General features: G+C 55.0%; 8 protein-coding genes and 1 long non-coding RNA gene across 24 annotated transcripts; 6 read left to right on the forward strand and 3 right to left on the reverse strand.

The window, feature by feature from the left end:
• Positions 1-7,202: 7,202 nt before the first annotated feature.
• On the forward strand, positions 7,203-15,664 carry SLC20A1 (solute carrier family 20 member 1). Of its 2 annotated transcripts, none has more exons than XM_051640819.1 (11): positions 7,203-7,289; positions 7,464-7,933; positions 8,023-8,163; positions 8,267-8,352; positions 9,734-9,830; positions 11,369-11,488; positions 12,973-13,221; positions 13,314-13,863; positions 13,959-14,144; positions 14,445-14,529; positions 14,951-15,664. In XM_051640819.1, the coding sequence occupies exons 2-11, from the start codon at positions 7,621-7,623 to the stop codon at positions 15,110-15,112; spliced, it is 1,989 nt and encodes a 662-aa protein (XP_051496779.1). In that variant the 5' UTR covers positions 7,203-7,289; positions 7,464-7,620; the 3' UTR covers positions 15,113-15,664. The 2 variants fall into 2 exon arrangements, with proteins under 2 accessions (XP_051496779.1, XP_051496780.1); XM_051640820.1 differs by having other exon boundaries at positions 13,317-13,863.
• A 1,191-nt stretch (positions 15,665-16,855) lies between these two features.
• Positions 16,856-21,382, forward strand: LOC127394691 (cytosolic purine 5'-nucleotidase-like). Of its 5 annotated transcripts, XM_051640810.1 has the most exons (19): positions 16,856-16,964; positions 17,436-17,509; positions 17,601-17,718; positions 17,803-17,898; positions 17,981-18,072; positions 18,200-18,257; positions 18,406-18,499; positions 18,605-18,658; positions 18,758-18,841; positions 18,960-19,001; positions 19,085-19,192; positions 19,286-19,352; positions 19,427-19,597; positions 19,781-19,832; positions 19,919-19,979; positions 20,088-20,264; positions 20,422-20,523; positions 20,612-20,693; positions 21,080-21,382. In XM_051640810.1, the coding sequence occupies exons 1-18, from the start codon at positions 16,882-16,884 to the stop codon at positions 20,660-20,662; spliced, it is 1,584 nt and encodes a 527-aa protein (XP_051496770.1). In that variant the 5' UTR covers positions 16,856-16,881; the 3' UTR covers positions 20,663-20,693; positions 21,080-21,382. The 5 variants fall into 5 exon arrangements, with proteins under 5 accessions (XP_051496770.1, XP_051496769.1, XP_051496771.1 ...); XM_051640809.1 differs by having other exon boundaries at positions 20,612-21,382; XM_051640811.1 differs by lacking the exon at positions 17,803-17,898 and having other exon boundaries at positions 20,612-21,382.
• Positions 21,383-21,855: 473 nt separating this feature from the next.
• Positions 21,856-30,051, reverse strand: CKAP2L (cytoskeleton associated protein 2 like). The gene is made up of 9 exons (XM_051640808.1): positions 29,994-30,051; positions 28,792-28,858; positions 26,199-26,265; positions 24,738-25,849; positions 24,113-24,305; positions 23,287-23,442; positions 22,751-22,814; positions 22,319-22,466; positions 21,856-22,239 (listed from the first exon to the last, which is right to left on the reverse strand). Exons 1-9 carry the CDS (start codon positions 30,013-30,015, stop codon positions 21,996-21,998), a joined length of 2,073 nt encoding a protein of 690 aa, XP_051496768.1. The 5' UTR covers positions 30,016-30,051; the 3' UTR covers positions 21,856-21,995.
• A 1,528-nt stretch (positions 30,052-31,579) lies between these two features.
• Positions 31,580-32,940, reverse strand: LOC127394693 (interleukin-1 receptor antagonist protein-like). The gene is made up of 6 exons (XM_051640814.1): positions 32,900-32,940; positions 32,757-32,805; positions 32,483-32,672; positions 32,223-32,393; positions 31,992-32,137; positions 31,580-31,792 (listed from the first exon to the last, which is right to left on the reverse strand). Exons 1-6 carry the CDS (start codon positions 32,938-32,940, stop codon positions 31,580-31,582), a joined length of 810 nt encoding a protein of 269 aa, XP_051496774.1.
• A 1,946-nt stretch (positions 32,941-34,886) lies between these two features.
• On the forward strand, positions 34,887-69,142 carry OGDH (oxoglutarate dehydrogenase). Of its 4 annotated transcripts, none has more exons than XM_051640772.1 (24): positions 34,887-34,982; positions 38,029-38,277; positions 45,707-45,895; positions 50,669-50,759; positions 55,318-55,362; positions 57,559-57,674; positions 58,850-59,004; positions 59,435-59,581; positions 60,055-60,145; positions 60,942-61,121; positions 62,087-62,215; positions 63,219-63,398; positions 63,725-63,877; positions 64,520-64,622; positions 64,807-64,935; positions 65,876-66,026; positions 66,113-66,240; positions 66,324-66,502; positions 66,661-66,732; positions 67,181-67,303; positions 67,801-67,873; positions 68,439-68,602; positions 68,694-68,848; positions 68,935-69,142. In XM_051640772.1, exons 2-24 carry the CDS (start codon positions 38,056-38,058, stop codon positions 69,053-69,055), a joined length of 3,096 nt encoding a protein of 1,031 aa, XP_051496732.1. In that variant the 5' UTR covers positions 34,887-34,982; positions 38,029-38,055; the 3' UTR covers positions 69,056-69,142. The 4 variants fall into 4 exon arrangements, with proteins under 4 accessions (XP_051496732.1, XP_051496731.1, XP_051496734.1 ...); XM_051640771.1 differs by lacking the exon at positions 50,669-50,759 and adding an exon at positions 50,882-50,984; XM_051640774.1 differs by lacking the exon at positions 55,318-55,362.
• A 1,899-nt stretch (positions 69,143-71,041) lies between these two features.
• Positions 71,042-77,013, forward strand: ZMIZ2 (zinc finger MIZ-type containing 2). Of its 4 annotated transcripts, none has more exons than XM_051640825.1 (18): positions 71,042-71,172; positions 71,265-71,379; positions 71,484-71,686; positions 71,775-71,967; positions 72,052-72,306; positions 72,386-72,559; positions 72,640-72,705; positions 72,785-72,956; positions 73,470-73,617; positions 74,320-74,530; positions 74,605-74,710; positions 74,972-75,129; positions 75,219-75,286; positions 75,395-75,463; positions 75,575-75,819; positions 75,903-76,069; positions 76,170-76,361; positions 76,478-77,013. In XM_051640825.1, exons 1-18 carry the CDS (start codon positions 71,123-71,125, stop codon positions 76,583-76,585), a joined length of 2,700 nt encoding a protein of 899 aa, XP_051496785.1. In that variant the 5' UTR covers positions 71,042-71,122; the 3' UTR covers positions 76,586-77,013. The 4 variants fall into 4 exon arrangements, with proteins under 4 accessions (XP_051496785.1, XP_051496786.1, XP_051496783.1 ...); XM_051640826.1 differs by having other exon boundaries at positions 73,473-73,617; XM_051640823.1 differs by having other exon boundaries at positions 71,775-72,306.
• Positions 77,014-78,300: 1,287 nt separating this feature from the next.
• LOC127394700 (peptidyl-prolyl cis-trans isomerase A) lies at positions 78,301-80,705 on the forward strand. The gene is made up of 5 exons (XM_051640828.1): positions 78,301-78,450; positions 79,719-79,749; positions 79,858-79,946; positions 80,097-80,269; positions 80,393-80,705. Exons 1-5 carry the CDS (start codon positions 78,382-78,384, stop codon positions 80,526-80,528), a joined length of 498 nt encoding a protein of 165 aa, XP_051496788.1. The 5' UTR covers positions 78,301-78,381; the 3' UTR covers positions 80,529-80,705.
• A 2,781-nt stretch (positions 80,706-83,486) lies between these two features.
• Positions 83,487-84,534, reverse strand: LOC127394702 (peptidyl-prolyl cis-trans isomerase A-like). The gene is made up of 4 exons (XM_051640830.1): positions 84,443-84,534; positions 84,246-84,334; positions 83,923-84,095; positions 83,487-83,799 (listed from the first exon to the last, which is right to left on the reverse strand). The coding sequence occupies exons 2-4, from the start codon at positions 84,252-84,254 to the stop codon at positions 83,664-83,666; spliced, it is 318 nt and encodes a 105-aa protein (XP_051496790.1). The 5' UTR covers positions 84,255-84,334; positions 84,443-84,534; the 3' UTR covers positions 83,487-83,663.
• Positions 84,535-84,589: 55 nt separating this feature from the next.
• On the forward strand, positions 84,590-115,171 carry LOC127394703 (uncharacterized). 5 transcript variants are annotated; one of them, XR_007891679.1, is made up of 7 exons: positions 84,590-84,997; positions 94,502-94,554; positions 94,645-94,712; positions 94,799-94,930; positions 95,058-95,104; positions 95,204-95,659; positions 115,156-115,171. It is a non-coding gene; the product is annotated as an uncharacterized LOC127394703 (long non-coding RNA). The 5 variants fall into 5 exon arrangements; XR_007891677.1 differs by lacking the exon at positions 115,156-115,171 and adding an exon at positions 102,294-105,544; XR_007891678.1 differs by lacking the exon at positions 115,156-115,171 and having other exon boundaries at positions 95,181-95,770.
• The last annotated feature ends 18,610 nt before the right edge of the window (positions 115,172-133,781 follow it).

Genomic DNA, 133,781 nt, shown 5'->3' on the forward strand with positions numbered 1-133,781 from the left:
CCATCTCCACGATGTTTCCCATCGATGTTTCCCAGCCTAAGGGTTTCCTCATCCCAATCATCTCCCATCCCGGTGATGGTTTCCAAATCCAATGGTTTCCCATCCCAATTGTTTAACATCCCCTTGATGGTTTTACCACCCTGATGACAGTATCTAAGCCCCATAATGGTTTTCTCATCCCAACAATCTCCCGTTCCCATTATGACCTCCCGTTGCAATTAATCCCCATCCTCATGATGATTTCCCATCCCAAGGAGAAACAGCTTTTCAAGGGGAAAAAAAAAAAAGAGTAAATATGTAATGAATGTATTATAATATATCAGCACTGTACCCCTCCACCCCAAAGGCACTCCCCCCCCATCCCATCCCTGTGGTTCTCATCCCCTCCCACCACAGCCAGATGCTTTTCTGTTTCTTCCCCCTCCTTTTCTAGGCTCCCATGCTTCCTATGTCGCTCCTGCCAGGCTGGGGTGGTGATAGGTCCCCCCATGGCTCCTGGGGCTCCAGCTCCATGACAAATTCCGCAAGGCTGAGGATGGCGTCAGCAATCTCGGGGACACTGTAGTCAGGGGACAGCAGCTCATCGGGCAGTGAGAGGGAGGCAAAGTCACAGGGAGGGGCAGCTCTGCTGGTGCCACTAGAGTCCCCAGGCACGGGGACACTGCTGGGACGGTCCTGGCTGACCAGGGAGCAGCCCAGCAGCATCTCCTCCACCAGCGCAGTGTCACCTGCTGGGTCCCCAAGGGCTTGGATGTGGGGGCCAGCACAGGAGCTGTGGGGGACATCCCCACCCGGGGGGACATTGTTGCCCTGGGAGACGTCCCAGCCCTGGGGTGGCCCCGTGGGGGTGGCCATGTCAGAGATGCTGAGCTGCACAGCCTGTCCCTGGATGTCCTGTTGGCTGGTCCTAGGGGCTGCCCAGGCTGGGGGGGTCCCCCAGCCCCTGAAGCCCCCCAGGACAGCCCCTGGCAGAGCAGCAGTGCAATGGCCTGGAGTGGAGGTGGCCGGTGGTGGCAGGTTGGTGGCAGTCCATTGGATGTGGAAGAGCCGGGGGTCGAAGAAGCAGCCACACGGAGCCCTCTGCAGCCCTGGGTGGGTGGGGGGAGCCGTGCTGGGCTGGGGGGACCATCCAGGGGCACCCACCAAGCTGCAGGTCAGGAGCTAGTGGCTTGGGCACTCCTAAGGGTGAGCTGCTGTGCCCGAGGGATGGTGAAACGGGAGAGATGGCCTCAAGGATTTGGGATATTCCCTGGAAATGGGATTGACTAGGCACACACACTCCAGGAGAGGGCAGGGACCCCCGAGCCATCACTGCAAGGGGATAGGGGGGTGCTGGGCTGGTGATGTGGGAGTGCTAGGAGTGGGGGATGCTGAAGGTGCTGGGGTGCCCGAGCAGATGAGGTGCCATACCTGCTGGGGGTGCCCAGGGTGCCCCCCACACCCGAGATGCTCCGGCTGCAGAGAGGGGCTGTGCCTGCCCTGGCACTGGGTACATGTTGGCTGAGCCTGGAGGAGGGACAGGAGCCAGAGGTCACCTCCAGTTGTGTCCCCAAATCTGGTTCCCAGGCTGCAGGGGTTGGTCCCTACCTTGGGGGTTGCACGTTTCAGGGAGCATGAGGGGCCGGGGGACCAGGGGGACTTGGGGGCTGTGCTGGGGGGTCCACTGCTGTGGCTGCACCATGGCTCTGTCTGTCGGTTGCTAAGGACTCTCTGATGTCTCCCAGCATAGAATGTGGGGGCTCCCAGAATTCTGTCCGCCCCCAACAGCCCCACCAGGATGGAAAGGGTGATGGGGGTGGCTGGGGCTCTCAGAGACTGTTGGTGCAGGTGCCTTTGGCTGGAGGCCTTTGGTCCCGTCCCAGAGCTGAAACATCCCTGGGGTTGGGGTCTTGGAGGGCCTAGGCTGGACAGGGGGTGGGGGCTGCCCTGTGGGGAAGGGAGAGGGTGGCATGGGGAGCCCTGACAGTCACCATAGGGTGGTTGAGCCTCTCGGGGAGGATGAGAGGATGGAATCAAAGCAGAAGTTGGAGCAGGGTCTGCTCCTGACCACCCCGCCAGGATGGTGATCCCCAGGAGTTCATCTGCAGGCCACAGGGAGAGATCTCTGGGTCGGGAGCCCTTGTCCTTCAGGGGGAATTCCGGTTCCCCACCATCAGCTGGGAACACCACATTGCTGGGACCAGCAGGTCTGGGAAATTCCTGGAGGGGAGGTGTTCTTGTTCCAAGTACTCAGAAGCCAAGCAGGAACTTGCCAGCTGGGAATGGAGAAGGACTGGTGGGAGACTGGATGGTCTTGGCCACAGTGATAATGGAACCTGTGGTTCCCTCAGCCTCTTCTGGGAAGACTTGTGCTCTGGATAAAATAATTTCAAATATCTATCTCATTGTTTACATTTTGCTTCAATCATAGAGTCATAGGGGTTGGAAGGGGCCCCTGGAGATCATCCAGTCCAACCCCCCCTGCTGCGGCAGGAACACCCAGGGCAGGTCACACAGGAACGTGTCCAGATGGGTCTTGGAAGTCTCCAGAGAAGGAAGCTCCACAGCCTCTCTGGGCAGCCTGTCCCAGGGCTCTGTCACCCTCACAGGACAGAAGTTTCTCCTCATGTTGAGGTGTATTAGTCCAGGTGGCAGAGGAACAGTTTCCACTGAGGTTTCATCACAAGACTACAGCTCAAGTTCCGGTTTGAGGCCTAAGGCCTCCTTGCTCCAGCTTCTCGTGCTAAGTCACTTATCTCAAGCAGTTTCTAGTTCGCCCAAATCTTCAACATTAACGCAAAGAATTCCAACAGCCCTTTGATCAATCTATAACCTGCTCATCAATGCGGGTTCCTGTCCCCGCCCCCCCCGCCGCAGCACGCGGACTACAACTCCCGGCATGCCCCGGGCTACACGCATGCGCTCTGCCCGCCCGGAGCCACCTGCGGCCCCGCAGCGCCCCCTGCCGGCCGGGCCGGCGCGGCGCCCCGGGCCGCGCTGGGCTCCTGGTCTGTCCCGCCTGTGGGACCGGGAAGGAGTTGACACCAAAACCCAAAGGACAGAAATGAAGGCCCATGGGGAGGGCAGAGACCGATGACCCCCTGCAGCTCAAGTTGTTGCCTCCAGCTTGACTTAGGCCCCTCAAATCCAGTGGCTGGGGCTTGTTTCAGCCACATCACAGCAGTGAGCTCCAAGAGGTCTTCTTATTCTCCAGACATCAGTGATTATGAGTAGAATGGATTTGGAAGGGGAATGGGGAGTTATGGGTTTGTTTTCTTTTAAATCTGAACCATTAGGATTGTCTCCTAAACATCAAAAGCGTAAATGAAAATGTCCACCAGCATCAGCAGGGAAGGGATGGAGCCTCCAGTTTTGAGTGGAGTGGGAAAAAGGCCTCAGGGTTAAGCATTGAGAAGATGGTTGTGGCATCACTAGAGGGCTCCTGGGCTCTGCAGTGGCATGGCTTGGGTGGACAGCTTGGCTTTGCTGACCTTGTTCCTGCTCTGCAAATGGCCCTTCTGTGCCCAGGGCTGTGGGAACCACCAGTGCCTCATAGGGCAGTTGGGGTGACACTCCTGGTCCCTGCATCTCAGCCTGGGACAAGAGGGACATTTGCCCTGCTCTTGAAACTTCCTGAAAGTATCTTGAAACTTCTTCACTTCTTCAGGGTTGTCAGGCCCTGGAACAGGTTGCCCAGGGTGGTGGTTGAATCACCATTCCTGAAGGTGTTCAAAAGTTCGGCAGATGTGGAGCTGAGGGACATGGTTTAACACCAGACTCATAGAGTGAATGGTTGGACTTGATGATCTTAAAGGTCTTTTCCAACCAAAATAATTTAATGATTCTATGACAAGCAAGACAGGTTGTGGCAAAGCTGGAGACACCACGAAGAAAGGTGGAGGAGGAACGTAGATCCTGTCCGTCCTCTAGCAGAGCAGCCACCTCCTCCAGGAATCAGACCCTGCAGGAGGAGGGCAGGACCTCTTGCCCTCCTCTGCACATATACACGGACACCTTTTGGGCTGCCCACCCAACTGGTGGGGAATATTGCACTCTGAGAGCACCAGGGAATGTAAGACACCTTCCTGGCAGGGTGGCAAAGGAGTGGGCAGCTGAACAGCATGGAGCTGCACAACTGTGGCCAAGTGACACTTGAGAGGACCTGGGGACAGCCCAAGGTGGGGAAATCCTAAGGAGTTCCAGGGCTAGGCAGAAGCAGCCTGTTGCAGGAGCTCCTGCTCTTGGTGCCCTCAGCCACCTTGGAGATGCCAAACAAAGCTCTTGGGGCCAGGTCCCAGCTAGAGTCACTGGTGGATCTGCAGGGATTGGGGCAGGAGCTGCATGTCCAGGGGTGGTACGTGGTGGCAGACCCCTCAGGGCAGCCAAGCAGAGGCAGCTTATCTTGTTTCCAACCCACAGGGGGACTTAAGCCAGCACTGGGAGGGGAAGAGAGCACCCAGCAAGGGACATGGGGGCTTCCTGAAGGTCAGCATGTGGGAAACCTCAAGGGCACAGGTGAGGCAGTGAGAAGAGGTGAGTGTTGGGTGGCAGACATGGAGGAGGTGTGAGCCTACAGGAGGGGAATGGTAGACCTGAGCCATCATCCTGGGGAGCTGGCCTGGGGGCAGATGGAGAACATCTGGGCTCGGGTGGGGTCAGTGGAGGAGACAGATGTCAGCACACATGGAGGGAAGGAAGGAACTCACAGCATCTCATCTCCATCTCCCCTCTGTCAGCCTGAAACCCTTCACCCATCCCTCCCTGCCCTTGGCCCAAGTCCCTCCCCAGCTTTCCTGGAGCCCCTTCAGGCACTGGAAGGTGCTCTAAGGTCTCCCTGGAGCCTTCTCTTCTCCAGGCTGAACACCCCAACTCTCCCCGCCTGTCTCCAGAGCAGAGCTGCTTCAGCCATCTGAGCCCTTCTCAGGCTTGTGCTGAGAAGGTGGTGGTGCTGCTGAGCTGTGGTTTGGCTCTTGCATGGTTGCCCTGCCATGGCATTGTTCCCATCTCCACCCCAGCAAGCCCATGTCTCCTGCAAGCTGCTCTACAGAACAAACTCATGGCTGCCAGGCTGTCACCCAGCCCAGGTTGCAAAGAGCTCCTGCCCTTCAGATGAGAACCCCAGAGTTTCTGCCACAGTACCCAGGCCCAGGACACTGCAGTTGTCACAGTTTGACAGCCCGTGGCCATACCCTGAGATCCAGTGGTACATCCAGCTGCCAACAGGGATGTTGGTAGATAAATGAGTTTTCTTGTTTCCCCAGGAACAGCAGCATCACCACAGGGGACACCAGTCAGTGGAAAGCTCTGAAGAGGGACCTGGACAGGCTGTATACATGGGTTCAGGCCAACTGCATGAGGTCTCAGTGCCAGGTCCTGCACTTGGGTCACACCAACTCCAGGCAACACTCCAGGCTTGGGGAAGAGCAGATGGAAAGTGCCTGGGGAAGAAGCTGCCTTGGGAGCTGGGGATGTCCCTTCCCAGCTTCCAGACCCTGCACCTCCTGATGTCCAGGCAGGTCTTCTACCAAGCCACCACGCCTCCTCTTTTCCCAATAAGCCACCAGCCCGGTCTGGTGGAAGGCTGGTGAGGTGAGGCCCCTCTGTGGAGCTAGTGATGACCTCAATGCCAAGAATGGGCTTCTTATTTGAGGACAACCATGGGCCAAGCTGGAAGCTGCAACTGTAAGATGGGCTCCATCTGTAGGATAGTCCAACTGTAGGATAGTCACGAGAGGACATGACACCTCTGATGGAGACCGTGGGAGGACAGGAGATGCAAAAAAGGGGGATCACTGGAGGGGTGTGAGGAGAGGAGTGAGGGGGAAGCACTCCCTGAGCTCAGAGCAGCCCGCCACATTCCCGGTGCTGCCCCCCACATGCCCAGTGCCTCCCACAGCCACCTCTGCACCTGCCAAGCTTCAGGTGCCCTTGGGTCCCTTTCCAGCTTTTGGGGTGCAGGGATATGGCCCCTGGGGCCTTGGCCATGGCTCCTCCCAGCACCATCTAGGGGCTCCTGCCTCAGTTTTCCCCCTGACTCATCCACTGGGGGCCAGTGGGGCTCCCAGGTGTGACAGGATGTGGGATGGGGAGGCCACAGGGTCATCTCTGCTACAGCCTGAGAGGCTGAAAGGGGCAAGGGGATGCCCCCCCGCCCCCACCCCCTGGGGCCATGCTGTGCTCCCTCTGCCCAGCACCAACACATGGCCGCGGCCACAGGGCCTGCAGGGACACGGGACGGACTCTGTCCCAGCGATGCGGGGGCAGCGGGTCACCCTGTCCCCTCCCCCCGGCTGGTGCCATCCACAGTCCCATGTCATCAGTGGCCCATGACACGATGACCCCAATGGCCCAGCCCCGGATGGCACCGTGGTGCTGACCAGTGCCTGGCACAGCCCCCAGCTGGGCTCAGCACCAGACACAGCACCAGGGAGCCGGTGAGCCGTGGATCCGGCCGGGCAACGGTCACTCTGAGAGTGCCCTGGGGACACACGTGCACACCCAGCGTGAGCCAGAGCTGTGGCCAGTCCCCATGGACACCGGGCTGGGTCCCCGTGTGGGGCCTGGGTGCCACAGGGCTTAGCTGAGGCAGCGGCCCCCAGGCTGGTGCCCTGGGGTCAGTGCTGGAACTGGGCGTGGGGCCCCCCTGGAGCCAGTACATGGGGGGTGATGCCAGGTCACAGCCCGGTGCCCCCAGCCCAGCGCTGTGCCCGGGGTTGTCAGACTCTAGTGCCTAGTGCCCCCTGGCGCTGGGCTGAGCTCAGAGCCGGGACATGCCAAGCCGGCGTGGGCCAGACGCGCTGGTTCCAAAGCTGGAGCCAAGCCCACAGCCGTGCCGTGCCGTGCTGCAGCTGTGCTGCATCGCTGTCAAACCGTGCCCGGCCGAGCCAGCCCACAGCCGGGCCGTGCCAGGGCCAGGTCAAGACGGACAATGCTGGGTAGAGCCCAGGCCAACCGAGCCGATCCCAGCCGAGCCGGGATGGGCCGAGCGGAGCCGAGCGGAGCCGACCCGGGCCGGGCTGAGCACGTGGTGCCGGGGCGCGCTGCCCGTGCGGCGGCCGCCGGCAGGGGGCGGGCTCTGCACTGCGCGCCGTCCAATGGCGGCGCGGTCTCGTCCGCTCTCGGCAGCGAGCGAGCCAATGGCTGTGGCGGGCGGTGCCGCGCGTCAGGCGGGGGGCGGGGTTTCAGTCACGTGAGGCGGCGCCGGTTGTTAAAGCGCGGCGGGCGGCGGCGGCGGCTTCAGTCGGGGCTGGCGGGAGCGGAGCAGTCGGGCCCTTCGCTTCCCCGTCCCTGCGGCGGGCCTGGCCCTGCCGGTGAGCGGGGGCGGGGCGGGCACACGGTGGCTGGACGGGGGGGGGGCGGGGGACGGGCGGGCGGGCGAGCGAGCGAGGCTGGCGGCGAGGAATCGCGCGCGGGAGCGGCCGTTGCCGGCGCGCGGGAAGGGCCGGCATCCGGTTCCCCCGCGCTCAGCCCCGTCTCTCTCGCAGGATGAAGAGCTGTGCAGGCCATGGCGCGGTCCCCGGCCCCCAGCCCCAGCGGCCGGCGGGGCCCTAGGACGACGCAGCCTCTTCGTGCCCTATAGTTCCCTCCCCCTATTTAATTTTATACCTAATTTATTAACACCTTCCTCCCCACCCCCCAACCATGGAGCCGACCCCCGCTGTGCCCCCTGCCCCCATGGCGGGCTTCCTCTGGATGTTGGTCCTCGGCTTCATCATCGCCTTCATCCTGGCCTTCTCTGTTGGTGCCAACGACGTGGCAAACTCCTTTGGCACGGCAGTGGGCTCGGGGGTGGTGACCCTGCGCCAGGCCTGCATCCTGGCCAGCATCTTCGAGACGGTGGGATCCGCCCTGCTGGGTGCCAAAGTCAGTGAGACCATCCGCAAGGGGCTGATTGATGTGGAGATGTACAACTCCACCCAGCAGGTGATGGCAGGGTCCATCAGTGCCATGTTTGGTGAGGAACCGGGGATCCCAATGGAGAGGGGTGGGCAGTGTGTCTGGGGGTGCAGCAGGGACAGTTTCCTTACCAGGTTTCTCCTCCAGGATCTGCTGTGTGGCAGCTAGTGGCTTCATTCTTGAAGCTCCCCATTTCTGGGACCCACTGCATTGTTGGGGCAACCATTGGCTTTTCGCTGGTGGCCAAAGGGCAAGAAGGTGTCAAGTGGTCTGAACTGCTAAAGATCGGTAAGTTCAGCTGGTGTGGCCACATCTGTGCGTGGTCTCCATGTGTCCCCTGGGCTTCCCCCTCCCACAGCAAGGTGCTGATCCTGCCTCTGCTCACTCCTAGTGTTGTCCTGGTTCATCTCACCCCTCCTGTCAGGCATCATGTCTGCTATCCTCTTCTTCCTTGTCCGGAGGTTCATCCTCTGTAAGGTAAGGGCTCTCCACGGTATTTTCTGACACCTTGGGGCTCCCTGCGACTAGGTGGTTGGTTCATGTGCACTACAGCTTTTCCAGGCAGATCCATCCTGGTGCTGACACATGGCTGAGCCCACCAGGGCTTCTTTGGGAGGAGCAAGAGTGATGGAAGAGCGAGACCTGGGAGGTTGGGAGGCTTCACCCAGCCTCCTCCAGAACATCTGGGCCAGGAGTGTTCTGGCCTCAGCAGAAACTGCTGTGCTTTCCAAATAGGGAAGTATCCCAGAACTGATAAGATCAGAGCTTCTCAGCTGGGCTTTTCCTAAGTCCTGGTGCAGGGCTGGACTTCCTTTCCTGTCATTCTGCAGATGAAGGCTGTGACCAACAGCATTGGCTTTTATTTTTAAGCCAGAAGGGCCAGAACTGTCCCTGGTGCTGTGGAAACTGCTCTTTCCTCCTGGCTGGGATCCCAAGTGAACCAAGGGGTGCTCAGGGACATGCTCCTGAAAGTCCAGGCCAGGGGATTGGGCAACTGAGGGGGCTTGAAATGGAGTTGGCAGCTTTAGACCTTATCTTTGAGATGCTGCTGACCATGGAACACAGGACAGCAGAGCAGGGACATCCAGCAGAGGAACTCCAGCATTTTCTTCTGCATATTTGAGGTTAACTGAAATTATTTTAGATCTTGGCTCTATTTCTGGTTCAAGAGATGTTAAGATCTTATCTCTGCCGGTTTCTACCTGGCAGCCCTTGGAAGCACTTGGGCATCACTGCTCTTGGCACTGCCCTGTGTCCCTGGCCTTGAGCAGGCCTGGCCTCACTATGTCCCCCTTGGCACTGAGCAGTCCAGGAGCTCTGTCCCCACCGGTGCTTGGTGACACTTGGTGTGTTTGTCCCTGTGCTGGACCTGATTGCTGGGCAGCAACTGGGATTAAGGGCTTCTGCTGCTGGGGGAGGGGCTCTCCTTGTAGGTGTGTGGGCAAATAAGCTGCTTTGTGAGGAATAGACCTTTTTCTTTTATCTGAGTCAGCTGGAAAGGGGTGGAAGCTTTGTCTGAAAGTGGCTGGGGAGTGGGAAGGACTCATGTGCAGCTGGGGGGTCTGTAGGCCTTGGGAGGGGCTCAGGAACTTGTGGGTGCAGAAGAGGTGCTCTGGCCTTGGGAGCACTGGGACACTCAGCTGCTCATGGGGTCCCTGGGGGAGCCTCATGAGACTGGGACTGTTTTGCCACCCTTCCAGACTGCTGTGGGGGTCCCACGGTGGCAGCTCTTCTGACACCTCCCGGCTTCTCTGAATGCTGTCGGAGCTTCTGTTGGAGTGGCTGCTGGCATCGCAGTCCCTGGGGGGCTGGGGGTCCTGCCCTCTCGCTCTCAGCAACACTGGCCCCTCTTTTCCAGGTGGATCCTGTTCCCAATGGCCTCCGTGCCCTGCCAGTCTTCTATGCCTGCACCATGGGCATCAACCTCTTCTCCATTATGTACACTGGCGCGCCACGTGAGTACACCTCAGAATTCTTGAACCTGAACTTGGAAATTCTTGCCAGAACCTCCATTAAATGCACGATTTACCCCTTTTTTGCTTTACAGGGCTGAAATCTCCTAGAAGGCGGCCGGCCTGTGCCGGTTACGGAAGGCGGCAGGCTAGCGTGTGCTGAGTTCTGGGCTAGATAGTTGCCCAACCAAAGAGACCTGCTCAAACTAAAACCCCCTCCAGACCTTTCTCCTTAGACTTCCCAGGATAACGTGACTTCCCCTTTCCTTCTTTTACCTGTGCTCAAACTCGGGTACCTGGCTGCCACTGGAAAGACTCCTCAGGCTGCTGGGAGTGGGGATGGAGGCTCTGCCTCTTGATTCACCTTATCCCCAAGAAGAAATTAATTCTCTTTAGCAAGAAGAGCTGGCACCTGTACTGAGGAGTCAGGACTGCAGTTGGAAAAGCCAAATGGAAATGGCTGTCTAGCTGTGGTGTAGGACAGGTCATGGCAGGAGCACGGCTTGGCAGGGGACCTCCGCCCGCCTGGGTGACTCGGCATGAGCTGTTTTTGGGTTTCCTGTTGTGGAGGAGTCGCCGGAGGTGGGGTGAGGGCAGTCGGTGCTGGCTCTGCAAAGTTTTCTGTGTAAACAGTGCCTGGAAAAACTTGGAGGGCTGTCAGCTTCCCCTGTGCCTGGGCTTTGCAGGAGGCAGGTTGCTGCGGGGGGGGCACTGGGCCTGCTCTTGAGATGCCTTTATCATGTGGCACCCCCAGGCACCAACCCACCCCAGGTTGGTGTTATCCTGAGCTGCAGGAGCTGGGTGAGCTCCATGCCACAGGAGTGCAAGAGCTGCAGCTTCAGCCAACTGGGCTCAGTGTGAGCAGCCAGCGAAACACCTGGCCAAGTGATCATGCTGTTGCTGGTGGTGCTGTACAAGCAGTGAGGTGTTTCCTGTGGGGGGTGACCAGTCAAGTCCCTGCCACCCCTGCTGGGGGCTGCAGAGTGCCAAACCTCTGTGAAAAGTCCTGCTGTGTGTAGTATCACGTCACCAAGTGCCTTGGCTGCCTCCAAACTTGGAACCACCTTCCCCAGCAGTTGAGATGTGGGGCTCTCTGGGGGGAGCAGCCCGGGCCCTGCATGTCCCCCCCTGGCCAGGGGCCATGGTGCTGTCACTGCAGCAGCCTTGCTGGGTAGTTGGTTTTTTTCCTTTGACATTGCAGCAAGTGAGGAGAGAAGGAGGAGCTGGTGAGGAGAGGGCAGAGCTGTGAGGATGCTCCTGGCCCTGCCCTGGGCAGGTTTGGCTGGAGAAGTGAGGAGTAAAGTGTCCCTACATGGGAAGGAAGAGCTTTGGATGGGGAAGATGGTGACCTGGGGTCCTGAGTGGGGTCAGCTCTGTGTCAGTTGGGTTGGTGCTGGTTTTCCCACAGCATTTCTCCCTGGCAGGTAAATTAGTTCAGGGCTGTTGCAGGTGATGGAGACCCTGTGCTGGGAAGAGCCAAGTCGGGCACAGAGGAGCCTTTTGGCCAGAGGATTTCAAAGATCCGTTGTTTTATTTCCTAGTGCTGGGCTTTGACAAACTTCCTCTGTGGGGTATCCTCCTCATTTCGGCGGGGAGTGCTGTTGTCTGTGCTCTTGTCGTCTGGTTCTTTGTATGTCCAAGAATGAAGAAGAAAATCGACCGTAAGTAACATCCCTCTCCTTGCAATGCCTCGGGGAAGGGTGTCCTGGGACTAACCACCCCCTTTTCCCCTGGGAGATCTCATTAGCCACCAGCTGTTATTAGCAGTGATCGTCACCTCGTTATCACTTAAGCAGCTCTGCAAACCCCGGGGCACATGGGTCTGGGACCTCCCTGCTCCTCTGCAGGCTGGGAAAGCTGCTCCTGGGAAACCCCAGAACTCCCCTGGAGGTGGTTGTTGAGGGCACCTGGGTCTTGAGCCCTCCTGGCAGTGCCAGGGCCAGTGGGTGGTGGTCAACAGCCCCATTTCACTGTTGGTGGAGAGCAGGAGGTGACCTCTCCAGCCTCATCACTGGGGTAACCTTTAATCCTCCCCATACCTGCTGAGCAGCCCTTGCCCTGGCAGAGGCAGATCATAAGTTTTAGGCTGGGGGAGCTGATGAAATCTTTTTCCCTGTAGCCAAAAGGAAAAAAACCCAACAAACTCTATTGAAAGGCATCCAAAAGAGCAGCTCTGCCTTCTGGAGACGACAGGCAGCTCTCCTGGAGCTGTGTGTGGTCTTGCATATAAATTTCCTTTGCAGTCCTGAGGAACTTTAAGGAACTGGAGATGAGGGGATAACCAGTGTCCTTGTCAGACTGGTGGAATTGGGCTGTGACTAACAGCTTTATGGCTGCCCTTGACATTCTTCCAGCTGTTGGAGCTTGGACTGAGCTCCTTGCTGGCAAGGCTGGCTTCGTGCTGCTGCAACTCTGGAGCAGTGGGGGTGTGTGGGGGTGAGCTCTGCCAGGGCTGGATGCCGGGGTGAGGGGCTGGAGGCTGCAGCATGGAAACTGCCTGGGACAGGGACATGTTTGTGACAAGGAGGTGGTTTTTGGTGGGGTCTGAAGAAGCTGACCTCATGTTTTCACCTGGAGAAAAACATGCTTGTCCCAGCAGAGGGGGAGGAACAGCCTTGACTTCCAAGGCTGGTGCTGCTGGCTGGGCTGCTCTGGTGGGACAGGAAACCAGTTGCCCCAGAGGGGGAACTGGCCCCTCCTGGGGTTTGTCACCAACTGGTGGGAGCTGGAGGGGAGCCTGGGCAAGTGGGGCCTGAAGCTGGTGGACTATGGAGGAGCTGGGCTCTTCCCAAAGCACCCCGGGAGCAGGTTCAGAGCATCCCATGACAACCGGGAACAGGACAAAGGTGGCTCCAAGAGAAACCTCTGCCCTAGGAAGAATGGGCATAACAGCTCTGAAATGGTGCTCACCACACCCCGTGTGGGTGGTAGGGCTAAAAATAGGAGATGAGCTGGCAGGGGCCAGTTTGGCTGCTGCGTCCAGGACAAGGTGCTACTGCCCAGCAGTTTGCTAAGTTCAGGATGGGGGGTGGAAAAGCTGTAAATGTTTATTTGGCTACCATAAACCTGAATAGTGTGGGCTCACTCCTTGTGTTGGGTGTCTGGTGGTGGGAAGGGGTTTGATGGCAGCTGCCTCGCTTCACAGGAGAGATCAAATCCAGTCCTTCTGAGAGTCCCTTGATGGAGAAGAACATCAGCCCAAAGGAGGACCAGGAGGAGCCCAAGGCACACCTGGGTGATGCCAAGGGCCCTGTTGCTGATGGGGGATCAGCTGTGTCCCACCAGGCAGCACTAGAGGAGAGGACAGTCTCCTTCAACCTGGGGGACCTGGAGGAGGCCCCAGAGCAGGAGAGGCTCCCCAGCCTTGACCTGAAGGAGACCAGCATCGACAGTGGTGAGCGCTGGGGGGTGATGTGGGGTGCTGGGGTGGTCTCTGTTCACTCCAGGTCCCCTCCAGGTGCTAAACCCCAGCCTGGTCTCTCTCAGCAGGAGCCATGCGGTTGCCCAATGGCAACCTGGTCCAGTTCAGCCAGGCTGTGGGCCACCAGCTGGGCTCAGGTGGGCAGTACCAGTACCACACTGTGCACAAGGATTCCGGCCTCTACAAGGAGCTGCTGCACAAGCTGCATCTGGCCAAGATGGGGGACTGCATGGGGGACTCGGGGGACAAGCCCCTGCGCCGCAACAACAGCTACACCTCCTACACCATGGCCATCTGTGGGATGCCCCTGGACTCCTTGCGCAGGGATGGGGAGGAGGGGGAGAAGTTGGCCTGGCCAGCAGCAGACACCAAGAAGAGGGTCCGCATGGACAGTTACACCAGCTACTGCAATGCGGTGGCTGATGCCCGCCCGGCAGCTGATGTGGACCTGAACACAGCCCAGGTGGAGATAGGAGCCTGTGACCACAAGGGCAGCAGTGGCTCCCTGGAGGAGTTGCAGGACCAGGATAAGCCCGAAGTGTCCCTCCTCTTCCAGTTCCTGCAGATCCTCACTGCCTGCTTTGGCTCCTTCGCACATGGTGGCAACGATGTCAGGTCAGTTGGGTCAGCAGCAGCCATGGGTTTGCTCTCTGGGGCCCACCTTGCCCAGAGCCCCTGGTCCTCTAGCCCAGCTCTCCTTTCTTCTCCAGCAATGCCATAGGGCCCCTGGTTGCACTCTACTTGGTCTATCAGACGGGTGATGTGGCCACCAAGGTGGCAACTCCCATCTGGCTGCTGCTCTATGGAGGTGCAGGGATTTGCATCGGCTTGTGGGTCTGGGGAAGGAGAGTCATCCAGACAATGGGAAAGGACCTGACCCCCATCACACCCTCAAGGTAAGGTCTGTGGAGCAGGGAAAGGCTTTGGGCAATCCTAGACCTCCCTGAGCTCCCTTCCATGCTCTCTTTAGGGGTTTAATTGCTCAGGTGGTGGAGCTGGGGCCCACATGACCCCATAAAACATCCCTGAATCCCCCAGAGGCTCAGTCCAGGGTTCTGGAGAGCCAAAGGAGGCTCTGCCCCTGCTGTATGGGATCTTCCTGGGTGGGGAAAGCAGTCCCAGCTCTAGCTTGGGCCAAGCCAAGTTGGGGGCAGGGATTCTGTGCCTGGGGTTACACCCAGTTTCTGTCTCTGTAGTGGCTTCAGCATTGAGCTGGCATCTGCCCTGACGGTGGTGATTGCCTCCAATGTTGGCCTCCCCATCAGCACGACCCACTGCAAGGTAGGTGGAGGGACAGGAGGGGGTGATACTGGCTTGGCTGTCCTCAGAGCCTGCTGCCACTGAGGCTGAGCTGTGTGGGAGGTCCTGAAGGAGCTGCTGGCTGCTCTTTGGCTCCCAGCTCTGCTGTTTGCATCTCAATGCAGGGTGGCAGCAAGTGCCTAGGGCTGGGGACATCCAAGGAGGTGATGGGGAAACAAAACCCCTTTGATGGGGCCTTGGGCCCTGCCAAGCAGCCATGGGAACCCAGGCGCCAGTGCCTGTCCCCATTGCCCTTCCAGGAGGGCAGCTCCTTACCCTATTCTTCCTGGTTCTGCAAGGGTTGGAGCCCAGACCCTTGGCCTCGGGTGGGGTGGGCTGTGGGCAGTGGGTACCCAGGGGCATCTGCTGCCATGCTGAGCCATACCCCCCCGCCTTCGTGCAGGTAGGCTCCGTGGTCTCGGTGGGCTGGCTGCGCTCCAGGAAGGCTGTGGACTGGCGCCTCTTCCGCAACATCTTCATGGCCTGGTTTGTCACTGTCCCCATCTCTGGCCTCATCAGTGCTGCCATCATGGCTGTCTTCAAGTATGCTGTCCTGAAGGACTGAGGGACTTGGGGGCTCATCCTGCTTCTGCCTCCCTGCTTCCCCCTCCAGGAGCTGGGGGGCTCATCCCCTGTGGCTGGGGCTTCCCAGGGCTCTGCCTGGTGTTGTTACTGAAGTTTGTGTTGTGTTTTTGTCTTTTTGTTTTCTTTGTTTTTTTTTTTCAATATCATTGTCTTGGCAGTAGGTCTCTAGTGAGGGGGCTGTGCTGAGGCTAAATCCCCCTCAGCTGTGACCCCCCCGCTGCACTGTAGATTTAGATTAGCAGTTTTGGGAGGCCACTTCTTGTATTTTTTTAATGACTTAATGAAGATCGTCTGGCAGTGATTCCTCCTTGAATAAGGACTGGGGCTGCTCCTTGTCCCCCCTCTCGAGGGGGGGGTGCTGTGGGTCATCCCCGAGGCGTGGGCTGTGCTGCCTTCAGCTTTGCCTTCATTGCCGTAGTGGTGCAGACAAGCAGTTGCTGCCCAACCATCCTGCTGGGGGGGCTCCCTGGGGCTCACCCCCCAACCCCCTTTCACTGCTGCTACCTCGGACTCAATAAAGATTTCCTTCGTATGCTGGTGCTGCCTATGATGTGGGGGGTGGCCCTGTCCTCTGTCACATGCTCCCTGGTGGCCTCTGCCCTGCTCCTTCTTGGCCCCAGGCCCTGGGAGTGAACTGGGGCTGGGGCAGCTGATAAGGGTCACATGTGGCCCCTGGTGTCACAGGGGGGTTATCAGGGCCCCACACCTGAGGGGCAGTTCCCAACCCTCTTACCAGCTCTGTGGACCCAGCCCTGGGGGCTGTCCTTCCCTTCCCTTGCCCCCCTTTCCCCCCTGTGGCCACCAGCCGAAGTCTGCTCTGTCCTGGGGCATCTGGCCATGGTCAAGGGCAGGCACAGGGACTCACGTCAGCAGGTCAGGACCAGGTATTGCAAAGTCTTGGGAATGTGGGGGTACCTACCCCGGTAGGGTTTGGGAACGTGCTCAGTGGGGTTTGGGGTCAGGCCTAGCCGGGGTTGGGAGGTGCTAGATGTGGACAGTGCCAGTAATGAGTCTGCCTGGGCTCGCGAGTTGCCCGTCAGCCCCCCAGGAGAGGAGGCGTTTCCCCCCTCCCACGGGCCGGGCTGTGTCCCGCGGGACGTGGGTGCCCCCTCCTGTCCCCGTCCCGCCGGTGTTGGGAGGTGCCGGGGGTGGCCCCCACCCCCGCCTCCCCCGGTGCCGCGCAGCCCCCCCCCCCCGCTCTCCCTCCTCTCTTGGCAGCCATGGGGGCGACGGGGCCGGGCCTTGACCCCAGTTAATGATTCCCCGCCCGTATCTGCCAGCGACCCCGAGGGCAAACAACGGCCGCGAGGGTCGGGCCGGGCGGCCGCTCCTGGCGCCGGGGCCGGTGGAGGGACCTGCCCTGGGGGCGGGTAAGAGGGCACGGCGGAGGGGGCCGGGGCCGCACCGGTGGGGGTGGGACACGGGGAACACTGCCAGGGAGCAGGGGCCGAGAAGGGGGGAGCCCCTTTAGAGGGGCCCTACTCCGTTGGGGGGGTGTACGTAGAGGGGGGTGTCACTGGGTCACTGCCCCATCTTGGAGGTGCACGGGGGGGGCAGTGCCCCATCTGGGAGCGCATTGTCCCATTTTGGTGGGGCACGGGAAGGGGTCCTCCTCCGCCCCCCGCCCCACTTTGTGGGTCCGCAGCCCGGGTCCCGTCCGAATGTTGCTCCGCGGGGGGGCGGGCCGGGGGCGGTCCCGCGGGGCCTCGTTAAAGCGGCGGCGGCCGGAGGCGGCCCGAGGCGGCGGTGATGGGCAGCGAGGGGCAGCGGGGGCCGGCGGCGGCTCCGGGCCCGGGGGACCCGCGGGCGCTGCGGAGGGACTGTCAGCACCGGTAGGGCCGGGGGCGGGGAAGGCAGGGAGTAGGGTGGGGGACGAGGTGGGCAACCAAGAGCAGCAGGACCTGGAGATGCTAGGGAAGGGGAGGGACAGGACCTGAGGCTAGGACCCCAGGGGTGCAGGTATAGCGGGACCCTTGAGGGGGGATGTAGGAGAGGGGCAGAGGCCCTGGGAAGACCCCCCCATGTAGGCACCCCGGGGAGAGGGGCCAGGCCCAAAGAGCGGGGCTCTCCACCTCCCCCCCACTCGCTCCCCCCGACTCCATTTCCAATTCAAAAGCCCATTTTTCTGCTCCAATAACTTGCTGTGGGGCCCCTGGGCCAGGGCAGGCATGCAGCCTCCCCAACCCCCTGGCCAGGAATGTGGGGGCGAGGGTGTATGACAACAGGTTCCCACACTCCCTCCACCGTGTCACCCCAGCCCCAAACACCTCCCACCCCATAAACCCCCCCCTGTTTGCCCTCAGCATCTTTGTCAACCGGAGCCTGGCACTGGAGAAGATCAAGTGCTTCGGCTTCGACATGGACTATACCTTGGCCAGTGCGTTTCTGGGGACGGGACGGGGACCGGGGTAGGGTGGGGGATGGTGGGACCAACCCCCTAGCCCCTCTCCCCCTACTTCCCCCCGCAGTGTACAAGTCCCCCGACTACGAGGAGATGGCCTTCACCCTACTGCTGGAGCACCTCGTCTCCATCGGGTACCCCCAGGAGATCCTCACCTACAAGTATGATCCCACCTTTCCCATTCGGTGAGTTTTGGGGAGGGAGGGTCGAGGGTGGGGAGTGGTCAGTGAGGCCCCCTTCCCCCCCCACTGACAGGGTGTGGGGTGCAGGGGGCTGGTGTTTGATGCCATGTACGGGAACCTGCTGAAGGTGGATTCCCATGGGAACCTGCTGGTCTGTGCCCATGGCTTCCGCTTCCTCAAGGGGTGAGTCTGAGACTCCCCCCCCAGCAGGGGTACTGCGAGGGGGTCCCTCAAGGTGGGGTGCAGCTCTGTGCTCCTTCCCCAGGGCTGAAATCCTCCACTATTACCCCAACAAGTTCATCCAGCGGGATGACATGAAGCGCTTCCACATCCTCAACACCCTCTTCAACCTCACGGGTGAGTGAGATAAAACACACCGCCCCTATCCCCTCGCAGCCCCTCCTGCCCCCTCACCACCCCCATCTGGAGGTGCTGGCCCCCCCCATGCCCCCTCAGCTCCCCCCTCACAGTCCCTCCCCGGCAGAGGCCCATCTTTACGCCTGTCTCGTGGACTTCTTCACCAACTGCTCCAGATACGTCAAGTAAGAGGGAGATGGTGGGGGAGGGCTTGGACTTGGTGAATCTGGGGATGTAAATGGAGGGTGGGTCTTCAGACTTTTCACACACACACACACACACACACCCCCCCCCCCCCCCCCCATTCCCCCACCTTTTTCCTGACCTCTGCAGCTGTGACACCGGCTACAAGCACGGGAACCTCTTCATGTCCTTCCAAAGCATGTTCCAGGATGTGCGCGAGGCCATGGACCACGTCCACCTCTCGGTGGGTGTGGGGGGCTGGGGGTGGGGTTGCTGGGGGAGGGGGGGAGGCTGCTGAGAATGCCCCTCCCCAAGGAGGCTTTGGGCAGCCCCATCTGTCCCTCTGTAGGGCTGCCTGAAGGAGAAGACACTGGAGAACCTGGAGAAGTATGTGGTGAAGGACGTGAGTGTCTGCAGACCCCCAGTGGGACTCCCCCTCCCCCCATGGTCCCCACGCCCGCCCCCACCCCCCCCCCCCCAGTGCTGACTTGCCCCTCAACAGCCCCGTGTACCGCTGCTGCTGAGCCGCATGAGGGAGGTGGGGAAGGTCTTTCTGGCCACCAACAGTGACTACAACTACACTGACGTGAGTAGGGAGTGTTTCTGTGTCCCCCGCCGAGTCCTACCTGTCTCGGGGGGGCAAAGCACGGGCAGGGCTCTGCTCTCCCTGGGGACAGTGGTGGAGACACAGGGTGTCCTTGCAGGCCATCATGTCCTACCTGTTTGACTTCAGCAATGGGGATAAGGTGAGTCTGTCCCTGGGGTGGGTGAAGGGTGGAATGTGCCATTAGCAGCCCCTTGCTGGTCCCCCCCCGACCCCCACCTGCAGGTTGGAACCCCCCAGCGCCCTTGGCGCTCCTACTTTGACCTCATCGTTGTGGACACCCGCAAGCCACTCTTCTTTGCTGAAGGCACTGTCCTGCGCCAAGTCAACACGGTGGGTACCCAGGGTGGGAGGGCGTGGCAACTGGGCTCACTGTTGAGTGAAAATGGGTGATGGTGTCGTGTTTCTCCCCCCCTTGTCCCACAGGACACAGGGAAGCTGCGCATCGGGACGTACACAGGCCCACTCCAGCACTGTGCAGTCTACTCCGGTGGTGAGCGTCTGGCCAGCTGAGTGGCAGCAGCAGGGGATGTGCCATCACTATCCCCTCACCTCTGCCTCCTGCAGGATCCTCGGACCTGGTGTGTGACCTGCTGGGCGTGAAGGGCAAGGACATCCTTTACATGGGTGACCACATCTTTGGGGACATCCTCAAGTCCAAGAAACGGCAGGGCTGGCGCACCTTCCTGGTGGTGCCTGAGCTGGCCCATGAGCTGCAGGTCTGGACAGAGAAGAGCGGTGAGCAGTACCTGGGGACACAGAGACAGCCCCTGGCCAGCAGGGACATGGCCAGGCCAGACTGGGGAGGGGGGCCCAGAGCCTCCTACCACTCTCCATGGCAGATCTGGCCCTGGTGAGACGTGGTCCCAGACCACACTCTGCTGACAGCAGGGAATGATGTTGGCCCCATTGCCTTTGCAGAGCTGTTTGAGGAGCTGCGGAGCTTGGACCTCTTCCTGGCAGAGCTGTACCAGTGAGTGGGCACAGGGCAGGTGGGGGGCATTGGCAGGAGGGGCAGGCACCCCTGGGGATCCTCCAGCCGGGTCTGTCCCTCTCCAGGCATTTGGACAGCGGCAGTAGTGAGCGCCCGGACATCAGCTCCATCAAGCGTCAGATACAGGTGATGCCCAGGACACCCAGCTCATTCCCCCACACCCATCCTCCCCATGGGGAAGCACCCCGGAAGGATGTGTCATGACATGCCCTCCCTGCCCCCCGGTGCCCACAGAAAGTGACTCATGAGATGGACATGTGCTATGGGAAGATGGGCAGCCTCTTCCGCTGCGGCTCACGCCAGACGCTCTTTGCCAATCAGCTGATGCGCTATGCAGATCTCTATGCTGCTTCCTTCATCAACTTCCTCTACTACCCCTTCAGCTACCTCTTCCGGGCACCCCCTGTCCTGGTATGTGGCTCCTTGCCCCACCTACCCCCCCAGCTCACGCCCCCCTGCCTCCCGTGCCTCAGTTGCCCCAAGGGGGTTTGGTGGAGGGGTCAGGTGGGTGTCCAGCACCGTGGCTGGCAGGTGGTGGCCCCTCCTTGCCAGCTCTCTCCTGCCACAGATGGCCCATGAGTCGACAGTGGAACATGGCCGGCTGGACACAGGGGAGGCTGGCACAGTCCTGCCACCCTGGCTGGACCAGCACAGCCACCCCAACCAGCAGGTGGGTGGCAGGGGACAGAGGGGAGGCCATAGCACACCAATGCCAGTGGGGGGCTGTGCCCGCTGAGCTCCCCCAACCTCTGTCACAGGTTGCTGGGGGCTCCCAGGACTCCAGCGAGGAGGATGACGGGGAAGCCTGAGCCCACCCCACCACCAACAGCTGCTGAGCTGGCAAGTACCAGTCCTCGGGAGGGCGTTTGGTGGCCCTGGGACCACTTGTGCTGTTGAATCCAAGCCACCCATGGTCAGCCACCCCCTCCGGTGGCCACAGGCCAGCTGATGGCCCTGTCCCTGTGCAGTAGGGCCCTTCTCCCCACTGTGGGCCAGGCAAAGGGCCACCCCAAGCACCCACTGTCCCTCATCAGCAGCTTCTCCAGCTGGGGAGAGCTGGCAGCTCCTGCTCCCAGTGCAGCTGGAAATCCCCAGGCAGGGGCTGGTGGTCCCAGCAGCTCCTGTGCCTCCAGCTGCAGGGCTGGGGCCCAGCTCCAGGGGGGAGATTTCTCTGGGAATCCCTTTCCCTGCTGTTACACTCTTTTCTATCCTTTTCTATTTATAAGATACAAACTCCTGGCACCAGAGACATCTGTTTTAAAGGGAAACTGCTTTGCCCCCTGCCCCCAGCCTTGGAGGGGGAGGTGGGGGGCAAAGGGCAATTCCCAAATCCTCAGGCCAGCAGCTGGGACAAGTGCAAGCTGCTGGGCAGAGCGTGGTCCCCATGAGACACCCCCCTCAGTGTTGACAGTGTCCTGCACCCAAGGGGTCTGCACTTGCCACCCTCCCCAGACCAGAGCTGGACTTCCAGATCTTGCTCCAAGACTCTTCTAGCATGGAGTCTTCTCAATAAAATCACTGAGCCAGCACTGGTGGTGGCTGTGTCAAGAGGAGCCAAAGGGGTGGAATGAGGAGAGGAAGGTCTCCCCAGCAACTGCTCCCTCACCAGCAGTCCCTGAGGGAGGGGGCCTGAGCACACCGAGAGCTCAGCCACCCCCAGCTGTGCCCAGGGCTCTGGGAACCCATCCTGCTGCACCCCAAGTACTTGGCACCCTTCACATACTGCCTCCAGCCTCCTCAGGAGGCCATGTGTGGCTTGAGGCACCAGATCTGTATGTTCCTCAGCAGGGTGCTCTCCAGGAAGGGCACAACATGGCTCTGGAGCAAATCCCTCGTGACATGGCTTCCAAAACACAGGAAGGTTGCAGAGGCCAACTGTCATTGTCCCACAGCAGGATGATCAGGGTGTGCATCACAGCAGAGGAACATGGGAAGTCCTGGGGACACAGCCCACCTCTTTCACCCTGACCTTGCACAGGGCCATGCGCCAGCTCTGCTGAAAGTGTTTATTTATCTAAAACAGTGCTTACTGGTTTGAAACAAGCTTAGGAGCTGCCATCCCCACACATTTACATCTCAGGGGTGACAAGTCAGTGGAGTGTGCATGAGGCAGCAATGGTCCTGTGCCCTGCTGGGAACCCCTCAGCAGCACTCAGGGGGGTAAGACCTCAGCCCCTCCAGTTCTGCCACCTCTGGCAAAGCCTTGTTTTTCCGGAAGAAGAACTGAGTCTCCTCCTCAGCATCTAGGATTTCACTGAGGGATGACACCACAGGGTCATGGTCCTTCAGCATCTCTGGGTAGTGGCTCCCAGCCTGGTCTATCCGCAGCGAGCGTCGCACTGGTGTCAGGAACTTCAGCTCCTGGCCTTGCAGAAACTCCCTTCTTCTGTGGGGATGACAAGAGTCTTTGGATTGACCCAAAGCACAGAGGGTGCTCAATGCCAGGGGAAGCAGCTCAGCCTTACCTGGTTGCAGATGTAACTTGTAACTTGATGGAGAGGGGCAGGTTGGCCAGGGGCCTTCCAGTTGGGCCGGGAGTCACTGCCACATGCTGTTGCTCACTGAGACAAGGTGTTGTGGGCCCCCCAGGAACAGGCTGCTCAGCCTTGTCCCCTGGCAAGAGAGAAACGGGTAGCATAGTTATTGAGAGCAGCAGCTGGGGAGGAGTCACATCCTGACACAGGCAAGGTGCACCTTGCTATGGAGCTGTGACGGGCCAGGATCATCACCAAGGAATCTTGCCCCATTTTTGAGATCAGGATTCCAGACTTTCACAACACTCAGTTGCTATCAAAGTCAGAAGGGACACAGGGGTGCTGGCACAAGCTGCAAACCACGCTGCTTCCCTGCCACAGCAGCCAGGAGCCTTGCCTGCCCGTGCTGCCCGCACACGTTACCTTCTGATGTTTGGTCTGCAGCCTTCAAAATATCAAGGACAACTTCTCTGAGCTCCTGGAGTGGCTGCAGAAAAAGCAGAGTACAGGTCAAGGCAGGCCTGACTTGGGAATAGAGACTGCAGGTTACAACTGAACAGGAGGAAAGGGTTTTGCAGCATTGTGAGCCCCTGTACTGGAGAGAGTGGCCCAAGGCTGCAAAATCGCTTCTCCAAGACCCATCAGCACACAGGCACAGCTGAGAAAATCCCAGCAGTTGTGGCAGTTCCACAGCCCAGAGCTGCTGTCATGTTGCTCCCAGCTCCAGCTCTGACACCGCAAAGGGCACAAGTCCTCCCCATCCTCCCCCAGCCCCATCTATGCCCACCCAGCACCGCCTGCTTGGCTGATCCGAGGACAAAATGGGACCAGCAGCTCCAAAGGGCTTTTTTACCACTGACTGGCACTGCTAAACTCAGCCTGAAATCTGGATCCTGAGAAAACCCACTGGTACAGAGTCAGGGAACACAGGGGGAGCTCCCGATAAGCACAGCACTCACCGTGGCCCCAGCGCAAACCGCGGCTCGGTACAGCCCCATCAAATCAAATGAGCTGCTCCGGGCGAGGAGTTTTGCTTTGCAGATCCAGAACTTGGCAAACTTCTCTGCCTGGGGCACGCTGGACAGCATGGCAGAGAGCTCCTCTGCCCCGACACCCTGCAAGGAGAAGGGCCCAGGCCCAGGGGAAGGGCCAGTGATGTGCATGGGGCAGCCGTGTTCCACAGACCCAGGGCTCTCCAGGTAGAGAAGCCTCTTGAGAGTCAGGTTTGAGGGCCTCTACACAACTCTGGACACACATGAGCTTTCCCACTGCTGTTTTGCCCTTGGTAAAATGAGTCTCAGATTTCAGAGGGATGTAGAGAGATAGACCCTCCAGTGCTGGCACCAATAGAGCCACTAAACCCCCAAGCAGGGCTAGTGTTCAGCTCCGCCAGAGGTGGTACCTCACAGCAGCTGTGAGGTGCACTGGGGACTTGCCTCAGGCTGTGAGGTCCACCATGGACCTCAAGCTGGCTCAGTCAGCCCAGGCTGCTGCTGCAGAAGTTCCTGCTGCAGAGTGCAGTGCCGGGGACTGGGACACTGGCAGTGACAGACACAAGCCCTCTGACTGGGTGTCACTCTGGCTTCCCCATGAGCACAGCTTGTCTTGGCCCTAACTTGATGAGGACTTTTCCTACATATGATGTTACCCCTCTCGCAACCATAGCCAAGCAAACAAGAACTCTTGCTCCACACCCCTTGTGCTGCTGGGGGGACATGGCCCTGGTCTCTCAGAATGCTCCCAGAAAAAAAGAGCCTGTTCAAGCAGCTCCTTTCCCATTCCCACCTCCTCAACAAGCTTCAGGCACTTGGTGAATATGTTGTTGATCTTCTCCAGACAGGGCTGCTCTAGTTTCTCTTGCTTCTCTTTTTTCTTGGTACTTCTTGGTACCAGCTTCACTGCCTGTTTCTGAAGCAGCATCATAGGTGGCCGTTTGTAAGTCTTGCGTTTGGATGCCAACCATTCTTCCAGCTGTTTCCTGTCAAAGGATCACGATCACTGTTATCACCACAGCAGACAATTGCCAGGCTACTGTTTTCCCTTGGAATCTCCCTCCATCCAACCCCAGCTGTTTAGGAAGAAGTAGCACCAGTACATGCATCCTAAAACCCATCCAAGCTCTTGGCTGGGGAAAGAAAACCCTCTCAAGTGCAAGCAAACCTGGAAGATAAAACAGGAGTGTGGTTGCATGCTCTCCTCCTGCTACCAAATCAGTGGGAGGGAACCCAGGGACCACCAAATTGCATCTCCACCCTGCTCTGCCCTGGGGCATCCAGCTCCAAAAGGGCATTCACTGATAAGGGGACTTTGGACCCAGTTTCTAGCAGGCTGGCACTGGTTCATCCAGTCAAACAATTTAACCTCTGCTGTCCCCTGGAGGCGAGGACACTTGGCCATCTCTGCTACTTACCTACGGTCCGCAGCTGACGAGATCTTGGCCTGTATCTGACCTGCCTTGGGCACCTCTGCTTTGGGCCTGACTCCCCTGTTCCCAAAACCACTCTTGAGTGCTGGAATTCCAGAGCTGTGTGCGTTGTGAGGCTGATTTTGGGGCAGCATCTCCTGGGATGCGGCTGTGCGGCCAGGAGGTGCCACCTCTGAATCCCTCCTGTCCCTCTTTGCCGTGGGCCTGTGCCATGGCAGGGTGCCACCTGCCTTCAGGCTGGACTTCGAGTTTGGGGGCTCCTGGGGCCTGCTGCAGGCTGGAGGCTTTGAGTGAGATCTTCTCATTTGGGGGGGCCTACTGCAGTGCTGAAGGCCCCCTCCAGGACATGTGCTGAGCAGCTTCCCTCTCAGCTCCTTTGCCAGGTGAGTTTTTTCCTGGTTTGCCCCTATATTTTTCTGCAGCAAATCAGCAGAATCAGCCAGTAACCGAGGGGGCTGCAGTGGCTGAGTTCTGACACTTGGTTTTTGAGATGCACTCTTGGAGCCTGGTGCTGCTCTCCTGAATTTATCCTGATCTGGCCCTTCCTTAGCCTGGTGGTTATTAATTCTGTCCTTTGGGCCTGGAACAGTTCTTGACCTCGTGGTTGTTTGCCTGTGAGCCAAGGCTCTTGTGTTCCCAAGATTGTTTCCATCAGACTGAAAAACTCTGTTCAGCACTGGGTGTGTAGAGACTTGTGCTGGGAGGTTTTCTTTGTTGCAGACCAGCCTGTCTTGCAGGCCCTCATCTAGGGAAGAAAGTGCCCCAGGAGGGGGGTGATCACTGCCAGGCAGAGGGGCTGCAGCGATGACAGTCCCCTCTGAGGGCTTCTTGTTCCTCTCTGGATTGGAGTGAGCAGAGGTTGAGGTTGGAAGCCTCCCTCTAGGCTGTGTAGGCTGGGTCAAGCTCAGCAAGGGCCCCATGGGATGCTTTGTGTTCCTCCTCAGCTGTGGAAGCACCACTTCTACTCTCTGTGAGGTGTTTGAAGGCTTCTGCTGAGCAGCCTGGCCAGCATGCTGCCTGGGTTTGACAGCAGGCTTCCCATCCCTCCAAGGGCCCTTCGCCACACTGCCAGGACGATCCTTCTTGTTTCTGTCAACCTGAAGAGACAAAGCAAAACTCAGCCCCTAGGAGGCCCCTCAGATGGAGCAAACCTGACAGCTGGCTCCTGCCCCTGCCCTGCCAGTCCAGGGGACACCCACATGAAGTCCCATCGTGACAAAGCAGGTTCAACAATTATATGACACCCACTGGTGCATGGGCAGAGGATGAGCTTCCCACAGTAAGTTCCTCTGAAAAATTATTAGTTGACTTATTGCCAGCTCTTTAGCAACCTGCTGACTGCACCCCATGGGGGTCAGGAGCTCAGCACCCTGATCTGGGCACCCTGTTCTGTCCAGACTTGCTTCAAGTGCAGAAGACTAAACAACTCAAAAAATTTCAACTTACATGCTGTAGTTTAGAAACTCGTGCCAAGGTTGGATTCAGGTGATTGGTCTGGTCCTTCAGAAAGGGTCTGCAGGAAGTCAGAGGAGATCTCAGGTTATTAAACAGCTGCTGCAGGAAAGGTTCAATATCTAACCCACTGCTGGGTGCCTCAATCACAGGAGCTTAGAAGAGGCTTTTGGAAATCCAAAAGCTGCCAAGGAAGCACCATGTAATATTAGTTCTTTTTCTTTTGAGTGGCAACACAAAAGCAACACGAAGCATTGACACCCAAGGTTGTCACAAACATCGTGGCTTCCACTCACAACATAAGTGACCAGCGGCAGGGCCTGGCAGGCAGGAGCCAGCAGGAGGTTTGAAGGCTTCTGCCTCTGCTGGCACCATGTCTCCCCTGCCACAGAGACCCAAGGTGACCAGAGCCAGGTCACAGCAGCACCGCAGGATGTGGTATGCTCTGCCACGGCAGCAGCTGACAAGCTACTCAGCTGCCTATGCTGTCAGCTCCCTCCAGCTCACCTCCTCCGAGCTGGAACACCCCTGACAGCCATGCTCCCACCCTTCTGCTCCACAGTGGGCAGGGAAAATTATTGTGCAGATATTTTTCTGGAACAGAAGAGCCTAGAGAGTTGGGGTATTGTCCTCTATTTGATAAAATCATAGGGGTTGGAAGAGACCTCTGAAGATGATCAAATCCAACCCCCCTGCTGCAACAGGAACACCCAGGGCAGATCACACAGAAACGTGTCCAGATGGGTCTTGGAAGCCTCCAGAGAAAGAGACTCCACAAACTCTCTGGGCAGCCTGTCCCAGGGCTCTGTCACCCTTACAGGAAAGAAGTTTCTCCTCTTGTTGAGGTGGAACTTCCTGTGTTGTCACTTGGTGCTGTTTCCCCTTGTCCTGTCACAGGCACCACTGAACAGAAACTGGCCCATTTTTTAAAACCCTCTTCAGATATTTATAGACATTAATAAGGTCCCCTCTTAGTCTTCTCTTCTCCAGACTAAACAGCCTCAGGTCTCTCAGCCTTTCTGCATCAGACAGATGTTCCAGTCCCTTCATCATCCTCGTAGCCTCCATGGGACTCTTTCCACTATATCCCTAACCTTCTTGAACTGGGGAGTCCAGAACTGGACACAATACTCCAGATGTGGTCTTACAAAGGCAGAGTAGAGGGGGAGAAGAACCTCCCTTGACCTGTTCTTAATACATCCCTAGATACTATTGGCTCTCTTGGCCACAAGGGCACATTGCTGTCCCATGGATCACCAGGACCCCAAAAATGGTGTGCTAAGCCATGAAGAAAGAGCATGAACCTTCTCTCCTTGTTTCTCTTATACCAGAGGCTCTTTCTGCTCTCTGATCCTGGTTCCCTTTATCTTCTCCCTAAGGAGAAGTTTTATGGCTTCCTTTGCACTGAAGGGTCGAAAGAAATCCTCCCTGTGATGGGGAGTGTTTCAAGTGTTCAGGTCTGCTGAGCTCTCAGCAGTTTCAATCACAAGCTTTGCAGGAAGGTGCCTGGTCTGCTCCCAGCAGAGCATGCTAGGAATTGAATCAGGAACCCAGGGAGTCCCAGAGTCCTGGCTCATTTACCAGCTGGCTCTATTTCCTTTTAAATGCACTGAAAATACTCCTGCCTATCCCAATGGCCACTGGAAGTTCCATTAAAAAGCAGTGGTGAGACCTGAAGCTCCAGGACCAGCTGAGCTGTTGGCAGAAGGTGATGTTCTATCAGACCTGAGCTGAGCTGGTCTCACAGAGGCTCAGAAACAGCCAGAAGAGACAACATCAACCAGCAGGAAACGTCAACACTCAAACCACCTTTGCTGCTGCTGCCAGTAACTACAGAGCACAGCTGGGGGGCAGCAGGAACCGAACTCCAATGGGTGCTGCCGGGACAGCAAAGCCCTGGGAGGAGGTGACTCTGTATGCCAGTGAATCACTGCAGAGAGAACTGTGGAATGGTTGGGGTTGGATAAGACCTTTGAGATCATGGAGTCCACCCATTCACCCAGCACTGCCTAGTCCCCACCAACCCATGTCCCTCAGCACCATCCACATGGCTTCCAGGGATGGAGACTCACCCACTGCCCTGGGCAGCCTGGGCCAGGGCCTGACAACCCTTTCCATGGAGAAATGGCTCCCAAGATCCAACCTGAACCTCCCCTGGGGAAACTGAGGCCGTTTCCTCTTGTCCCATCACTTGTTCTGGGGAGCAGAGCCCGTCCTCCCCTGGCTCCAACCTCTTCTCAAGCAGCTGCAGAGCAGAAGGTCTCCCCTCAGCCTCCTTCTCTTCTGAACACCCCCAGCTCCCTCAACTGCTCCTCACAAGTTCTCCAGACCCTTCTCCTTGTGCTCCAGACCCTTTTCCAGCTCCGTTGCCCTTCTCTGGATACACTCCAGCTCCTCAATGTCTCTTTTCTGACACAAAACTGACCCTAGGATTGGAGGTGCCCCCTCATACATGCCCAGCACAGGGGGAAGAACAAGGCAGACACTGGCAAGCTGGGATGTCAGCTTTACCTCAGGGAATCATTGAGGGATTTGGGTTGGGAGGGACTTTTACAGACTCTTTCGTCCAGCACCCTCCTGGACTTACTTTGCACTTGGGCATTTCAGGTTTTCTTTTGCTGCTACGTACTCCTGGAGCTGCCTTCTCTGCTCTCCTGCAACGAACACAGGGCATAAGGACACAGGGTAGAAGAACACAGGGCATAAGTCACAACTGCAGCATTTGGCACAACCAGTTAGAAGGGATTTCTTGTACATTCCCAGCATTACTGTGCAAGTCCCCCACACTCCCCACCCGTGCACTGCTGTTCCCAGAAACTCCAAGAGTGTTTCCACACATGTGATACTGCCCAGAGGCTCATCAGGACATGAAGCCTAGAGCTTGTAGTGTGGCACCACCGAAAACCTGGGATGTCTGGGGTTTAATGCAGAAGGGAAGCGGAGATGCCGCCGATGATCCTGCTTTGGCCTTGTATGCTGTAAGCCTGTACCCCACAGTGGCCAAGGCCTCTACTAACACAAGCAGGTGGTACAAGTGAGGAGTGTTGCGACAGGGAAGCAAGAGATACCTCCAACATCCCCAGTCTGGCTGTGGAACTGGGATATCTCCCAGTAGGATGGCTTGGTCAGGCTGGGGTCCAGCATCAGCCCATCTGCAGGGAGTCACCCCGTCCCTAAAACTCTGCCCCCCTCATTTGATGGTCCACACACCTAGGCCTCTGAAGGCACCTCAGTTCCCCCACATAGGACACCGCACCCTGAGGCCACCCCAGAGCCCCAGGAGTAGCAGGGCACCCTCGGGTGCCTCCCGTCTCCCCTGCAATCCAAGGCCCACCCCAAGCCCCTCCACACCAAGCTGCTCCCATGTGCCCATTTCGTGGGGACCTCCTGCCCACTCCCTCGGGTACAAGGCACCCTCACACCCCCAGGCTACCCCAACCTTCCTCTCAAGGCCCCAGCCCCTTCACTCCCCTCCCCAGGGCCGGCCGGGCCACAGGGCCACTCAATCCTTTGTGGGATGTCCCCAGCCCAGCATCCTCCAGACGCTCCCCAGCACCCTCCGTTCTAGGAGCACTCACCATCGCTCCGTCACCACAGGGAGCCCACACCCCGTCCACAGCAGGATCTCCCCCTCTACCCCAGAGGGTCTATCTCCCACGCCTGCCCCACAGTGTGCCCCCGGGCCCCTTCAGCACTACCGGCCTCGATTCCTCCCCGCCCCGCAGAGCCCTCCCGGGCGCCCAGCCCTCCCTTCGCCCCCAGGGCCGCCCCTCATCCCGGGGCTCTCACCGCTCGCCCCGGCCCGCTCCATGCCGAGCGCTGCCTCCGCGCAGCCACCGGCCGCGGCCGCCGCCACCAGCCAACCGCCGCGCAGCGCCCATTGGCCACCGCCTTCTTCAAACCGACCAATGGCAAAGGCCAAAGCGCCGGCTCTGGCGGCGCCGGCGGGAGAGAAGGGCTATGATTGGCTAGGCGAGGGCAGAGGGGCGGGGAGGTGGCCGGGTGTGGGAAACTGTTCTTTTCTTCCCCACATCAGTCTAAACAAAATGCCTTTTCAGCCAACAAAGGCCTCTCCTGATTATCCCCAGCTAAAGAACTAAACCAGACTTGCTTCTCAAGGACAACTGAACCCAAAACAACAGATGTGGTCCGGGACAGAAAGGATGGGCGACAAGCCCCCCTGTGCCCCTGGCAGTCACCGCCCTAACGTGGGGCTGATGGACGCTCGTTGGCTCTGGGCAGTGACACTGACTGGACAGGTGGGTCAGGGGGTATCAAAGGGGCGAGGGCAGCAGGTGGGCCCTTCCCTCCTCCCTGAGGCCCGTTCGGACGCTTTCTGCGTGGGACACCCCCCTGCTGCGGACACTGGTGCTGGGACCCTGCCTGCCTGCCTGCCCCGGGTCCAGCCTGAGCCTCAGCGCCGAGCGTGCCGGGGTCCCGAGCCCTGGGGTCGGGGCCGGAGCCCCCTCCCCGTGTTGCTGCTGCTGGAGGGGAAACCAGCGGCCGCTGCACCCGCTGCCGAGAGGCTGCCCCTCCGACACCATGGACCTACCGTCCTGCCTGGCAAGAAGGGGCCACCGACCAACCCTGCCCTGGGAACGGAGCCTGGGGACAGGCTGGGGGTGACACCACCTCACACACACACACACAGACACACACACACACACACTCCTCTCCTCACACTCACACACACAGCACGACTTCAGCAGGACTGACGTCGGGTTTCCTTCCCTCCTCCTCCTCCCTTTGGTCCTTAACCCTCTCCCTCAAAAGCTCAGGACCTCTTGCATTGCCTCCCTAAAGGACACTTTCTCACTACACACATATTGATATCCCTGGTAGCCATTCACATTTGCATTGTCCCTAAACATCATCCCTCGGTTTGTGTTAACCCTTAATAAACCAATCAGTTTGTGGAGCAACCTTGGCTTTAGAGGCAATTTCTGAGCGTGGTGAAGGGGGGGTGCTTTCTAACTCCCCCCCTGAAATACGGTCCCACGGTGGCCGTTCCTCCGTGAGAGGCAGCGCCGCGTGTGAGCTGAGCCACATGTCCTGGGAGAACTTTTATTCCCTTCTATCCCAAACAAATCACCCCAGTCACAAACCCACAACATTTCCAATCAAATATAAATGAAGCCCAAGGGGAGCACACAATAAATAAGTATAAAAGCAAGGGGTGGGCACAATAAATTAGTATAAAAGTGAGGGGTGGGTACAATAAATAGATAAAATAGGGGAAATTTGGCCCACAGGGCCCAGAGCTGCTATTTCACCTGAAATAGATGGGGGGTCCAGGGGTTCTGTACTTGGTACATACGACAGCAAACCGGCAACTGTCGGTGGGGTGGGTGGTGGGCACAGAGCCCTGGGTGACCTCAGCGCCCACTCAGCTCATAGGTGGCAATGTTGACCTGGTCAGGATGGTTGGTGATGCCCACAGGCTGGCGTGGTTGCAGGGAGGTGCAGATGAACCAGCCAGGGAAGGCAGCTGACTCAAAGCGTGTGGTGCCCTCAGCAGGGCTGTCCAGGCGGTAGAAGATGAAGCGGGTCATCTCCACGCTCTCAATGTCCCTCCTGATGTCAGCTTCCTGCAACCAGGGGGGAAAGGGGGGTTAAGGGTGAGATGGAGCTCCCAGTCCCTCAGGATGGACCTGAGGTGATCCCCCGAGGGGGCTTGAGGGTGGGACGGAGCCCCTAGTTCCCCAGAATGGACCTGGGGTCATCCCCTGAAGGGGCTGAGGGTGGGATGGAGCTTGTGGTCCCCCCCGAAATGGGACCCCTGCTCACCTCCAGCTGCAGCATGGGTTCAGCACCACTCATCACACATGACATGTAGAGTTGGTAGCCCTTGATGCCCAAGGCCACTGGCACCTGCCCGGTGCCTGGGCCACCCTGTGATGCCTGGGGCCGGTACAGAGCAATGTTGAGCTTCACTGCAGAGAGAAGAGATGGGATTAAGGGGTGGTCCAAGAGCTGTGGGACTGACCTGGACTTGGGGTGGGGACCACTTTCCCTCACCTTTCCGCCTGGCTGAGGGTCCCTGCAGGTGCAGGGCCACCAGCTGGGTGGGTGATTCCAGCACAAAGCACTTGTGGTCGATATCGAGGATGTCAAAGGACTGTGAGCGGGTGTAGCGGTAGACGGGCGCCCCAGTGTAGCTGCTCTCCATCCGCTGGAAGGAGATGGGCTCTGTGGGGAGGGGGACAGTTAGGGATATACAGTTGCACCCAGAGCAGCCCCCCAAGAGAGTCCCCTGGCTGGGGTGACACCCTCCATACCGAATACCCCATCCAGGAAGCCCCCAAGGTCACTGTCGGCTAAGTCCTTGCACACTGGCTGCTTCAGGAGCTTGGTTGTGGCCACCACGAGGACAGCGGCCCGGCGAAAGGTCCAGGTGGGGTGTCCCTTGGTCACTGTCACCTGGATACCCACCTTGGGCGATGTCACCTCTGAATCCAGGCAGGGTTTCTGGGGAGGGAAGGGGTTGTGAGTTGAGAGCCCAGCTCCCCCATCATGGGTCTCCCAGGGCTACTCCCACCAACTCGGTGTTACCTTCTGCGGGCAGAGGCAGTCTGGGCCATAAAGTGTCTCCTCATTGAGGCTGCAAGGAACAGGGAGATGGTGAAGCCAAGGCCACCACGGCACCAGAGTGGCATCACGTCCCAGCATCCCCCCCCAGGCACAGCCACACTTACCTGCTGCTCTCCAGCATGTCCAAATCAGGGACGCAAGCCATGTCTGCTGGTACTAGTGGAGTGCTGCTGCGATGTCTGTACTGCCTGTCCTGCTGGCAGGGTGGCTCTGCTGCTGTCTGAGTTCAGTCTCGGTGCAGCGGGTTTTCAAGAACCACTGGAAGGAAGCACCGTCAGAGCGGGATTTCCACCTTTTGCAATGCCTGGGATTGCCCAGTTCCTGCTGGGGGGGTTGGGGGATGGCAGTCCCCGAGCTGTGCTGTGGGGCTGAGCGAGGGGCTGTGTGTGGGGCAAGGCAGGGGATGCTCCGGGGTAGGTGTGTGGGGCAGAGCAGGGGGTGTTTGGGGCAGAGCAGGGGGATGTTTGGGGTGGGTGTGTGGGGCAGAGCCGAGGATGATTGGGGTGGGTGTTTGGGGCAGAGCAGGGAGTGTTTGGGGTGGGTGTGTGGGGCAGAGCCGAGGATGATTGGGGTGGGTGTTTGGGGCAGAGCAGGGAGTGTTTGGGGTGTGTGTGTGGGGCAGAGCAGGGGGTGTTTGGGGTGAGTGTTTGGGGGAGAGCAGGGGGATGTTTGGGGTGGGTGTGTGGGGCAGAGCAGGGGTTGTTTGGGGTGGGTGTGTGGGTTGATGCCATGACTCCCGCCCCCTCAGGTGCGGCTGCTGCCCCGGAAGGTGCCAATGGTGCAGGCTCCACCGCTCCTGCCATTTCCCCATAGCCTCTTCCTGTGCTGCCAGGCCCTGTCAGGGCCCCTCTCTCCCCCATTCTGTCCCACCACCCCAGTCTCAGCCCCTGCTGGCCCCTCCATCCTTTATACCCCCTGTTGCTACTCTGCCAACATGGCCTTAGGAGCTGGGGGGACATGAGCCTTGGGGACACACCATGTCTCACCCAGCAGCGCCTCATGGGACTCCTCACGCCCACTGGGGATATGGGTTGTGTCACCCTGGCCAGGCCAGGGATGTGGGTGGCTGGGCTTGCGTGGCCACAGATGTCAGGGTGTTTTCCTGGCACCGGTTTCACTTCCCATGCAGTTCCCGGGCCTGGCCTGGGGCTGGCCCAGCCATGACTCACCTGGGGTGCCACCGCCCCAGCCCCAGAGCTGCCACCTGCACTGGGACGTCCCCGTAAGTCTGGGGTGCCCTAGGCCATGGGGTCTCCCATGTCAGGGGGTCCTCCACACCACAGTGGGGGTCCCCAGCTCATGATGAGGGTCCCCAGGCCATACCACGGGTCCTCAGCCTATGGTGAATATCTCCAGCTTGTGATGAATTTCTTCAGGCTGTAAAGGGCTATACTGGGTGTCCCCAGCCTGTGGTGAGGGTCCCCAGCTCATGGCAGAGTCCCCAAGTTGCAGGCCATATGAGTGGTCCCCAGGCCATGCTGAGCTTCCCCGGGTCGTACGGGGGTTCTCCGGGCCGTGGTGAGGGTCCCCAGGCCGTGCTAAGGGTCCCCGGGCCGTAGGAGGGTTCTCCAGGCCGTGGTGAGGGTCCCCAGGCTGTGCTAAGGGTCCCCGGGCCGTAGGAGGGTTCTCCAGGCCGTGGTGAGGGTCCCCAGGCTGTGCTAAGGGTCCCCCGGCCGTAGGAGGGTTCTCCAGGCCGTGGTGAGGGTCCCCAGGCTGTGCTAAGGGTCCCCGGGCCGTAGGAGGGTTCTCCAGGCCGTGGTGAGGGTCCCCAGGCTGTGCTAAGGGTCCCCCGGCCGTAGGAGGGTTCTCCAGGCCGTGGTGAGGGTCCCCAGGCTGTGCTAAGGGTCCCCGGGCCGTAGGAGGGTTCTCCAGGCCGTGGTGAGGGTCCCCAGGCTGTGCTAAGGGTCCCCCGGCCGTAGGAGGGTTCTCCAGGCCGTGGTGAGGGTCGCTGGTCCTTGGCCCGAGGCGAGGGCCGCGCTCGGTCACCTTGGCGACCGACTCAAGCCCCACCCCTGTCCCCGCCTCTGAGGCGTCGCCCCGCCCACCGCTTGGCGGCTGCGCAGGCGCCGTGGGCCGGGCCCGGGGGGCGGGGAGACGCGGTGACGCACGCGCGGGGCGGGGCGCAGCTGTGGTCTGGGCCGCTGTCAGAGTCGGGGCAGCGCACGGGGCGGACGGGCGTGCGGAGAGGTACCGCGGCGGGGGGGGCCGGGCAAGTGGCGGAGCCGGGGCGCGGCGGGTCGGGATAAAGGCCAGGGCGCGGGCAGCGGGGAGGGGGACAACGGCCGCTCCCCGGTGTCCTTGGCGCCGCCGCCCGGGCGCCGCGGGGCGGGGGGGGAGGCGGGACTGCGGTGGGACGGGCAGCCCGCTCGGCCAATGGGAAGGCGGTTTCTCTCCTCTCTTCGCTCCTATAGGCAGAGGGCGGCGCGAAACCCGGGCAGTGGCGGCGCGCGCTGATTGGCTGGCGGGGAAGCGGGGGGTGGGCCCGTCCCGCGCGGGGGTCTGGATGGGGCGGGGGGCGCCGTGTCCCCTTTGCCCCGGGAAAGCCCTTGGGACCCTCTTGCCCCTTCCTGGTACCTCCACGGGCAGCCCTGCCCGCCCGGTGGGTCCACCACTGCGACCCGGGTCAGCTTCGGGGTGCTCGGGCGGGGGGTGGCGGTTTATCTACCCTCGAGGGGGTCAGTGCCCACCTCCGGCTGTCCCGGGGCCCTCGGCTGTCGCGGTCCCGAAGGTGCCTGATGCTGGAGGGGCTAGGCCAGCAGCCCGCGCTTTTGTGGGGTTTGGAACACCCCCCCAAAAAAAACCAAAAAAAAACCAAACAAAAAACGCAGTTCCCAGCTAACTGCCTCCGGGGCTGGTGTCACGGATTCTGCCTGCCAGAAGTCAAATTTAGTCCCTTAATCTGCTTAACGGCCTGTTCCTGCCCATCCTAGCATTTATCTGTGGTGAATATTCCGGTAGTTTGACCTCCCGGTGAAGTTTGGGTTGTGAGGTGGCTGTCGACACGAGGGCCCAGCCACGGAGCCCAGGTCACCCCTCCTCAAGGCCTGGGTAGCTGTGACTGGTGTGGGTGAATCGTGTGACCCTCGTATCTTGGCCTTGGTTTCTTTTGTCCTTCCTCCTGGTCATCCTGCACTGCTTGGATTTACCTCAAACACATCCCTGTTTCAAGCTTGCCCTGGTCTGCAGAGGCTCCCACACCTTTGGGATGGTGACCCTTTGAGAGGCCCTCCTGCTTCTGCTCAGTTTGGGTCAAACCCTGGCATTAAACCAGCTGTTCTCCAGAGGGGTCACTGAGACGCTGCTGAGGGGTGGCACTGAAACCAGACACCAAAGCCAGAGCTGCTTCTGCTTTCCTCCTAAAGCTTCTTCCCTGGCCACGTGTGCTTGAGCACCAGCACCCGCTTCAGTCAGTCCTCCAAAATACCTGCATGTGTTCTGCTGCTTAAATCTGAGGAGGGAAAGGTGGGAAAATATCTAGTGCTGCCACTCCTGCTGGCCTGTTCTTGCCCACTACAGTGGGCAGAAGGGAGCAAGCAGGGAAGCACAAGTGGTCTTTCCCTTCATCCCTTGAGTGAATCTGTAAAACACTTTGGCTGAATTAGAACAATCCCGGGTCTCACTCAGGCTCTTGGGACCAAAACATTGAGTTTTGAGGCAGGAAGTGTAGCTGGTGCCGAGCCAGACCTGGATTCAGCAAGGCAGATCTGGAAACCCAGCTGCTGAAATGCTGGTAATGAAGGTGTGGGTTTTTGTTTTCCAGTCCACTGTGAAACTTAATTTTAATATGGTGAATGCAAAGTAGCTGCTTTGACATTGGACTGCTCCTTGTTGGGATATGGAAACTGGCCAGTTGGGTCACCTCCAGCCTCGGGGCCTGCCTTTTGCAGGGGGAGCTGGGTGGAAAGGGCACCTCCAAGAAGAGCTGGCTCCAAGTGTCATCACCTTCCCTGAGGTGATCTTGCTCCAGCACCTTCCTTTGAGCTGTGGCTGTCAGCTGGATGTGCATAACCAGGAGCGTGGTTAACCCTAGGCCTGCCTGTCCATGCAGGGCTGCCCCCCACCAAGAACCTCAAGGTGGATATTGTTGGGGGACCTTTGAGAGGTCCCATGCCAGCTCACAGTTGCTGTTCTGGGTTCTCTGGACAGGGGAGAGCCTCTCTCTGGGTTTTTTAGGTGCATTTGCCTTCTTGGATTTGAGCTTTGAAGGAGAAGTGATGAAGCCATCTGTCCTGGAGCCCACATCTCAGATGCTTTGCATCATCATTCCTCTACTTTGAGGGGTCTTCCCTGTAGACAGTTTCTTCCCAGCTCGATCCTGGTGCATGGAACGTGAAGGGGCAAGAAGACCTTAGCTCAGCAGAGTGGCTACAGGGTGAGTAACAAGATAAAAATCAAGCCAAGAGCTTCTACATGAGAGAGAGACTGGTGGAAGAAGCTTCCATGCTGGGCCAGCATGATGGGAATTGTACACTTGTGGCTTGCATGGACCTGGAGGAGCATGCCCTGCTGGACTTCATCAGCTCTATGTGAAGGAAAAGATGATGTTCAGCATTAAAATCCAGCTGGTAACATATTTTTTTCAGCACCCTCTGGGCATGGTGCTTTGAAGTGCTTTTCTTTAAGCTCCTACAACACCCCCACAGATGGGAATTTGAAGGGGCTGAAGTCTCCTACTCCTGTGGGAATCTGAGGGATTTTCCTGTTTCAAACAGACAAGAAGAGGATTCTCAGAGGAAGAATTAAACAAACAAACAAACAAAAAATCGAAGAATACTTACTGGATTTATTATTGGAAAAGGAATAGATGTTCTTGGCTAAGAGATAAAGAAGGAAGAACCAGGGAACTCAGCACCTCACGCTGTTCATCTGGGCTGCGTTTCACCTTCCAGAACTGGTTTGGTACCAAGGTGCTGATGGAAGAAGCTGTAGGTGGCTTTGATGTGCAGCAGCTCATTTGAGGCCATCACTGGGTCCCCACCAAGCGGATTTGCTTGTCAGGGCACATGAGGGGATGGCAGGGACAGGGGACGGATCTGGTTGCACTGTGATTCTTGAGCAAAATCTGTTTCTCAGCCATCAGGGGCTCAACTGTGGGATGGGGTGGTTGGATTAATCCAAATTAAAAACTGATCCTAAGCTCATTTCTCTGAGCTCTGGCCTGCTGGGGCCAGAGGTGGATGGTCTGTGCTCTCCTGCAATAATTTCTGACCCATTTTTCCCATCTTTCCAACAGGAACTGAAGTGAGGCGACAGGACTAAGATGCTTCACTTAAGGACTTGTGCAGCAAAGCTGAGGCCATTGACGGCCTCCCAGACTGTAAAGACACTTTCCCAACACAGGCCAGCAGCACCCAGGACGTTCCGACAGATCCGGTGCTACAGTGCACCAGTGGCTGCTGAGCCCTTTCTGAGTGGGACTAGTTCAAACTACGTGGAGGAAATGTATTATGCTTGGCTGGAAAACCCCAAAAGTGTACATAAGGTAAGGAGCAGCCTCACCGGGATGTTGCCTTCCCTTCTCTCTCTGTGTGTCTGTGCGGAGTCTTCAGGTAGGTGCAGTGTCCCCAGGAGGACTGGACTCAGCTTGTGGATGTTCCTTCTTCTGCCTTATTTGTCTGGAAGAAAAGTCAGCAATTCCTTGAGCAAGAGCCAAGAGGAAATTCTCTGTGCAAGAGGGAGCACTATGGGCTTGTGGGACAAAGGCAGCATCCTGGATCACAAGTGGATACAAGGAATGGCTTCACCTTTAAGGAGCTCCCAATGATTGATTGTTTCCAACTCTGATGGTTCATCACGACAGTTTATTCTCAAGTGGAGGGTGGGGGGAGGGAGAGTGTTCTCCACTGACTGGTTTCCTTTTTGCTTCAGGCATGGACGGTGTTACATACTGGGGTAGGTGGGCTGTAGCTAAGCTTGTCTTGGAGTTTGTGTGCAGAAGTCTGTTGATCTGCAGCCTGGGGAGGGGGACTGGGTCTGGCGGCCAGAGGTGTTCCCACCAGCTCCTCCTGAAATTAAAACTGGGAGAGCAACGTGGCCACGGGCAGTGTGTGCAGAGGTCTGGCTTGATCTGAGGTCCTGGAGCTCTTCTCATGAGGTGACCAGCTCTAACATGGAGTCTAGCAGGTGAGGGCTCCTCTAGGAAGAGGATTTCAGAAACCTGACCACGTTTTTCCCTGTCCTCAGTGTTTCACAAGGAAAATGTTTCTTTAGCAAGGGAATTTTTAAAAGACAGTTTTGTACCTGGTGTAGGGCAGGGATGGCCTTTATTCAGAAGCACAGGAGCAGTCTGCAGACCAGGATGTGATGGTTCAAGGAGCAGCTGAAGGTGAATAAGGAATTTCCTGCTCGACATGGGATTGTTGAACATGTATTTGATGGCACCAATCCCAGGCATCCAAACCACACAGCCTGTTGGGTGCTGGACAGGTCTCGAGGTAGGACCAAAGCTGGATTTTCCAAAAAAAAAGGTTTACTTTATGCTGCTTTTGAAGCAAATGGGAGCTGACCCAAGTGATACAGACCAGGAAAGCACAGAGTGTGTTAGTTTGGGTTGTGCCCCTTGTCAAATTGCACTTGAAAGCTACTCAAGCACCCTCGGGTGGTGCAAGCCAGGCTTTCAGAGGTGAGTGTTGGATTAAAAGCCACAAATGCTGAAATATAATAGAAACACAAGTGAGGGTTTCACCTCACCTCTCCCAGTGACAGGATGTACAGCTATGTCTTTGGTCTCCATGGTTTGATACCAGCTCTTTGATCTGCAGACCTTGCTCAGTCTTGCATGTCGCTCTGGGCTGATGTGGGTGTGAACATCAAGGGGAGCTGCTGGCTGGGAAGTGTGTTTGGGTCCTGAGGCCAGAGCTCCACATCTCTTCTGGTCTTGTCTTCTCTTCAGTGTAGCCCCTGTAGCTTAATCAGCTCACCCATCAGTCAGCAGTGCATGCAGTGCCAGATGAGTCCTGCTGCACTGTTGGCTAAAGAAATTGGAGGAGAATTTAGGTTGCAGGGAGCCTCTGGAGCCTCTGTCTTGGTGTGGAGGGCTTGGAAGTGGCACCTGGCTTGGAGGTGACATCCAGCTTCAATGCCATACCAGGTAATTTGGTGCCTTGTGTGGTCAAGTTTTGAGCACCTGCAGGGTGGAGCTCCTACCACCTCTTCAGGCCCCCAGTGCAATGTTTATAGTGAAGAATTGCAAGTGTCCCTTAGTCACCCTGGAAGTTGCTGTCCCTTGAAGTACTTCTGAGTGCTCAGAGAGCAGTGCAGGAGTTGCCTCCAGTGTGGCTGGGAGTGGTTTGTGGCAGTAGGAGAACCAGTGGGAAAACAAAACAGGGTCTTCTCATTGCCAGGAAGCAAACTGGAGCCAGTAGAGTAAAAAGCAAGTTTTATGGACTACTTTGGTGCCAAAATCAGCCTGGTGTCATCCTTGGCAGAAAGGGGCTTGTTGTGATCATATGAAGCATTGAATCATCGAGTCATGGGGTGATTTAGGTTGGAAGGGACCTTAAGTATCATCCAGTCCCGCCTCCTGCATGGGCAGGGACACCTTCCACTAGACTAGGTTGCTCCAAGCCCCATCCAACCTGCCCTTCAACACTTCCAGGGATGGGACAGCCACAGCTTCTCTGGACAACCTTTCCAGTGCCTCACCACCTTCACAGGGAAGAATTTCCTCCTAATGTCTCATCTCCGTTTCCCCTCTTGCAGCTTGGAACAGTTCCCCTTGTCCTATCACTCCAGGCCCTTGTCAGAAGTCCCTCTCCAGCTTTCCTCTGGCCTCTTCTGGTCCCAAAGCTTCTGGTGGGGTTGATACCTGAGGTTTGGTGATAACTTTGCTGTTGCTCCCTGGTGCTGTTGCTTCCTGGCCCTCACACTGACTTGTCTCCTGCATGGATCCCACCTTGTTCCAGTGACCCATTGCCAAGATCCTAGCTCCTGCTTTTGCCCCTTTCTCCTCTCCACAGTTTTTCATGGCTCTTCCTGTCCCCACTGGAACACTGAGCTGCTGCTGTGGGTTGGGGGTTGTGGCCATCCCTGGTCCCCATCAGCTGGTGTCCCCTCCAGTGCTCCAGGGGAGCGTGTCACCCCATGACCCTGGGGCTCTGTCCCAGCAGGCAGAGGGTCAGCTGCAAGGGTGGGGTCCCCAAAAGCAGCAGAGCTGTCACCTGGGCCAGGCTGTGGCTTATCTGCAGGGAGCAGTTGTGCCTTGCCAGGCTGCTGCTGGCTGCTGAGGGCAGGACCTTCAGCCAGGGAAGACCTGAGGATTCTTTGCTGTTGTCACCAAACCCTATGAGATCTCCAGCCAATACAACCCTCCCAGCCAAGCAAATGAATTCACGTATATGAGGGTTTGTTTAGAGTGGGGAACACTTAAAAAAACCGAGTAAAACCAACCACTAAGATAAGCTCTTCTGGGTTTTTTCTGTGTGCAGTCCTTTGCTGAACTGCAGTTTTTGAGTCCGGGGTGGGGGGGTGTGAAATAGGAGCAGAGCTGGAGTGAGGGTGCTGGTGGGCTGCATGGGGTCTGTGCTACTTGCTCCTGGGACCCTTCCCTAGGGAGCAGAGACACCTGCCCCCTCTTTACCAAGTGGTGGCTGCTGCTGGTGCTTGGCATGGCCCAAACCATCACCTTAGGACCCCAGGTAACTTGCTTGCTTCAGGACAGGTGGCCAGAGGAAGGTGCTACCCACAGTTGTATGTCTGCTTCAGGTTCAGCCTTCTCAAAGAGCAGTCCCTGTATCTAGGCTGAGCTGGTGTGGAGGGACACAGCTCACCTTGTATGTGTAGACATCAAGCATCATCAACATGGACTCGCTGGAAGTGTTCAAGGGCAGGTTGGATGAGGCTTTGAGCAACCTGGTCTTGTGGGAGGTGTCCCTGCCCATGGCAGGGGTGGGACTGGATGAGTCCCTCCAAAGCCTGAGCTGTCCAGGTTTGCTGCAGCCCATTGACTCTCCCTGCCACAGGATTGGGGGTCAGGGGAGCTCCTACGATCAGGTGACCCCCCTGGTGGATGAGGGAAGAGCTGTGGACGTTTTCTATCCAGGCTTTGGTAAAGCCTTCGGTACTGTCTCTCACAGCATCTCCTGCAGAAGCTGGTGGCTCAGGGCATAGACAAGTGCACTCTCTGCTGGGTACAAAACTGGCTGGCTGGCCCAGAGAGTCATGGTGAATGGGGTTGGATCCAGCTGGTGGCCAGTCACCAGTGGTGTCTCCCAGGACTCAGTGTTGGGGCCAGTCTTGTTCAATATTAATGACCTAGAAGAGGGAATGAGGTGCTTCCTAAGGAAGTTTGCAGATGACTCAAAGCTGGGGGGACGTATTGTTTTGCTTGAGGGTGGGAAGGCTCTGCAGGGGGACCTGGACAGGCTGGATGGATGGGCTGAGGCCAATGGGATGAGGTTCAACAAGGCCAAGTGCCGGGTCCTGCACTTTGGTCACAACAACCCCATGCAAAGCCACAGGCTTGGGGATGAGTGGTTGGAAAGCTCCACGGTGGACAAGGACCTGGGGGTGCTGTTTGACAGCCGACTTAACATGAGCCAGCAGTGTGCCCAGGTGGCCAAGAAGGCCAAGAGTGTCCTGGCCTGCATCAGGAATAGTGTGGCCAGCAGGAGTAAAGAGGTGATCGTGCCCCTGTACTGTGCACTGGTGAGGCCACACCTCGAGTCCTGTGTGCAGTTCTGGGCCCCTCACTACAAGAGGGATGTCGAGTTGCTGGAGTGTGTCCAGAGGAGCTACCAGGGTGATTAGAGGTCTGAAGAACAAGTCATATGAGGAGAGGCTGAGGGAGCTGGGATTGTTTAGTTTGAAGAAGAAAAAGCTGAGGGGAGACCTCATTGCTCTCTACAACTACTTGAAAGGAGGTTGTAGGGAGGTGAGAGTTGGGCTGTTCTCTCAAGGGAATAATGACAGGATGAGAATAAATGGCCTGAAGCTGCAGCAGCGGGGGTTTAGACTGGAGATTAGAAAGAATTTCTTGACCCAAAGAATGGCTGGACAGTGGAACAGGCTGCCCAGGGTGGTGGTGGAGTCACCATCCCTGGAAGTGTTTAAAAGAATTAGAGATGTGGTGCTGAGGGACATGATTCAAGCACTGACTGGGTAGATTAGGTTGTGATTGGTGGATTTAGGTTATGGTTGGACTTGGTGATCTTCAAGGTCTTTTCCAACCAGGATGATTCTGTGATTCTATGAATGCTGCTTCGGGCTCACACCTTGTGCCATGGCTGTGGTGGGACATATGGCTGTGGGACAGTCACAATGAGGTCCTAGGGTTGGTGGTGTTGAGTGTGCTGATACCTAGGGGGCTGCCTGCCTGCTCAGGAGGTGCTGCCTTTGAGCCCTCTTTGTGGAAAATGAGGTGAAACAGCATTTTTATACCCTATAAATCTATAAAATATCCTGTATGAAGCTGCAAGAGCTAGAGAAGCACTGCAGTGGGCACAGAGAAGGTGGGAGTGGAATCACCCCATGAGCTGTATCACTGCTTTTGCCTTCAGCAGGTGCTGGATTGAGGCAAAGTCCTTCCCACGACAAAGCAGATTGGTGCTGATCGAGCTGCTCAGCCTCTCCCACGGGACATGGCAGCTCCATGGGTCACCAGTTACCCCTGGGCTGGCCTTTGAATACCCTCCACTTGGAAACCACGTCAGCAACTTGAGAGCTGACATTTTTATAGCTCTTATCAGAGCCCCAGCCCTGGGCAAGGCCTGTGCTCAGGTAGCCTGGAATACTCTCTGATTATGTTGGTCAATAAAGCAGTTAGTGAAAGTGCCCAAGCTGGTGCCACACCTTGTTTGGAGAGCTTCAAATGAGCTTTTTCTTTCAGAACAGAAGCAAGTTGCATCTTTGAGAGGTTTATATTGCTGAGTTTATATTGAACAGAGGAGGTCATGAAGGTGACATCTCTGCCTTCTGGCTCTGTGCCTGCCCCAACAGAGCTGCTGGCATCTCCTGGGGATGTTCCCTTTCTTGCTTCTCTTTATTTTCCAGTACATTAAACAATATTAAACCATTGAGTGAAGCAGCCAGGCTTCTCATCCCAACAGCTCAGAGCCCATCCTGGGTGCTTGTCCCTCCCCTTCACAGGAGCTGGTGGCTTCAGGGGCACCCATGAGCTCTGCCAGCCTGGAGAAGGGGCTTTTGAGCTGCTCTCACTAGCACCCAGGAGTGAGTATGACACAAAAACCAGCACCCTCCTTTTCCTACTGAAGTTGCCTTCAGCAGACAGAAATCAGAACACGGTTGGGTGTTTTCTGGATTTCCCCCCCCCCGCCGCTTTGGGGAAGCTATTTGTTTATTAATGATGGTGCCAAATTGCTCCCAATTTTATCTATGTTCCTTCAATATGACCTGTTTCTAAATTTAATCACCTTGTGATGGAGCATCTGGGTAAATCAGGGCTGGAAATAGCTTCTTGGGGCATGTGATGGGTGCTGCTGCTGAAGGAGCTCCAGGAACAGGGAGCACTGATGCTGCTCTGGCAAAGGGCAGGTTTTGAGTCCCTCCACCCTGCTGCCAGGATTCAAAAGCTGCCTTTTCCACCCCAAACCACCTCTGGAGCTGCTCTGAAGGCTCCTTTCGGCTTGGTTTGAACAGGCTGGGCTTGGCTGGGCAGTGCTTTGCCTATCTCTGCCTCACTGAGGCTGGGGTTGGGGCTCCCTCAGACATGAGGCTTGTGGGTGTGCAGGGTGCTTAGCACTGGGCTCTGGCTCCTGCTTGGTGGGGAAACCCTTGGGCTGAAACCAGTGTGCAAATCCAGTGTGATTTGTGTGCTCCAACTGACGTGGATGCTGTTCCACTTTGCCCTCACCTCTTGGTATCGCTTGGTGGCACAGGGGGCGTGGGCGAGGATGGGGCTTGGACTTTGCTGGTCTCTCCCCTTCCCCAGGTGATGCCTCTTCAACCAGCGAGATAATTTGGGGTTAGCCTGGGATGCCTCTGGGCTCTTCAGTCAGTGCCAAATAAATACCACGAAGTCGCTCCAAGTCTGTTGAGGGCTTTTTTTGGGGGTTTTGCTTTGTTTTCTCAATACCTGGCAATGCCCATCTGCAGGGGGTGCAGAAGCAGAGGTGGTGTGTGTTTTCTAAGGGCAGGGGAGCGGGCATGAGGTGTCTTCTGCCTTGAGGCAGATACCACCTTCCTGAGGTGGTGTCTGCCTTCTGAGGGCAGGAGAGCTGGCACGAGGTGTCTTCTGCCTTCTTCAGCACTGGCCTCAGCATTGCTGAGAACATGGGGAAAAATTGGAGAGGGTACAGGAAAGAGTCAAAAGCCATTGGTTGAGAGCTGAGCAGCATGGGCTACACTGCAATTGGGGTCTCAGGGCATTTGGCCCATGGAGGAAGAGGTGTCTTTAATTACAGGGTTAAAAAACTGTTGCAGAAAATCTTGTGGGTATTTGGAGGGCAGTGTTCTGCCCCACAGAGAAGGAAACGGGAGCCTGAAGAACAGGCTGGGCTCATTGCTCAGAGCAGTGGCTTTGAAAGCTGAGCCAGGCAAGGATTGTCACCTGTGTCCTGTCCTGAGCCATTGCTGCCCAGGCAGGGTGGGCACTGGCAATGGTCTCATGCCTAAAGAAGGAATCTGGATGGATGGGAATTGGGATGATCATAGAATATGCAGAGTTGGAAGGGATCAGCGAGTCCAACTCCTGTTCCTGTTTAGGGCACCCCAGCAATCACCCCACGTGCCTGAGGGCATCATCTAAAGGCTTCTTGAACTCAGGCAGGTTGATGCTGTGACTGCTGCCCTGGGGAGCTTGTTCCAGTGCTCAGCCACCCTCTGGATGAAAAACCTTTTCCGACCTAAACCTGCTGATTCAGCTTTCCCCAAGTGCTGTCACTGGTCACAGGAGTGAAGAGGTCAGGACCTGCCCCATAATGATCCTGTCACCTCTCTTCTTTCCTTTTTCCTAGTCATGGGACATCTTCTTTCGCAACGCCAATGCTGGAGCTGCTCCAGGCACTGCCTACCAAAGCCCCCCTCCTCTGAGCACCAGCCTTTCCACCCTGTCCCAAGCCCAGTTCCTGGTTCAAGCACAGCCAAACGTAGATAAGCTGGTGGAGGACCATCTCGCAGTGCAATCTCTCATCAGAGCATATCAGGTATGGAGATGGGCTTTGCACCAAGGAGGAGCATCTCTGCGGAGGGGTTTGAGGTGGTCTGGGGTCAGTGCATGAGTTTTGCATGGAGAGCATGAAGGATGGGCTGCTCAGCTTCTAACAGGAGCTGGTGATACTTTGGGGCAGAAGCTCAGCTGATGGTTTGCTGGACAATAGGAAGATTAAAGCTATTGTCACCCAAACAGAGCAGTTGGGTGGCAGGGAAGGGGGAGGTAGTGCCTGGAGGGTGGTTTGCTGGCTTCTGGGATGATGCTTCTGTTGTGTAGGCTTCCACCACACTAAGCAGTGGTGTGGGACACCCATCCTGCTTCTCCTCTGAGGTTCTAAAAGATGGGATTTATGACTTGGAAGAGGACTGTGGTGCTGCTGGGCTGCAGCTCTGACCAAGCAGGAAGGAAACATCTTCCAGCTAGGGGATGGCCAGCCAATTTCTTAACTTGAGAGAGCATTTAAATGTCTTTCTACGTATGTGTCATCCTTTCACCTTCAGTGCCTCTCTGATGTGTCAAGTGTTGGAGGCTTTAATTTGGGCTGTGGTGAGAAAGTAACTAACCCAGTTTCTGCTGAGGTGTGACCACGGTCTTCTCGCCTACCCCTGCAAAGAAGTACCAGCTGCAGGTCACATCCCTGTGCAGATATGGGGAAAATCCAAGGTACAAGGCCACAGGTTAAGGAAAGAATTGCAGTGTGGGCAAGTCCGAAGGTTTGCCCAGCCTAGGCCCTGCCCTCTGCTTGAAGAAAGGGTCCTGCCCTGCCTGCCTCCACCTCAGCCCTGGGGCACTGCCCTGCCTTTTGTTAAGAAGGGGAAGCTGGGGTGTTTTCCTGAGGACTTGCATCTTCCTCCTGGCTGATGACCTGGGGAGGGAGGTGACTGCCTGGCCAGCTCTCTCCAGCTCAGCAGAGTCCTTGCAGCCATTTCTAAAAGCTCTGCAGCAGTGGAAAAAGTGGGCCAGGCACCGAGTCCAAACCAATGGTGACCAGTCTACTTGAAAGCAGCAGTTCCAAGTCAGTGATTTGAAGACAAAAAGCTGTAATCTCATCTGCATTCTGATCACTTCTCCAGTCCCCTGATAGCAGCACTAGGAGGTGATTGCACTGGGGTGTGTTTTTCAGAGCTGTCTGCAGGGAGAAACCCACTTCCCTTCATACTCCTGTGTCCCTGTAGGGCTGTAGTTGCAGGGGGATGTCCAGGTAGGGAAGTTCAGCACAGCATCTGGACGTACGGAAGTGTAGGAAGGCAGAAAGAAGCCCTACCTGTGGTGTCTAACCTACTTACAACACCAATTAATTTCTTAATTCACAATTGACCTGGATTGTCCCTGCAATTGTAGGTGAGCAGTGATGCTACTCTGCTGTAGCATCAGTGATGACTTCTTAATGTAGCCGTGGTTGCATGTCCAAGTCATTATTTCTTTTTGAATCATTGAATGATTTGAAGTGGAAGGGACATTAAAGATCATCTAATTTTAACTTCCTGCCATGGGCAGGGACACCTCCAATTAGACCAGGATGCTCCAAGCCCCATCCAACCTGCCCTTCAACACTTCCAGGGATGGGCAACTTCTCTGAGGAACTTCTAGGGATGCCCAGCTTCTCTGGGCAACCTGGTCCGGTGTCTCACCATGCTCACAGGGAAGAATTTCTCCCTCAGATCTCATCTCCATCTCCCCTCTTGCAGCTTGAAACTGTTCCCTCTCTTCCCATCACTCTTGCCCTTGTCCAAAGTCCCTCCCCAGCTTTCTTGGAGCCCCCTCAGGCACTGGAAGGTGCTCTAAGGTCTCCCTGGAGCCTTCTGTTCTCCAGGCTGACCACCCCCAACTCTTCATAGGAGAGCTGCTCCCGGCCTCAGATCATCTCTGTGGCCTCCTCTGGACTTGCTCCAACAGCTCTGTGTCCTTTCTGTGTTGGGGTCTCCAGAACTGTACACAGTGCCTCAGGTAATGTCCCATGAAAGTGGAGTAGAGGGGGGAAAATCACCTTCTTTGACCTGCTGGCCATGCTGCTGGTGACACAGCTTCGGATTGGTTGGTTTCTGGGGCTCCAGCACACACTGGTGGCTCATGTTGAGCTTCTCGTCAACCAGCACTCCCAGCTCCTTCTCCTCAGGGCTGCTCTCAATCCATTCTCTGTCCAGCCTGTATCAGTGCTTGGGATTGCCTCGACCCATGTACAGGACCTTGCCCTTGGCCTTGTTGAACTTCATGCAGTTTGCACAGCCCATCTCTCCAGCCTGCCTAGGTTCCTCTGGGTGGTCTCCCTTCCCTCCAGCCTGTCACCTCACCACACACTTTAATTGTTGTTAACAAACTTGCTGAGGGTGCATTGATCCCATTGTCTATGTCTCTGGCAAAGATGTTCAACAGACCGGGTGCCAGCACTGACCCCTGGGGAGCACCACTCGTCACAGGTCTCCGTTTGGACATTGAGCTGTTGAGCACAACTCTTGAGTGTGACCATCCATCCAGTTCCTGACCCAACGAGTAGTCCATCCATCCAATCCATGTCTTTTTAATTTAGAGGCCAGGATGTTGTGTGGGTCAGTGTCAAATGCTTTGCACAGGTCCAGGTAGATGGCATCAGTTGCTCTCCCCTTGTGCACTGATGCTGTGAACCTGTCATAGAAGGCCACCATCTACTCACTTCCCTGGGCTGTGTATCCCTGCCCCTATTGCCTCTGCATTTTGGTTTGGGGCTTTAGTTTGGCTAGGAGGTCTTGACTTCCCCAAGCTGGAATCCTGCCTCCCCTGCCCAGTTGAAAGCTCTTGCACCCTAAGAAAAATGTCTTCAAGTATCTTCAAGCTCTTGTGGCTCCTTTGCCTCCAAGAGCAGTATCCCAAGGGGTCCTGTGCACTAGTGCCCTGAACAGCCCCCAGTTGGCCTTTCTGAAGTTTAGGGTCCTGACTGTACTTTTGACCCATCCTGTTCCAATCAAGATTGAGAATTCCACCAGAGCCATGGTCAGTGTGGCCCTGGGTACCTCCAGCCTTGACCTGTCCCAGAAGTTCTTCCTCGTTAGTGAGCGGCAGGTCCAGCAGTGCCTCTCCTCTGGTCAGGCTCTCCATGAGCTCTGCCAGGAAGTTGTGCTCAACTCACTCCTGTAGTTTCCTGGACTGCTCATACTTCTCTGTGCCACTTTTCCAGCAGATGTCCAGATGGTTGAGGTCCCCTCAGGATCAGGGCCTGCAAGTGTGACACTTCCTGCAGATACCTGCTGGAGACTTGTTTTGGGTTGAGGGACTTCTTGTTTTGGCTTGTGTTGCATGTGGACAACAACAATCAGCACAGCTCCTGTGAGGGAAGAGACCTTCTTGCTCCCACACCCATCTGGGGATTTGCTGTGTACCTGCACACTGCTTAGTTGACCTCAAAGCCAGCAGATGCCCCCAGCTCAAAGCCCTTTGCTGCGTGAAGTGGCCTTCTGGTCCTGGAGAGAGTGTCTTGGCTGCAGGGAGCAGTGTGGTGAGCTTGTGTCCTGCTGACTGCTAAATGATGGGCTGCCTCTGTGCTCTGCTGCAAGATGGACAAGGAGATAGTTCCTAGATAAAGCTGACCCAGAAGAAGAACTTTCCATGTGGCCACCAGCTCTGAGGGGCTTGTCACCATCTGACCCTTCTGAGAGCATGGGGGGATCAGGGCTTTCTTAGCAGTTTGCCTCAACATCGATGATTTTAGGCTCTTTGGATGGTAAAACCAGAAAAGTTCTTCCTTAAAATCCCCTTGGGATGCTCCAAACATCGAGGAATGCCCTTTTGGTGTGTAAAGTCAGACCAGTTTGTACCAGAGGTTTAGTGATCCCCTTGTACAGGAGTGATTTTTCTGACCGGTCACAGATTTAATGGCCGGGATTGTTGCTTTCCCAGCATGAAGGTGGCACCGCAGCCTGTCCCATGGCAGGAGTGTGTCCAACCTGCTTCCAGCAGAGCTGAAGCTTGGAGAGCAGGAGCCACCGAAAGATGAACCATGGCTTGGCTGGCTGGGAGGAATGGTGCTCACTCAGCGTGATGTGCTGGGGTCCATCTGGGAACACCTTCTGTCAAGACAAAAACCAGAACTCCTCTTTACATCCTTATTTTCTGTGGTTCTCAATGTGACTTTGAACCCAGAATGGTGACTCCTGGCCTGACTGCCACCACCAGGAGCTGTCTAGGCTCCCTTGGTGTCAAAGCTCTTTTCTGCACCTGCCCCTTCCTAGAAGGTTGCTGCAAGTCCTGCTGCAAGGCTCTTCTCTCCAAAACAATGCTGTGAGCTGCTGCGCTCAAATAGCACAGGCAGGCAGTTGTTCCTCAGACATGTTCCTCTGAAGCTGCTGCTGCTGGTGGCAATGGATGTTTTCTCTGCCACGTTGGCCAGAGAGCACCCAAATGTGCCAAAATCTGCAAAACTTAGTTTCTTCTGACGTGTAGGAGAAAACCATCAGTGTGGAGTTACTGCATCCGTAGGGAGGAGGTGCTAGGGTTGGACTCCAGGCCAGTGGTGGGAGACCCCAGTTCTGGGACATCTCTGCTGTGAAGGAGGTGGCCTTCTCCCTGCCCACCCTGCCAGAGCCTGGCATGTCCTTGCTGCTGGTGCTGCTCACACCTACAGGCTGCACTTGCAAGTGAACCCAACTCCTTCAGGCTTTAGTTGCTGCCAGAAATCGGGGTGGTTCTGCAATTAAACATACAGAGGGAATCTGCATGACTTGGGTTGGTTTTTTGAAGGAATGTCTCTTCAATTAACTGATTTTTAATGACTAATGTGTGTTATTGCTTCCAGGTCAGGGGTCATCACATTGCAAAGCTTGATCCTCTCGGCATTAGTTGTGTAAATTTTGATGATGCGCCAGTAACTGTTTCTCCAAACGTCGGTGAGAATTACTCTGCAAATTAATTCTAATGTAATTTAATTTTTTACCCCTCCCCTCTTTTGTTTTTCTTCCTTTCCCCTCTCGGTTCCTGTTCTCCTGTCCATTCCTGGCCCATTTCATAGATTCGAGGGCATCATGTAGCACAACTCGACCCACTGGGCATCTTGGATGCAGATCTGGACTCCTCCCTTCCAGCTGATATTATCACATCCACAGACAAACTGGGTGAGGGCTTTGAGAGCAGTTCCTGCTGCATTGCTTGAGCTCCTCCCTCTTTCACAGCTTTGTAGGTAAATCGCTTCACTAGGGAGGGGGGAAAGGTCTTAAGTTTCCTTAGGAATGATCACTCTAAATTTATGGTCAACTGGTGGCCGCGGAGCAGCTCTGCCCCCCTGTGGCTGTCGCGGCGAATGGGTCTTGTGCCAAAACCCCACTTACCGGCTCACGTTTCCCCTCCAGCCGGTGCCAATTCCTCATGTCCTTGAACTCGCTCATCCAGGAGTGGAAGCAATTGTATATTGTGGAAGTGCAGAGCAGAGAGGGTTTGTGTTGGTGAGAGCTGGAGGTCGGTTCCTTCAGCTCCTCTTGCTGCTCTTGGGGGCCCAGAGAGCTGGGGGTGACAGGCTGGCTCCACCCCTGCCCTCCTTCTCTTCCAGTGCTGTTGGTCTCCATAAATCCTGTAATTGCCCCTATTTCCCAGACTAAGCTATGAGCCGCTGCTGGTGATCATGCCAAGGAAGCTTTGGGATATGTTCCCATCCAAGCAGAGATGGAACCCCTGATGCCTGTGGGCAGAAGGTGCATGAGTGTCACGCAGTAGTGCGTGTGGTGCCCAGGCTGTGAAACCCTAACCTGAAAGTGCTTGGACTCGGCACCTCCCCCTGTGCTTTAGTTCTGATCTCTGTAGTACATGCTGCCGTTCTTCCAGCTGGAGCTGATGCTGGGCTCCTTCAGCTTGCTGGTGCTTCCCAGGGTGTCTCCCTGGCACCACGGGCACTTGCTTCTAACCTAGAGTAGAGCAGCATTGATTACTAACCTTGCACACTGAAATAGCCGATCAGAGTGAATGGTGCATGTCAAACATCTTGATTCCTTCAGCTGCTAGCACAGGGACACCAACCCTGGACCTGCTGGACCTTCATAAAGGATTACCTCTACTGGGAGTGGTAGGGAAGGAGCAGGTTTTGGTTGTCCCAGCACACCAGAGGATGGGAAAGCTGCTTCATCCTGAGCTCTGGATTTCTGATGTGCCTGGCTGGAGGGCCAAGCCTGGTGTGCCTGAGGAACTGGCTGGCTCTGGGTTGGAGCAAGCCGTGTGCCTGAGAGGTTGTGGAGAGAAGAGGTGGGGAGATGAAGGCCATGAATCTAAGCACAGCAGAGGGCACAGGTACTCATAGCAGGAAGACAGCCCCAAGTGGCTGGGGTTGCTGGAGGGGAAAGGGGGAGGAAAGTTGTCTAGCTGAGGGGCTTTGGCCCCTGCTATGTGTGCTCTGGTCCTTCAGAGGCTGAGCAGAGCCCTGGAGGTTTGTCCCTGCATGTGTCCTGTTTGAGGAGAGCAGGGTCTGCACGGAACCTAGAGCAGGGCAGGTGTGGATTGTTGTGGTGACTGTGAAAAGGGACCTGGGGGTGGGGAGAAGTTACCAAGTGGTTCAGGAAGTCAGAGGCTTGGAATGGTTTGGGATGGAAGGGACCTTAAAGATCATCTAGTTCCAGTCCCTCTGCATTGGCAGGGCCACCTCCCACTAGACCAGGTTGCTCTAAGCCCCTCCAACCTGCCTTTTAACACTTCCAGGGATGGGGCAGTCACAGCTTCTCTGGGCAACCTGTTCCAGGGTCTCACCACCCTCATGGTAAAACATTTCTTCCCCTTGTACAATCTAACCTTCCCCTCTTTCACGCTAAAACCACTGCCCCTTGCCCTGTCGCTACAGGCCCTGATAAAAAGTCTCTTCCCATCTTTCTCGTAAGCCCCTTCAGATACTGGAAGGCTGCAGGAAGGTTTCCAAGAGCCTTCTCTGCTCCAGACTGAACACCCCCAACTCTCTCAGCATTTCTGCACAGCAGAGCTCTGCCAGCACTGGGGTCATTGTTGTGGCCTCCTCTGGACTCACTCCAACAGCTTTAAGTCTGTCCAGTGCTGAGGACCCCAGAGCTGGACCCAGCACTCCAGCTGGGGTCTCCTCAGAGGGGAGCAGAGGGGCAGAATCCCTTCCCTCAACCTGCTGGCCACACTGCTGGTGATGCAGCCCAGGAGATACTTGGCTGCCTGAGCTGCTAGTGCACATTGATGGCTTTTGTCACACACCTGTATCCCCAAGTCCTTCTCCACAGAGCTACTCCCTGTTCCTCCTTCCCCCAAAGCCCACAGTCTTTGCTGGGACTTTGTCCCAACTCTTGCACTTGGCCTTGTTGAATGTCTTGAGCTTCACACAGTCCCACTCCTCTAGGCTGTCCAGGTCCCTCTGTGTGGCATCCAGGGGAAGAAGAGCCCAAAGCAGTCCACAAGCAGGTCCTGCCCTGGAGCCTCAGCTGCAGGGCTGGGCTGGCAGCATTGTCACAGCGGTGATGGCCCTTGGTATGGTGGTGGGAGCTTGGTTTGTCCTGCTGTCACCTGCAGGGTGGGTGGTCACCAGCCCAGCAGTGACCCAGCCTAGCTTGCCACACTGGGAAGTGTCAGGCACAGCTGGTCCCTGGGCATTGGCTGAAAGAGAATCTCAGCCCACATTCTTTGTGTCTGAGCCAGGCATGAAGTTTAATTTCTATTTCTTTGTGGCTTTGGTATCTGCCCTTGTGGTTCCTGGTGTTACATTGATTACTTGGAATTTGTGAATTCAGAGGAAATAACAAGTCCTGGGAAAAGCTGGTGTCAGCTGCCAGCTCATGCTGGATTTGTGTCCTGTGGTAGGAGCTCCACTCCAGACTCAAGTGGCCGTATCTAATCTACAGAGGTTTTCTTATCTTGCTTTTATGGCTGAATAGACTTCCTGTGGTATCCTCATCCTAGAGAACTTAATCTGCTCAGTCCTACAACACATCTTGGTGACCATCACTTGCAAATTTTGCTCAGTGGAGGGGAGGAGAGCAGCTATGGTGCAGAGCTCTTGCCCAGCCTCGGATTGGGTGTCTCCTGCTTGTGGCAGAGAAAGCCAATTCCTAAGCGGATTCTGCTGGTTTTGTGTGCTTTGAAAGAGGATTTCTTAACACTTGACAGAGCGGTTAATAACAGGAGTGGGTTTGAAACCTGGAAACAATCTTGTTTCCTCTTTCTGAGCAGTGAAATCCTTAAAGGTCAGGCTCTTGTGGTGTGAGTACTGCTGCCAAGAGCTTAAACTGTGGCGGGCAGTGCTGTGATTCAAAGGAGCTTCGTGGTTAATCTTTGAAATTGATCTTGCTTCTCTATGGCCTTTTGTTTAGTAACTGGTTTGTGTCTGGTTTGGAAGCTCTATTTGAATTGAGGAGTGTGAGCCTTGGAGAACATGTAAGGGGGAGCAAGCCTGCCTGGGGGTACTCAGTCTGAGGAGTGGTGGGGCTGCAGCCACCAAATTCCTCTTTCTCTTGTCTTTTTTTTTTAAAAAACATCATAATCTTATCCTGGTCTTCTGCTGCAGCTGATCTGGCGTGGTAATTGGTGTAAAACAAGGACAGGATGACTGCAGGAGCTTGATGTGTCCTATCCAAGGATACCTTAGCACGCTGAAGTCCAGGTGGTGTGTGGAAGGTAGCGTGTGTCTGAGCATCCGTCTGTCTGTCTGTCCATGGAAGGTAGCTCTCCTGCTTGTTGCCCAGGGGAGTGGATGGAAATTGGCCTACAGCCGGGAAAAAGTTGGGCTACCTCTTCTTCCCAGTCTGAGACCTTGCAAACCAAATATCTCACCTCAATGCACAATTTTTCTCCACTGACCAAACGAGTTCCAGAGCTTTTCTTGTAACTCAGGTGAGACTGAGGCACTTGGGTCACCTAACCTGGGAGCTTCCTCATTAACAACCCGCTCATTAGCACGCCGACCCCCCCCTCCCTGTTTGGAGGCAGCAGTGGTGCCTCCTTAGGGTGACCTTGAAGTCATCCCAGGAGAGACCAGCAGAGCATACCCCTCCAGGAGCAGGTGGTGGGTGGCAGGTCCCTGCTTTGCAGGGGACATTGCTCCCTATGATGCAGCTGGACAGGAAGACACCTTCTGGCCGTGGCAGTGGAGGTGTGGTGCTGGGTGGTCTCTGCTTCCCTCCAAGGTGTGCTCCGAGGTGTGTTCACAAGAGGAGATCTCAAACCATGCAGCCCAACTGCACCCCAGTGTCTGATGCCTGCGTTCCTCTCCCTGCTCCATCCTCCTCTTGCCAGACTTTCCACCAGGATTTTTTTTCCGCACCTAGTGCGTAGTCATCCTCCATCCCAACCCTTTTGCCTCTCATGGTTTTTGACTGCATTTTAAAGACTGTATTTTTTTGACTTGTGCTTTCCATGACTACTTTTCAGAGTTCCTGGTTGTTTTTTTTTTTTACTAACTTTGACTGGCTCTCTCTATCTTCTCCCTTGCTGCACCTCTTTCCCTGCCCACCCCAGATCTCGCAGTGTTCAAGGAGCGGCTGAGAGTGTTAACAGTAGGAGGTATGCAATTAATGAGCCTTTAACCCTCTGGAGTGCAGGACTCTCTTTGAATAGGTTATTCTGGGCATGTCTGGAGCTGGTAAAGTGGTCTCACACCACTCTTGAGTTTTGTAACATGGTAACTTTTAATTTCCACTGAAAGTCCCAATGTGGGTGCTTGGTTAGTGATGCCTCACCTGTAGAGATCCCCAGAGTAGAACCTCACTGGCCTTTTCTGTACAGTGTGTTTGCATGCCTAGATTGCTAGGAGACATGTTTTGTCATGAACATTCATTTGATGAAGCCTGAATCTCCCCAGTTCGTTCGAATCTCCTAAAAATCCAAGCTGTCTTCTCCTGACTCTGCCCTCGTTTTGTCATGGTGAAAATTTGGCAGCTCATCCCCAGCCTTCCCCCTAGCTGATGGTGTCGCTGCCTAGAAATACTGAGCACTGTCAAAAAAGCTGGCAGGCTGCAGCCAAGCAGAAGCAGAGCCCTGAGAACTCCTTGTAAAATCTGATACTGCCCAAAGTGCTCCTGAGTCTTCAAACCAGTGTGGCAGAGTGAGCTGGAGCCCTGTGCCATGGGACTTGGAGCCACAGCAAATTCCTGAGGCTTCCCTGAACCCTCCAGCCAGCAGCTTGACTGGGATGCTCCCTAATAATGTGGCCTTTCTCCAGGAGTTCTGTTTCACCATGGAGAAGTCCTGAAGAGATGGTACTGGACCCTCCGCTTCTGCCAGCTGTGGGTCAGTGCTCCCAGGCACTGCTCTGGAGCTCAGCTCACCAGGGTCTGGCTTCCTTTCCTGGCAGCATCCAGGATGGTGATGTGGGCAGGAGAGGGGATTAATGAGGTGGCAACGAGGAGAACCTCCACTCTGGGCTTGCTGTGGGTGTTCCCTGCCTCCAGCAAGTGCCGTCCTCAAGGACGAGCCATGGCCAGCCCCATCTCCAGCTCGCCCTCTGTTCTGACCAGAGAGTGAGGGATGGACTCTTTTAGATTAAATTGAAATCTGAAGAGGCAAATTTCTGCCTCCCTTTGCCCAGAAGAAGGTGGGTTATGCTGCCCTGCAGTGTGTAGTGGGTGCATCCCCTCACTCACTCCCCAGGACACCCCAGGGTGGGACATGGGGCTTGTTCAGGGAGAGCTGGGAGGAGTGGGGGCATCTCTGCCTCCTCTGGGTTAGGTCAGGTCAGCCTCTGCCCTGGCTTAGATCAACCCATTTGGCAGGATCAGCAGGAGCCCAAGGGAGGGATTTGGGCTCTGGGCTGGCAGCTCCACTCTCCCACCCCCCTTTCCACTTCAAAATGGTCTTGTGCCCCCCTTCCTGGCTCTGCTTCTGCCTTGCTGCATCAGTTCAGCCAGTTCATTGTCCTCCTCCTCCATGCCTCAGTTTCCCCAAAGACACCCAGGAGTGTTAGCAGGTGCTGGGGCAGTAGTGGTGGCACTGGGGCTCACCTGCAGCACCAGACCCCAGGAGGGGCTCCAAGCCCCTTGTCGCCAGTTGCCTGGAGCCATCTGCAAACCACAAGGAGCCAGCACTGAAAAGCAGAGGGTTTGCTGATCAGAGACTGAGCCAACTCATTGAAAAACTGTTAATCAGGCGAGGGGGGGTCTGGGCAGCACCCCCCGTGGAGCTGGCTGGCTGCCCCACTCCCGGGCTGAGCTATTCAGGAGAGTCCATCGCCTGATGCCATTTTCTCTCTCTTCTCTTTCTCTTCCTCTTTGGGGTCTGTCTGTTTTAACCATTTCCTTCTCCATCCTGACTCTTCATTTTTAATTCCCACCATGTGGTGACATCTCGGTGGTTCTCGGTGACTCTTCAATTCCTCTGTTTCTTTTCTCTCTCCTCTGTTATACTCTGTGGTGTATTTTTTGTGTTCTTGGGGCTACAACTTTCCCGACTGTCACCCTGGATTGTAATTACCAATTTACATGTGTATAAATATTGCTTTGTGGTTTGTTTCCTACATGACCTTTCATAATAACCTTGTCCTGTGCTTAATGTCTTTTTGTTTAATTACTGCTTGTTTTTTATCCATATAAACCTCCTTCATGCTTATTTTTGGTTTTATGCTGCCTTTTTTTTTTTTTTTTTTTTTTTTTGTCCCCTCCCCACCTCTCCTAAATGCACCTGATCCCTGCCTGCTGGTGTCCCCCTGTCCCCCTTCTTTCTCTCTCTTGCTTTTGCTTGTCCCACCCGTGAAAAATCCTGCAGGCTTTTATGGACTGGATGAATCTGACCTGGACAAGGTCTTCCACTTGCCCACGACCACTTTCATCGGTGGAAACGAATCTGCTCTTCCTCTCCGGGAAATCATCCGCCGGCTGGAGGTGAGGAGAGGCAGGGGGGGCTGTGCCAGACCCGTTGGCAGTCTGAGGCTGTGGTCCTTGCGTTTTGGGAGGTCCTGGGCTCCACTGCTGCCCCCAGCCTGGCACAACTGGACTGTTTTAAGCTTGTCAGGCTGGGAGCTGCTCCTCAGCACTTGACCCATTTGTAGCAGCTGCTCCACATTACCTGCTCATCTCTGACCACCTCCAGCCTAACACTGTGTCAGGGTAACATGTTTGGGCTACCCAAGATGGAACAAACCCCAGGCAACTAAATGTTGTGGTTTTAGATACCTCTCCAATGATGTTTTACAGTTTAAAGCTGGAGACAGCTCTGGGAGAGCATGGGGCTGGGCTGGAGGCAGGTGAGATCCCTCCATATTGTGCTGCTGTGCTGCTGCCCTGTATGGTGGCCCCTTGCAGGGTCTTGGTGTAGAAGCTCCAGCTAAAGGCTGGCACTTCCACTTCTTGCAGTTGCCCTGCACTACCTGGTCTGAGAGCACAGATGGCTCCCAGGCAAGCTGCAGACTCGCTCACATGTCTCTTCTGGGATAGGTTGACCTTGGGACAAGCAAAGCTGCATCAACATCTTGATGAGATAAGCTGCAAGAATGGGCTGCTTATTTTTTGGGGGAGGTTTTCTGGATTCTTTCCCCATCATACAAAGTGGGTTGTGGACCTGGTGACAGTTGATGCCACGAAGAGGAAAAATCTGGCCTCCAGGGTGGCTATGAAGGACTTGAGGGTCTGATCCTGGGCCCCTCAGGGAATGAGAATGAAACATTTTGATGCTGGGTCATGTGCACTGTCCGAGCTGCCCCACAGCTTCTCAGGCCATCCTGTACAGCATCCCCTTTTCTGGGGGGACAGAACAGCTCCAACCAGGCTCACAAAATGGGGCTGGTGCAGGGCTGGTGCTACTCACTGGTCCCCCCGGCTGCCTTCACAAGCTGCACTTTGCCCACGTCCAGGCAGGGTTTGCCTATGTCCAGGCAGTGTGGTGCAGTGCCAGGCTGGATGGTTGTGTCTCCACTGGGGCAGGAGGGCTGTCTCACTGAAGGGGGAAACAGTGAAGGAGCCTGTGGCCCACCTGTTATCACACACGTGCGTGTCTTGCGGGAGGTGTGGAGGGGCTGTAGCTCCAGCTGTTGTCTCATGGACCTTCTCCTGGGGGTCAGATGGCCTACTGCCAGCATATCGGGGTGGAGTTCATGTTCATCAATGACCTGGAGCAGTGCCAGTGGATCCGGCAGAAGTTTGAGACACCAGGCATCATGCAGTTCACCAACGAGGAGAAGCGCACGCTGCTGGCCAGGCTGGTCCGCTCTACCAGGTACCTGGAGGGGCTTCACCTTCCCCTGATCTCCCCTTGCTGCACTTGGTGCTCGCAGCTGAAACGATGCTGTCACCACCTGAGTCACATCTTGATGTCATTGTCATGGTCAGCTTAATCAGCAGGGTGACGCCAGTGAGCTGCTGGGCTGGCAGGCTCAGGGGCTGGCAAAGAGCCTGAGAACATGGATGATCTTGAAAGCAAAGGTCTAAAAATAAGATTTAAGTGCAGCACAGTGTCAGGGTGGGGGAGCAGCTGGCCGGACTCTGCAGGAGGAGACTGGAGTGACTGGGACAGCTGTCAGGCTGCAGTGATGCTTGCTTGAGCATCACAGGTGCTGCAGCTCCCTCAGCGTGGTCCCTGTCCTTCCTCTGGTCTCTGCTCCCAGCTGCAGCCCTGGCACTGCTTCCACTCCCCTTTTGCCTTCCAGGTTTGAGGAGTTCCTGCATCGCAAGTGGTCTTCAGAAAAGCGTTTTGGCCTGGAGGGCTGTGAAGTGCTGATCCCAGCCTTGAAGACCATTATTGACAAGTCTAGTGAGAAGGGAGTGGACTATGTTATCATGGGGATGCCCCACAGGTAACCCTGCTCCCCTCCATGGTGGTGCAGGGAGTGCAGAGGGGGAGATACTGGGGGGTCTGAGGTACACTGGTTTCTGCCATGGCCTGACTGGGCTCAGCTAGTGGTGAACCTCAGCTGGAGATCTCAGGCCACGGCTGCTCTCTTCTTGTCACCGTGTTTTCAGTTCCCACTCCTTTGGAAATTCATCCAGAGTGGGCTGGTGCCTGGAACAGAAGAGCTGGGATCCCAGAGCAGTATTAGACCTGCCCATTGCAGAGCAGTGCTGTGATGCAGCAGCAGTTGGTCTGTCCCCATGTGGAGGGCTCCACGCTCTGCTTCTGGGGTGTAACCACAGAGCTCCCTCCCCAGGTGACCCTGCAGCTGTTGGGTTGTTGCACTTCCTCTGTGTGACAGGAGTGATGGCAGGTCACCCTCAAAACTAAGTGCCAGGCCAGTGCTGCTGGTTGCCAGCAATTTTCTTGCTTTTGCAGGGGACGCCTGAATGTTCTTGCCAACGTGATCAGGAAAGAGCTGGAGCAGATCTTCTGCCAGTTCGACTCCAAGCTGGAGGCTGCTGATGAGGTAAGGCTCCTCCTCTGCCTGTAGCAGGCTGCTGTCACCTGTCCCCATGCAGTCCCTGAAGGCTATGGCTGTACAGCCTTAGCTGGATTGTGACACTGCTTGTGGTGGCATGTGTCCTGGCTGCTGCTAATGCTCCTGGCACAGACTGGGTGGTTAGTGGCTCTTCATGGGTGTAAAGCAGCCTTGGGGTGAGCAAGGAGGTGCAGAGAGGGCAGCCAGGAGCAGGGATTGGCCTGTGCCCCTGCAGAGCCCCTGGTCCCCAGAGGGGGCCCAAAAGCAGCTCCAGAAGCCCTGAAGCTGGAACCACTTGTGCTGCAGACTCTGTCACTGCGATACACTTGTGCTCCACATGATTAGCCAGGATGATTTGGCTTTTGGGAAGCTGGGCCGGGCTGGCTTTAGCTCCCCATGCCCTTCAGGTGGGGTTTTGGGGTGAGGAAGCAGCAGCTGATATGCCAGGACTGAGAAGGGCAGCATGTTGTGAGCAGTGCCAGGGGTGTTATACCTACTCTGTTTTCCAGTGTCTTCTTCAAACCCACCACACTTGCTTCTTCCCCTGCACCTACAACCTCCCCTAGGAGGGCTCTGTGTGTGTCTGGGGTTTGTTGGCACGTGGGACAGGTGACTTTTGCTTTGTCAGCTCCTGAAGTCAGTGCCTGCTGCTTTTTGCCAGTGCCTCCAGAAATTTCCCCCTTCCTCCAGCCCCTTCGGCCAGCGGTGCCCCACCTCAGGTCTCCTTCTGTGCCCCCAAAGAAGCTTACATTCCTGGTGGTGACTCTCCTCTCCCTTTCAACAGGGCTCTGGGGATGTGAAATACCATCTGGGAATGTACCACCGGCGGATTAACCGTGTCACCGACAGAAACATCACCCTTTCCTTGGTGGCAAATCCTTCTCACTTGGAGGCAGCTGATCCTGTTGTTCAAGGCAAGACCAAAGCAGAGCAGTTTTACTGTGGGGACACAGAAGGGAAGAAGGTGAGTAGTGAAGTATGAGGAGGCTGGTGGGAAAGTGAAGAAACCCACTGGTTTTTGTTTGCTGTGTTCCTTCCCCTGCTGTCACCATGACTTTGCCCCCTCATCCTTCCCTGCTGTCTTTGGGGACACCCTAAGCTCTCATTGCTGCTCCCTTTTCTGATCAACTGGCTCAGCTGGGCTGTGGGGAGAAGCAGACTCCAAACCCATGGTTGGGCAGCAGTGAAATGAGATGCATGCAGGGGGCTTGGCAGTAGGAGCCTCAAGCTGAAGTATCTTAATGTGACCAGGGATATTCATGGGCTGGGAAAGCTGGAGCTGGCAGCAGGAATTGGCACCCAGGTGGGGGAGGAGGCAGGGAGCGGGTTGGGGAGAGTTGGTTTGTGGTCTGATTCATTGCAGACCTGTCCCAACACCAAGAAATGGAAGGGTGAGATCAAAACCACTTCCCTTTCTCCTACACCCCGGGGGCTGGATATCAATAGACAAACTCTGACCTCGTCTGACTGGCCATGTCCCCAGCCAGCCCTGGGCACCAAGACAAAAGGGTGTCACTGAAGCTGGAGTGAGCTCCCAGCCTGACTCCCTCCTGAAGATGTTCTGGGGTGAAAGTGTGGGGGAAAGGGTAATTTTTCTCATCTTTCCCCAGTCAGAAGGCAGCTTTGCTTTGAAATGCATGTTTGGGAGTGGGACTCTGTCCCACTGTCCCATCGTGGTGACCCAAGTGTGCCACCCTTGCCCAGGGCCAGGACTGGTGGCCACAGCCTCCTCCCCAGTGATTGTGCATGTGCCATGGCTGGCTCCACTCCAATCCCTTGGGAAAGCATCAAGTTCCTCGATGAGCTGCTCCGTGTCCTTTCTGGAACATTGAAAGCTCATGCGAATGAGACTGTGCCCTTTTCTGGCAGCTGCCCCTGCCCACCATCCCCACAGAGCCCTCCGTGACCACCGTGCTTTCCCATCTTCAGGTGATGTCCATCCTCCTGCATGGAGATGCTGCTTTTGCTGGGCAGGGCATCGTGTATGAGACCTTCCACTTGAGCGACCTGCCCTCCTACACCACCCATGGCACTGTCCATGTTGTGGTGAACAACCAGGTGAGGAGCAAAGATTCTGCAGCCGGGGGTCCTCTGTGGGCTCAGGCCTAGATGGCAGCTGGAAGCAGGCAGTAGCTGTTTCCCATCTGGTGTTCCTGGCATGAACCATGCTCCCAGGAACAGCAGGTACTTTCTACCTAGCTACTCAACAGCAGCAGCTTGTGAGTCCAGCCTGGTGCAGAGGCTGCCCAACCTGATGCTTGGTGTGCAAGACCCCACTGGGCCACTCTGTTCTGTCTCCACCAAAACCAGAGGCATTTCACTGGAACCAGCTTGTCCCCACAGATGCAGCAGGATGAGGACCCAGGTGCAGGGATGGGGACAGTGCTGGGGACACAGGAACAGGCAGGTTGTCCTGCAGGAGAGCAGTGGTAGAGGAACCCCCATCTTGGCCACAGCAGCCAAGCTGCCCTTGGAGCTGCATGTGGTCTTGCCTGGTGCTTTCCTGAGCCAGTAAAATGCAGCTGCCCTGCACCAAGCCAGGTTGAGCATCATGGGGGCCATGAACATGATCCAAGCACCTCTGCTCTGGAGACAGATGGGGTTGTTCAGCCTGGAGAGGAGAAGGCTCCAGGGAGACCTTAGAGCACCTTACAGTACCTGAAGGGGCCACAGGAAAGCTGGGGAGAGACTTTGGACAAGGGCAGGGAGGGATGGGATGAGGGGGAGTGGTTTCAAGCTGCAAGAGGGGAGATCTTCTGAAGAAATTATTCCCTGTGAGGGTGGTGAGACCCTGGAACAGGTTGCCCAGAGAAGCTGTGGCTGCTCCATCCCTGGCAGTGTTGAAGGGCAGGTTGGATGGGGCTTGGAGCAACCTGGGCTGGTGGGAGGTGTCCCTGCCCATGGCAGCAGATAGAACTGGATGGTCATTAAGGTCCTTCCAACCCAAACCAGTCTGGGGTTGGATGGTTCTATGATCAATGTCCAAAGAAGAAGTGGTGGAGCAGAGCTATGTCCCAGACCCTCACCAATGTGCTGGTTGTGTCCCCTCCACTCCACACAGATTGGGTTCACAACAGACCCCCGCATGGCACGCTCCTCCCCGTACCCCACTGATGTTGCCCGCGTAGTGAATGCCCCGATTTTCCACGTCAATGCGGATGACCCAGAAGCCGTTGTTTACGTGTGCAACGTGGCAGCCGAGTGGCGAAGCACATTCCATAAGGACGTGGTGGTGGATTTGGTAAGAAACATGGCACAAGGCTTGATCCTAAAGCTGTGGTTCTGCTTGGGATTCTCACCAATACCTCTTGGCATGCATCTCCTGAAAGCTCAGGCTTCTTTTCAGGGCTTGTCTGGCCCTTTTGATGGGAAGGGAGGGAGGAGGTCATGTAAAGCAAGGTAACAAGGCACTTGGAGAGGCAACGTTGTCTCTGTACAGAGCCTGCCCTCACCTCTCACACCAGGGACGACACGTTTGGATCCCTCCTGAGCTGTTTGGGCCCTTCCTGGGTACCTCTGACCACTTCTGGAGCTGCTGCTTTCAAAGGCTCTTTCCCCTCCTGGCAGGTTTGTTATAGGCGCAATGGTCACAATGAGATGGATGAGCCCATGTTCACACAGCCTCTGATGTACAAACAGATCCGGAAGCAGAAGCCAGTGCTACAGAAATATGCAGAGCTGCTGATTTCTCAGGGGGTAGTAAATCAGCTGGAGTATGAGGTACTGTCACCTGGGGCCTTGGAGAAAAACTGTAGGCGGCATCTCTGGGGAAAACTACTCGTGTGATTGAGATGGGTGTGAAGGATGTGATGGGCCCATTTGTGCGTGTCACCTAGAGGTGGCAGAGCTGTGCTAGGTTTGGGCGAGCGCTGCAGACCTGGTGGCAACAGGGTTGGAAGCTGAGGCTCATCCTTGAACAGTGCCAGCTCTGGACAGCACGAGAACAGACAGGTGATCCCAGTTCAGGGATCACCCTGTGGCCAGTGCAGCATGGACCATATGGCTCTCCGACCATGGCACCAACCCCTGGGACAGCTGGGCTGGGCAGCACTGGGGCTCGCCAGGGCGGGGGGTTATCGGAGGCAGGGTTCCTGGCTGAGCTCTGCTGCCCTGGCAGCGCTCTGCTGGCTCCTCCCTGCATTGGTGCCACTTCACAGCAGCTTTAGGGTTGGAGACGAGTTGATGGTTCAGAGGGCAGCAGAGCTGTCCTGTGGGGGACAGCGGCCTCTAGCAGCAGCTCTGCTCTCCAAGGCTCCCCCTGCTGTGGGACCTGCTGTGCCCACCAGCGCTCTTGCAAGCTCATGAAGCCCCAGGTTGAACACCCCTCACTAATGCTTTTCCACTTCTGGTTCTGCCTTTCAGGAGGAAATTGCCAAGTATGATAAGATCTGTGAGGAGGCCCATGCAAGATCCAAGGATGAAAAGATTTTGCACATCAAGCACTGGCTGGACTCACCCTGGCCTGGTAAGTCAGGTGACATTGTGGAGAATCCTAGCAGAGATCCAGGTTTCTCTGGGGCCCCGGCAGCTCCTTTCTAGTAAATCACTCTGGTGGGGAGGTGGCTTGGTGCTCTCCACTCCTGGCATCCCCACCCTTGCCTGAGAGTGTTGGTGACCCAGGCATGGGCAGACTCTTTCTCTTCCTGCAGGTTTCTTCACACTGGATGGCCAGCCCCGGAGCATGACCTGCCCTTCCACTGGTCTGAATGAAGCAGACTTGACACACATTGGTCAAGTGGCCAGCTCTGTGCCAGTGGAGGATTTCACTATCCATGGAGGTAGTAGCTTGTGGAAGCTGTGCCAGTCTGGGCATTAGTTCCAGAGAAGATGTGGGTTAGGGCTGGAACATGGCCTGGAAGGAAGGAATCTGTTACAGTGCTTCAATATGCATCACCAGCAGGTTAAGGGAAGGGATTCTGCCCCTCTGCTCCCCTCTGAGGAGACCCCAGCTGGAGTGCTGGGTCCAGCTCTGGGGTCCTCAGCACTGGACAGACTTAAAGCTGTTGGAGTGAGTCCAGAGGAGGCCACAACAATGACCCCAGTGCTGGCAGAGCTCTGCTGTGCAGAAATGCTGAGAGAGTTGGGGATGTTCAGTCTGAAGCAGAGAAGGCTCTTGGAAACCTTCCTGCAGCCTTCCAGTATCTGAAGGGGCTTACGAGAAAGATGGGAAGAGACTTTTTATCAGGGCCTGTAGTGACAGGGCAAGGGGCAGTGGTTTTAGCGTGAAAGAGGGGAAGGTTAGATTGTACAAGGGGAAGAAATGTTTTACCATGAGGGTGGTGAGACCCTGGCCTAGGTTGCCCAGAGAAGCTGTGGCTGACCCATCCCTGGAAGTGTTACAGGGCAGGTTGGATGGGGTTTGGAGCAACCTGGTCTAGTGGGAGGTGTCCCTGTCCATGCAGGGGGATTTGAACTAGATGTTCTTTAAGGTTCCTTCCACCCCAAACCCTTCTGAGACTATGATAATTTGTTCATGAGGGACCTGTGATGAAGGGAAGCGAACAGAGAAGTAACCCCTCCTTGGAGCTGATCCTTCCATGCAGCCCAGATTCTCCATCCCTTATTCATTCCCCTGGCAGAGATGGGTCCATTCCTCTGCCCCCAGGCATTTGCAGTCAGTTGGTGGGCAGGTTGTGGAACAGAGAGAGATGGTGTCATTCAAGTGGCCTCCTGTGCCTTTGGTGAACCAGATTCTGGAACCAGCTTCTGTCTGGGCAGGTTTGAGCCGCATTCTGAAAACCCGTGGGGAGATGGTGAAGAACCGGACAGTGGACTGGGCCCTGGCAGAGTACATGGCCTTTGGCTCCCTGCTCAAGGAGGGCATCCACATCCGCCTGAGTGGCCAGGATGTTGAGAGGGGGACATTCAGGTAAAGTTGGGCTTTTGGTGGCCATAAAGGCCATTCTAGCCTTTCCAGAAGGGATCTGAAGGGTGACAAGCTTTCCTTTCTTCCAGCCATCGCCACCATGTCCTGCACGATCAGAATGTAGACAAGAGGACCTGTATCCCCATGAACCATCTCTGGCCCAACCAGGCTCCGTACACTGTCTGCAACAGTTCTCTGTCGGAGTATGGTGTCCTGGGTGAGCAAGGGGTGTCTGTACCTGCTGCCTGGGGGGAGGCCACTCCAGAAGGATAACCCCTTTGCTTCACTCATATCCCTCAGGATTCGAGCTGGGCTTTGCCATGGCCAGCCCCAATGCCTTGGTGCTTTGGGAAGCCCAATTTGGGGACTTCCATAACACTGCTCAGTGCATAATCGACCAGTTCATCTGTCCTGGGCAGGCCAAGTGGGTCAGACAGAATGGCATTGTCCTGCTGCTTCCCCATGGCATGGAGGGCATGGTAAGGATACCCTCCCCCCTCAAGTTGCCTGGCCAGCACCAGAAGCAGAGCCGAGGGCAGTGGTGGCAGGTGGCACTGCTCATGGCACAGCTGTGCCTGGCATTGGCCTCTCATGCCAGTCTTGCCCCCTCTCACACTCCTTTGCCTGCTCCCTGCAGGGTCCCGAGCATTCCTCTGCCCGCCCGGAGCGGTTCCTGCAGATGTGCAATGATGACCCCGACGTCTTCCCTGTGAGTGGTGGCAGCTCTGGGCTCAGCCTGGCCCTCCCAGCTCCCACTGCTGCCTGGAAATGGGGAGGGGAGCAATGACACCCATCTGGGCTCTGCATGATGCTGGCGCTGGGGTGGTGTCATGGAACTGGCAGCTGGAGGCTGGGATGCTCTGGGCTCCTGCTGCAGTCGGGAGGTTTGGGAAAAGGGGCTGACCTGGGGGCTGCTGGGCAGCCTGAGGCTGAAGTGGCCCCAAAAGCAGTATACAAGGAGGCTGCTGCCCACCCCCGGGCTGCCCCGAGGAGTGGGGCAAAGACCTGCAGCCTCTCCTGGGTCTCTGTGGGTCTGTGTGAGCTCTAGAGGGGGAGTGGAGGGAGGGAGGGGACTGGGTCCTGCTCCCCCCAGCTGCCCAGGCTGTGGAGTCGAGAGGCACCTTGTGATTCTTGCAATCCCGCACTCGCTGGGGCAGAAATTGGATGACTTTGACGTGCGCCAGCTCTATGAGTGCAACTGGATCGTTGTGAACTGCTCCACTCCAGCCAACTTCTTCCACGTTCTGCGGCGCCAGATCCTCCTGCCCTTCCGCAAACCGGTCAGTGCCAGCAGCGCCACGTCCCTGCCAAACCTGGGACTTGGGAGGGTTTGTTCTGGCACCTCAGCAGCAAACATGGCCAGCTTGCCCCTGCCCTGCCCAAGGACCTCTTGGGTGCTTAGGGCTGGATTGGTTGGACTGCCACTGGCTCCTGTGGGCCAGGGTGGCTGAACTCCCCTGTGCTCCTCAGGGAGGTCAGAGACATTGGGACCAACGGGTGTTGAGAAATAGCCCACTGCACCCTTCAGCTTTGGCTGTGGGGATGGACAGGTCCCCACAGCACCTCAGCCTTCCCAGGGGAAACCCTGGCTGGGGAAGCTGGTGCTGGTGGGAACCAGTGCCTGATGTGGCAGTGCACAGCAGCTGAGTGGGAAGCAAATCTTGGGCTGCTCCAGTGCTGGGATGAGGGGGCGCAGGTCGGTGCCTTGGCTCTTGCTCACAAGGGAGGTGTTTCTGTTGAGACGGATACCTTATTCTGCCTTTTCTCTCTCCTTCAGCTGATAATCTTCACTCCAAAGTCACTGCTGCGCCACCCTGAAGCCCGCTCCAGCTTCGACGACATGCTTCCAGGTATGCCCAACTTGGTGGTGTTTGATTCCCCCAGCACCACTCTGTGGGACAAAGGGTGAAGAACAGGAGTCCCCCTTTGCTGGGGGGTAAAGTCCACCTGGCAACAGCCACCCTGTGCTGAAGAGCAGCTGAACAAGGCTGATGCTGCTCCTGTGCTTCTGTGATGGCAGCATAGCACACAGGCGGCCATCCTGCAGCACTGAGGCAACGAGCTGGGCTGTGCCATGCTGTGCCATGCTGGGCTGTGCCAGGCTGGGCTGGGCTGTGGCTGCACGGGGATGGTTGCAGCCATCTACCCACCCCTCATCAGTGCCAAGTCTGGCGACCTGGAGGGATGTGACACAGTTTTCCAGGCTTTGCCGTGGTGGTTCCTCCATCGGCAGCCACTTCCCGCTGGGGTTTGGCAGCCCTGGGTCCAACGGAACCATGATGGTTTGTACTGGGAGCTGGACTCAGTACCAGCTAGCCTGGCTCTGCCTCTTCAGTTCTTCAGCCCAGGCTGGCAGGGCACATGGGTGGCTGCCAGCATGGTGTCCTGGTGACGGTGTCGTCCTCTCCCCCGCAGGCACCCACTTCCTCCGTGTCATTCCTGATGGCGGCCCAGCGGCCCAGAGCCCTGAGCAGGTGAAACGGGTCCTGTTCTGCACTGGGAAGGTCTACTATGACCTGACCCGTGAGCGCAAGGCCCGGCAGATGGAGGCTGACGTGGCCATCACCCGGGTGGAGCAGGTGAGCAGGCTCCAGCCACCCCCACACAGGCCGGCTGGGGATGGTGCGGCCCCCATGACACCCCCGTGACCCTGTTCCATGTCCCTCGCAGCTCTCGCCGTTCCCCTTTGACCTCCTGCAGCGGGAGGCCGAGAAGTACCCAGCTGCCGAGCTGGTGTGGTGCCAGGAGGAGCACAAGAACCAGGGCTACTACGACTACGTCAAACCTCGGCTCCGCACCACCATCAACCGCGCCAAGCCTGTCTGGTAGGGACTGGGGAGTGACCATGATACTGGTGGGGAGGGTCTGGGGGATGCAGACTCTGCCTCACCCCCCAGTTTTGCTCCCACAGGTATGCAGGGAGAGAGCCGGCAGCTGCCCCTGCCACTGGCAACAAGAAGACCCACCTGACGGAGCTGCAGCGGCTCCTGGACACAGCCTTCAACCTCGACGCCTTCAAGGACCTGGCCTGAGCGCCAGCAGCGGCATGTCCATCTGTCTGTCTGTCTGTCCCCTGCTCTCCTCTCCCCTCCCTCAACTACAGACCTTGTGAAACCCCACATACTGCCTGCAGTCCTTGCGCCGCTCACGTGGGTGCAGCGTCCTGGTGGGCCAGAGGGGCTGGAGCTGCCACCTGCACCCCCTGGCAAGCGAGACCCCCACTCCCATGGGGCTCTCCTCTGGGGGCTTCCAGAGCAATGGATCCAACTGCCTCCCAGTTCTCCCAGTTTGGTGTTGCACTTGTCTCTGTGGGGGAGAGAGACAAGGTGGCCACCCCTCCTGCCGGTGCTGTCCCCTCTGTCCCCACCCACCCCAGCCTCGGGTCCCCACTCAGCTGGGTTCCTTTATGGGGGGTGGCCCCTGGCCACAGCTGACTTCGGCTTCCCCATGGCCCCATGGCCGTGGGTGGTCACAACGCAACCCTGGCAGCTTGCACACATGTGCGATCTCTCCAAGTGGGACCACATCAGTGGGGACCTTGGTCACACACGGTCACACACATGGTCACACAGGCTGTCACCTGAGCACGGGCTCTGTCCCTTGCACATACGTTCTCACACAATGTCACACGCAGCCCTTTGTACCACCCTGTGTCACAGGTGCCTGTCATGTGTGTCAAACCTCATTGCCCTGAACATACGCACCATGTCACACCTCCTTGTGTGCTGTCACACGCTGTGACAGGTGGCCCACGCCGCTGTTACACTCACATTGTGCTCCATCCCCTACGCACATCGCGTCACACCTGCTCCCAAACATGGGTGTGTGCTCATGTACTGGCGCTGGTGCCTGTGTCACAGGCACCTGTCATGCAGACTCCACCCTATGTCACACCTGCTTTTGCACACGCGTGTGCTCTCACGCCCTAACGCGCAGCCCCCGCTCCCACCTCGGTGTCACATGCGCGTCACGCCCCGTGTCACAGCCGCTGACGCAGAGCTTGTCCCACGCACGGTCACACACGACCTCCCGTGTCACGATATCCCCCGCCCCTCCCTCTCGCTCTCCCTCTCGGTGCTCGGCTGCCCGCGCCTGTCGGGGGGCGGGGCCGTGCATACTGATGAGCTCGCGGCCCCATTGTGCGCACAGCCCGGTTCGGTTCGGCTCGGCCAGGCTCGGCCTTGCCCCCCGCCCGGCCCCGCCCCCCCCGCCATGGAGCCGCGGCCGCGCGCGCGCTGAAGATCCCGCGCAGCTTCCGCGCAGCCGCGCGCGCCCGGCGCCGCCAGGGCCATTTTGGGCCGTTCGCGACGGTGAGTGCGTGCAGGGACCAGGGGACGGGGACAGGGACCGGGGACACGGGACGGGGAGGTCCCTGTGCGCAGCCCCACACCGCGCCTAGTAACGGCCCCGAGTCTCCCCCCTCGCCTTTGTGTCCAGGGTCGGTTGCCATGGCGATGGAGGCGGGGGCTGGGGAGGGGGCCTGTCCCCGCGATGCCACCGGGGGCGATGTCACGGGGAGGGTGGCTCCGCTCTGGCACCTCCCGGGGACCGGGGCAGGCTCGGCTCTGCGCGGTGCCTTCCCGCCCCCGCCCCGCATCCCGGGAAGGAACCGTCGTTGGGTGAGCTGGGATCTCCCCCCGCGGGGCTGGAAATACCCCTGGCGGGGGCGTGAGCGATGCCGGGGGAGCCGCGTCCCCCCCGTCACGGGTCTCGCCCAGGAAAGTCCCCGCGGTTTTCCCAGGTGCAGGCCTGAGGGGAATAGGGGTGGGAGGGGGTCTGTGTCCACGGCGTCGGTGCCCCGGGATCCGAGGGGAGGCCTGTGCCCGCGAACTCAGGGGCTCCGGGGGGAAGCCGCCGTGGGCCGGCACGAGGGGTTTCCTTGGGGGACCACGGACATCCCCCGCCTTGCTCCCTGTGCCAGGCAGGGCTGAACACCCAGTCCAGGGGCCGAGGGGGCCTTGCAGGCTCTGGGCCCCCCGGGATCCCCCCCTCACCCGCCGTCCCTCTGCCTCCAGCAGCTCCAGGGACGGTGACAGTACCACCGTCCCGCAGCGCCCGCAGCGGCCCTGGAGGAACCGACCCGTGCCCACCCGCCACCGATGACCTCCATGAACCCCATGAAACCCACCCTGCCTCCCGCGCCCCACGGGTGAGCCCTGGCCCTCCGGGGGGTGCTCCCGCAGTCCCCCTTGGCCTCCATCCCTTCGTCCTTCCTCTTAATTAATTTGTTTTTCTTTCTAGTGATGGTTCATTTGCATACGAGGCTGTTCCTTGGCAACCAAGCACCAATCAGCCGGCGGGATCCCTCTCCGTGGTAACCACCGTCTGGGGGGTCAGCAACACCTCCCAGAGCCAGGTACCCACAGCATCCTTGTCCCCCACCCTGGAGACACCCCTGCTGACAGCCATGGCTGCCCCCGCCTGACTCGCTGTTTTCCCCCTCCACATGGTGTCCCCCAGGTTTTTGGAAGCCCCATGGGACCTGGAGGGAGCAGCTCCAGCACCCCGCTGCTGCCTGGTATGGCCAGCACCGGCTCAGGCATGAGCTCGCCACCGTTCCTGCCACAGCAACCCTTCGCTGAGGGGGCTCCTGGGAAGGGCTACGTGCAGCCAGGTGTCTATGGCCGCAGCACCTACTCTAGTGGGCCAGGTTTTGCCCCCAGGTGAGGCTGGTCCTGTGCCCCGCATCCTGGGCACATGTCCTCCTGGGGGGGCTGCTGTGCACCCCTTCCCCATCTCTTTGTCCTGCAGCTACGCCGGCAGCCCTGGTGGCCCTAGTGGAATGGGGCTCCCCTCACACGCCAGCCGGCCTGCTGCTGACTTCACCCAGGCAGCTGCCGCCGCTGCCGTGGCTGCTGCTGCTGCCACAGCCACGGCCACAGCCACAGCGACGGTGGCAGCACTGCAGGAGAAGCAGAGCCAGGAGCTGAGCCAGTTTGGTGCGGTAAGAGCCTGGCGACGGGTGGCAGAGCTGGGAAGCCAGCAGCTGCCCCTGCCCCGCCATGACCCCCCTCTTTCCATGCTGCAGATGGGCACAGGGCAGCCCTTCAGCAGCCAGTTCCTGCCCCATGCTGGCCCCCGTGGCCCCTCTGCCATGAGCCCTGCTGGCATGGCAGGTGTCATGGCTCCCTCCAGTGTCTCCCCTATGAGCATGAGTCCTGTGCGGGCCCCTGGCACCAGCCACCTGTATGGTGGGCAGCGGGTGCCCCAGCACGCCTACCCCGGTCCCCCCCTAAGCCAGCAGCTCCCCCGCCAGAGCCTGAAGCGTGCGTACTCCAGCGAGGTGAGCACCCACGCCGGTGGGGCTGCAGTGGGCCGGGACCATCCTCCACCTGCCAGTACTGACACCCCCGGCCCCACAGGGATACCCGGCACAGCAGTACCTTCAGGGCGGGCAGTATGCTGCAGCTGGTGCCCAGTACACTGCCAGTACCCCTCAGCCCTCCGCTCCGTCCCCTTCTTACCCCGGCCACAGGCTGCAGCAAGGCATGGGCCAGTACCTCTCTGCCTCAGGCAACACTGGACCCTATTACAAGGTACCGAAGAGGGTACAGTGGGCAGGGGGCTGGGGAGTCTGCCATCCCTGGTGCCAACATTCAGGACCCTCCTCCCACAGCCAGCTGAGCAGTTCAACGGGCAGAACACCAGCTTCAGCACCTACAGCCAGGCAGCTGTCAGCGGGGTGAGTTTTGGCCGGGGGTGGTGGGTGGTGTGGACGGTGAGGGTGGTACAGGTGCTGAGGCTGCATGGTGCCTCGGCAGGCGGGCCGGGCGCTGCCGGGCTACTCCAGCTCGCCGCTGGCTGGGAACCCCACGCCGCCCATGACGCCGGGCAGCAGCCTTCCCCCATACGCCACCTCGGGTCAGGACGTCAAGTCACCGTTCCTGCCGGACATCAAACCCAGCATCACCTCCTTGCACCCATCCCCCCCAGGTGGGTGCCTACTGGGGACAAGGGGGCTGCAAGGGTGCCACAGCACAGAGACCCCACCTGAGGCACCGACTGTGGGCCCCACTGCTGGCAGCCAGTTGCCATTGCCCCTTTAATCTGGGGAGGGGGCAAAGGAAAAGGGAGGGGCTTCAGTGCAGGGGGGTGTGGGCACTGCCAAGGTTTGAGAGGGTCCTCATGGGCACTGCTCAACGAGAGGGTGGGTTGAGGCAGTGGGAGGGGCTTCCTGTGAAGGAGGCGGGGCTATGGGTAGTAGGAGGGGCTTAGGAAAGAGTGGGGGCTCAGTGGGGAGGGGCTTCTGCTCTGGGGGTGGGGCCTCTTTGGGAGCAGCTTGCATAGGGGAGGGGGATCATGGAGTGGGTGGAGTCTTGGGCACTGGGAGGGGCTTCCTACAGGGATGGGGAGAGGCTTCTCTGGGGGCTGTGCTGCCTGCCGGTGGTGGGTGGGGCTTGCCGGGCGTCCCTGTGGGGCCCGGGGTCCCTGGTGACGCTCTCCCAGCAGGGCCGGCCCCGGGGGAGGAGCTGCGACTGACCTTCCCGGTGCGGGATGGGGTGGTTCTGGAGCCCTTCCGCCTGCAGCACAACCTGGCTGTCAGCAACCACGTCTTCCAGCTGCGTGACTCCGTCTACAAGACCCTGATGATGAGGTAGGAGCAGCAGGGGGCCGGGGCTGCACGGCGTCTGTTGGCACTGAGTGGCACAGTGTCCTGCTCATGGCCCCATCCAGTGCTGTTGGGCCTGGCACACACAGCATGGTGTGGCTTGGCACAACATGGCACGATGCTATGCTGCTCAGCCTGGCATGGCATAGCATGCATGGCATGGTGTGGTGCCAGTGCTGCGTTGCAGGGCTCATTTCTGTGTGCTGCTATATGGCGTGGCTTGGCACAGTGCTGCAGTGTGTCATGGTATGTGGTATGGCTTGGCACAGCACTGCATGGTATGTTTCAGCCTGGCACTGCTCTGTGGCAGTAAATTATGTGGCTTGTCCCAGTGGTGCCTGGCTTGGCATGCACAGTGCTGCATGGTGTGGAGTGTCACAGGGCCGTACAGTGGTGGTACTTGGTGTGGCTTGGCACAGCACGTTGCTGTAGGGCACAGTGGGACATGGCACAGTGTGGTGGTACCTGCTGTGTCTCAGCACGGCACAGTGGTGCTTGGCATGATGGCACATGGCATGTGCTTGGCACAGCATGGTGATATGTGGCACAGTGCTGCTTGGCGCGGGGGCATCTGGGGTGGTGGGTACGTGGTTTGGTTCAAGCATGGTGGGACCTGGCATGGTGGCACCTGGGGCAGTGGCTTGCCTGCAGCACCTCTGCCCTTACCCCTGCCCACGGCCCTGCCAGGCCCGACCTGGAGCTGCAGTTCAAGTGCTACCACCACGAGGACCGGCAGATGAACACCAACTGGCCGGCCTCTGTGCAGGTCAGTGTCAATGCCACGCCACTCACCATCGAGCGTGGTGACAACAAGACCTCCCACAAGCCACTCTATTTGAAGCATGTCTGCCAGCCCGGCAGGAACACCATTCAGATCACCGTCACTGCCTGCTGCTGTGTGAGTCCTGGGGTGCCCTGAGGTGGGGGGAGCCTGGCTGGGGCCACAGCTCAGTCCTGTCTTTCTCTCCCCAGTCCCATCTCTTTGTCCTGCAGCTGGTGCACCGGCCCTCGGTGCGCTCAGTGCTGCAGGGACTCATCAAGAAGCGCCTGCTCCCTGCTGAGCACTGCATCACCAAAAGTGAGCGTGGGGGGGGCTGCAGCACCACTGGGGGAGGGGAACCCCGGTCCTAGGCTGCAGCATGGTGTGTGTGGGACACCCCAGTGTAGGGGGACACACACCGGTCCAGGGGTGCAGCCTGCTGTGAAGGGGACATGCTCATCTGGGTGCAACATGGTGCTGCAGCATGGTGCAGGGTGATGGGGCACCAGATGCCACCATGGTGCCCCCCCACTTCTGGTGTCCTGGTTCTGACCCTGGGTGCCCCTATCCCTCCCCCAGTCAAGCGCAACTTCAATAGTGGGACCATCCCAGGGACGCCGGGGCCCAACGGCGAGGATGGTGTGGAGCAGACGGCTATCAAGGTGTCCCTCAAGTGTCCCATCACCTTCCGGAGGATCCAGCTCCCAGCTAGGGGCCACGACTGCCGGCATATACAGGTGGGGGTGGTAGGAGCTGTGGAGTGTCCCCCCACCTGTGCTGTACCCCCTGTGTCCCCACCCTAGCTCAGCTGCTGCTCTCCCCACAGTGCTTCGATCTTGAGTCCTACCTGCAGCTCAACTGTGAGAGGGGGACGTGGCGGTGCCCTGTCTGCAAGTGAGTGAGGGCCCAGCAGGGTCGTGCCTCAGTTTCCCTGCCCACAGTTGGGTTTCCCTGCCTACGGTGGGGTTCTGCTGCCTTCATCCCACCTCTCCCTGCCTGCAGTAAGACAGCCCTGCTGGAGGGACTGGAGGTGGACCAGTACATGCTGGGCATCTTGATCTACATCCAGAAGTAAGTGTCTCCAGTCCATATGTCTGTGGCTGGCACCACCCTTGAGGGGCCGTGCAGCCACACTGCTCACCCCCCACGCCTGAGACCCCACTGCCTTCCTGCTGCCCCTAGCTCGGAGCACGAGGAGATCACCATAGACCCGACCTGCAGCTGGAAACCCGTCCCAGTCAAACCTGACCTCCATGTCAAGGAGGAGCCAGAGGGGCCAGTGCTGAAGCGTTGCCGGACCCTCAGTCCCACACACATGGTGCTGCCCAACATCATGGAGATGATCGCAGCCCTGGGGCCCAGCTCGGTGCCATTCCCAGCGCTGCCACCACCCCCAGTGGCTGCTCCCTCCGACTACGGCTCTGCGGGTACGGGGGGCCCCCGGAGGAGACATGGCTGGGCCCTGCCCATGCCCTCCCTCCATGTGCAATCAGCTCCTTTCCTCCTGCAGGTTCCAGCTTTCCAGCCCCTGGGGGCTTCCCCGAGCCATTCCCCACCCCTGGAGCTCCCGGGTCAACTACGCTAAGCGACTTTGCACCAGGTCCCCCCCCCATCTCCTACCAGTCTGACATCCCCGGCAGCCTCCTGGCCCCCGAGAAGCCCCCACTCCCCGCACAGGTCATCTGGGCTGTGGGCTGGGGGGGCTGCCCCACATGTCTCCCTGGGGTGATCCCAGTGGAGGGAGAGAGGTTCTCACTGCTGCACTGTTTGCCTCCAGCTGCCACCGCCAGGGCGGATGGAGCCATCCCACCCCTCGGTGCAGCCAGGACTGCACAACCCCCCTCCGGCACAGCCTCTGCACCACCGGAGCGCGTCCACACGGCCCCCTCTGGGTCCCTCTGGCCCAGCCCATGCTGCTGAACTCCCCTTCCCTGGCACTACAGGCGATGGGCCAGAACCCACCCTCGATGTGAGTACCCTGGGGGGGTGGTTGGGGATCCTGTTGCCAGCTGGAGACCCGAGCTGCTGTGGGGTGGAGGGGAAGCTGGGGGGTGGGGGCTGGTGGTGATATACTGCTGCCCCCAGCTCCTGCCCGAGCTGACAAACCCCGACGAGCTCCTCTCCTACCTGGGCCCCCCTGACCTCCCTAGCAGCAGCAACGATGACCTCCTCTCCCTCTTTGAGAGCAACTGAGCCACCCTCGCCTCCCCACCACCCCCCGCCGTGGGGCTGGAGGGGGCAGTGTGGGCATACCTCTGCCCACCACAGAGCTGGAACCCCCCCTCAAACAAGGGGCCTTCCCCAGAGGGGAAGCCATGGGACAGACAGGTGGACGGGCTCAGCTCTGCCCCCCTAGAAGCACAAGGCTGTACATACTGTAGAAACACTACTGCTCTCCATGCCCCCCTCCCCCCCCCCTCCCCCGTATTTAAAGGCAAGTACGTTGCTGTGGGGCTGGCCCGCACCCGTGTCCATGCGTACACACTGCTGCTTCCCCGTGACACACACACCCAGCTGGGGAGTGTGGAGCTCAGCCCCTCAATGCCCCATGCTGCTCCTCCCATCCCCCCCAGCTCCCTGTGCTATCTCCTTTTCCCTGGCTATTAAAGGATTTCATTTCAGCGGGGCTTGTGTGTGTCACTGGTCAGGGTACAGTGCCCCTCTCCCCAAAATGTCCCCCTTGGTTCCTTATCTGGGAGGACACCAGGTGAACCAGGAGCCACCCATGTAGCCAGGAGGGCTGGTGGTGTACTAGGGTGCATTAAGGTGAAGGGAGGTTCTGCCCCTCTGCTCTGCCCTGCTGAGGCCACCTCTGGAGCATGGTGTCCAGGTCAAGGCTCCCCAGTAGAGTCCAGTGAAGGGTTGAAGGATGGCAAGCGGCTGGAGCATCTCTTGTATGAAGAAGGGCTGAGAGACCTGGGGCTGTTCAGCCTATAGAAGAGTGGACGTCATCAACGCTTACGGATACCTGAAGGCTGGGTGTCCAGAGGATGAGGTCAGACTCTGCTGTGGAGCCCAGTGACAGGACGAGGGGTGATAGGCACAAACTAGAACATGGGAAGGTCTCTAAAATCAGGAAAAACTTGACTTAGAGCGTGATAGAGCCCTGGGGCAGGCTGCCCAGGGGGCTCTCTGGAGTCGGCTGAAGAGATCCAAAACCTGCCTGAAGACAACCCTCTGTGTCATCTACTAACACAGGGTCACCTGCAGCAGGATGAATGATCTGGAGAGGTCCACTTTGACCCCCGGCCATGCCGGGTCCATCACCTCGCTGTAGGGCTGGTTCTTTGTTCCCCACCCAGGCAGGGGATCCCAGCTGGGTGGCTGGAGGGTTTCTGTCTCTTTGCAGGCGGCTGCGGCCGAGCTAGGCAGCGGACCGTGCCCGCCGCCATCAATCATTAACTGCAGGCAGGGCAGGGAGCACCGCCGGCAGCGCGGCGGGGGCGGGGGTCTTGCCCAGGGTGTCTCGGGGGCTCGTCCGATGTGGAAGTGGGGCCGGGCTGCCCCACAGCTGCAGCTCCGGGCCCTGCACGCCCTGATCCGAGGGGTCTACAGCCAACCTCCCGGCTTCCCCGCAGCCCCCTGGGCCTGCCTCACACCCCTGGCCCTGCCCCTCACTCCCGCCCTCCCTGCCCCGCACAATCCCAGCCCCCGCTCGGCTCCCGGCGCCCCCCGCCCCCATCCCGGCCCCCTCCCCCGCCTTCCTTGCCCTCAAGGCGCATGCGCGCCCCGCCCTGCCCCGCCGCCAGGTCCGCGCGCCCCCCGCCTCCGCTTTTTCCCCCTTCTCTTTCAAGTGCGGCGCTGCCGGTTGGTGGAGCCGCCCGCCACTCCGCCTCAAGACCAGCGGCTATTGGCGGGTACAGCGCAGAGAGGCAGGCCCTTCCCTGCCCTATATAAGTGGCGGCGGGGAACTGGTCTCCTTCTGCTGTGCCGCGCCCGTCTGACGGAGCTGTTGCTGCCGCCCCGCTCCCACCCCGCCGCGTCCCGCCATGGCTAATCCTGTCGTCTTCTTCGACATCGCCGCCAGCGGCGAGCCCCTGGGCCGCGTAACCTTTGAGGTGGGGGGCGGGATAGGGGAGAAATGAGCTGGGCTGGATGGGATGGGCTGAGGAGGGGGCCCGACGGCGCCGCCGCCATTTCCTCACTGGAGCTGTGGGGTGGCGGGGGGCGTCGCGCCTGCGCGGGCGGGAGGCGGTGGGGACCTGCAGGGCGGGGGGCGGGCGGGTGCGTGTGGGGGGCTCGTTCCGCCTCCACGTGGCCGCGGCTCCCGCGCTAGTGGGGGAGGGGAGCAGTGATATGTGGGGGCAGTGGCCCCTGGGGCTGCCCAGCCTGGGCGGGGAGGTAACAAAGGCCTCGGCGCAGCCCCCGGCCCCGCTTTGGGGCGGAGGATGCGGCCCGACTCGGCCGGGCAGTGGCGGCGCAGTGCCAGCCCAGGGCGTGCCGCCGCCCGCGGGGAAATCCGCCCCAGGCCAGCCCGGCAAGCCGCGGCCCCCTGCACCTGCCGGCTGGGCCTGGCCCACATCACTGGGGGGCTTCTCTCCGCTCCGCCCCGGGGCGGGGGTGCGGCGACTTCCCTTGCTGCAGCATCGGGGCCACCGCTGCTCGCGCCGCCATTTTGTGCCAATGCCCCCGCAGCAGGGCCGCGCCTCGGTGGGCGGTAGCAGCCCCCGGCGCCGCCCGGTATCGCGGAGCGAGCCTTGTCTGGCGCCCCCGTTCTCCAGGGGATGCTTCTGGGGCGCTCGTTTTGCTTCAGGGTCTGAAAATTCAGGCCGGCGGGGAGAGAGGCCGGCGGCAACCTGATCGCCGCAGGATTGTCGCTGCGAAGGCAAAGAATTTAGCGCCCCGCCGAGCGGGCAAACCGGGGCGTGGAGCATCCCGAGGGCCGAGCTCTGGAATGGCTGCGCTGCGGCTGCCGCAGAGCCCGCGGGGAGCACGCTGCTGCCTGGCAGCACCTCGCCATGCAGATGGCTCCTGGCTGCCCAAAATCCTCCCGGAGTCGTTGGGAGGTGGCAGTGTGCTCTGCCTGGAGAGGCTCGAAATGAGCAAAGAGGTTTTTAATTTAATCCTTGCCAGCGGAATGAGTGCACATCTGCCCCGCTCCTGGGACATGCGGCATATATAAACTGCTTTGGATGCCGTGTGTATTAGTTCAGAGTTTCCAGATGCCTCCAGATAAAAGTGTGAGGTAGGGAATGCTCTGCAGCTCCTGGAGGGAATCCCAGGGCTCTAAGCATCGCGGAGGGGGGAACCCTGTGGGCAGGGGATGTGCCAAGGGGGAAACCAGTCTTCACCCCAACCTGATTAACAGCCTCTTCTCTCTTTGCAGCTGTTTGCAGACAAGGTCCCCAAGACAGCAGGTTGGTAAAGTGGCACTGGTCGTACTGTGGCTGCACAAAACCCCCCAGTGTTTTCCCTTATTCCGGGTAAAACAAGCTGTTCATGGTGGTTTTCTTCTTCCTTTGCAGAAAACTTCCGTGCCTTAAGCACCGGTGAAAAGGGATTTGGCTACAAGGGGTCCTGCTTCCACAGAATCATCCCTGGGTTCATGTGCCAGGTGTGTGGTGCTCCTGCTGTGGGAGGAGGGTGGCTTTGGGAGCGGGTGCTGGTTGATTTGGGGTGGGAAGGCAGCTCTGCCTCCTGCCTGCAGCCTCTGGTTCAAGTGTCTTCTCCTGCACCTGTGACCTGATCCACCACTTCTCTGCAGGGCGGCGATTTCACGCGCCACAACGGCACTGGCGGCAAATCCATCTATGGGGAGAAGTTCCCTGATGAGAACTTCATCCTGAAGCACACGGGCCCTGGCATCCTGTCCATGGCCAACGCTGGCCCCAACACAAATGGCTCCCAGTTCTTCATCTGCACCGCCAAAACCGAATGGTGAGCCGGGGGCTGCGAGGGTGAGCTCGGGGATCCCTGCCGGGCTGAGACACACCCGGCCTGGTGCTGAGGTCCCTGCACGGGGCTGGTAGGTGCCAGCCGTGACCGCTGCTTCTCCTGCAGGTTGGATGGCAAGCACGTTGTCTTTGGCCGCGTCAAGGAGGGGATGAATGTGGTGGAGGCCATGGAGCGCTGCGGCTCCAAAGACGGCAAAACGAGCAAGAAAATCACCATCACCGACTGCGGGCAGCTCTCCTGAACCCTCCTCGGCCCCGCTGACCGCTCCTTGGCAGCCCGGGCAGAGTGCCGGCTGCAGCTCACCCCGTCCCGCCCCATCCTGACCTACTGCTGCGCTTCTGCTGGGCCTCAGTCCCACGGGCACGGCCTGGCCAGGCTGCAGTTACCTTGATGAGTGAATAAAACGAGTTAAACCACAGCGGACCTTCCTGCCCCGTTCCTGAGTGGGGCCTGATGTGGGAGGCTGGGTGGGAAGGGGCGGATGGCCATGAGGACTCCATCGTATTGCCCCTGCAACGGGTCTGCAGTGGGGTCCAGAGTGACCAGGTGCCCACAACTGGAACCTGGGGTCCCTGGGCCTCTTGGTGTTGCAAATTAGGATGTGACTCATTCCCCTCAGGCATGGGAGGGGTATGCTCCCCACCTTTGGGCGTATGTCGGTAGGTGCCAACAGTGACTGCTGATCTGGGCTGAGCTGGGAACATGGTCCCAGTGTTTGTAGTGATGGGAGAGACTGGGAGGGTCCCAGTGCTCCCAATGTAAGGGTACCCAGCCCTAGCATCCCAGTGTTTCCAGTTTGAGGGTGCTTAGGTGCATTCAGACTCCAGTATTCCCTGTTTGGGAGGTTCCCACTGCAGGGCCACCTAAGTACTCCTGCTGGGATACCCAGCTCTGGGAGGAACTTGGTGCTGCCAGTTTGGGGAACACTTATCCCTGGAGCACCCTGGAACTTGTGCCTGTGCCCAGAGCTGTTTTTTCCCCACACCCCACAGCTGCCTGGGGGGTTCATTCTGGAGCTGGGCTCCACTGGGGGCTGAGGAGGGGCAGTGGGAGAAGGGCATATTCAGCATGAGCTCTTAGTCCTGGTAGGTAGCTTCCTTCTGGGAGCCTGTGGGGGCAGGTGTGTACCTTCAGGATCTTTGAAAACCCAGCCACACTTCAGGGAGCAGGGACAGTTTCAGCTAGATCAGGTTGCTCACAGCCCTGTTCAACCTGGCCTCGTGTGTGTCCAGGGATGGGGCATCTACTACCCCTCTGGACAACCAGTTTCAGTGTCTGACTACCTGCAGCATGAACAGTTTCTTGCCAGGTGCCAGTGGCCTGGCAGAGAGGGACCTGGGAGCCACTGGTTGACACCTGGTTGAACATGAGCCAACAGTGTGCCCAGGTGGCCTGGAAGGTTGATGACATCCTGGCTTGTATCAGGAATAGTGTGGCCAGCAGGAGCAGGGATGTGATTCTCCCCCTGTGCTCAGCACTGGTGAGGCCTCACCTCCAGTCCTGGGTGCAGTTCTGGGCCCCTCAGTTCAAGAAGGATCTTGAGGTGCTGGAGCAGGTCCAGAGAAGAGCAATGAGGCTGGTGAAGGGATTAGAGGGAAAGTCTTAAAGGGAGAGGCTGAGGGAGCTAGGGTTGTTTAGTCTGGAGAAGAAGAGACTTGGGGAGGACCTCCTCACTCTACAACTCCCTGAAGGGGGGTTGTGGTCAGGTGGGGGTTGGGCTCTTTTTCCAGGCAACCAGTTACAGGATAAGAGGACGTGGCCTGAAGCTGCTCCGGGGGGGGGGTTAAGTTGGATATCAGGAAGCACTTCCTCACAAAGGGGGTGATGAGACATTGGAATGGAGTGCTCAGGGAAGTGGTTGAGGCACCTTCCCTGGAGGTGTTCTAGGAAAGGCTGGATGTGTCACTTAGTACCATGGTCTGGCTGATGTGGTGGTGTCAGGTCTTGATGATCTTAAAGGTCTTTTTCCAGCCTTGGTGATTCTGTGATCGGGTCTGACTCTCCTCCCCTTTTGTTTAACACCATCATCCCTCGTCCTGTCAATACAGGCCCTACTAAAAACTCTGTCTCTATCTTATAAGTATTGAAAGGCAACAATAAGGTTTCTCTAGAGTCTTTTTCAGGCTGACCAATCCCAACTCTCTCAGCCTGTCTCCAGAGCAGAGCTGGATCATCTCTGTGGCCTTCTCTGGTCTCAGTCCAGCAGATCTCTCCTTGTGTTGGGGAACTCAGAGCTGGATCCAGCCCTGCAGGGGAGTCTCACCAGAGTGGAGCAGAGGAGAATCCCCTCCCTTGACCTGCTGGCCATGCTGCTGGTAATTAAAGCCCAGTTTTGGGTTGACATCTTTCTGGGCTGCCAGTGCACATTGTTGGCTCATGTTCAGCTTTTCATCCACCCAATTCCCCCAAGTCCTTCTTCTCAGGGCTGCTTCCAATGCCTTCGTCTCCCAGGCTGTGCTGGTACGGGGGGGGGGCTGCCCCAACTCGTGCAGAACCTTGCACTTGGTCTTGTTGAACCTCTTGAGCTTGACATGGAGCCATGTCTCAAACTTGTCCAGGTCCCTCTGGATGGCATCCAGTCTTTCAGGCCTATCAATTGCACCACTCAGCCTAGTTTTGTCTGCAGTTGTTCTGAGGGTCAATGTGATCCCACTATGTCACTGATGAAGACATTAAACAGTGCTGGTCCCAATACAGACCCCTGAGGGACACCACTTGTCACTGATCCCCATCTGGACATCAAACCATTGACTGCTACACCTTGGAGTCCATGGCCATCCAGTCAGTTCCTTACCCACCATCAAATCCATATCTCCAGTTTTGAGAGAATGCTGTTGTGGGGGGGGACTGTGTCAAAGACCATCCACAAGTCTAGATAAATGACAGCTGTAACTCTTCCCTTCGGTTCAGTTGCTCCGTTATGGAGGGCCATCAGGTTGGTGAGGCAGGACTTGCCCTCGGTCTGTCTGAGCTCCTGAGGTGGCGGGTGTCCCTTGTGGAGCTGGACTGTGCAGAGCGGGAGGTGGCGGGGGACACGGAGCCCTTGCTGAAACCGAGCGGAGGCGGCGAGATTGCACCTTTCTGCGCAGCACCGGGCAGCGCGAGGGAACCTTCCTATGAGGAACGGCAGGGGGCTTGGGAAGGTTTTCACTGCTGCACTCACACCGAGACCGCTCAGGAACGGGGCGGGAAGGTCCGCTGTGGTTTAACTCGTTTTATTCACTCATCAAGGTAACTGCAGCCTGGCCAGGCCGTGCCCGTGGGACTGAGGCCCAGCAGAAGCGCAGCAGTAGGTCAGGATGGGGCGGGACGGGGTGAGCTGCAGCCGGCACTCTGCCCGGGCTGCCAAGGAGCGGTCAGCGGGGCCGAGGAGGGTTCAGGAGAGCTGCCCGCAGTCGGTGATGGTGATTTTCTTGCTCGTTTTGCCGTCTTTGGAGCCGCAGCGCTCCATGGCCTCCACCACATTCATCCCCTCCTTGACGCGGCCAAAGACAACGTGCTTGCCATCCAACCTGCAGGAGAAGCAGCGGTCACGGCTGGCACCTACCAGCCCCGTGCAGGGACCTCAGCACCAGGCCGGGTGTGTCTCAGCCCGGCAGGGATCCCCGAGCTCACCCTCGCAGCCCCCGGCTCACCATTCGGTTTTGGCAGTGCAGATGAAGAACTGGGAGCCATTTGTGTTGGGGCCAGCGTTGGCCATGGACAGGATGCCAGGGCCCGTGTGCTTCAGGATGAAGTTCTCATCAGGGAACTTCTCCCCATAGATGGATTTGCCGCCAGTGCCGTTGTGGCGCGTGAAATCGCCGCCCTGCAGAGAAGTGGTGGATCAGGTCACAGGTGCAGGAGAAGACACTTGAACCAGAGGCTGCAGGCAGGAGGCAGAGCTGCCTTCCCACCCCAAATCAACCAGCACCCGCTCCCAAAGCCACCCTCCTCCCACAGCAGGAGCACCACACACCTGGCACATGAACCCAGGGATGATTCTGTGGAAGCAGGACCCCTTGTAGCCAAATCCCTTTTCACCGGTGCTTAAGGCACGGAAGTTTTCTGCAAAGGAAGAAGAAAACCACCATGAACAGCTTGTTTTACCCGGAATAAGGGAAAACACTGGGGGGTTTTGTGCAGCCACAGTACGACCAGTGCCACTTTACCAACCTGCTGTCTTGGGGACCTTGTCTGCAAACAGCTGCAAAGAGAGAAGAGGCTGTTAATCAGGTTGGGGTGAAGACTGGTTTCCCCCTTGGCACATCCCCTGCCCACAGGGTTCCCCCCTCTGCGATGCTTAGAGCCCTGGGATTCCCTCCAGGAGCTGCAGAGCATTCCCTACCTCACACTTTTATCTGGAGGCATCTGGAAACTCTGAACTAATACACACGGCATCCAAAGCAGTTTATATATGCCGCATGTCCCAGGAGCGGGGCAGATGTGCACTCATTCCGCTGGCAAGGATTAAATTAAAAACCTCTTTGCTCATTTCGAGCCTCTCCAGGCAGAGCACACTGCCACCTCCCAACGACTCCGGGAGGATTTTGGGCAGCCAGGAGCCATCTGCATGGCGAGGTGCTGCCAGGCAGAGCTACCTTTCCATCCCAAATTGACCGGCACCCACTCCTAAACCCATGCAAAGCAGAAGCCTCACCAGCAGTCACACTGGTGCAGCAGCAGTGCTGGTGATGCCCTGTCTACTCGTCCTCTCAGTGCCCATCCCAGGTAAGCCACCTGTGGGGTGAGCAGGGGCTACATTAACATCCCCAGCCCCGTCTGGCTGCTTAAATGCAGTGATGGAGGTGCTGCAAAACCAACACCAACTCTCTTAATGGGTTCAGTTGGAAACTGGGATCTGGGAGAGGGCTAGGGTGAGCTGCCCCCAGGTCTCCTCTGTGTGTGGGTGATACAGGGTTGATGCTGGAGCAGTGGGTTATGGAGACCTGTGCCTGTTGTCTGTCTCCCTCTCCACGAATACTGAAGTTGGGCCTGTAAGGTCTGTGCTGCTGGGTTGTGATGGGCACGTACTCCACCTGCTCTTGCAGCAGGATGGGTGCAGCTGTGCAGCTCCCCCTCCGGGCCCAAGGGATCACAGGAGGTCAGTTGCACACACAGCTGCTGTGGCAGTCCCTGCTCTTGGATTTGCGTCCCCCCCCTCCATTGGCAACAAGCAGAGCCTGCTTGGTGCTCTCTCCTTCTTGCCTTCAGCTGGGGGTCTTGGGGCTACTGGCAGGGGGCTGGGGACCCTGGGGGGGCTGGTCTCTTGTGTCCTGGGGGTGCTGGCTGGCCTGGGGTGCTTGTCCTGCTGTCCACTCACAGTGTCCTGTCTGGTACCACCCGGCAGGAGATGACACCTGTCGGCAGCGGCCAGCGGGTCAGAACCACCCCGGACTGCCTCTGCGGTGCCTCCCCGACCAGTTGGGCTGTGCAGGGTGGATGACAGTGTGGCAGCCAGGCGGCTGTCAGGGGAGGGCTCAGCAGGGGACTCTCTGGAGCACCGTTCAAGGGATTCTTCCAAGGACTCTCTGTAGGACTCTCCTTTGAAATCTCCCTACGACTTTCCTGAGAAAGCTCCGTGGAAGTCTCTGTCAGTTAGATGGGCAGGACTGCCACTGAGGGTTAAGGGTTTATGTTCTAGTGTCGAGGTTAAGGGTCTAGGTTTAAGAGTCTAGAGTTAAGCGTCTAGGGTAAAGTGTCTAGGGTCTAGTGTCTAGGGTTTAGGCTATAGGCTTAAGAGTCTAGAGTTATGCATCTAGGGTTAAGGGTCTAGGGTCTGGAGTTAAGTGTCCAGGGTGCGGGGTCTAGCGTTATGAGTTAAGGGTCTATCATAAATGATTTAGGGTCTAGGGTTAAACTTCTAGGGTTAAGCACCAGGGGTTAATGATCTAGGGATCAGGGACTAGGGAAAAGTGTCTAGGATCTGTGGGTTAGGGCCAAGAATTAGGGGTCTAGTGCTAGGCTCACAGTGTAAAACATCTAGAGTAAAAGGTCTAGGGTTAAGGCTCTAGAGTCTAGGGTTTAGTTCTAGGCTTAATGGTCTAGAGTTAAGCGTCAAGGGTCTAGTGTCATGAGTTCAAGGTCTAGGTTTTAGATTTAAGTGTCATAGAATAAAGGGTGCAGGGTTTGGGGTTATGGGTCTATGGTAATGGTCTAGAGTCTACAGTTAAACTTCTAGGGTTAAGTGTCAAATGTTAATGGTCTAGGGTTAAGGGTCTAGGGTAAATAGACTAGGGTCTAGGATCTAGGTTTTAGGGCCAAGGATTAAGAGTCTAGGGTTGAGCTTTTAGAGTAAAACCTCTAGAGTGAAAGGTCAAGGGTTAAGGCTCTAGTGTCTAGGGTTTATTATCTAGGATTAAGGGTCTAGGGTCCAGTGTATAGGGTCTAGTGTCTAGGGTTAGGTGCCTAGGGTCCAGTGTGTAGTGTTAAGGGCCTAGGGTCTAGTGTTAAGCATCTGCGGTTTAGGGTCTAGGGTTTAAGAGTCTGGAGTTAAGCATCTAGGGTAAAGGATCTAGGTTCTAGTCTCTAGTGTTTAGGCTGTGGGCTTAAGGGTCTAAGGCTCTGGAGTTAAGCATCCATGGTCAAGGCTCTAACGTCTGGATTTAAGGGTCTGTCATCAATTGTCTAGGGTTAAACTTCTAGGGTTAAGTGTTGAGGATTAATGATGTAGGGTTCAGGAGCTAGGGTAAAGTGTCTAGAATCTAGGGATTAGGGCCAAGGTTTAGGAGTCTAGTGCTAAGCTTCTAGTGTAAAATGTCTATAGTAAAAGCCCTAGGGTCAAGGCTCTAGGGTCTAGAATTTAATACCTAGGGTTAAGGGTCTAGGGTAAAGTGTCTAGGGTCTAGTGTCTAGAGTTAGGCATATAGGGTTAAGGGTCTACGGTCTGAAGTGTCTAGGGTCAGGATTTAAGGGTCTATCATAAAGTGTCTTGGGTCTAGTGTTAAACTTTTAGGGTTAAGCGTCAATGGTTAATGGTCTAGGGTTAAGGGTCTAGGGTAAAGAGTGTAACATTTATGGTCTAAGGATTAGGGCCAAGGATTAAGAGTAGGGTTAAGCTTCTAGTGTAAAACATCTAGAATAAACTGTCTAGTGTTAAGGCTCTAGGGTTGGGTCTAGTGTCTAGGGTTAACGGCCTAGGATCTAGTGTTAAGCATCGAGGGTAAAGGGTCTACATTCTAGTGTCAAGGGTTAAGTGTCTAGGTTTAAGTGTCTGGAGTTAAGCATCTAGGGTAAAGGATCTAGGTTCTAGTCTCTAGTGCTTAAGCTGTAGGCTTAAGTGTCTAGAGTTAAGCGTCTAGCGTCATGAGTAAAAGTCTAGGTTTTAGATTTAAGCATCATAGAGTAAAAGGTATAGGGTCTGGGGGTAAGGATCTATGGAAATCGTCTAGACCCTAGGCACTTTACCCTAGATACTAAACCATAGACCCTAGAGCCTAGACTCTAGATGATTTACCTAGAAGCTTATGTTGCCTTTCGGAAGGCGTGGCGACCTGGTTCAGGAACGGCACGGTGACCAACCCCAGGCTGCTCGGTCCATCAGCTCACAGACACCAACGTGGTGGATGGCAAATGGTGTTTATTGGTGTGTGACACAGCATTATATAGCTTTGGGTTTGCGACGTCACTTCCGTCTGCTTACATCATGAACAAAACACTATTGGTTGTCTGGGGAGGGGCTCTGTCTTTCTGTACAGCGCGACATCTTCCGGCCGCCGGACCCTAGCCACCCACGTTTCCCCCCTCCCTGTGCATAATTAAATTAGCTAAAATATAACAATCCTAAAAAAATACATGTAACAATCTTAAAAAAAAAAAAATATATATATTACAAACTTGAATAGGAAACGTAACGCACGCTAAACAAGAGGTAGCTGGGGGGTAACTGGAAGCAACGGGGTATAACTGGGGATAGCTAACAGAAATTCTGAACAAACTTGATGGATTTTTATTTGGGAGGGTGTTATGTAAGAACTTGTGATCCCCACTCCCAAAAAGGTTACACATGGTCCTCTTTAAACTTTTGCGCTCGCAATTTCAAACCCGTTTGTTTTTAAAGTTTCCAAAACTGCTGATACCAGCTGGTCCACCTGACTTCCTGAAGGCGCGGCGATCAAGATGTCCCACTAATTGTTGCATATCATGGAGTGTTTTGATGTCAGTTTTTTGTTTCCATGGGTTCTTCCCTTTCAGAAGATCGTGCAGGGGAGCCATGATTTCAGGGGGTATCAGGACAATATTGTTGATCATTCCTTGAGGCAGCACTTTCCACTGGAAGCGTAGGTTGGGGCATTGGCTGTTTGGGAACACAACAGAAAAAGCAAACCTCTCCTTGTCTTCCTCGTGGAGGGGTATCGAAAAGAAACAGTCCTTAATATCAAGGACGGCACAAGGTTGTCCTTCCGGTATCATGGAGTTCATGGGCAACAACGTTTGGACGGGACCATTGGTTGTATTCTCTTGTTTGCTTCACACAGGTCATGGAGGAGGCAAAACCCTTCACTGGCCTGTTTGGGTATTACAAAAACTGTGGTGTTCCATGGGCTGGTGGAAGGCTCTATGTGACCTCGTTGTAGCTCGCAGTCGACTAGCTGAAGAAGAGCATCCATTTGAGGCTTTGACAGGGGCCACTGCTCGACCCACACTGGGTCGGATGATTTCCACATCAGTCTAATTGGTGGGAGTGGGTGTGCGGCAGTGGCCCTCAGGGTAAATTTGTCACCCTGGCTTTCAAAAGGGTTAGAGCGTCCCTTCCCAGCAGGGGTGGGACTCCTGACATGACATATGGGAAGAGGGTGATGGTTTTCTCTGATCCTTTTTCAGTGTGAAGTGTAATTGCTACCAATTGAGCACTCCTCCGAGCCCGGGTTAATCCCCCAACTCCACCCACCATAGGGGCGTCTTCCAGTTTCCAATGCGGGGGCCAATTTGTCTCAGGAATAACTGTAACATCTGCTCCGGTATCGATCAAAAAGGGGACACTAATGGTGGTGTCATTTAAAGTATTATAGAGGGAACAGATCCCCCACACCACTGGTGGATTATCACACTTTACTGCCAGAGCCACCCAGGGGTCTCCCCCCCAGGGGGTGGTTCCTGCTGTCCCTGAGGTAGGGACAGGTTTGGCTGGATTGTCGGTTGAGCCACAAAGATGGTCGCTTCTCGAGGGGGCAGCGGGCTCGGAACCCATCCAGGGTTTGCATAATTGGGCCGCCTCCAGTTCCAAATGGGAGAGGGCTGTACGCGGCCCGGGTGCCCTCTCCCCCTTCCGTTTCCCTGGTTTTTGGTTCCACATTCCTTGGCGAAATGTCCTTTCTTTCCCCACGTCCAACACGGTCCTCTGAGTTGATTTTGGCGTGGGGGGAGCGCTGCTGGCGGGTCCTCCAACTGAGGGCGGTTTGCCACCACGTGGCCTGCCTGACCACATTTAAAACATGCCATTACATCAGCTATTGCGGTCCGAACAGCCACCTGAATCGGGGCTAGATGCTCTTCCTTTGCAACATGCTTAATCATGTCCGCAATACTTGACCCCGCTGGCAGTGATCGTAGGATTTCTTTGGTTGCCGAATTACACTGTTGATGTAAGCAATCTGCGACAACCGGGCCTTTCGCTTCCGCAGGCAGGGTGGAGGAGTCGACCGCTGCCTGGAGGCGATCCACAAATTGCGTAAAGCTCTCACTTTCATTTTGCTTAATTGTGGACCACGGCGATGGCTTAACAATAACTCTGGAGGCTGCGCGAATGGCTTCTCTGGCCGCACGAGTAGTTGTCATTACTTCATGGGCCCGCAGGCCCTGGTCCTGTGCTTGGGGGGTAATCATTGTTGGATCTGTGCCCATCAGCCGCTGCAGGCTAGAGCCATGTAGTGGGTGATCTGCCCCAGTGACTTGGGCTAGTTGCCTCACACAGTTGTCCTCCCATTCTTGTTTAAAAACGATCATCCCCGTCAAAGATCAAACTACAAGTTTGTTTTATATCAAACGGGAGCATGTCGTCTCCCCCGAAGATGCCATCTATGAAGGTGGAGACCATGGCAGAATTAAGTCCTTTATCCGCGATTGCCTTGACAATCGCTTGTGTATCTTTAGGGTTTATTGGCGAGTGGACCCTCTGTCCCCCGTCCGTCACCCAGACCAGGAACGCTAGCGTGGCCGATGGGACCCAGTCGGCACACGCAATCTTTATTCTCCTCCAATCAGTGAGAGGGGTTCTTTTTTCTTGCGGTCCCTCTTTATTTTTGATGGGAATGTTTTGGTTTTTAACTCTATTTACTCCCATTTCCTCCTCCTCTGAGTTCAAATCAGTGACGGGCCACTCGTCCCAGCTGGTGTCTGATCCGGAGTCGGAACTCGACTGACTGGCTACTTCCGGTCTCCAGTACCTTTTTTTAGGGCTCTGGCCCCGCCCACTTCCCTTGCGGGCGGGCCGTTCCCTCCCTCTTGGTTCGCCCTGCCCTCTGCTCGGCGGGGTGTTTGCCCTATAAGGGCATTTTCCCGGATGGCCGCTCTGATTGGCTTTCCGCCCTTCGCTCACACTCCCCTCCCCTTCCCGTTTGTGTGCGCCCGTCAACGCTGGCCCTTCCTCCCTGTTCCCGCCATGTGCATCTTCGCCCCGCCCTCTTCTTTTCCGCTCGGTGCCATCTTGGGACGTGTAGGGCGGCGGTTCAGCCCGGACCTCCTCAGACTCTGGTCTCTCCGCGGCACCCCGAGCCTCCTCAGCCAACCCACCCCTGAAGGATACAGCTCGTTTCTGTCCCTCCGTAAGCGGCTCAGGGTTCGAGGACCGAGGGGGCACGTCACCCTCCCGCAGATCCCCAGGCTCAGCAAAACCATCGCCGTCTGGGGCGTGCAAAGTCTGCGTGGCTGCCCCGACTCCCAACTTCGGGGTGGCCGACAAATAGCTCTTTACCGCCCTCCAGGTCTGTTCTTGTCTGGCCTTCTGCAGGGCTTGTACGACTTTCCCCCACGACTTAAGGTTTTTCCCACAGCCCGAGGACATCGTCTCCTCGGCTAATGCCCTGGTGCATGCATCCCACACCTCAGGGTAGAGAATATCCACCGGCTGGTCAATGATCCCGATTTTCAAAAGCCTCGCAACGGCGAGGGTAAAATCTTTGAGTTCACATTCAATACCCCACTGCTTATATAATTGTAATACGACCTCAACAAGGGCTTCCATCCTCCTTGTCGGTCCGGGAGCGTCCTCCCCGCCAGGCTGGTCCTGCCGCTGCTTCAGCAGCTGCCGCACCGCCAGCAGCAGCAGGAGGGGGAGCAGCAGGAGCAGGCAGCAGGCACCACTCCCCGCCACGCTCGGCACCGGCCACATCGCCCCCTGCTCATGCAATTGCAATATGACCTCGACAAGGGCTTCCATCCTCCTTGTCGGTCCACTTCGGGAGCGTCCTCCCCGCCGGGCTGGTCCCACCGCTCCGGCCGCCGCTTCCCCGATTCCAGGCGAATTTCCCGGGTTTCGGCACCACTTGTTGCCTTTCGGAAGGCGTGGCGACCTGGTTCAGGAAAGGCACAGCAACCAACCCCAGGCCGCTCGGTCCATCAGCTCACAGACACCAACGTGGTGGACGGCAAATGGCGTTTATTGGTGTGTGACACAGCATTATATAGCTTTGGGTTTGTGACGTCACTTCCGTCTGCTTACAGCATGAACAAAACACTATTGGTTGTCCGGGGAGGGGCTCTGTCTTTCCGTACAGCGCGACATCTTCCGCCCGCCGCACCCTAGCCACCCACAAGCTTAACCTTTGATTATACAGCCAGCACCCTAGACACTAGACCCTAGACTCTTTACCCTGGAACATTAACGCTACACCATTAACCCTTGATGAGCACGTCTCAAAATTTTTCACATGACTCTAGAACCATAATTTCATTTTATGTGTCTGTTGTTTACGGTCTAGTGTTAAGCCTCTAGGGTTGAGAATCTGGGGTTTAGAGTAAATGGTTAAGGCTCTATGGTTAACAGTCTACTGTTAACTGCCTAGCATTAAAGGGTGTAGGCTTAAGAGTTAAAGGTTTAAGGACTATTAATACTAGACCCTTAACCCTAGATGTTCAATGCTAGGCGGTTAACCCTAGAACCTAAGCACGAGACCCTTAAACCCATACTCAGGATTCCAGACCCAAGACCCTCAACCCTAGAGGTTTAGCCCTAGATCCTTAACCCGATATACTTAAGCCTAGACCATTAAATTGTACCTGAGTTCTGGACACAAGCAATGGTGTCAGTTCACAGCTATGCAAGTTGAAGTCACGCATAAGGAAAAGGGGTTTTTATAGGAGAAGTATTTTTTTTGTATGTCTGTAAACATCTGCACCTCTTTTATTCATGAGGTGAAACATTGTCCCTGGGGGACAGAGGCTGGGGGTGGCTGCAGGTGTTCATTATTCCCTCAAAATCTATGCGGTAGGTGTGTGTAAAATTGTCCGTGCTGTGTGTCAGGAGAAGGCAAAGCAAGCAATATTTGTGTTGGGTGAGTGGGCCCACCCCTGCTGCGTGTGTGCAACTTGAGGTCAGTCCATGTGCAGTAACGCGCTGCCTGGGCTGGGCATTGGTGGGCTCCTCTTTAGTATCGGTGTTGTCAACACCACTCACAAGCCATCTCTTTTGCAGCGACCCCTTTTTCTTTGCCTTGTTCCCTGCATCCTTGGTTCTTAGGTCTACATCAAGGCTTCTTGTGCATCTGTCTATGCCAGTTTTGACTGTAGCTTCTTGTCACAAATTGTGATTTTTTGACTCTCTGGGGCTGCCTTATGGTCTCCTTGGTGTTGAAATCAGAAAAAGATTGTCTGTAGGAATATTGAGATAAATGTGTTAATTACAGGGATACACGTTTTAATTGTATATGTATTAAAGACTTGTGCAAACTGACAGCTGCTTGACCTAAGTACGTTGACTTTTGACTTGACTTAGCATGAGTACTTGAGTGATAAGGCCTTAGGCTGCAGTTCTAACTAATCTTTAGCTGAGCTCCTGTGATGAAGCTTAGTTAGACTTTCACTCCACCACCTGCAGTAATGTTGAAACAAGATGCAGACAACAAGATAATGACCCAAAATAATCTACAATGGGAAGATGCGTTAACTGAAACTTAAGTTGGAGAAATTGGACAAAATCATGCTGTGGAAGAACTATCAAGCTGAGAAAAAACTGGAAGAGAACAATAAGAAATTGTCCAGACAACAAGTGACTGATGGTTAACGGGGACCCTGAGATAGGGGAACATAGAACCAATCAGAATGAGATGGTCATTGTTGTGGGAGATAATTGGATAAGCAGTTGAATGTACAAGCATGTGGTCAGACTGTGAGCCTTTTAAAGGTGGAGGTACGGTACAGGTGGGGTCCCTCTGCAGAGGCACCCAGCTTGAGCTGCAATTAACGGATTCTGTGGCAGAACCAAGGCTCTGAGCTTCTCTTTACGGTTGGTGGTGAAGACTGGATCCAGCTGCACCTAAGCTTCTTCCTGAGAAGAAGTTTAGAAAGCAAGGAGGTCTGGTCCAAACCTCTTGACTCGACAGGAGGGACTTTCTGGGTGCTTCTTGAACACTTATTTCACGCTTGCCATCCTGTATGACTTGCTTCCTGGTGGCATTTGCACTGCAGGAGTAATTTTTCTTGCTGAGAGTTTCATCAGTGTGTTGTGTCTCTGTGCAGTTGGGTTGGAGCTGCTCTCTCTGGAGGGTATAGCAACTGTGACGTTGGGAGAAGAATAGCAATGAGAGCCTGTGGCTCATGTTGCTATGCTGTCTGTGACTGTTGAGGCACAGATGGAGCATTTGAAGTCAAGTAGCAGCCCTCAGCAGGGAAGTGCGGTCACTTCCATGAGAGGGGGTGCCTGGAGCCATCTAGAAGAGGCTTTTGAAGAGACAGTCAAGCAGTTTGGGTGTCCAGGTTGTTAAGGCCTGAATGTGTGGGGCTTAATGTTAATTTCTTTTTTAGCTTAATTGTAGGTAGTTGGACTGTAGAAGGTATTAATAAATGGACACGTCTGCAGCTGCATCCAGGTGGTTGCTTGATACTGCTTTTTCAGATGTAGGGAGATGAGCTTTGCACCAAAGGGTGAGGGAGGAGAGGAGCAGAGTGTGGGAAGGAAGTGGGTTAGTGTGTATTGAAGAAGAGCCTGGGTTGAGTTGGCCCATGGTGTCGGAGGGAAGGTGTGAGTGGTGCCTGTATCGACTGGCTCAGGGTTTGGGTTTGTTTTGTTTTGTTTTGTAGGTGCAAATCAAGGAGCGAAGCGGAATATCTGCTCTGGAGGTGACTTGAGCAAGGTCAGTGATGACTAGTGGGCTGAAATGGCAGTTGTTTTTCAGGTGTTGTGTTGTCAGCGATGTGATAAGCATCCCTTTTTTGTGTTTTAGAGGCAGCACACAGGGGGCTTGACATGGCAACCTGTAATCATCAGAGGCCGGCCAGGCAAGCCGCAAAGGTAAGAGTGGTAGACGGGAATAGCTGCAGGCAGGCTGTTGTCACAGGCAGTGTTTCAGCACATGCTGTTTGCTTTAATTTTTGCAGGTGAGGCAAATAGCCTTGGAGTAGTGAAGCAGCATGCCGACGGGCCATCTGTGAAGATGAGCTGGGTGTCAGCCAGGCTGGTGTCTAAGAGAAAGTTACCTGAGGGAACTCAGTGAAGCATTTATCTTTTGGGTTTGTAGGGGCTGTGCAGGCTGCTGTTGGGATTGGATGGGCATTTGGGGTGAGCCGAGGTGGTAGCAAGGAGGGTCATGGGACTTCTCACGAGCACAGCAGTAATTTTGGGTCTTTTGGATCTTAGGTTCCACAAACAAGGACGGTCTCAGCATCTGATTCTGGAATGAGCAGGTGAGCAGCATTGTAGGGGTTCCGAGCAGGGGATGTTGAAGGGGCTGGCAGTGGCTGATGGGATACTTCTTGTCAGCATTGATTGTGGATTTATTTCAGATTATAAGGAACCTGGCAACTGCCAGAACGTCCCAGTGAGCTGATGTGATGGCTGTGTTGAGGATGGCTGCAGACCCCTGGCCATCTGAAAGCTAAGTTGAAGGGCTGGGAGGAGGGGACAAGGTTGGGGATCGCAAGGAGGGGTTTTAAAGTTGGTGTAGGTGAGAGGGTTGACAGGGCACAGTCCCCTTGGGGCAGGTTAAGGGAGCAGGTTACTCTTCAGCACAATGTCAGCGTGTACAGGGCAGGGCAGCTCTAACCTGTGTCTGGTGTGTACTTCGTGTCGTCTGTTTTCTGTCTTAGGCTGTATGTTCTTTGGGTCTTGATGCCTCAGTAGCTCTTGGTGATCAGCAGGCACCTTGGTAGCGCTCCAAGGAGTCCAGAATGTGTCACTTCAACAGAGCCTGTTGAGCCCTTCTCATCTCGCAGTTACAGCTTAACACGTGGATCTCTTTGGTGTGTGTTGCATCTTCGCTGTTTCTGAGTTGTCACCTCTTGTGGGGTGAGCCGGGCACTGCTTACAGCTCCACTCGTGAGACTTCTGTTTCCAAAGAGTTGTCTTCTTGGTCGGGGGGGGGGGCAGGAGGTTTGGGGGGGTCCTGGCTTTTAATCAGGGGGGTCTTTAATGGAGGAGGGGGCCTTTAACTGGGGGAGGGGCCCTTTAATGGGTGGGGGGTGTCTTTAATGGGGGTGGTGTCTCTAATGGGGGGTCCTGTGCTTTAATGTGGGGGTTCTGTGTTTAATGGATGGGGTGCCTTTAATGGGGGGGTCCTGGGCTTTAATGGGCAGGGGAGGTCTTTAATGGGGGAGTGGTGTTTTCTGACACTCACCCCCAGTCATGGGCAGCAAGGATTTCTGTGTCCATTTGTCTGGCGGGGGGGGCTGGGAGGGTCGGTGCTGAAGTCGCTGCGGGGTCACGGGGGGGCAGTGCTGGGAGTCACGTTCAAATGCGATGAGTCTGGTGCTCACAGCAGCCTGGATGTCATGACATGAGCTGTGACAGAAGTACCACCACCCCCTGCCCCCCCTTTCCCCTTCCCACCCCTATACACAGCTGCTGTGGTTTAATAAATGTGGGATTTGGGGGCGTCCCCCGCCCGCCTTTTGTCCCCGTGTCACTTTATTCCCCCCCCCCACCTCCAGTGCCCACACACCCCCTTTTCCCATATAAACCCCCCTCCCAGGACCCCCATAATCACCCCCAACTCCCCCCCCAGACCTCCAAAATTACCCTCTCCTCAACCCAGCCCCCCCTTCCCATTTCACCCTCCCAAGACCCCCAGAAGCACCCCCAAAACTTCCCTGACCCCCTCTTCTCAGTCCCTGTGTCCCCCCATCACTGCCCCTCACCCCACGACTACCCCTCCCCCCCTTTTAGCTTAATCAAAGTGGGGATTTCCTCCCCCTTTGTCCCCCCAATGTCCCCCCCCTTCCCCCATATTCTGCCCCCGCCAATTTCTGCCCCGCCCTTTCCATTTTCCACCTCCAATTTCTTCCCCCCCCCATTTTCTTCCCATTTTGTACCCCCGCCTTTTTCTGCCACCCTCCCTTGTCTCACACCAGAACCACCAACCTCCCCCCCCCCCCCAATTTCCCTTTACACCCACCCCACCCCCCCCCCGAAAAACCAAAAGCCCTTCCCTCAACCCCCATATATATTTTTTTGGTTTGGCGGGGGAGGGTGTCAATAAACATGTATTTGTGCCCCGCCAGGTGGTTCTCAGAACAGGAACTTTGGGCAGGTTCTGGCCCTACATTTACAAGCCATGTGGCTTCTGTGAGGGATGGCCCAGGGGGAACTCTGCACCCAAAGACACCCCCTGCCCCCCCCCAAAGACCTGTCCCCATCAGTCTGAAGTTAGAGCGGAGTCCATTTGGAAGCTCTTTGTGTCGACCAGGTCAACTGGGTCAACTGGTAGGGGAGGGGAATGTGGAGGGGGGGAGAGTTAGGGGGCTGGAAACATACACACACACCCCCCAAATAGATGGGGCAGAGTGACACCCCCAAACACACATTGTGCAGCAGCTTTGGGGTAGGAGTGTAGGGGAGCTGTGGGGCAGGTGTGGGGCAGGCAGGGAATTATGGGGCAGGTGTGGGTCAGACCATGCATCTTGTAGTCAAAGGTGAGCTCCTCCCCAGCCTGGATGCTCTGCACAGCGAACAGGGTGATCCGGGGCAGCTGCTGGTCCAGGCTCTCAAGGAACATGTAAACCTGCAGGTTGGGGGTCACACTGGGGTGGAGGAGGGGACAGGGCTAAGGTGGCGTGACTACGCTGGAGGAGTGGGCGGGACCACGGGAAGCCACACCCACACCCACTCTACTCCAGCATAAGAACCTGATGGAGGATATGGGGATAATAAAAGGGGGCAGGCCTGAGGTAGGACCCACCCACCCCCTAAACCCCTGCCCACTGAGCGGGGAAAGTCCTGCCTACTTGAAGCCCTGCCCCCCCAAGCCTCTCCTCCCTCAAGGAGCCTCTTAAGCCACTCCCAGCTCAAGCCCCCACCCCCCTTAGACCCCTCCCTTTGAGGCTCTGCCCCATTAAGCCTCTCTCTCTTAGACGCCCCTGGACCCTACACCCTTAAGCCTATGGCCTATACTATAGACACTACACCCTAGACACAAGACCCTAGAGCCTTAACCCTAGATACTAAACCCTAGAGCCTAGAGCCTTGTCCCTGGGCACTAAACTCTAGAACCTTAAGCCCACAGCCTAAACCCTACACCCTAGGTCCTTAACCCTAAATACTAAACCCTAGAGCCTTGACCCTGGGCGCTTAACTCCAGATCCTTGACCCTTAATCCTAGACACAAGCCTACAGCCTAAACCCTAGACACTAGACTCTAGACACTGGACCCTAGACCCTTAACCCTAAATACTAAGCCCTGGACCCTTGACCCTGGGCACTTACGTCCAGACACTAGAACCGTAACTCTAGACCCTTAAGCCTACAGCCTAAAGTCTAGACACTAGACACTGGACCCTAGACCCTTAAGCCTAGATACTGAACCCTAGACCTTAGAGCCCTGACCCTGGGTGCTTAACTCCAGACCCTAGACCCATAACTCTAGACCCTTAAGCCTACAGCCTAAACCCTAGACACTAGACCCTAGATCCCATACCCTTGATCCTGGGCACTTAACTCCAGACCCTAGACCCTTAAGCTTATAGCCTAAACCCTAGACACTAGATCCTAGACATTGGATCGTAGACCCTTAAACCTATAGAGGAAACCCTAGACCCTGGAGCCTTGACCCTGGGCACTTAACTCCAGACCCGCAGCCCCGCCTGCAGCACAGCCACCACCTCCTGCTCCTCCAATCCTATTGGCTGGGAGAGGAAAAGGGGGCGGGTTAGAAACAGGAGCAGGGACCAGGTGGGGTAAGGGGCGGGGCTTGGAGGAGGCGGGGCTTACCGTTGGGCTGAGTCGAGCACAGCCAATGAGAGAAGGAGAGCGGGGCCGTGGTGGGCCTGGTGCTGCTCCAGGATTTGTCCCAGCAGGGCTGAGATGGTGGGCGGGGCCATCGCCAGCCAATGGGAGAGCTGGGAGCTGGGCTTGGTCAGAGGGGAATTGGGTGGAGTAAAAAGGGGGCGGGTTGAAAGGTCCGGAGCAAGAAAGGGGCAGGGCTGAAAGGGGTAAAAGGGGAAGGGCCTAAAGGGGTGCACTAGAGGGGGAGGGGCTGAAAGGGGCGGAGCTAAATGGGAAGGGGCTTCAGGGATCGGGGGCATGGTCTGAGGGAGGGGGAATAAAGGGGTAGGGCTTAAGGGGGGTAAGTGCTATGGGAGGTTTAAGGGGTGGGGCTAAAAGTGCGGGGTTTGGGAGGGGTGAGGTTTTGGGGGCTGGGAATGAAAGGGCCAGGCTTAAGGGGAGGGGGCAGGGCTTACATCATTGTGGCTTGCAAAGGCCTTGAGTTCGGCCAACAGGAGCTTGAGATACTGGGGGGTGCGGGCCCCGCCCTTCCCGAGCACTTGCCCCAGCTGGGGGAGAGGGGGATCACAGGGGACCCAGGTGTCCAGAACCAGATCTATGGGGCAGGTGGGACCCAGGTGTCCGGGCCCCACATCTGTGAGGGAGGACCCACCTGGTCAGGGCTCAGGCTCCATCCCCTTGCCTTTAGCTCCTCCTCCACCAGGCGGACCCGGTCGGGGCCCCAGAGGGGTGATTTGGTCTCTGGCCCAGGGGGGACCCAGGCATTCAGAGGCATCCAGGGTGCTCAGCACCACCATGACCCACTGGGGTCAAAGGGCAAAGGTAAAAATAGCTAAGAAGAGGCTGGGGCTAAGGTAGGCACCACCCATTGGCCGTCCCCCCATTAACCCTCCCAATGCCCTCTAATCAATTAAACCCATGCTCGTTAGCCCTGCCCCCCCCGCCCACATGACCCCATAGCCCTGCCCCTCCGCCTCACCCCAGGACACGCCCCTCGGCCCCGCCACCCATCTAACCCCGCTCCTCTCAGCAGGCCCTGCCCCTGACTGGGGGAGCTGAGCCGGCAGCTAATCCCGTCGCAGGGCTCTGCCCTCCTGCAGCCCCTCCCCATCATCCAGCAGCAGCACCAGGAGCCCCCCTGTCCCAGGCTGAGGGGTTCAGCAGCTATCAGAACCGCTCCCACAGGTCCCTGGGGTCAGAGGTCACCCACAGGTCACGGGGTCACCCAGGGGTCACAGGGTACCCAGGCATCTGGGTGAACCCACGGGGAGGAAAATTCTTCCCTCCCCACCCAATGGGGGGGGGGGACCCATGGATCCTATGGTCACCCAGGGGTCAAAAGGTCAAGCAGGGGGTCATGTGGTCAGCCTGGGGTCATGTGGTTAGCCTAGGGTCATGGGGGACCCAAGCATCCAGGGAGGTCATTCAGGGGGTAAAAGGGTCACCCTGGAGTCATGGGGTTACCCAGAGGTCACCCCGGGGTCATATGTTCACTCAGGGGTCATTCAAGTGCCACGAGGTCATCCAGAGGTCACACGGGACCACGTGGTCACTCAGGGGGTCACAGGGTTCCCCGGGGGTCAGAGGTCACCACTGACCTATAGGAGGCATCCTCCTTGGTGGCGTGCTGCGGGGCGTGGCCTCTCAGCCAGACCAATTGGGAGCAAGATGGACCAGAGCCACCCTGGTGTCTGATTGGTCGGGCCGGCCCCCTGTGAAGTGATAGGCCACTCGGCAGCGGGCGCGGGGCCTGGGCCCGCCGAGGGGTGGGGCTTCCTGCAGGGGTCCCACCAGGCCAGCCTATGGGAGGTGGTGGGGTCAGCGCCAGAAGCTCCGCCCACCCACTCGGGCCACAACCACTTCTTGAAGCCCCTCCCACCCTCACACGCCAGGCCCTGCCCCCAGGCCCCTTGAGGCTCCTCCCCTTCAGGCCCCTTTACCCCAAACCCAGCCCCTTTTGTCTCCAGCTCCTCCCCTTTAGGCCCCGCTGCCCTTAGGCCCCACCCCTTCTGTCCCTCCCCTAAAGCCCCACCTCCTCTAGCTCCACCCTTTCTAAGGCCCTCCCATTCATGCCCCACCCAGGTTTAGGCACCAGCCCCTCCCCTTTACCCCCTCAGCCTCGTCCCTCCCGGCCCCGCCCCCACCATTGCCTGTTCCTCACCACCTGATTCACCAATCCCTGCAACCCCCCCGACCTCTGACCCCACCCACTGGGCTGAGTAGCTGCAGGAAAGGGGAACCCAGGTGTCCGGAGGGGAGCCAGGCATTTGGGACCCACATCTATGGGGCGGCCCCACACGTGGGGGTCCTGGTACCTCCTCACAGCTGCCACCCCCGGGGTGCTCCCTCAGGGCACCTTTCAGAACTACCATCTTTGCCGCTGCCTCCTCTGGCTCTGCCTTGTATTCGCCCCTGTGACCAGCCTGGATCTCCCTGGAAGCCCATTGGCTCTCAGCCCCTGAAGGGTCTAGGGTCTAGTGTCCAGTGTCTAGGTTTTATGCTGTAGTTTAAGGGTCTAGAATTAAGGGTCGAGTGTCTGGAGTTCAGTGCCCAGGGTCAAGGGTCTAGCACCTAGGGTTTAGTATCTAGGATTAAGGGTCCAGCGTCCAGTGTCTAGGGTTTAGGCTGTAGTCTTAAGGGTCTAGGGTCTGGAGTTTAGTGCCCAGGGTCAAGGATCCAGCATCTAGAGTGTAGTTTCTAGGGTTTAGACCGTAGGCTTAAGGGTCAAGAGTTACGCATCTAGGGTCTGGAGTTAAGTACCCAGGGTCAATGCTCTAGTGTCTAGGATCCAGTATCTAGGGTTCAGTGTCTAGGGTTTAGGCTGTAGGCTTAAGGGTCCAGGGTCTGGAGTTAAGTGCCCAGGGTCAAGGGTCCAGCGTCTAGGGTCCAGTGTTTAGGGTTTAGGCTGTAGGCTTAAGGGTCTAGACTTAAGGGTTTAGTGTCTGGAGTTCAGTGCCCAGCGTCAAGGGTCTAGCATTTAGGGTTTAGTATCTAGGATTAAGGGTCCTGTGTCCAGTGTCTAGGGTTTATGATGTAGGCTTAAGGGTCTAGGTTTAAGGGTTTTGAGTCTGGAGTTAAGTGACCAGGGTCAACGGTTCAGTGTCTAGGGTGTAGTGTCTAGGGTTTAGACCGTAGGCTTAATGATCTAGAGTTACACGTCTGTGGTCTGGAGATAAGTGCCCAAGGTCAAAGCTCTAGCATCTAGGGTTTAGTATCTAGGATTAGGGTTCCAGTGTCCACTGTCTAGGGTTTAGGCTGTAGGATAAAGGGTCTAGAGTTAAGGGTATAGGGTCTGGAGTTAAGCACCCAGGGTCAAGAACCCTACAGCGCCCAGCCAAGAACCACAGGATGTGCAGCCTTGCTGAGCATTTCTAAGCTCTTTTACCTCAAACATCTCTTGCTCCGTCTGTTGCTGATCATCCAGGAGCTGCTCCGTGTAGGTCAGATTCCGGAATTTTTCCAGCTAAGTGCTGTAGTGTTTCTGCAGCTGCTCCTCAATCTTCTCATACTCATCCATAAAAGCAGGACTGGAGAGAAGAAGCACAAAACTACTCAGAGAAATATTGAGCTATATATGCAAAATTCTGAAATCAGCATGTTGGGCTTTGCAGTTGCCTTTCAATGTCTGCTGATCTAAAAGCACCTTTTGTTTTTCAGGTTCCACACTTCAGAGACAAAAAGCCTCATCAAACTCTGCTGCAAAAACTCCATAGAGCAAAGGAAAACTTTCTATGTATCTCCTACCATGCCTTTCCAAACAGAATCCCAGAGTGCTGGGGTTGGAAGGGACCTCTAGAGATCACACAGTCCAAGCCCCTGCTAGAGCAGGATCCCCTACAGTAGGTTCCACAGGAACACGTCCAGCTGGCTTTGGAATGTCTCCAAAGAAGGAGACTCCACAACCTCTCTGGGCAGCCTGTCCCAGGTCTCTGTCACCCTTACAGGAAAGAAGTTCCTCATGTTCAGTTTGACTCTCCTGGGCTCCAGCTTGTGCCCATTGCCCCTTGTGCTCTCACTGGACAGCACTGAGAAGAGTCTGGTCCCCCCCTCCTCCCACCCCCTCTAGATATTGACCAGCACTCATGAGATCCCCACTCAGTCTCCTCCTCTCCACATGAACAGCCCCAGCTCTCCCAGCCTTTCCTCACCAGCAGATGCTCCAGTCCCTTCAGCATCTCTGTGGACCAGGGCTGGGCTCTCTCCAGTAGCTCCTTGTCCCTCCTGCACTGGGAGCCCAGAACCATACACGGTTCTCCAGATGGGGCCTCACCAGGGCAGAGGGGCAGAACAACCTCCCTGACCTGCTGGCCACACTCTTCTTCATGCCCTCAGGATGGCACTGGTCTGGTGGCCAGAAAGGCAGCCTTTTCACCTTTTTAGCAGGCAAATCTAAGTTTAGCAGGTGAGGTGCTGCTCAGCTGTAAACAATAATTTCATTAAAAGGTCCAGAACTAACCCAGCTGAGTTTGGACTTACTGGCCTTTCCCAATTAGCCAATTGCTTTGCTGCTCCCAGTTTATCAGCTTAAGGGTCTACGCTTAAGGGTCTAGATTCTGGACTTAAGCACCCAGGGTCACGGATTTAAAGAGTCTAATGTCTAGGAATATGGGCCAAGCATTTAGAGACTAGGTTTAACTTTCTAGAGTAAAATGTCAAGAGCAAACAGTCTAGGGTTAAGGCTCTAGGTCTACGGTTTAGTATATAGGATCAAGGGTCCAGTGCCCAGGGTTTATGATGTAGGCTTAAGGGTCTAGGGTTAAGGCTTTTGAGTCTGGGGATACGTGCCCAGGGTTAAGGGTCTAGCATCTAGGCTTTAGTATCTAGGATTAAGGGTCCAGTGTCCAGTGTACAATGTCTAGAGTCTAGTATCTAGGTTTTAGGCTGTAGGTTTAAGGGTCTAGAATTAAGGGTCTAGGGTCTGGAGTTCAGTGCCCAGGGTCAAGGGTCTAGCATCTAGGGTTTAATATCTTGGATTAATGGTCCAGTGTCCAGTGTCTAGAGTTTATGATGTAGGCTTAAGGGTCTAGAGTTAAGGGTTTCGAGTCTGGAGTTAAGTGACCAGGGTCAACGGTCCAGTGTCATCTCGGATTTAGTGTCTACGGTTTACACTGTAGGCTTAAGTGTCTAGAGTCTAGTATCTAGGTTTTAGGCTGTAGGCTTAAGGGTCTAGAGATAAGAGTCAAGGGTCTGGAGTTCAGTGCCTAGGGTCAAGGCTCTAGTGTCTAGGGTCCAGTATCTAGGGTTTAGGCTGTAGGCTTAAGGGTCTGGAGTCAAGGGTCGAGGGTTTGGAGTTAAGTACCCAGGGTCAAGGGTCCAGCATCTAGGGTTTAGTATCTTGGATTAATGGTCTAGTGTCTAGTGTCCTGTATCTAGAGTCTAGTGTCTAGGTTTTAGGCTGTAGGCTTAAAGGTCTAGAGTTATGGGTCTAGGGTCTGGAGTTAAGTGCCCAGGGTCAAGGGTCAAGCATCTAGGTTTTAATATCTAGGATTAAGGGTCCAGTATCTAAGGTTTAGGCTGTAGGCTTAAGGGTCTAGGGTCAGGTGTTAAGTGCCCAGGGTCAAGGGTCCAGCATCTAGGGTTTAGTATCTAGGATTAATGGTCCAGTGTCTAGCGTTTATGATGTTGGCTTAAGAGTCTAGGGTTAAGGGTTTCGAGTCTAGAAATAAGGGACCAGGTTTAACAGTCCAGTGTCAATGGTCCAGTTTCTAGGGTGTAGTGTCTAGGGTTTAGACCGTAGGCTTAAGGGTCTAGAGTTAGGTGTCTGGGGTCTGGAGTTTAGTGCCCAGGGTCAAGGGTTTAGCATTTAGGGTTTAGTATCTAGGATTAAAGGTCTAGGGTCCAGTGTCTAGTGTCTTGGTTTTAGGCTGTAGGCATAAGGGTCTAGAGATAAGAGTCAGGGGTCTAGAGTTCAGTGCCCAGGGTCAAGGCTCTAGTGTCTAAGGTCCAGTGTCTAGGGTTTAGGCTGTAGGCTTACGGGTCTGGAGTCAAGGGTCGAGGGTCTGGAGTTCCGTGCCCAGGGTCAAGGGTCTAGCATCTAGGGTTTAGTATCCAGGATTAATGGTCCAGTGTCCAGTATCTAGTGTTTGTGATGTAGGCTTAAGGGTCTAAGGCCTGGAGTTCAGTGCCCATTGTCAAGGGTCTAGTGTCTAGGTTTTAGTATCTAGGATTAAGGGTCCAGTGTCCAGGGTTTAGGCTGTAGGCTTAAGGGTCTAGGGTTAAGGGTTTCGAGTCTGGAATTAAGTGACCAGGGTCAACGGTCCAGTGTCAATGGTCCAGTTTCTAGGGTGTAGTGTCTAGGGTTTAGGCCGTAGGCTTAAGGGTCTAGAGTTACGCGTCTAGGGTCTGGAGTTAAGTGCCCAGAGTCAAGGGTCCAGCGTCTAGGGTTTAGTATTTACGATTAATGGTGCAGTGTCCAGTGTCTACGGTTTATTATGTAGGCTCAAGGGCCTAGGGTTAAGGGTTTCAAGTCTGGAGTAAAGTGACCAGGGTCAACAGTCCAGTGTCTAGGGTGTACTGTCTAGGGTTTAGATCATAGGCTTAAGGGTCTATCTAGAGTTAGGCGGCGGGGTCTGGAGTTCTGTGCCCAGAGTCAAAGGGTCTAGCGTCTACGGTTTAGTATCTAGGATTATGGGTCTAGGGTCCAGTGTCTAGTGTCCAATGTCTAGAGTCTAGTGCTTAGGTTTTAGGCTGTAGGCTTAAGGGTTTAGAGTCAAGGGTCGAGGGTCTGGAGTGAAGTGCCCAGGGTCAAGGGTCCAGTGTGGGTAGTTAGGGTCTGGCGGCCGGAAGATCTCGTGCTGTACAGAAAGATAAGGCCCCTCTCCTGATAGCCAATAGCGTATGTAAGCAGATGGAAGTGACGTCAGAAACCTAGCTTATATAACGCCGCGATACACACTAATAAACGCCATTTGCCGTCCACCACATTGGTGTCTGTGAGCTGATGGATCGAGCCGCCTGGGGTTGGCTGCCGTGCCGTTCCTGAACCAGGTCGCCATGCCTTCTCCGAAAGGCGGCAAGTGGTGCCGAAACCCGGGAATACACCTGGAATCGGGAAAGCAGCTGCCGGAGCAGTGGGAGGGGAGGACGCTCCCGGAGCGGACCGACAAGGAGGATAGACGCCCTTGTTAAGGTCATATCACAATTACATAAGCAGTGGGGTATTGATTGTAAGTCCAAAGATTTTACTCTCGCCGTTGCAAGGCTTTTGAAAATCGGGGTCATTGACCAGCTGGTAGATATTCTCCACCCTGAGGTGTGGGACAAATGCAATAAAGCGTTGGCTGAGGAGACTATGTCTTCGGGTTGTGGGAAAAACCTTAAGTCGTGGGGGAAAGTCATGCAGGCGTTGCAGAAGGCCATACAAGAACAAGAGACCTGGAGGGCAGCAAAGAACTGTTTGCTGGCCACCCTGAAGTTGGGAGTTGGGGCAGCCACACAGACTTTGCACCCCCAGACGGTGATGGTTTTGCTGAGCCTGAGGAGGGCTTAAGGCTTGCAGAGCTGCGGGAGGGCGATGCGTCCCCTCGGTCCCCGAACCCCGACCCACTTACGGAGGGACAGAAACGAGCTATATCCTTCTGGGGCGGGTTGGGTCGGGGTGCCGTGGAGAGACCGGAGTCTGAGGAGGTTCGGGCTGAACCGCCGCCCTATGCACCCCAAGATGGCACCGAGCAAAAAAGGGGGGGCAGGGTGAAGATGCCCGTGGTGGGAACAGGGAGAAAATGTTGGTATCAGCAAGTGCACACAAATGGGAGGGGGAGGTGAACGTGAAAAAATGGGGGGGAATGTGAACAAAGCGGGGGAGGATGGGAACGTGAGCGAAGGGGGAGAGGAGGAGAGCGTGAGCGAAGGGCAGAAAGCCAACCGGAGTGGCCATTTGAAAAAATGCCCTCATAGGGCAAATCCCCCGCCGAGCAGAGCGCGGGGTGAACCAAGAGGGGGGGGGCGAGCCAAGGGGGAGGGAACGGCCCGCCTGCAAGGGAAGTGGGCGGGGCCGGAGCTCAACAAAAAGGCACTGCAAAGCGGAAGTAGCCAGTCAGTCGAGCTCCGACTCCGGATCAGACACCAGCTGGGACGAGTGTCTCGTAACCGATTCAAACTCAGAGGAGGAGGGAATGGGAATATATACAGTCAAAAGCCAAAACACTCCCATCCTAAATAAAAAGGGACCGCGAGGGGAAAATATCCCTCTCACTGATTGGAGGACAATAAAGATTGCATGTGCCGATCAGGTCCCATCGGCCATGCTAGCGTTCCTGGTCCGGGTGATGGACGGGGGACAGAGGGTCTACTCACCAGTGAACACTAAGGATATACAAACAATTGTTAAGGCAATTGCGGATAAAGGACTTAATTCTGCCATGGTCTCCATCTTCATAGATGGTGTTTTTGGGGGAGATGATATGCTCCCATTTGATATAAAACAAACTTGTAGCCTGCAGCGGCTGATGGGAACAGACCCAACAATGATTACCCCCCAAGCGCAGGCCCAGGGCCTGCGGGCCCATGAAGTAATGACAACTACTCGTGTGGCCAGAGAAGCCATTCGCACAGCCTCTAGAGTTATTGTCAAGCCATCGCCATGGTCCACAATTAAGCAAAATGAAAGTGAGAGCTTTATGCAATTTGTGGATCGCCTCCAGGCAGCGGTCGACTCCTCCACCCTGCCTGCGGAAGCGAAAGGCCCGGTTGTCGCAGATTGCTTACGTCAGCAGTGTAATTTGGCAACCAAAGAAATCCTACGATCACTGCCCGCGGGGTCAAGTATTGCGGACATGATTAAGCATGTCGCAAAGGAAGAGCATCTAGCCCCGATTCAGGTGGCTGTTCGGACCGCAATAGCTAATGTGATGGCATGTTTTAAATGTGGTCAGACGGGCCACGTGGTAGCAAACTGTCCTCAGCTGGGGGACCCGCAAACACCGCTCCCCCCCCTCAAAAATCGACCCGGAGGACCGTGTTGGGCCTGTGGAAAGAAAGGACATTTTGCCAGGGAATGCAGATCCAAAAATCAGGGAAACGGAAGGGGGAGGGGGTACCAGGGCCGCACACAGCCCTCTCCCACTTGGAACTGGAGGCGGCCCAACTATGCCCACCCCGGATGGGGCGAGACGCTTCCGGACTCGCTGCCCCCTCGAGAAGCAACCAATTTTATGGCCCAACCAACAACCCAACCGAACCTGCCCCTACCTCAGGGACAGCAAGGACCACCCCCTGGGGGGGAGACCCCTGGGTGGCTCTGGCAGTAAAGTGTGATAATCCACCAGTGGTGTGGGGGATCTGTTCCCTCTATAATACTTTAAATGACACCACCATTAGTGTCCCCTTTTTGATCGATACCGGAGCAGATGTTACAGTTATTCCTGAGACAAATTGGCCCCCGCATTGGAAACTGGAAGACGCCCCTATGGTGGGTGGAGTTGGGGGATTAACCCGGGCTCGGAGGAGTGCTCAATTGGTAGCAATTACACTTCACACTGAAAAAGGATCAGAGAAAACCATCACCCTCTTCCCGTATGTCATGTCAGGAGTCCCACCCCTGCTGGGAAGGGACGCTCTAACCCTTTTGAAAGCCAGGGTGACAAATTTACCCTGAGGGCCACTGCCGCACACCCACTCCCACCAATTAGACTGATGTGGAAATCATCCGACCCAGTGTGGGTCGAGCAGTGGCCCCTGTCAAAGCCTCAAATGGATGCTCTTCTTCAGCTAGTCGACTGCGAGCTACAACGAGGTCACATAGAGCCTTCCACCAGCCCATGGAACACCACAGTTTTTGTAATACCCAAACAGGCCAGTGAAGGGTTTTGCCTCCTCCATGACCTGTGTGAAGTAAACAAGAGAATACAACCAATGGTCCCGTCCAAACGTTGTTGCCCATGAACTCCATGATACCGGAAGGACAACCTTGTGCCGTCCTTGATATTAAGGACTGTTTCTTTTCGATACCCCTCCACGAGGAAGACAAGGAGAGGTTTGCTTTTTCTGTTGTGTTCCCAAACAGCCAATGCCCCAACCTACGCTTCCAGTGGAAAGTGCTGCCTCAAGGAATGATCAACTCGCTTACTATCTGCCAGATCACGGTGGATCAAGTGCTGGCACCGGTTCGGCGCAGTGATCCGACCGCAACTATCATTCAATACATGGATGACATCTTGATCGCCGCGCCGTCCGGAAGTCGGGTGGACCAGCTGGTATCAGCAGTTTCAGAAACTTTGAAAACAAACGGGTTTGAAATTGTGAGCACAAAAGTTAAAAGAGGACAATGTGTAACCTTTCTGGGAGTGGGGATCACAGGCTCTTACATAACACCCCCTCAAATAAAAATCCACCGGGACATCAAAACACTCCATGATATGCAACAATTAGTGGGATCCTTGCAATGGCTTCGCAATATTGTCCTGAGACCCCCTGAAATCATGACTACCCTGCACAATCTTCTGAAAGGGAAGAACCCATGGGAACAAAAAACTCTGACGACAGAAGCAATGAACTCTCTTGACTTCATCGAGCAACAGGTATCATCAAACATGCTCGCCAGGTGGAACCCAGGTGCTCCACTTGATCTGTATGTACATTTCAAGCAGGGAGGGGGAGTAGGGGCACTTGCCCAGGGGCCCATTGAAAAAGCCCAACCAATACAATGGATAGTCCTGGGAAAACCATCACGTGCATTCTCTGCAGGAGTCGAGTGCCTTGGTAATCTCATCAGGAAAGGCAGAAAACTCGCCCTAAGACACCTGGGCAGCGAACCGGCCAGGATATACCTACCCTTCCGGAAACAGCTCCCAACGCAATCAGTGACGATGTCAAAGTATCTAGCTATAGTTCTTCTTGGATTTGGTGGAGAAGTCCGGTACTCTGCAAAACCCCCCTGGACTCAAATGCTGGCAGTTGTCGACATCGACCTCCCACGGAAGATCATAGACTGACCCCAACAGGGACCAGCAGTCTTTACAGACGCATCCTCAATGACCTCAACCACGGCGGCGGTATGGCAATCAGGAGAAGAATGGCACTGCATCAAAATGACCGACTGTGCGCTTTCAGTCCAGCAACTAGAAGCAATGGCTGTGGTACTGGCGTGTGGACTGTTCCCAATGGAACACCTCAACATAGTGACTGATTCTATGTTTGTGGCCAAGCTTTGCTTAGTCATGTCAGGACCCGGCGTGTCAACGTCCACAATAGCCCTAATGCTGGAAGAAGCACTCTTTTCTCAAAAGGGCACCATATCGGTCATCCACGTCAACAGCCACGACCCAATCAAAGGGTTCTTCCAAACCGGCAACGATAAAGCAGACGCTGCTGCAAAAGGAGTGTGGACGCTGAGAAATGCCTGTCAGCTACATGAGTCCCTTCAAATCGGAGCTAAAGTGCTAGCGAGGAAATGTGGGATCTCAGTCACTGACGCGAAACACATAGTAGCTATGTGTCCTCACTGTCAGAAAACACCACTGTGGTCTAGTGGAGTCAACCCCAGAGGTCTTAAGGCCTCCGAGGTGTGGCAGACAGATTTTACACTCTGTCAGTTGCTGAAACCTCGAGCATGGCTAGTGGTAACTGTAGATACATATAGCAGAGTGATTGTAGCCGCACAACACCTTAAAACTGACTCCATCCAACATTGGTTAACGGTCATGGCATGGCTTGGCATCCCTAATCAGATCAAAACAGACAGCGGCCCAAATTTTGTTTCTAAATCAGTCCAGGAATTTGTTTTGAAATGGGGTATCACCCTAACACACGGCATTCCGTATAATAGCACAGGACAAGCCGTTGTCGAACGAGCCAATCAAACTCTGAAATCTAAATTAGAGGTGCTGGCAAAAACAGAAGGTTTTGCCAATGCCATTCCCCCAGGAGACCAAGCACGCCTTCTAGCAACCGCTCTCTTAGCACTAAATCAATTTCCCAGGGGAGAGGAGACTAACAGTCCCACCCAAAAACATTGGACCACTCGAGGGTTAGAAGAAGGCCCGTTGGTCATAATCAGAAATGAACTGGGAGAATGGGAACGAGGGTGGAGACTAGTCCTTACAGGGCGAGGGTATACCGCTATTAAAATAGATGGAAAAGTCAAATGGTGTCCGCTTAAGTCCATTAAACCTGACCTTCAGAATAAAACTAATGAAAACTGTGAGTTTTTCTCCACAGGTCCAGATCTTCGGATGCCCTCGTAACCCGTACACCCCAGTGGCAAGAGAAGATGACAAGCCGACAAGCATCCTGTCCACACCAGAGAGTTCTGCACCGGCAGAATCTAAACAACGGCGACATAGCCCCTGTGGCGGGGGGCTGCAATGCCTTTGTGTGATCTTGAGTTTAGAACTTGTCACCATAGGACAGGTAAAATCAGGCCACCCTCACCAGCCATTTAAATGGTCCCTCCGTCGAGTTGAGAATCACCAGGTCATCGCAACTCAAATAACATCAGGTGGGCCAAGTTTTAGTACCACTCTCTGTCAGCTTGTCCCGAGAGACTGATGTTGGGAATATGTAAGATTTTATATGTGTCCCCGCTCAAATCCTGGGAAGGGGTATCGTAACTCCCTGAACCAGTACTTCTGCAGTTATTGGGGATGTGAGACCATAGTCCCTATTTGGATACCGGGTACTGGTAAAGACAGATATCTAAAAGTTCAGTGGGGTCCATATGGGTGTACTCCGCCGAGAGTATGGTGTGGAAATTGTCAATACCTCTTCTTAAATGTTACCGAGCCCCAAGAGGACAGTTGGTTACTTGGAAAAGTTTGGGGAGTAAGGTACTCAGAGCCAGGGACAGACCGAGGTGGCTTAATCCTCATAAAAAAGGAGGTTGTCCCGAATGATCCACTGCCAGTAGGCCCCAACCAATCAGTTATTAGTAAAGCAGTCCTGACTATCCCTAATCAGAACTATGTGACTAAAAAGACTGAAACATTAACAAAAACTCATACTACCACTCCTGTAATGACACACACCACCAAAAATCCTGATAGAAATTTGCTCTGGAAAATGATGCAAGCTAGCTACCAAGTACTGAACAAAACTAACCCAAATCTCACGGAGCATTGTTGGCTGTGTTACAGAGTAAAACCACCCTTTTATGAGGCTGTAACAGTAAGTAACACACCCCTACGGGTGAATGGTATAAATCCGGCCCAGTGTATATGGGACACAGAAAAGCAAGGAATTACACTAGCACAGGTGGTGGGAAGCGGCGTGTGTGTAGGCAAAGTCCCCAAGCACAAAGAACAACTGTGTGTTAGTAAGATACAAGATAAAACCCCTGCAAAGTGGTTAATACCGGCCGACAATCCTAAGTGGGTTTGTTCTGTCACGGGAGTTACACCTTGTCTGTTGTTGGACAAATTTGATGAATCCTCAGAATATTGTGTCCAGGTAACTATAGTCCCCAAAATCTTTTACCATCCCGAAGACGTTGTCTATGACTCTCTGATTAACCTAGAACATCATCTGTCAAAACGAGAACCCTTTACAGCACTAACAATAGCTACTCTAATGATCATAGGAGGGGTGGGAATAGGTACAGGAGTGGCATCCATGGTCCAACAGAATAAAGAATTCAGTGCCTTGAGGATGGCAGTGGATGAGGACCTGGCTAGAATTGAACAATCAATAAGTGCATTAGAGCAATCACTCAGATCATTATTTGAAGTAGTGCTGCAGAATTGGAGAGGATTAGATCTAATGTTTTTACAGCAAAGGGGGAGTGTGCGCTGCACTAGGGGAAGAATGTTGTGTATACGTGGACCACACCAGAATAGTGAGGGACACTATGGCCAAATTGCGAGAGGGATTGGAAAAACGGAAAAAAGGAACGAGAGGCGCAGGAAAGTTGGTTTACATCCTGGTTTAACTATTCACCATGGCTGACCACCCTGATATCCACCTTGATAGGGCCAGTCACAATGATTGTGATAGCACTGATCTTTGGACCCTGTATACTGAATAGGCTCGTGTCGTTCGTCAAGAGCCAGCTAGAGAAGGTTGACATCATGCTGATAGAACGCCAACAATTGCTTTAAGAATGTTTTTCTTCAGAATTTCCTTTAGCTATACCCAGTGATACCCCATTACCTCCAACTACCTCTTGTCTAACGTGCCTTATGTTTTCTATTTAAGTTTGTAATGTGTCTTTTTAAGATTGTTATGTTTTCTAACCAAGATTGGGATACATGTGCTCTTTTAGGACTATTATATTTTAACCAATTTTAACTATGCATAGGGAGGGGGGAAATGTGGGTAGTTAGGGTCCGGCGGCCGGAAGATCTCGCGCTGTACGGAAAGATAGGGCCCCTCTCCTGATAGCCAATAGCGTATGTAAGCAGACGGAAGTGACGTCAGAAACCTAGCTTATATAACGCTGCGTTACACACTAATAAACGCCATTTGCCGTCCACCACATTGGTGTCTATGAGCTGATGGACCGAGCGGCCTGGGGTTGGCCACCGTGCCATTCCTGAACCAGGTCGCCACGCCTTCTCCAAAAGGCAACACTCCAGCATCTAGGGTTCACTATACAGGATGATGGGTCCAGTGTCTAGGGTTTATGATATAGGCTTGTGTAGGGTTAAAGGTTTTGAGTCTGGAGTTAAGTGACCTGGTTAAAGGATCCAGTGTCTAGGGTGTAGTGTCCAGGGTGTAGTGTCTAGGGTCTAGTGTCTAGGTTTTAGGCTGTAGGCTTAAGGGTCTAGGGTCTGGAGTTAAGTGCCGAGGGTCAAGGCTCTAGCTTCTAGGGTTTAGTATCTAGGATTCATGGTCCAGTGTCCAGTGTCTAGTGTTTAGACTGTAGGCTTCAGGATCTAGACTTAGGCATCTGGGGTCTGGAGTTCTGTTCCCAGGGTCAAGGCTCTAGCATCTAGGGTTTAGTATCTATGATTAAGGGTCCAGTGTCTAGGGTTTACGCTATAGGCTTAAGAGTCTAGGGTCTGGAGTTAAGTGCCCAGGGTCAAGGGTCCAGCGTCTAGGGTTTAGTATCTAGGATTAAAGGTCTAGGGTCCAGTGTCTAATGCCCATTTTCCAGAGTCTAGTGTCTAGGTTTTAGGCTGTAGGCATAAGGGTCTAGAGTTAAGAGTCTAGGGTCTGGAGTTCAGTGCCTAGGGTCAAGGCTCTAGTGTCTAAGGTCCAGTGTCTAGGGTTTAGGCTGTAGGCTTAAGGGTCTAGAGTCAAGGGTCGAGGGTTTGGAGTTAAGTACCCAGGGTCAAGGGTCCAGCGTCTAGGTTTTAGTATCTAGGATTAAGGGTCCAGTGTCTAGAGTTTAGGCTGTAGGCTTAAGGGTCTGGAGTCAAGGGTCGAGGGTTTGGAGTTATGTGCCTAGGGTCAAGGGTCCAGCATCTAGGATTTAGTATCTAGGATTAATGGTCTAGTGTCTAGTGTCCCGTATCTAGAGTCTAGTGTCTAGGTTTTAGGCTGTAGGCTTAAGGGTCTAGGGTCTGGAGTTAAGTGCCCAGGGTCAAGGGTCAAGCATCTAGGTTTTAATATCTAGGATTAAGGGACCATTGTCTAGGGTTTAGGCTGTAGGCTTAAGGGTCTGGAGTCAAGGGCATAGAGTCAAGGGTCCAGAGTCTGGAGTTAAATGCCCAGGGTCAAGGGTCTAGCATCTACGGTTTGGTATCTAGGATTAAGGCCCTGAGGTCCAGTGTCTAGTGTCCAGTATCTAGAGTCTAGTGTCTAGGTTTTAGGCTGTAGGCTTAAGGGTCTAGACTTACTCATCTAGGGCCTGGGGTTCAGTTTCCAGGGTCAAGGCTCTAGTGTCTAGGGTTTAGTATCTACAATTACCGGTGCAGTGTCTAGGGTTTATGATGTAGGCTTAAGGGTCCAGCTTTAAGGGTTTTGAGTCTGGAGTTAATTGACCAGGGATCAAGGGTCCAGTGTCCAGAATCTAGTGCCTATGTTTTAGGCTGTAGGCTTAAGGGTCTAGGGTCTGGAGTTCAGGGCCCAGGGTCAAGGCTCTAGCGTCTAGGGTTTAGTATCTAGGATTAAGGGTCCAGTGTCCAGTGTCTAGGGTTTATGATGTAGGCTTAACAGTCTAGGTTTAAGGGTTTCGAGTCTAGAGTTAAGTGACCAGGGTCAAGGGTCCAGTGTCTATGGTCCAGTGTCTAGGGTTTAGGCTGTATGCTTAAGGGTCTAGGTCTAAGGGTCTAGGGCCTGGAGTTAAGCGCCCAGGGTCAAGAACCCTACAGCGCCCAGCCAAGAACCACAGGATGTGCAGCCTTGCTGAACATTTCTAAGATCTCTTACCTCAAACATCTCTTGTTCCATCTGTTGCTGATCGTTCAGGAGCTGCTCCATGTAGGTCAGATTCCGGAATTTTTTTTCAGCTAAGTGCTGTAGTGTTTCTGCAGCTGCTCCTCAATCTTCTCATACTCATCTATAAAAGCAGGACTGGAGAGAAGAAGCACAAAACTACTCAGAGAAATATTGAGCTATAGATGCAGAATTCTGAAATCAGCATGTTGGACTTTGCAGTTACCTTTCAATGTCTGCTGATCTAAAAGCACCTTTTGTTTTTCAGGTTCCACACTTCAGAGACTAAAAGTGTCAAACAAAAAACCTCATCAAACTCTGCTGCAAAAACTCCATAGAGCAAAGGAAAACTTTCTGTGTATCCACTATCATGCCTTTCCAAACAGAATCCCAGAGTGCTGGGGTTGGAAGGGACCTCTAGAGATCATGCAGTCCAAGCCCCTGCTAGAGCAGGATCCCCTACAGTAAGTTCCACAGGAACACGTCCAGCTGGCTTTGGAATGTCTCCAAAGAAGGAGACTCCACAACCTCTCTGGGCAGCCTGTCCCAGGCCTCTGTCACCCTCACAGGAAGGAAGTTGTTCCTCATGTTCAGTTTGACTCTCCTGGGCTCCAGCTACTGTGTAGGGTCCAGTGTGTAGTGTCTAGGGTTTTGGGTGTATGCTTCAGTGTCCACAGTTACAGTTGTAGGGCCTGGAGTTCAGTGCCCAAGGTCAAGGGTCTAGCATCTAGGGTTTAGTATCTAGGATTAAGGGTCTAGGGTCCAGTGTCTAGAGTCCAGTGTCTAGGTTTCAGGCTGAAGGTTTAAAGCACTAGAGTTAAGGGTCTATAGTCTGGAGGATCCCCTACAGTAGGTTCCACAGGAACACGTCCAGCTGGCTTTGGAATGTCTCCAAAGAAAGAGACTCCACAACCTCTCTGGGCAGCCTGTCCCAGGTCTCTGTCACCCTCACAGGAAAGAAGTTGTTCCTCATGTTCAGTTTGACTCTCCTGGGCTCCAGCTTGTGCCCATTGCCCCTTGTGCTCTCACTGGACAGCACTGAGAAGAGTCTGGTCCCCCCCTCCTCCCACCCCCTCTAGATATTGACCAGCACTCATGAGATCCCCACTCAGTCTCCTCCTCTTCACATGAACAGCCCCAGCTCTCCCAGCCTTTCCTCACCAGCAGATGCTCCAGTCCCTTCAGCATCTCTGTGGACCAGGGCTGGGCTCTCTCCAGTAGCTCCTTGTCCCTCCTGCACTGGGAGCCCAGAACCACACACGGTTCTCCAGATGGGGCCTCACCAGGGCAGAGGGGCAGAACAACCTCCCTGACCTGCTGGCCACACTCTTCTTCATGCCCTCAGGATGGCACTGGTCTGGTGGCCAGAAAGGCAGCCTTTTCACCTTTTTAGCAGGCAAATCTAAGTTTAGCAGGTGAGGTGCTGCTCAGCTGTAATCAATCATTTCATTAACAGGTCCAGAATTAACCCAGCTGAGTTTGGACTTACTGGCCTTTCCCAATTAGCCAATTGCTTTGCTGCTCCCAATTTATCAGTTTAAGGGTCTACAGATAAGGGTCTAGCTGCTGGCCTTAAGCACCCAGGGTCACGGATTTAGAGTAAAGAGTCTAGGAATAGGGGCCAAGCATTTAGAGACTAGTTTTAAGTTTCTAGAGTAAAACATCAAGAGCAAAAGTCTAGGGTTAAGGCTCTAGGTCTACGGTTTACTATCTAGGTCCAGTGCCCAGTGTCTAGGGTTTAGGCTGTAGGCTTAAGGGCCTAGGGTTAAGGCTTTCGAGTATGGAGTTATGTGACCAGGGTCAAGGGTCCAGTGTCTATGGTGCAGTGTCTAGGGTGTATTGTTTAGGGTTTAGGCTATAGGCTTAAGGGTCTAGGGTAAAGGCTTTCGAATCTGGAGCTAAGTGCCCAGGGTCAAAGCTCTAGCATCTAGGGTTTAGTATGTAGGATTAGGGGTCCGGTGTCCAGTGTCTAGGGTTTAGGCTGTAGGCTTTAGCGTCTAGTGCCTAGGTGTTAGGTTGTAGACTTAAGGGTCTAGACTTAAGGGTCTCGGGACTGGAGTTCAGTGCCCAGGGTCAAGGCTCGTGTCTAGGGTCCAGTGTCTAGGGTTTAGGCTGTAGGCTTAAAAGTCTAGAGTTAAGGGTCTAGGGTCTGGAGTTCAGTGCACGGGGTCAAGGGTCTAGCATCTAGGGTTTAGTATCTAGGATAAAGGGTCTAGGGTCCAGTGTCTAGTGTCCAGTATGTAGAGTCCAATGTCTAGGTTTTAGGCTGTAGGCTTAAGGGTCTAGACTTAAACGTCTAGGGACTGGAGTTCAGTGCCCAGCGTCAAGGCCCTAGTGTCCAGGGTTTAGTATCTAGGATTAAGAGTCCAGTGTCCAGTGTCTAGTGTCCAGTGTCTACAGTGTAGTGTCTAGGTTTTAGGCTGTTGGCTAAGGTTCTAGACTTAAGGGCCTAGGGTCTGGAGTTCAGTGCCTAGGGTCAAGGCTCTAGTGTCTAGAGTTTAGTATCTAGGATTAAGGGTCCAGTGTCCAGGCTTTATAATGTAGGCTTAAGTGTGTAGGGTCTGGAGTTAAATGCCCAGGGTCAAGGTTCCAGCATCTTGGGTTTAGTATCTAGGATTAAGGGTCCAGTGTCTAGGGTATATGATGTAGGCTTAATTGTCTAGGGTTAATGGTTTTGAGTTGGAGTTAAGTGATAAGGGTCAAGGGTCTAGCGTCTAGGGTTTAGTATCTAGGATTAAGCGTCTAGGGTCCAGTGTCTCCAGTGTGTAGTGTCTAGAGTATAGTGTATAGGTTTTAGGCTTTAGGCTAACGGGTCTAGAGTTAAGGGTCAAGTGTCTAGAGTGAAGGGTCTAGAGCATGGAGTTCAGTGCCCAGGGTCAAGAGTCTACCGTCTAGGGTTTAGTATCTAGGATTAAGGGTCCAGTGTACAGTGTCTAGGGTTTATGATGTAGACTTAAGGGTCTAGGTTTAAGGGTTTTGAGTCTGGAGTTAAGTGACCAAGGTCAACGGTTCAGTGTCTATGGTTCAGTGTCTAGGGTTTAGTGTCTAGGCTTTAGACCTCAGGCTTAAGGGTCTAGAGTTAGGCATCTGGGGTCTGGTCATAAGTGCCCAGGGTCAAGGGTCTAGTGTCTAGGGTTTAGTATGTAGGATTAAGGGTCCAGTGTCCAGTGTCTAGGGTTTATGATGCAGGCTTAAGAGTCTAGGGTCTGGAGTTCAGTGCCCAGGGTCAAGGGTCTATTGTCTAGCATCCAGTGTCTAGGGTTTAAGCTGTAGATTTAACAGTGTAGAGTCAAGGGTCTAGAGTCAAGGGCCTAGAGTCTGGAGTTAAGTGCCCAGGGTCAAGGGTCCAGGGTCTAGGGTTTAGTATCTAGGATTAAAGGTCTAGGGTCCAGTGTCTAGTGCCCATTTTCCAGAGTCTAGTGTCTAGGTTTTAGGCTGTAGGCATAAGGGTCTAGAGTTAAGAGTCTAAGGTCTGGAGTTCAGTGCCTAGGGTCAAGGCTCTAGTGTCTAGGGTTTAGGCTGTAGGCTTAAGGGTCTAGAGTCAAGGGTCGAGGGTTTGGACTTAAGTACCCAGGGTCAAGGGTTAGGGTTAGGGTTAGGGTTTAGGGTTAGGGTTTAGGGTTAGGGTTAGGTTTTAGGGTTAGGGTTTAGGGTTAGGGTTAGGTTAGGGTTAGGTTTAGGGGTTAGGTTAGGGTTAGGTTTAGGGTTAGGGTTAGTTCCATTAGGGTTAGGGTTAGGGTTAGTGTTAGGTTTATGTTTAGGGTGTGGGTTAGGGTGTGCGTTAGGGGTTAGGGTTAGGGTTTAGGGTTAGGGTTAGTTTTAGGGTTAGGGTTAGTTAGGGTTAGGGTTTAGGGTTAGGGTTAGGGTTTAAGGTTAGGGTTAGGGTTAGGTTTTAGGGTTATGGTTAGGGTTGGGGTTAGGGTTAGGGGTTAGGGTTAGGATTAGGCTTAGGGTTAGGCTTAGGGTTTAGGTTTAGGGTGAGTGTTAGGGTTAGGGTTAGTTCCACCCGGACCGCCATTAGGGTTAGGGTTAGTGTTAGTGTTAGGGGTTAGGGTTAGTTTTAGGGTTAGGGTTGAGGTTGGGGTTAGGATTAGGGTTAGTGGTTAGGGTTAGGGTTAGGGTTTTGGATTAGGGTTAGGGTTGGGGTTGGTGTTAGGGTTAGGGTTAGGGTTAGGGTTTAGGGTTAGGGTTAGGGTTTAGGGTTAGGGTTAGGGTTAGGGTTAGTTAGCATGTCTGAGAGGAAATGAGTGGGTTACCATGGGCAATTAGGGGGTCCTATTGGCAGTTAGGTGGTTCCTAAGGTTAATTAGGGTGTCCAAAGTTCCTTTAGGCGGTCCCCAAGATATTTAGGGGTTTCCTAGGGGTAATTAGGGGGTCCTAGTGGTAATTAGAAGGTTCCGACAGGTAATTAGAGGGTCCCAGTGGGAATTATGGGCTTCCTAGATTCAATTGGGGGTTCCTAGAGGCAATTAGGGTGTTCTTGGGAGCAATTAGGGACTCCTAGGGCTAATTAGGGGGTGCAAGTGGCAATTAAGGGTTTCCTAGGAATAATTAGGGGCTCCCAGTGACAATTAGGGGCTTCCTTGGGGCAATTAGGTGTTTTTAGAGGCAAGTAGGTGGTTCCTAGTGGTAATTAAGGGGTTCCTAGGTGTAAATAGGGCGTTCCTAGTGTTAATTAGTGGGTCCAAAGGTCAATTAGGGGGTCCCCAGGATGTTTATGGGGTTCCTAGGGGTAATTAGGGGGTGCAAGTGGCAATTAGGGGGTTCCTAGGGGTAATTAGGAGCTCCCAGTGGCAATTAAGGGCTTCCTTGGGGCAATTAGGGGGTTCCTAGAGGCAATTAGGGGGTTCCAGTAGCAATTAGGTGGTTCCTAGTGGCAATTAGGGAGTTCCTAGGGGCAATTAGGGGGTTCCTGAGAATTATTAGGGGATTCCTAAGGGTAATTTGGTGGTCCCTAGGTGTAAATAGGGCGTTCGTAGAGGCAATTAGAGGGGTTCGTGGAGGTAATTAGTGGGTCCTAGTCACAATGAGGAGGTTCTTAGGGTTAATTAATGGGTCCCAAGGTCAATTAGGGGGTCCCCGGGATGTTTAGGGGATTCCCAGGGTTAATTAGGGGGTGCAGGTGGCAATTAGGGGGTTCCTAGGGGCAATTAGTGGGTTCCTAGAGGCAATTAGAGGGTTCCAGTATCAATTAGGCGGTTCCTAGTGGTAATTAGGGAGTTTCTAGGGGCAATTAGGGGGTCTTAGTGGCTATTCGCGTGAGTCGCACTATTTGCATAAGATGCGTTATTTGCCTAAGTTGCGCTTTTTCCGTAAGTTGCGCTATTTGCGTAAGTTGCGCTTTCGGTTTCCTAGGGCTAATTAACGGCTTACAAAGGGTAATTAGAGGGTTTCTAGGTGTAATTAGGGGGTTCCTAGGTGTGAATAGGGCTTTTCTAGAGGCAATTAGAGGGGTTCGTAGGGGTAATTAGGGAGTCCCAGTGACAATGAGGAGGTTCCTAGGGTTAATTAATGTGTCCTAAGGTCAATTAGGGGGTCCCCGAGATATTTAGGGGATTCCTAGGGGTAATTAGGGGCTCCCAGTGACAATTAGGGGCTTTCTAGGGACAGTTATTGGGTTCCTAGAGGCAATTAGGGCTTTCCAGTAGCAATTAGGGGGTTCCTAGTAGCAATTAGGGAGTTCCTAGGGGCAATTAGGGGGTCCTAGTGGCTATTCACGTGAGTCGCGCTGATTGCGTGAGTCGAGCTATTTGCGTAAGTGCGGTATTTGGCGTTAAGTTGAGCTTTCGGATCCTAATGCTAAAATAGGGGCTATCCAACGGGTAATAATAAGGGATCCTAGGATGTAAATAGGGGTCCTAGGGTGAAATAGGGCAATTCAGGGGCATTAAAGCGTTCGTAGGGGTTGTGGAGTTAGTGTCAAGAGGAGGTTCTAGGGTTAATTAATGGGTCCAAAGGTCAATTAGGTGGTCCCCAGGATATTTATTGGAGTCCTAGGAGTAATTAGGGGGTGCAAGTGGCAATTAGGGGGTTCCTAGGGGCAATTAGGGGGTTCCTAAAGGCAATTATGGGGTTCCAGTAGCAATTAGGGGGTTCCTAGTGGCCATTATGGAGTTCTTAGGGGCAATTATGGGGTCCTAGTGGCTATTTGCATAAGTTGCGCTATTTGCTAAGTTGAGCTTTCGGTTTCCTAGAGCTAATTAGGAGCTTTCAACGGGTAATTAGAGGGTTTCTAGGTGTAATTAGGGGATTCCTATGTGTGAATAGGGCGTTTCTAGAGGTAATTAGAGGGGTTCGTAGGGGTAATTAAGGGGTCCTAGTGACAATGAGGAGGTTCCTAGGGTTAATTAATGGGTCCAAAGTTCAATTAGGGGGTCCTCGGGATATTTAGGGGATTCCTAGGGGTAATTAGGGGGTGCAAGTGGCAATTAGGTAGTTCCTAGTGGCAATTAGGGGGTTCCTAGTGGTAATTAGGGAGTTCCTAGTGGCAATTAGGGGTTTTCTTAGGGTAATGATGTGGTTCCTAATGGTAATTAGCGAATCTGAGATTAAATGAGGGGGTTCATAGGGGCAATTAGGAGGTCCCAGTGTCAGTTAGGGGGTTCCTACGGTTAATGAGTGGGTCCAAAGTTCCATTAGGCGGTCCCCAGGATATTTAGGGGTTTCCTAGCGGTAATTAATTGGTCCCAGTGGCAATTAGAAGGTTCCAACGGGTAATTAGGGCCTCCCAGTGGCAATTAGGGGCTTCCTATTGAGAATTAGGTGGTTCCTAGTGGTAAGTAGGGGGTTCCTAGGTGTAAATATGGCTTTCCTAGGGTTAATTAATGGGTCCAAAGGTCAATTAGGTGGTCCCCAGGATATTTATTGGAGTCCTAGGAGTAATTAGGGGGTGCAAGTGGCAATTAGGGGGTTCCTAGTCATAATTAGGGGCTCCCAGTGGCAATTATGGGCTTCCTAGAGGCAATTCGAGGTATTTAGAGGCAATTAGGGGGTTCCTGGGAGCAATTAGGGGGCTCCTAGAGGTAATTAGGGGGTCTGAGTAGCAACTAGGGGCTTCCTAGAGGCAATTAGGAGTTTCCGAGGCGTAATTAAGGTGTTCCTAGGTGTAATTAGGGGTTCCTAGAGGCAATGATGGGGTTTCTATGGGTAGTTAGAGGGTTCAAGTGGCAATAAGGGGGTTCATAGGGGTAATTAGGGGTCTCAGTGTCAACTACGGGCCTCCCAGAGGCAATTAGGTGTTTCCGAGGGGTAATTAAGTTGTTCCTAAGTGTAATTAGGGGTTCCTAGTGGCAATTATGGGGTTCCTATGGGTAGTTAGAGGGTCCAAGTGGCAATAAGGGGGTTCTTAGGGGCAATTAGGGGTCCCAGTGGCAATTAGGGGCTTCCTAGGGGCATTTAGGGGGTTCCTGAGGGTAATTAGGGGATTCATAGGGGTAATTAGGGGGTTCCTAGGTGTAAATAGGGCGTTCCTAGAGGCAATTAGAGGGGTTTGTAGGGGTAATTAAGGGGTTCTAGTGACAATGAGGAGGTTCCTAGTGTTAATTAATGGGCCCCACGGTCAGTTAGGGGGTCCCCGGGATGTTTAGGGGATTCCTAGGGGTAATTAGGGGGTGCAAGTGGTAATTAGAGGGTTCCTAGGGGTAATTAGGAGCTCCCAGTGACAATTAGGGGCTTGCTAGGGGCAATTAGGCGGTTCCTAGAGGCAATTATGGGGTTCCAGTAGGAATTAGGGGGTTCCTAGTGGTAATTAGGGAGTTCCTAGGGGCAATTAGGGGGTCCTAGTGACTATTCGCGTGAGTCGCGCTATTTGCGTAAGTTGCGCGATTTGCGTAAGTTGAGCTTTCGGTTTCCTAGGGCTAATTAGGGGCTTCCAACAGGCAATTAGAGGGTTCCTAGGTGTAATTAGGGGGTTCCTAGGTGTGAATAGGGCATTTCTAGAGGCAATTAGAGGGGTTCGTAGGGGTAATTAGGGGGTCCTAGTGTTAATGAGGAGGTTGCTAGGGTTAATTAACGGGTCCCAAGGTCAATTAGGGGGTCCCCGGGATATTTAGGGGCTTTCTAGGCGTAATTAGGTGGTGGAAGTGGCAATTAGGGGCTTCCTAGAGGCAATTGGGGGTTCCTAGAGGCAATTAGGATGTTCCTGGGAGCAAATAGGGGGCTCCTAGAGGTAATTAAGGGGTCTGAGTAGCAACTAGGGGCTTCTTAGAGGTAATTAGGGGTTTCCGAGGCTTAATTAAGGTGTTCCTAGGTGTAAGTAGGGGTTCGTAGACGCTATTATGCGGTTCCTATGGGTAGTTAGAGGGTCCAAGTGGCAATAAGGGGGTTCTTAGGAGTAAATAGGGGGTTCCAGTGGCAATTAGGGGATTCCAACGGGCAATTAGGGGGTTCCTGAGGGTAATTACGGGATTCCTAGGGGTAATTAGGGGGTTCCTAGGTGTAAATAGGGCGTTCCTAGAGGCAATTAGAGGGTTCGTAGGGGTAATTAGGGGTTCCTAGTGACAATGAGGAGGTTGCTAGTGTTAATTAATGGGTCCCAAGGTCAATTAGGGGGTCCCCGAGATATTTAGGGGATTCCTAGGGACAATTAGGGGGTGCAAGAGGCAATTAGAGGCGTTCCTAGGGGTAATTAGGGGCTCTCAGTGACATTTAGGGGCTTCCTAGGGACAATTAGGGGGTTCCTAGGGGTAATTATGAGCTCCGAGTGACAATTAGGGGCTTCCTAGGGGGAATTAGGGGGTTCCTAATGGTAATTAGGGGGTTCCTAGGTGTAAATAGGGCGTTCCTGGGGTTAATTAATGGGTCCAAAGGTCAATTAGGGGGTCCCCGGGATGTTTAGGGGATTCCTAGGAGGAATTACGGGGTGCTAGTGGCAATTAGGCGGTTCCGACGGGTATTTAGGAGCTCCCAGTGACAATTAGGGGATTCCTAGTGGCAATTAGGGAGTTCCTAGGGGCAATTAGGGGGTTTCTTGGGGTAATGAGGTGGTTCCTAATGGTAATTAGTGGGTCTGAGTGGAAATGAGGAGGTTCCTTTGGGCAATTAGGGGGTCCCAGTGGCAGTTAGGAGGTTCCTAGGGTAATGAATGCGTTCCAAAGTTCCATTAGGTGGTCCCCAGGATATGTAGGGGTTTCCTGGGGGTAATTAGGGTCTCCCAGTGTCAATTATGGGCTTCCTAGAGGCAATTGGGGGTTCCTAGAGGCAATGAGGGGGTTCCTGGGAGCAATTTAGGGGCTCCTAGAGGTAATTACGGGCTCTCAGTGGCAACTAGGGTCTTCCTAGAGGCAATTAGGGGTTTCTGAGGGGTAATTAAGGTGTTCCTAGGTGTAATTAGGGGTTCCTAAAGGCAATGATGGGGTTCCTATGGGTAGTTAGAGGGTCCAAGTGGCAATAAGGGGGTTCTTAGGGGTAATTAGTCGGTCCCAGTGGCAATTAGGGGCTTCCTAGGGGCAATTAGGGGGTTCCTGATGGTAATTAGGAGATACCTAGGGGTAATTAGGGGGTTCCTAGGTGTAAATAGGGCGTTCCTAGGGTTAATTAATGGGTCCAAAGGTCAATTAGGGGGTCCCCGGGATATTCAGGGGATTTGTAGGGGTAATTAGGAGGTGCAAGTTGCAATTAGGGGGTTCCTAGGGGTAAATAGGGCTTTCCTAGGGTTAATTAATGGGTCCAAAGGTCAATTAGGGGCTCTCCAGGATGTTTAGGGGATTCCTAGGGGTAATTAGGGGGTTCCTGATGGTAATTAGGGGATTCCTAGTGGCAATTACGGGGTTCCTAGATGTAAATAGCGCGTTCCTAGAGGCAATTAGAGGGGTTCGTAGGGGTAATTAGGGGTTTCTAGTGACAATGAATAAGTTCCTAGGGTTAATTAATGGGTCCCAAGTTCAATTAGGGGGTCCCCGGGATATTTTGGAGATTCCTAAGGGTAATAAGGGGGTGCAAGTGGCAATTAGGAGGTTCCTAGGGGTAATTAGGAGCTCCCAGTGACAATTAGGGGCTTCCTAGGGACAATTAGGGGGTTCCTAGTGGTAATTAGGTGGTTCCTAGGTGTAAATAGGGCATTCCTAGGGTTAATTAATGGGTCCCACGGTCAATTAGGGGGTCCCCGGGATGTTTAGGGGATTCCTAGGGGTAATTAGGGGGTGCTAGTGGCAATTAGGGGGTTCCTAGGGGTAATTAGGAGCTCCCAGTGACAATTAGGGGCTTCCTAGGGGCAATTAGGGGGTTCCTAGAGGCAATTATGGGGTTCCAGTAGCAATTAGGGGGTTCCTAGTAGCAATTAGGGAGTTCCTAGGGGCAAGTAGGGGGTCCTAGTGGCTATTCGCATGAGTGGCGCTATTTGCGTGAGTCGAGCTATTTGCGTAAGTTGCGCTATTTGCGTAAGTTGAGTTTTCGGTTTCCTAGGGCTAATTAGGGGCTTCCAACGGGCAATTAGAGGGTTCCTAGGTGTAGTTAAGGAATTCCTAGGTGAATAGGGCGTTTCTAGATGCAATTAGAGGGGTTCAAAGGGATAATTAGGCGGTCCTAGCAGCTATTCACGTGAGTTGCGGTATTTCCGGTATTTGCGCTACTTGAGTAAGTTGCGATATTTGCGTATGTTGCCCTATTTCGGTTTCCTAGGGCTTTTTATTGGCTTCCAACAGGCAATTTAGAGGTTTCCTAGGTGTAATTAGGGGGTTCCAGCTGTGAATAGGGCGTTTCCAGAGGCAATTAAGGGGTTCGAAGGCATAATTAGGGGGTCCTAGTGGCTATTTGCATAAGTTGCGATATTTGAGGAAGTTGCGCCATTTGCGTAAGTTGAGCTTTCGGTTTCCTAGTGCTAATTCGGGGCTTCCATCGGGCAATTGCAGGGTTCCTAGGTGTAATTAGCGGGTTCCTAGGTGTGAATAGGGCGTTTCCAGAGGCAATTAGTGGCTTCCTAGGTTTAATTAGGGGGTCCAGATTGCGGTATTTGTGTAAGTTGCAATATTTGAGTAAGTTTTGCTATTTATGTAATATGCGCCATTTGCGTAAGTTGAGCTTTCAGTTTCCTAGGGCTAATTAGAGGCTTCCAACGGGCAATTAGAGGGTTCCTAGGTGTAATTAACGGGTTCCTAGGTGTGAATAGGGCGTTTGCAGAGGCAATCAGTTGCTTCCTAGGGGTAATTAGGGGGTCCAGGTGGCTATTTGCGTAAGTTGCGCTATTTGCGTAAGTTGAGCTTTCGGTTTCCTAGTGCTGATTAGGGGCTTCCAACGGGCAATTAGAGGGTTCCGAGGTGTAATTAGGGAATTCCTAGGTGTGAATAGGGCGTTTCCAGAGGCAATTAGATTGGTTCGAAGGGATAATAATTGGGTCCTAGCAGCTATTGGCGTGATTTGCGGTATTTGCACTATTTGCGTAAGTTGCAGTATTTGCGTAAGTTGAGCTTTCGGTTTCCTAGGGCTAATTAGGGGCTTCCAACGGGCAATTAGAGGGTTCCTAGGTGTAATTAGGGAATTCCTAGGTGTGAATAGGGCGTTTCCAGAGGCAATTAGTGGCTTCCTAGAGGTAATTACAGGGTCCAGGTGGCTATTTGCGTAAGTTGCACTATTTGCGTAAGTTGCGCTTTTTGCGTAAGGTGATCTTTAGGTTTCCTAGGGCTAATTAGAAGCTTCCAACGGGCAATTAGAGGGTTCCGAGGTGTAATTAGGGAATTCCTAGGCGTGAATAGGGCGTTTCTAGAGGCAACTAGAGGGGTTCGAAGGGATAATTAATGAGTCCGAGCGGTGATTCGCGTGAGTTGCGCTATTTGCTCTATTTTAGTAAGTTGTGGTATTTGCGTAAGTTGAGCTTTCGGTTTCCTAGGGCTAATTAGGGGCTTCCAACGGGCAAGTAGAGGGTTCCTAGGTGTAATTAGCGAGTTCCTAGGTGTGAATTGGGCGTTTCTAGAGGCAATTATTGTCTTCCTAGGGGTAATTACAGGGTCCAGGTGGCTATTTGCGTAAGTTGCCCTATTTGCATAATTTGCACAATTTCCTTAAGATGATCTTTCGGTTTCTAGGGCTAATTAGAGGCTTCCAACGGGCAATTAGAGGGTTCCTAGATGTAATTAGCGGGTTCCTAGGTGCGAATAGGGTGTTTCCAGAGGCAATTAGTGGCTTCCTAGAGTAATTAGGGGGTCCAGGTGGCTATTTGCGTAAGTTGCCCTATTTGCGTAAGTTGCCCTATTTGCATAATTTGCCCCATTTGCGTAAGTTGATCTTTCGGTTTCCTAGGGCTAATTAGGGGCTTCCAACGGGCAATTAGAGGGCTCCTAGGTGTAATTATTGAATTCCTAGGTGTGAATAGGGCGTTTCTAGAGGCAATTAGAGGGGTTCGAAGGGATAATTAGGGGGTCCTAGCGGCTATTCCCTCGAGTTGCGCTATTTGCGCTATTTGCGTAAGTTGCGCTATTTGCGTAATTTCCGGCATTTGCGTAATTTTTTTTCCCGGTTTCCTAGGGCTAATTAGGGGCTTCCAACGGGCAATTAGAGGGTTCCTAGGTGTAATTAGGGGGTTTCTAGGTGTGAATAGGGCGTTTCCAGAGGCAATTAGTGGCTTCCTAGGGTAATTAGGGGGTCCTAGTGGCTATTCGCGTAAGTTGCGCTATTTGCGTAAGTTGCGCTATTTGCGTAATTTGCGCCATTTGCGTAAGTTGAGCTTTCTGATTCCTAGGGCTAAGTAGGGGCTTCCAACGGGCAATTAGAGGGTTCCTAGGTGTAATTAACGGGTTCCTAGGTGTGAATAGGGCGTTTCCAGAGGCAATCAGTTGCTTCCTAGGGGTAATTAGGGGGTCCAGGTGGCTATTTGCGTAAGTTGCGCTATTTGCGTAAGTTGAGCTTTCGGTTTCCTAGTGCTGATTAGGGGCTTCCAACGGGCAATTAGAGGGTTCCGAGGTGTAATTAGGGAATTCCTAGGTGTGAATGGGGCGTTTCCAGAGGCAATTAGAGGGGTTCGAAGGGATAATAATTGGGTCCTAGCGGCTATTGGCGTGATTTGCGGTATTTGCACTATTTGCGTAAGTTGCAGTATTTGCGTAAGTTGAGCTTTCGGTTTCCTAGGGCTAATTAGGGGCTTCCAACGGGCAATTAGAGGGTTCCGAGGTGTAATTAGGGAATTCCTAGGTGTGAAGAGGGCGTTTGTAGAGGCAGTTAGTGGCTTCCTAGGGGTAATTAGGGGGTCCTAGTGGCTATTTGCGTAAGTTGCGCCATTTGCGTAAGTTGAGCTTTCGTTTTCCTAGGGCCAATTAGGGGCTTCCAACGGGCAATTAGAGGCTTCCGAGGTGTAATTAGGGAATTCCTAGGTGTGAATAGGGCGTTTCCAGAGGCACTTAGATTGGTTCGAAGGGATAATAATTGGGTCCTAGCGGCTATTGGCGTGATTTGCGGTATTTGCACTATTTGCGTAAGTTGCAGTATGTGCGTAAGTTGAGCTTTTGGTTTCCTAGGGCTAATTAGGGGCTTCCAACGGGCAATTAGAGGGTTCCGAGGTGTAATTAGGGAATTCCTAGGTGTGAATAGGGCGTTTCCAGAGGCAATTAGTTGCTTCCTAGAGGTAATTACAGGGTCCAGGTGGCTATTTGCGTAAGTTGCACTATTTGCGTAAGTTGCGCTTTTTGCGTAAGGTGATCTTTAGGTTTCCTAGGGCTAATTAGGTGCTTCCAACGGGCAATTAGAGGGTTCCGAGGTGTAATTAGGGAATTCCTAGGCGTGAATAGGGCGTTTCTAGAGGCAACTAGAGGGGTTCGAAGGGATAATTAATGAGTCCGAGCGGTGATTCGCGTGAGTTGCGCTATTTGCTCTATTTTAGTAAGTTGTGGTATTTGCGTAAGTTGAGCTTTCGGTTTCCTAGGGCTAATTAGGGGCTTCCAACGGGCAAGTAGAGGGTTCCTAGGTGTAATTAGCGAGTTCCTAGGTGTGAATTGGGCGTTTCTAGAGGCAATTATTGTCTTCCTAGGGGTAATTACAGGGTCCAGGTGGCTATTTGCGTAAGTTGCCCTATTTGCATAATTTGCACAATTTCCTTAAGATGATCTTTCGGTTTCTAGGGCTAATTAGAGGCTTCCAACGGGCAATTAGAGGGTTCCTAGATGTAATTAGCGGGTTCCTAGGTGCGAATAGGGTGTTTCCAGAGGCAATTAGTGGCTTCCTAGGGTAATTACAGGGTCCAGGTGGCTATTTGCGTAAATTGCCCTATTTGCGTAAATTGCCCTATTTGCATAATTTGCCCCATTTGCGTAAGTTGATCTTTCGGTTTCCTAGGGCTAATTAGGGGCTTCCAACGGGCAATTAGAGGGCTCCTAGGTGTAATTATTGAATTCCTAGGTGTGAATAGGGCGTTTCTAGAGGCAATTAGAGGGGTTCGAAGGGATAATTAGGGGGTCCTAGCGGCTATTCCCTCGAGTTGCGGTATTTGCGCTATTTGCGTAAGTTGCGCTATTTGCGTAATTTGCGGCATTTGCGTAATTTTTTTTTCGGTTTCCTAGGGCTAATTAGGGGCTTCCAACGGGCAATTAGAGGGTTCCTAGGTGTAATTAGCGGGTTCCTAGCTGTGAATAGGGCGTTTCCAGAGGCAATTAGTGGCTTCCTAGGGTAATTAGGGGGTCCTAGTGGCTATTTGCGTAAGTTGCGCTATTTGCGTAAGTTGCGCTATTTGCGTAATTTGCGCCATTTGCGTAAGTTGAGCTTTCGGTTTCCTAGGGCTAATTAGAGGCTTCCAACGGGCAATTAGAGGGTTCCTAGGTGTAATTAACGGGTTCCTAGGTGTGAATAGGGCGTTTCCAGAGGCAATTAGTGGCTTCCTAGGGGTAATTAGGGGGTCCAGGTGGCTATTTGCGTAAGTTGCACTATTTGCGTAAGTTGAGCTTTCGGTTTCCTAGTGCTGATTAGGGGCTTCCAACGGGCAATTAGAGGGTTCCGAGGTGTAATTAGGGAATTCCTAGGTGTGAATGGGGCGTTTCCAGAGGCAATTAGAGGGGTTCGAAGGGATAATAATTGGGTCCTAGCGGCTATTGGCGTGATTTGCGGTATTTGCACTATTTGCGTAAGTTGCAGTATTTGCGTAAGTTGAGCTTTCGGTTTCCTAGGGCTAATTAGGGGCTTCCAACGGGCAATTAGAGGGTTCCGAGGTGTAATTAGGGAATTCCTAGGTGTGAAGAGGGCGTTTGTAGAGGCAGTTAGTGGCTTCCTAGGGGTAATTAGGGGGTCCTAGTGGCTATTTGCGTAAGTTGCGCCATTTGCGTAAGTTGAGCTTTCGTTTTCCTAGGGCCAATTAGGGGCTTCCAACGGGCAATTAGAGGCTTCCGAGGTGTAATTAGGGAATTCCTAGGTGTGAATAGGGCGTTTCCAGAGGCACTTAGATTGGTTCGAAGGGATAATAATTGGGTCCTAGCGGCTATTGGCGTGATTTGCGGTATTTGCACTATTTGCGTAAGTTGCAGTATGTGCGTAAGTTGAGCTTTCGGTTTCCTAGTGCTAATTCGGGGCTTCCATCGGGCAATTGCAGGGTTCCTAGGTGTAATTAGCGGGTTCCTAGGTGTGAATAGGGCGTTTCCAGAGGCAATTAGTGGCTTCCTAGGTTTAATTAGGGGGTCCAGATTGCGGTATTTGTGTAAGTTGCAATATTTGAGTAAGTTTTGCTATTTATGTAATATGCGCCATTTGCGTAAGTTGAGCTTTCAGTTTCCTAGGGCTAATTAGAGGCTTCCAACGGGCAATTAGAGGGTTCCTAGGTGTAATTAACGGGTTCCTAGGTGTGAATAGGGCGTTTGCAGAGGCAATTACTGTCTTCCTAGGGGTAATTAGGGGGTCCAGGTGGCTATTTGCGTAAGTTGCGCTATTTGCGTAAGTTGAGCTTTCGGTTTCCTAGGGCTAATTAGGGGCTTCCAACGGGCAATTAGAGGGTTCCGAGGTGTAATTAGGGAATTCCTAGGTGTGAATAGGGCGTTTCCAGAGGCAATTAGAGGGGTTCGAAGGGATAATAATTGGGTCCTAGCAGCTATTGGCGTGATTTGCGGTATTTGCACTATTTGCGTAAGTTGCGCTATTTGCGTAAGTTGAGCTTTCGGTTTCCTAGGGCTAATTAGGGGCTTCCAACGGGCAATTAGAGGGTTCCTAGGTGTAATTAGGGAATTCCTAGGTGTGAATAGGGCGTTTCCAGAGGCAATTAGTGTCTTCCTAGGGGTAATTATGGGGTCCAGAAGGCTATTTGCGTAAGTTGCGCTATTTGCGTAAGTTGCGCCATTTGCGTAATTTGAGCTTTCAGTTTCCTAGGGCTAATTAGGTGCTTCCAACGGGCAATTAGAGGGTTCCGAGGTGTAATTAGGGAATTCCTAGGCGTGAATAGGGCGTTTCTAGAGGCAACTAGAGGGGTTCGAAGGGATAATTAATGAGTCCGAGCGGTGATTCGCGTGAGTTGCGCTATTTGCTCTATTTTAGTAAGTTGTGGTATTTGCGTAAGTTGAGCTTTCGGTTTCCTAGGGCTAATTAGGGGCTTCCAACGGGCAAGTAGAGGGTTCCTAGGTGTAATTAGCGAGTTCCTAGGTGTGAACTGGGCGTTTCTAGAGGCAATTATTGTCTTCCTAGGGGTAATTACAGGGTCCAGGTGGCTATTTGCGTAAGTTGCCCTATTTGCATAATTTGCACAATTTCCTTAAGATGATCTTTCGGTTTCTAGGGCTAATTAGAGGCTTCCAACGGGCAATTAGAGGGTTCCTAGATGTAATTAGCGGGTTCCTAGGTGCGAATAGGGTGTTTCCAGAGGCAATTAGTGGCTTCCTAAGGGTAATTACAGGGTCCAGGTGGCTATTTGCATAAGTTGAGCTATTTGTGTAAGTTGCCCTATTTGCATAATTTGCCCCATTTGCGTAAGTTGATCTTTCGGTTTCCTAGGGCTAATTAGGGGCTTCCAACGGGCAATTAGAGGGCTCCTAGGTGTAATTATTGAATTCCTAGGTGTGAATAGGGCGTTTCTAGAGGCAATTAGAGGGGTTCGAAGGGATAATTAGGGGGTCCTAGCGGCTATTCCCTCGAGTTGCGCTATTTACGCTATTTGCGTAAGTTGCGCTATTTGCGTAATTTGCGGCATTTGCGTAATTTTTTTTTCGGTTTCCTAGGGCTAATTAGGGGCTTCCAACGGGCAATTAGAGGGTTCCTAGGTGTAATTAGCGGGTTCCTAGGTGTGAATAGGGCGTTTCCAGAGGCAATTAGTGGCTTCCTAGGGTAATTAGGGGGTCCTAGTGGCTATTTGCGTAAGTTGCGCTATTTGCGTAAGTTGCGCTATTTGCGTAATTTGCGCCATTTACCTAAGTTGAGCTTTCGGCTTCCTAGTGCTAATTAGAGGCTTCCAACGGGCAATTAGAGGGTTCCTAGGTGTAATTAACGGGTTCCTAGGTGTGAATAGGGCGTTTCCAGAGGCAATCAGTTGCTTCCTAGGGGTAATTAGGGGGTCCAGGTGGCTATTTGCGTAAGTTGCACTATTTGCGTAAGTTGAGCTTTCGGTTTCCTAGTGCTGATTAGGGGCTTCCAACGGGCAATTAGAGGGTTCCGAGGTGTAATTAGGGAATTCCTAGGTGTGAATGGGGCGTTTCCAGAGGCAATTAGAGGGGTTCGAAGGGATAATAATTGGGTCCTAGCGGCTATTGGCGTGATTTGCGGTATTTGCACTATTTGCGTAAGTTGCAGTATTTGCGTAAGTTGAGCTTTCGGTTTCCTAGGGCTAATTAGGGGCTTCCAACGGGCAATTAGAGGGTTCCTAGGTGTAATTAACGGGTTCCTAGGTGTGAATAGGGCGTTTCCAGAGGCAATCAGTTGCTTCCTAGGGGTAATTAGGGGGTCCAGGTGGCTATTTGCGTAAGTTGCGCTATTTGCGTAAGTTGAGCTTTCGGTTTCCTAGTGCTGATTAGGGGCTTCCAACGGGCAATTAGAGGGTTCCGAGGTGTAATTAGGGAATTCCTAGGTGTGAATGGGGCGTTTCCAGAGGCAATTAGAGGGGTTCGAAGGGATAATAATTGGGTCCTAGCGGCTATTGGCGTGATTTGCGGTATTTGCACTATTTGCGTAAGTTGCAGTATTTGCGTAAGTTGAGCTTTCGGTTTCCTAGGGCTAATTAGGGGCTTCCAACGGGCAAATAGAGGGTTCCGAGGTGTAATTAGTGAATTCCTAGGTGTGAATAGGGCGTTTCTAGAGGCAATTAGAGGGGTTCGAAGGGATAATAATTGGGTCCTAGCGGCTATTGGCGTGATTTGCGGTAGTTGCACGATTTGCCTAAGTTGCACTATTTGCGTAAGTTGAGCTTTCGGTTTCCTAGGGCTAATTCGGGGCTTCCATCGGGCAATTGCAGGGTTCCTAGGTGTAATTAGCGGGTTCCTAGGTGTGAATAGGGCGTTTCCAGAGACAATTAGTTGCTTCCTAGAGGTAATTACAGGGTCCAGGTGGCTATTTGCGTAAGTTGCACTATTTGCGTAAGTTGCGCTTTTTGCGTAAGGTGATCTTTAGGTTTCCTAGGGCTAATTAGGTGCTTCCAACTGGCAATTAGAGGGTTCCGAGGTGTAATTAGGGAATTCGTAGGCGTGAATAGGGCGTTTCTAGAGGCAACTAGAGGGGTTTGAAGGGATAATTAATGAGTCCGAGCGGTGATTCGCGTGAGTTGCGCTATTTGCTCTATTTTAGTAAGTCGTATTTGCGTAAGTTGAGCTTTCGGTTTCCTAGGGCTAATTAGGGGCTTCCAACGGGCAAGTAGAGGGTTCCTAGGTGTAATTAGCGAGTTCCTAGGTGTGAATTGGGCGTTTCTAGAGGCAATTATTGTCTTCCTAGGGGTAATTACAGGGTCCAGGTGGCTATTTGCGTAAGTTGCCCTATTTGCGTAATTTGCACAATTTCCTTAAGATGATCTTTCGGTTT

The sequence above is a fragment of the Apus apus genome, chromosome 26 (genome assembly GCF_020740795.1).
Source record: "Apus apus isolate bApuApu2 chromosome 26, bApuApu2.pri.cur, whole genome shotgun sequence".
In the NCBI taxonomy this organism is placed as follows: Eukaryota; Metazoa; Chordata; class Aves; order Apodiformes; family Apodidae; genus Apus; species Apus apus.

Bases quoted from the DNA above. Each gene is read 5' to 3' on its own strand.
- LOC127394702 (XM_051640830.1), bottom strand. The intron at 83,800-83,922 runs GTGAGCCGGGGG...CTTCTCCTGCAG, and splicing joins TGCACTGCCAAAACCGAATG to GTTGGATGGCAAGCACGTTG.
- SLC20A1 (XM_051640819.1), top strand. From the start codon at position 7,621: ATGGAGCCGACCCCCGCTGTGCCCCCTGCCCCCATGGCGGGCTTCCTC. The intron at 13,864-13,958 runs GTCAGTTGGGTC...TTTCTTCTCCAG, and splicing joins CATGGTGGCAACGATGTCAG to CAATGCCATAGGGCCCCTGG. The intron at 14,530-14,950 runs GTAGGTGGAGGG...GCCTTCGTGCAG, and splicing joins TCAGCACGACCCACTGCAAG to GTAGGCTCCGTGGTCTCGGT.
- LOC127394700 (XM_051640828.1), top strand. From the start codon at position 78,382: ATGGCTAATCCTGTCGTCTTCTTCGACATCGCCGCCAGCGGCGAGCCC. The intron at 78,451-79,718 runs GTGGGGGGCGGG...CTCTCTTTGCAG, and splicing joins TGGGCCGCGTAACCTTTGAG to CTGTTTGCAGACAAGGTCCC. The intron at 80,270-80,392 runs GTGAGCCGGGGG...CTTCTCCTGCAG, and splicing joins TGCACCGCCAAAACCGAATG to GTTGGATGGCAAGCACGTTG.
- OGDH (XM_051640771.1), top strand. From the start codon at position 38,056: ATGCTTCACTTAAGGACTTGTGCAGCAAAGCTGAGGCCATTGACGGCC. The intron at 50,985-55,317 runs GTGAGGGCTTTG...TGCCCACCCCAG, and splicing joins CACATCCACAGACAAACTGG to ATCTCGCAGTGTTCAAGGAG. The intron at 57,675-58,849 runs GTGAGGAGAGGC...CCTGGGGGTCAG, and splicing joins AAATCATCCGCCGGCTGGAG to ATGGCCTACTGCCAGCATAT.
- LOC127394693 (XM_051640814.1), bottom strand. From the start codon at position 32,940: ATGGCTTGCGTCCCTGATTTGGACATGCTGGAGAGCAGCAG. The intron at 32,673-32,756 runs GTAACACCGAGT...TTCCCTCCCCAG, and splicing joins ACTGCCTCTGCCCGCAGAAG to AAACCCTGCCTGGATTCAGA. The intron at 31,793-31,991 runs GTGAGCAGGGGT...CCCTGGTTGCAG, and splicing joins AACCCATGCTGCAGCTGGAG to GAAGCTGACATCAGGAGGGA.
- CKAP2L (XM_051640808.1), bottom strand. From the start codon at position 30,015: ATGGAGCGGGCCGGGGCGAGCG. The intron at 26,266-28,791 runs GTAAGTCCAGGA...GACTTCCTGCAG, and splicing joins CTGAAATGCCCAAGTGCAAA to ACCCTTTCTGAAGGACCAGA. The intron at 24,306-24,737 runs GTAAGTAGCAGA...ATCCTTTGACAG, and splicing joins TCGTCAGCTGCGGACCGTAG to GAAACAGCTGGAAGAATGGT.
- LOC127394691 (XM_051640809.1), top strand. From the start codon at position 16,882: ATGGGCAGCGAGGGGCAGCGGGGGCCGGCGGCGGCTCCGGGCCCGGGG. The intron at 18,500-18,604 runs GTGGGTGTGGGG...GTCCCTCTGTAG, and splicing joins TGGACCACGTCCACCTCTCG to GGCTGCCTGAAGGAGAAGAC. The intron at 19,833-19,918 runs GTGAGTGGGCAC...GTCCCTCTCCAG, and splicing joins TTCCTGGCAGAGCTGTACCA to GCATTTGGACAGCGGCAGTA.
- ZMIZ2 (XM_051640823.1), top strand. From the start codon at position 71,123: ATGACCTCCATGAACCCCATGAAACCCACCCTGCCTCCCGCGCCCCAC. The intron at 72,957-73,469 runs GTGGGTGCCTAC...ACGCTCTCCCAG, and splicing joins CTTGCACCCATCCCCCCCAG to CAGGGCCGGCCCCGGGGGAG. The intron at 75,287-75,394 runs GTGAGTGAGGGC...CCCTGCCTGCAG, and splicing joins TGGCGGTGCCCTGTCTGCAA to TAAGACAGCCCTGCTGGAGG.